The sequence below is a fragment of the Musa acuminata genome, chromosome BXJ1-9 (genome assembly GCF_036884655.1).
Source record: "Musa acuminata AAA Group cultivar baxijiao chromosome BXJ1-9, Cavendish_Baxijiao_AAA, whole genome shotgun sequence".
Classification (NCBI taxonomy): domain Eukaryota; kingdom Viridiplantae; phylum Streptophyta; class Magnoliopsida; order Zingiberales; family Musaceae; genus Musa; species Musa acuminata.
The window spans coordinates 8,687,097-8,808,992 of NC_088335.1; the positions used below are offsets into that span (position 1 = coordinate 8,687,097).

General features: G+C 39.2%; 14 protein-coding genes and 1 pseudogene across 20 annotated transcripts in view; 10 read left to right on the plus strand and 5 right to left on the minus strand.

Moving 5' to 3' along the window:
- Window positions 1-2,506, plus strand: part of LOC135593012 (DNA polymerase I A, chloroplastic-like) — a 23,245-nt gene extending 20,739 nt beyond the window's left edge. The window contains exons 11-12 of the mRNA XM_065082802.1: window positions 1,006-1,095; window positions 2,042-2,506. Of these exons, the coding sequence (XP_064938874.1) occupies window positions 1,006-1,095; window positions 2,042-2,203 (252 nt within the window). The 3' untranslated portion in view covers window positions 2,204-2,506. The remainder of the gene's footprint in view (window positions 1-1,005; window positions 1,096-2,041) is intronic.
- A 4,215-nt stretch (window positions 2,507-6,721) lies between these two features.
- On the plus strand, window positions 6,722-9,781 carry LOC108951191 (transmembrane 9 superfamily member 11-like; annotated as a pseudogene).
- Window positions 9,782-9,963: 182 nt separating this feature from the next.
- Window positions 9,964-15,378, plus strand: LOC135593014 (sugar transport protein 7-like). The gene is made up of 5 exons (XM_065082809.1): window positions 9,964-10,019; window positions 11,244-11,350; window positions 11,452-12,064; window positions 13,722-14,041; window positions 14,112-15,378. Exons 3-5 carry the CDS (start codon window positions 11,914-11,916, stop codon window positions 15,204-15,206), a joined length of 1,566 nt encoding a protein of 521 aa, XP_064938881.1. The 5' UTR covers window positions 9,964-10,019; window positions 11,244-11,350; window positions 11,452-11,913; the 3' UTR covers window positions 15,207-15,378.
- Window positions 14,994-18,504, minus strand: LOC135593015 (extensin-like). The gene is made up of 2 exons (XM_065082810.1): window positions 17,578-18,504; window positions 14,994-15,200 (listed from the first exon to the last, which is right to left on the minus strand). Exon 1 carries the CDS (start codon window positions 18,407-18,409, stop codon window positions 17,864-17,866), a length of 546 nt encoding a protein of 181 aa, XP_064938882.1. The 5' UTR covers window positions 18,410-18,504; the 3' UTR covers window positions 14,994-15,200; window positions 17,578-17,863.
- Window positions 18,505-24,409: 5,905 nt separating this feature from the next.
- On the minus strand, window positions 24,410-25,369 carry LOC103997829 (ATP synthase delta chain, chloroplastic-like). Its single transcript, XM_009419158.3, has one exon. The coding sequence runs from the start codon at window positions 25,329-25,331 to the stop codon at window positions 24,594-24,596; it is 738 nt and encodes a 245-aa protein (XP_009417433.2). The 5' UTR covers window positions 25,332-25,369; the 3' UTR covers window positions 24,410-24,593.
- Window positions 25,370-26,026: 657 nt separating this feature from the next.
- LOC135593016 (DNA polymerase I A, chloroplastic-like) lies at window positions 26,027-44,081 on the plus strand. 3 transcript variants are annotated; one of them, XM_065082812.1, is made up of 13 exons: window positions 26,027-26,349; window positions 26,946-27,471; window positions 28,503-28,691; window positions 32,457-33,118; window positions 34,009-34,163; window positions 34,254-34,480; window positions 34,797-34,892; window positions 36,644-36,736; window positions 36,844-37,038; window positions 37,950-38,042; window positions 41,504-41,716; window positions 42,536-42,625; window positions 43,740-44,081. In XM_065082812.1, exons 1-13 carry the CDS (start codon window positions 26,204-26,206, stop codon window positions 43,902-43,904), a joined length of 2,850 nt encoding a protein of 949 aa, XP_064938884.1. In that variant the 5' UTR covers window positions 26,027-26,203; the 3' UTR covers window positions 43,905-44,081. The 3 variants fall into 3 exon arrangements, with proteins under 3 accessions (XP_064938884.1, XP_064938883.1, XP_064938885.1); XM_065082811.1 differs by having other exon boundaries at window positions 34,009-34,480; XM_065082813.1 differs by lacking the exon at window positions 42,536-42,625 and having other exon boundaries at window positions 34,009-34,480.
- A 6,758-nt stretch (window positions 44,082-50,839) lies between these two features.
- LOC103997835 (protein ENHANCED DISEASE RESISTANCE 2) lies at window positions 50,840-75,343 on the plus strand. Its single transcript, XM_009419162.3, has 22 exons — window positions 50,840-51,252; window positions 53,171-53,245; window positions 53,367-53,420; window positions 54,880-54,945; window positions 57,264-57,319; window positions 57,450-57,529; window positions 59,974-60,099; window positions 62,405-62,439; window positions 64,565-64,665; window positions 64,733-64,828; window positions 66,007-66,071; window positions 66,379-66,450; window positions 68,575-68,742; window positions 69,016-69,215; window positions 69,328-69,388; window positions 69,820-69,995; window positions 71,750-71,851; window positions 72,501-72,548; window positions 73,003-73,146; window positions 73,233-73,328; window positions 74,196-74,297; window positions 74,982-75,343. Exons 1-22 carry the CDS (start codon window positions 51,019-51,021, stop codon window positions 75,078-75,080), a joined length of 2,256 nt encoding a protein of 751 aa, XP_009417437.2. The 5' UTR covers window positions 50,840-51,018; the 3' UTR covers window positions 75,081-75,343.
- A 331-nt stretch (window positions 75,344-75,674) lies between these two features.
- Window positions 75,675-79,307, plus strand: LOC135593019 (uncharacterized). Of its 4 annotated transcripts, none has more exons than XM_065082815.1 (9): window positions 75,675-76,088; window positions 76,325-76,433; window positions 76,561-76,705; window positions 76,948-76,996; window positions 77,078-77,224; window positions 77,312-77,405; window positions 78,088-78,214; window positions 78,318-78,770; window positions 78,844-79,307. In XM_065082815.1, exons 1-9 carry the CDS (start codon window positions 75,810-75,812, stop codon window positions 78,911-78,913), a joined length of 1,473 nt encoding a protein of 490 aa, XP_064938887.1. In that variant the 5' UTR covers window positions 75,675-75,809; the 3' UTR covers window positions 78,914-79,307. The 4 variants fall into 4 exon arrangements, with proteins under 4 accessions (XP_064938887.1, XP_064938888.1, XP_064938889.1 ...); XM_065082816.1 differs by having other exon boundaries at window positions 78,847-79,307; XM_065082817.1 differs by having other exon boundaries at window positions 75,893-76,088; window positions 76,246-76,433.
- A 212-nt stretch (window positions 79,308-79,519) lies between these two features.
- Window positions 79,520-84,913, plus strand: LOC103997837 (proteasome subunit beta type-3). Its single transcript, XM_009419164.3, has 7 exons — window positions 79,520-79,652; window positions 79,731-79,912; window positions 80,009-80,116; window positions 80,924-81,013; window positions 82,712-82,796; window positions 84,266-84,360; window positions 84,746-84,913. Exons 1-7 carry the CDS (start codon window positions 79,647-79,649, stop codon window positions 84,792-84,794), a joined length of 615 nt encoding a protein of 204 aa, XP_009417439.1. The 5' UTR covers window positions 79,520-79,646; the 3' UTR covers window positions 84,795-84,913.
- A 713-nt stretch (window positions 84,914-85,626) lies between these two features.
- Window positions 85,627-89,964, minus strand: LOC135593018 (plasma membrane ATPase-like). The gene is made up of 13 exons (XM_065082814.1): window positions 89,499-89,964; window positions 89,300-89,419; window positions 89,095-89,193; window positions 88,890-89,027; window positions 88,169-88,810; window positions 87,985-88,104; window positions 87,784-87,906; window positions 87,299-87,710; window positions 86,694-87,208; window positions 86,442-86,615; window positions 86,178-86,360; window positions 85,918-86,099; window positions 85,627-85,813 (listed from the first exon to the last, which is right to left on the minus strand). The coding sequence occupies exons 1-13, from the start codon at window positions 89,562-89,564 to the stop codon at window positions 85,717-85,719; spliced, it is 2,871 nt and encodes a 956-aa protein (XP_064938886.1). The 5' UTR covers window positions 89,565-89,964; the 3' UTR covers window positions 85,627-85,716.
- A 2,756-nt stretch (window positions 89,965-92,720) lies between these two features.
- On the minus strand, window positions 92,721-93,438 carry LOC135593022 (large ribosomal subunit protein eL39-like). The gene is made up of 3 exons (XM_065082820.1): window positions 93,282-93,438; window positions 93,066-93,169; window positions 92,721-92,961 (listed from the first exon to the last, which is right to left on the minus strand). The coding sequence occupies exons 1-3, from the start codon at window positions 93,282-93,284 to the stop codon at window positions 92,913-92,915; spliced, it is 156 nt and encodes a 51-aa protein (XP_064938892.1). The 5' UTR covers window positions 93,285-93,438; the 3' UTR covers window positions 92,721-92,912.
- Window positions 93,439-94,562: 1,124 nt separating this feature from the next.
- LOC135593020 (uncharacterized) lies at window positions 94,563-96,391 on the plus strand. The gene has a single exon (XM_065082819.1). It carries the CDS (start codon window positions 95,117-95,119, stop codon window positions 96,257-96,259), a length of 1,143 nt encoding a protein of 380 aa, XP_064938891.1. The 5' UTR covers window positions 94,563-95,116; the 3' UTR covers window positions 96,260-96,391.
- Window positions 96,392-97,287: 896 nt separating this feature from the next.
- Window positions 97,288-103,548, minus strand: LOC103997842 (26S proteasome regulatory subunit 6A homolog). The gene is made up of 10 exons (XM_009419169.3): window positions 103,340-103,548; window positions 103,112-103,228; window positions 102,069-102,176; window positions 101,229-101,420; window positions 100,830-101,021; window positions 100,314-100,432; window positions 99,239-99,326; window positions 98,109-98,228; window positions 97,813-97,953; window positions 97,288-97,586 (listed from the first exon to the last, which is right to left on the minus strand). Exons 1-10 carry the CDS (start codon window positions 103,460-103,462, stop codon window positions 97,509-97,511), a joined length of 1,278 nt encoding a protein of 425 aa, XP_009417444.1. The 5' UTR covers window positions 103,463-103,548; the 3' UTR covers window positions 97,288-97,508.
- Window positions 103,549-107,736: 4,188 nt separating this feature from the next.
- LOC135593023 (uncharacterized) lies at window positions 107,737-111,586 on the plus strand. Its single transcript, XM_065082821.1, has 5 exons — window positions 107,737-108,342; window positions 108,922-108,958; window positions 109,821-110,057; window positions 110,177-110,224; window positions 110,999-111,586. The coding sequence occupies exons 1-5, from the start codon at window positions 108,038-108,040 to the stop codon at window positions 111,257-111,259; spliced, it is 888 nt and encodes a 295-aa protein (XP_064938893.1). The 5' UTR covers window positions 107,737-108,037; the 3' UTR covers window positions 111,260-111,586.
- A 2,457-nt stretch (window positions 111,587-114,043) lies between these two features.
- On the plus strand, window positions 114,044-119,574 carry LOC135593024 (brassinosteroid-related acyltransferase 1-like). Of its 2 annotated transcripts, XM_065082823.1 has the most exons (4): window positions 114,044-114,180; window positions 114,360-114,669; window positions 114,741-115,217; window positions 118,386-119,574. In XM_065082823.1, exons 2-4 carry the CDS (start codon window positions 114,439-114,441, stop codon window positions 118,881-118,883), a joined length of 1,206 nt encoding a protein of 401 aa, XP_064938895.1. In that variant the 5' UTR covers window positions 114,044-114,180; window positions 114,360-114,438; the 3' UTR covers window positions 118,884-119,574. The 2 variants fall into 2 exon arrangements, with proteins under 2 accessions (XP_064938895.1, XP_064938894.1); XM_065082822.1 differs by having other exon boundaries at window positions 114,069-114,669.
- The last annotated feature ends 2,322 nt before the right edge of the window (window positions 119,575-121,896 follow it).

A 121,896-nucleotide genomic window follows, 5' to 3' on the forward strand; every position in this document is an offset into this window, starting at 1 on the left:
CTCTTCGTTGTCGCTGCTCTCCGCTGCTGCTGCTGCTGCTGCTACTGCTTGCCATTGCTATTGCTACTCGCTGCCGCTGTTGTCGTTGCCACCATCGTTGCTCTTGCTGTCGCTTGTATCGTTGCTCGCTACTACCACTGCTGCTTCTCTCAGTTAGCAGCCTCAGTGTTACTCTTACACTACACCTCGCTACTGCTACTACTGCCGCTGCTTGTGGCTACCACTATCGCTGTTGCTGCCACTACCGTTGCTGTCGCTGCTTGCCACTATCGTCGCTTCCGCTCCCGTTGCTATTGTCGCTACTCGTTGCTATTGTTACTTACTCCCTCTACTCACATCGACTCGATAGTATACTGTTAACACTTAACAGTATATTAACAGTATACTGTTAATTGTATACTAGTAATAATATTTTTTTATTTATTAGATTAATAGTATATTATTTTGATTTTAATACTACTAATTTTTATTTATTTGAAATTATTGTTATTGTTTTGAATTTTGAGATTTTTTGTTAATGGGATATTATGATTCTGTAAGATTTTTTTAATTTAATATCATATTTTATTTAAATATATTTATTAATTATATTATATATTTTTATATTTTAGCACCTCGCTTCGCTCGGGCGATTAGTGCCTCGGGCATTTTTTGGACCTTGGCACTTTTTAGCGCCTAGCGCTTTTTAAATCACTGCGTATAATTTAAATGTTGAAATAGAGCTATCTTTCTTTTTTTCCTTCCTGTTCTTTGTTTGCACTTGGTTGTTTTGCAGTTGGAACTCTAAACATCATGCTATACTTCATTGTTTTTTTACTTAACATCAACTTGATGGATGGTAAGGGTTGTATTGCTATTATCTGTTATTTAGACAGAAGAATGTTCCTCCTCATTTTATCGTTTTATGCTTCTCTGAGTCATTTGATGCTTATAGCTGTCTCATGAAACTTCTACACTTATTCCATCAAACCTATTCAAGATTTTCATTATCTTTTAATTTAACAGGGAAGTGCAGCAGATGTTGCCATGTGTGCAATGCTCGAGATAGATAGGAATATTCGTCTGAAGGAGCTTGGATGGAAATTGCTATTGCAGGTTAATTTATCATATTGCTAACTTGAGTTTGCAGGAATTCCACCAGCCACTTAATAGTCCTCGAATGAATATCCTAATAACTAGCCAGCTCATCTTAACCCTAGCAGAATTTGTTGTGATTTCTTTTTCCATGACTGTTTTTAAAAGTGATGTTACATTAATTTATCATAAGGTAGAATTATTTAAAAGAAATGGATGGTTAGCATGCTATTTAGCAAGAGGCATGATTTTGTGATCATAAAAAGATTTCCCATGCTTTTGTTGGTTTTCGTGGGTTCTCCAGAATAACTGCCAAATTTTACTTGTAGAGGTTAATGTTGATTTTGTCTAAGCTTCTTTTGGTCTTAAGCATTTAGTGGTGCATTGTTTCTCTAAATGATTGTTGAACATAGATTTTGATCATATGGAGGCTTGGCTTTTCATTCGTTAGCCGATGATAGACCTTTGCAAAAGATCCTCTTTTACACAAACAAATGGAACTTTGCTTTGAATTCCGAAAAGTTTGTTATGATCATTACTTTATTATGTTCCCTGAGAAGGAAGTAAAGAGTCCTTTTCTGGGGACCTTGGTGTTCGATGCCCTGTTCTTGTCTCTTTTTCAGGATAAATGTGAGATCATCAGTAGCATCTTATGCATTCTTAAAAAAAAAGAAATATCTTGTAATTCAATCTTCAGGGTCAGTACTGATCCTCGATGACCTCATTTAGTTTTGAGTTTTTTTATTCAAAGTTTGTCATGACAAGGTTGCCCATATGGTGATCGTATAATATTGTATGAAATTTAGGTCCTTTTGCCCATGTCTCGGTTCTCGCTACGTGATGCTGCGCCACACATCTTTCCTTTCAATTGTTTTAGTTTTCTGTATTAGCAATCTGGATTCTTGTTGCCCGACCAGATTTCCTCTAAATCAGAGAATTGCTAATGGCATGCTGTGGCTGGATTCAGGTGCATGATGAAGTAATACTGGAAGGACCAACGGAGTCAGCTGAGCTCGCCAAGTCCATTGTTGTCGAGTGCATGTCCAAGCCCTTTTACGGCACGAACTTCCTCAAGGTTGCCCTGGTGGTGGATGCCAAATGCGCACAGAACTGGTATGCAGCCAAGTAACCAACAATTGGGCACCATGTCTTAGATCCTGCATTTTTTTAAGAAAGCCTACCGGGAGGCATAGCCTGCTGGTTTGCTGTGCCGTTGACGGCAACAAGAAGATGGAAAAGAGACATGTATTATCTGTAAGAGCAATTCCATGTTGTATTGAGCAGTGCCATGTAATGCATGAGCTGCTAAAATGGCCTTTTTTTCTCTGCGTATTTGTTAATTGGGTGGTTTATTGTTCTCATTGTAACGACTGCCATTATTTATGTTCAAAAGAGGTGGCTGCTTACAGCGTTCTGCAGCTTCTAAGATATATATTCATGTGTCGCGATGTTTGAGATGATGTGTTATCGAGTGGCACTAGTGGACCGTTTTCATCCTCTCTTTTCAGGTGGTGTGTTGAATATGGGTTATCATCACCGCAGGTGCGAACAAGTATGTGGAATTTAGACAATTTCGGTCGTTCGATTTTTTTCTGGCCCCACTGTAACATCCTGCTGTTGCTGGTATGTTCACTAACAACGCTCGAACTGTAGATTCCGGTCACCGGAGTTGGCATAAGAATGCGACTTTTTGGGCGAGTTTACCGCTCTATTGCTACGCGGTAACTGCACTGATACATTTCCCAACTCGCCATCGTGGTAATACGGGACTACAGACATTTTTCCGTCGCCTCCGGGCTAGTGTGCGGCTAGCTGACCGACGAATCTTGATAGCTTACCCCCATAGGATTACGAGAGCCCAAGAAAGCCCGTATCTTCTCTCTCCTCGCTTTCTGATGTCCACTCGCATTTGATCCAAACCCTAAACTCCTTCTTCTCGTGATTTAAGAGTAGTATTGATCGATGCAGGGAGGATATCGTCAATCAATCATCCGGCATATATGTTCAACCTAAAAAAGAGACAAAAGTTATTCATTAAGGGATTGCTTACGTGGACAATGGACTAAAGCATACGGTTGCAAGCTATCTCATCCTTGTCACTCACACGGAAAAAAATGAGATTGTTAAAGATGATTGAGAGATACCTCCCTGTAGTGAAAAAAAGAGAAGATCATTTTTGACCACTCATGACCATATACACCTATCTCAAGTTATTAATTTAGGTATCGAAGAAACCAAGTCAGACAATCTCTCAAGGCCTTAGTCTTTATGTAGGTGATACCTCGGGAGCTCGACATTTTCATTACAAAGACATCTTGGACAATCCAGCGCATACGAGTCTGAATCACGTCGAATTGACATCTTCCTATAACTATTATAATGCTTACTTCTATATATGTGAGAAGCCGAGAGGGCGTTGGCCGAAATGCATGAGAATATTCGAGAAAAACAAGTATTAATAATTGAAAGTATGAGCATTATCAATTGAGAAGAACAAGTATTAATGATAAGTGATAGGTACCATAGAGCCATTGCTGGAGAGATGTGCTATGCATCCCATGGTATACAAGCAAAGGGATATTCGCTCTACGCTGGTGGATGTATTGGTTGAGCCACCTTGATGGAGTCACCTTCTCGGGGCACATTCCACTCCAGGAAGCATTCCAACTATGGCAAAAACTTACTAGAGGACACAAGAGTAGCTAATTATGTAAGTTTAAAAATTATGATTATGTTACTACTATACGAAATATTTTAATATCAAAAAATTGAAATCAAATAATGATAGATCAAAATTTATGATACAAATCTTTCAATACTACTTAGAAAGCCTTTATCTTATTTGTAAGTGTACTGTCGTCGAATCTAAAAGCTACAGTAATACTAATTTATAAGAATTGTTAGACTTACATTCTCATCTTTTTCTATTTTTTTACAAAACCATTATAAACGATGGATTACAAATAAAAGGGATACGAGAGACAATCTGTAATCTTTTAATGACTGATTCATGTGACTAAAAGAAGAGGAGAGAAGATCTATAATCTCTCAATGTTATCATGTATACATATTGAGTCTCTAGGAGTCTATGATAAATAATTAGGAAAGTCTCTACAGTGATATTGCTATATATAGTAGTAGTTATCACAATCATCATAGTCGCCACAACTGTCACAAGTAGCATCGCTACATGCGATGCTACTACAGTCACCGTAGTTGCTGTAGGTAGTAGCTCTGTTGTAGTCACTGCACACAATGACACTACTACAATCGCTTGTGACCAAGGTAGGCCAGTCATTGTCGATTATTGTAATCTATGACACTTTTACTTCGTGCATAATCATTGCCTACCATTGGACTAGCGACCATCAGAGACCACCATCCTCAATAATACTATTATCAATAACAAATTGTTAATAGTTGTCCATTGATCAAACAAGAGGAACCTCGCATCACTCATGAGCATATGATAAGATGAACTAGATAGAAAGTAGATCAACAACACAAACATATCATTCAAGTATGGTAAATGAAAATCGAACAATACTTTTTTGCAAGCGAATGATACTAATAAATATATCTAAATACAAAATAGTTTTGAAATACTTTTACAATATACAATATTTGACTTCAAAACATATCTTTGAAACCAATTGTAAGCATAAAAAAATATGATTATGGTATTATTATGTGAGATACTTTAATGCTAGAAAACTGGAATCAAATAACGATATATCAAAATTTACGATGCGTACCATTCGATGCTACTCAGAAAATATTTATCTGATCTATGAATATACTATTATCGGATCTAAAAACAACAGTGATAATGATCTATCAAAAAAGCTAGATTTGTCTTCTCCTCTCCTTCTATCATTCTCCTCTCCTTCTATCATTAATAGAATTGCTACAAGCAATGAATTAACGACGTAGGGGAGATGAGAAAAGATTTGTAATCTCTTAATAATTGATTCACGTGACTAAAGAGAGATAAGATACTCTCAATAGTAACATGTATCGCACTGAATAAAGTCTATTTATTTATAAATAAGAACAGATGATATAAGATAAGTAATTAGAAAAATCTCTCGTATATTTATTATATATCTTATCAAATTAAATAAAATCAAATAATACAGATCTACTTCTTATCCGTCATGCAGAACGAGCAACCCCACATCGTCCACATCTCAGCTTGACAGTGGAGCGGAAATGAGTGGAGCAGCAGTGCCTCCCACCATGACGACGACGACGTAGGCCTTCAAGTGGCACAGCATTTACATGATGTGTAGGGATTTCAGGCCACCACATGAAGTGACTGAGGATTGAAGAGGAAGAGATTCCACTGGTGGTGGTGGCTCACAAATATAGGCAACTTCCTCGAAGGTTCGCGGTCTGAAAACAACAGCTACGCTATAACTTCCTTGAAGGTTCGCGGTCTGAAAACAACAGCTACGCTATTAATTCCCTCTCTCTCTCTCTCTCTCTTGGATGAAAACTTCACGAAGGGTTAACGTGGGATAAGATTTATCCTGGACATCGACAGTAGTCTTTGTCGAATTCAAGCATGTTGTCTTAGTGCTGAAGTTGACATGATCTCGTCACAGAAATTGAAACCACAACTTCGATTTACCGCTCTTGCAAATGTGGTTTCCAGATGAACAGTAGCTGATTATATTAGAACATTTAGCACAGTGAATTAATCCACACAGAAGAAGCAACAACTTGCTTCCATCCTTCTTCAACGAAAAGCTATGTCTGAAGGAGCATGATGTAGCAATTGCATATATAAAACCATGATTTCTATGCACATCACCCTCAGGATTAAGAATTCGTATTGCACTCATCGAAGTTCAACTTGTAGCTCGTTGAATCGTATCTAAACACCGGCTTTCTTCTCCTGTTCCTGCTGCAACGCCTGATCTTGCTCAACAAAGCCCTCCATCTCAACCTTGGTGTGATCTTTGACAAGAACCTTCTCGCTCGCCTGACTCCTTCCTGCCAACAGTTCGCTCCCTCATCACCGTCTTCATGCCGCAGAGACTTGTAACCGGTCCTACTCTTTGGCTTCTCTAGCGGGCATCGAAAGCACAACAAGGGAAGGCAAGGAGTCTCTGGTCCGAACTCCTCGTCGTAGCCTCGGTAAGCAGCCATGAGAGAGAAGGATAGATGAAGAAGAAGAGTTGATCGATGAGGGATTGATGAGCCATTGGAGGGTATTTAAAAGGAGGAAGTCGGGAGGAAGAGAGAAGGTGGTGGGAAATGCTTCCTTGCATCCGCGTACAGGCTGCGTGTTAGCCAATGATGCTTTGGCCACTTCATACGATTCTTCTCCCCGCGACAACTCTCACGGAAGCAACGCTTCGTGAACGCTGACAACGTCGTCGGGACTCCCGACAGTTATAGGTTTGGTCAAAATAATTGACATGCTAAAAAGATTTGATCAAATGTTTCTACATAATGGTCAGTGGCTGTAACATAATTAGATCCCAATGTGTCATATACGATTGGATACTGATTAATTAATTTAAATTATATATAACCGATATAAGAAAGTCTTTTATCCAAGACTAAGTCTTTTAATTACTTAATTTAGTATATATATATATATATATATACCCACATTTTTATCCAAGCGAAACAAAAAAATGTCTTTCCAGAAATGCCTTCAATTGAATACAACATTAGGTGCGGAATTGAAGCATATTTTTGAATATTTCGGTAATTTCGAGGCATTGAGTCTCCGAACTCGAACGCCATAACCGTCTATGCTACCCGCGTAGTCTTCGTTCTTCCTCTCACGCCTCAGCTCCGTTTTCTCCTCCCTCCTTCTCTTTCTTCGTCGATCGATTCGGTATAGTGCCGAAGAGAAGCGCGCAGAGGTCAGATCTGTGAGCTCCTGATCCTTCCTCTTCGATTTTTTTTTTCTCACTGATTTTTCTCGAATTTTGGTGATTTTTTCCCTTCAAAATCGATGCGCATTTGTGGGTCTGACGCCCAATTCCGCCCCCCACGCCCCCCCACCACCCCCACCCCGAAAGACCGACATATTCTCTTCTTGGTCTGCTTTCAATCTTGATTTTGTTCGGATCTGTAAGAGAAACCCCGTCTCCGGTGGGGATCGCTCCCGGATCGGGCGCCAAGATGGGATCCTTCCACGGATTTGGCCTCTGGTTTCTGGTCTCTTGCCTTTCCATCCGATCCGGCGGTGGGTTTTACACGAGTATCAGATAGGAGATGTCCTCTCGGATGAAGGTGAATTCCCTCAACCATCGAGACCGAGATGCCCTTTGGTTACTATAGCCTCCCTTTCTGGTGGCCACCGGAGGGCATCAAGGATAGCGCCGAGAACCTCCGCTAGCTCCTCATGGGCGACCCCATCGAGAATTCGCCCTACCGATTCAAGATGTGCACCACCGAGTCCGACATCTTGCTCTGCCGAACCGACCACTTATCGGCCCAGGACTTCAACCTCCTCGAGAAGCAGACCGACGGGGTGTACCGGGTCAATGTGATCATCGAGTCAAGTTGTACACCAACTTGGCCAGTGATGGGCAAGTACGAGGACACCAGCGTGACGAGGGTGGTGGGCACCACTGGAGATGCGGCCGATGTGATCCGGACGACGGACAAGGCCAGATGGGGCAACCCCGGGTGGATGGTGGTCGGATTTGAGGCGGTGCTGTGCAGCGCTGTACAACGCCGAGCCGGTCGAGGATCTGAAGATGTATGATAAGTACCCGGCGAAGATCCAGTGCGATCCTACGATCGTGGCCATGAAGCTGAACGAGATCCAACCTATATAGTCTTCACCTATGAGGGCGCGTTCATCGCGAGCGGTATCAAGTGGCCATCACGTTGGGATGCTTACTTGAATATGGAAGGGGCAAAGGTTCACTGGTTCTCGATTCTCAATTCTCTAATGATGATTGCTTTCTTGACCAGCATTGCTCTTGTGATCTTATTGAGAACCGTCAAAAGAGATCTCTCCCAGTTCGAAGAGCTGGATAGGGAGTCTCAAGCGCAAATGAATGAGGAGCTCTCAGGATTGGAACTTGTTGTCGGGGACGTATTCAGGGCTCCAATCCACCCATTGCTGTTCTGTGTCACGGTAGGTGATGGGATGCAGATGCTTGGTATGGCAGTTGTGACCATCGAATTTGGGGTACTTGGATTCATGACCCCTGCATCCGGTGGAACCCTGGTCACATGAATGCTGTTCTTCTACTTGATTTTCTGAATTGCAGTAGGGTACGTCGCTGTTAGGATGTGGAAAACGATCAAAGTAGAGATCACTTTGGCCGGGTTTCAGTCTCCTGGTGTGTTGCTTGTTTTCTCCCTGGTATTGCCTTCCTGATCTTGACAACATTGAATTCCCTGTTGTGGGGTAGCCACAGCACTGGATCAATCCCATTCTCCTTGTTCATTGTGTTTCTGTTGCTCTGTTCTTCATCTCAGTTCCACTTGCTCTTACTGGCGGTTTCCTTGGTGCCAAGGTACCTCACGTCGAGTATCCTGTTCGAACAAATCAAATACCTTGTGAGATCCCACCATAAAATCACCCACCGTGGTTGCCGGTAATTGGCGCAGGGACTTTAACCTTTGGTGCTCTGTTCATTGAGCTTAAGAAGAAGGTCTAGCACTTGGATGGGCCGAGTCTATTATGTTTTTGGCTTTCTCTTAATCATCGTGTTGGTTCTCCTTGTTGTCATATGTGCTGAGGTTTCTCTGGTCCTTGCTTGCATGCACCTATGTGTGGAAGATTGGAAATGGTAGTGGAAATCCTTCTTCTCTTCTGGATCAGTGGCTATATACATCTTCCTGCAGTCGGTACTTAGGTTTCTCTGGTCCTTCCTTACATGGATCTACGTGGGTAAGAGTGGAAATGGTGGTGGAAATCCTTCTTCTCTTCATGATCAGTCGCTATATACCTCTTCTTATACTCCGTGAATTCTGTTTTTGATTTTACAAGTTTAAACGGCCCTATCTCTGCTAGTGATATGGGTTGCAAAATAATGTCTTTGCGAGCAATTTTATATGATTAGTGTAGAAGCATGTTGTATGATTGTTGTTCCAAACTCTAAGAAGTTTTGTTGTGTGATTATTGTTCAAGAAACTTTGTATATTCAAACTTGTCACCATATTTGATATTCTAGTAAGGATACTCGACAGATGTACGACCATGATGTATGATTAATGGAGGCTAATTTTGATGCAATGTATGGAGTTCAAATTTTGTCTCAGTGTGGCTCATATTTAAGTAATCTTGGTTAGTTTATTTTCTACAACAGCCTAGTTATTATGTATCAATCAATCCATAACCTGCTTTAGTTATATCAGCGGTGTATGTTGCTGAACCTGATCCAGTGCCTGCAACCGCAAGTGCCATGCTTCAAGACATAGGTTGCAATTTCCAGATTACATGTTGCTAATGATGAGAAGTGTAGATTGTTAGACTTCTGCAACTTAATATGAACTCCCATTCCTGGAACCCTCAGAATGTTTAAGAAGATCAATTTTTGTCTAGTAGAAACTGATCATTTTTTTAGTATTGCAAGAAGAAAAGAAACTGATCTCTACCAGCACTACAATTACGATGGCTTTTCCCCATCCAGGAAATAACTGTATATCAATCATATTGCCAAAACATACATCAGTGGTAAGTGCATTTTCTATTCTCTCTAACACAAGATTTTTGGATCATTATTCTTGCAGAAGTAAATTTTTGGGTTGTTCTCTGTTGCCAATAACAGTTGCACAGGTTTGTCCCACTCAATCCATTCATTCAGATCATGCAGTGATTTTGGTTAATGTCACATTAAAAGACTGCAGGCTGAGGTTTTGCTCTTGCAGATAGCGGCGATTGTATGTCTGTGTCTTAATTGTTCGTATGGACTAGGGACAGAAGCTTCATCACTCATTGAAGTCTCCGCGGGTGTCGTCAGGTGCGTACTGTTCAGGTGCAATAGATCAAATATCTTAGATATTTGCTGTTCTTTTTTGCTGTCTTCTTCTTGACTTTATGCGTGTCAGTCCAAAATCTGCTGAAGTATGTACATATATATTATGTATACATATAGTCATATATAATGTGTGTTCATATATTACAAATATACATAAAGTATGTTCATAACTCACTCAAGAATATTTTCTTTGATTGATCCTTCTCTCATTCCTTCTAGATTCTGCTTCAAGAGAAAACTGGACATCACTTTAAACACTTAGATAGCTGGTATCAAGGTTCCTGATAAGATGAGGGCAAGGGTACTGATAGAATAACCTTCAGATAGATTCTTTCTTTCATCTCAGACTCCCTATGGTGTCTGTGGCTTAACAAAAATGAAGCTAGATTTCGCAATCGTCGGACCGGACCTCCAACTTTAGTCTATATGAATGGAACTCTTCATGCCAATCCTAACATTGATTGCATTCTAAAATGTGATGATTTTTTCACTTCTCTTGACCTCTCTGGAGGTGTTGGATACATCTTCAAAACAACTAGCAACACTGTCTTTGTTGTTGGTTGCTCCTTTTGTAAAGCTTGCAACCCTATGATGACAGAAGCCTTTGCCCTTCTAGAGACCATTGAACAAGAGGAGAGGGAAAGCTGGATGAATATATATGGGTCTGACTTGATGCATTGACCAGTATCAATTATGTAAAGGGATCTGCATTAATGCCATGGCATTTGAATGCTATTGTAGCTTATATTAGAGTTGTGTTTGTCATTTCATTCATATTTGTCACCTACATAGGAATCCTAATAATAGCGGTCATGACCAGGCAATGTTTGGAAGAACCACTGGTTTCTCATCTTTTTGTAAAGCTGATGGGATAGGCTCGTCGTCTCAATCCCCTTGCGATAATACGATACTTTTCTTGACCTGAATGAAAGTTTCTTCGTTTTGAAAAAAGAGACGACCTTTCTGCACTAGGAAAGCGATGCCAGTGCGGTAGCGTATGGTCACAATTACTCCGTGATGAGGACGGTGGCAGTGATGACGACGGAGATTTATACTGCGAGAGCAACATTTGATGGTGCTAAAAGCGTCGTTTATTTGAGTCATCAATGTGTCATTCCTTCGTGACGTTTGTGTGGTTGAAAGATAGACGTCGTCTGCATCTTGATGTTCATTAACTTCCTAATGAGCTTTTATTTGTTCCTTCAGGACTTGTTTGATGGCTATCACTTGGAAGCAAGGACAACTCTCCGCAACATAATACGAGACATATCAAGCCCCTACCACTGCCTTCTATAAGCACCGAGAGGGAAGAGGTACATCATTTATTCTCATGATTCCTGCAAACTATTCTGTTCATTCTGTTGTTCTGATCATTATACTCACAGACCTACCTCGTTCTTCTCTCGTCTTGAAGGTGTAAGTGGGGAAGGGAATTGAGCAGATGCAGGCAGCGGTTGCGGTTCTTGATCACGTCCTTTATGCTTTCTATCAGGCCATCTTTTTTTTTAGCTGACGGTATCTCTCCCTCTCTCTCTCCTCCGGGTATAAAACAGAAAGGACGAGTCGCAAAGGGATGATAAAGTGGGCAGAGAGTGAGAGAGAGAGAGCCACCATGAGACGTCATGCCTATCTCATCTGACGAATGCGTAGAGATAATAGGGAGAGTCTGACCCACCCTTCTCTTTATGAATCATATTTTGTTAAACAGTGAAATTGGAGGTGGCTGGGAAGTGTGACAGCCGTGGAGAGAGTGACCGTCAGGGTCAGAGTCTGCTAGGATACTTCTATATACCGACTTGTGTTGTTCCAGTGCGAGCTCCATCTGCTAGATCAGTCTGTTACACAGAGAGCGAGAGAGAGAGAGAGAGAGAGAGAGATGGCAGGAGGCGGTGTGGTTCATGGGCCGGTGGGGGTGGCCAAGGAGAGGGCGCAGCAGTACAAGGGAAGGGTAACGCCGTTCGTCGTCATGGCCTGCTTGGTCGCTGCCGTCGGTGGATCCATCTTTGGCTACGACATCGGCATCTCAGGTAAACCATTCCTGCAAATTCTCTATATAATTAATCACCAGCTCTCTTCCTCCTCCTCTCTAATTTTTCCTGTAAGGAAACAACGATTGCTAAGGGATAACTCCGAAAGAAAGATTCAGATAAGAGAGGAAAAAGGGTGCGAGAGATTAGATCTTGGCCGGGATCGGTGCGGAGGTGGTGGGAGGCTGCGGCTCCGTCCGCGACGCCTCATTGAGTGACGCGTACAAACCTGTCCTGGTCTTCTCGTGTTGGGGGCCATCGCCAGCGGTGAATCGAGCCGGGTCCCCCACCTCGTAGGTAAGATGCATCGACACGGGTCTTCTAAAAGGAAAGATCAAACCCCGTCGGTGACCGAATACTCCAGATGATAAAACAATACACGGTAAAAGAACTATTTGCAGTCCCTTCCCACCTATGTAGTAGAGTTGGTGGCTGCTACCGTAGTAGGTTCAGCCGCTATTTGCAGGTCAGGTATAGGTTGCGTGCTTCTCCCCCATAACGTGCATGCTTAGGCTACACATCCATCGCGTTGATATGAATCGATTGGCCCGTTTCACCAACTCGATTGATGTTGTGAAGCGGACAGAGTTTCCGTTAGGATATGTAGTAGTGGTTGTTGAGTTGATATCGTTAACCGTGGGGTCATCATAGTTTGATTCAATTCCGATAGCATAAAATTATCCAGAGGGCTCATGAGAAGATTAGAGTGGGAAGAGACTCCGATTGGTGAGGCTTTGAGGCGTTGCTCACTCACCAAAAGCGAGTTTGGTATTGTCTCTGACATGTACTTTAAATTCATCGAGATCCCAGCACAAGCGGTCAATATTGAAAAATATTCTCGACTTGATCTTTCCAATGATAAAATTAGTAAGATAGTAATAGTAGATAAAAATCTTATCTATTTAGGCTTGGGGTTAGCTTTTATACTTGAATGATCGATGAAGTACGATCGATCATTTCATCGTATCCCCTTACGTCATCCAACGTCTCATGTCGACGATCAATAAGTATGTTTCTCTAAGGTTTGCGTTAAAAAAAACGATGACTGTGATAGCATCGTTTGCCAAGGCCTAAAGTTTATCTGGGATAAGAAAGGAATGATCCTCGATGTCAGAAAAAAAGAATTGAGCCATATCGCTTTGGATTAATATTTTCTGCAACCCTCCCAAAATCATGATTGATGAGGGTGAGAGATTACTTACGACTGGTAACCCAGACGAGAAGGGAAATCTAAGGGAATCCAAATCAGGGGAATGAGCCTCGTTGTCGGAGAGTGATACTCCCTGCGATTGGCTCGTCTCCCAGGGATCGAGACGAACAAAGGGGGTGCCGACTCTCCTGTCGGAGAGTGAGCCTCGTCTCCTGCGATTGGCTCGTTGTCGGAGAATGAGCCTCGTCTCCCAGGGATCGAGACGAACAAAGACCGGAAGATCATGCTCCCGTCAACGACTGCGAGGACGGGGGTGCTGACTCTCCTGCGTACATCATCGCCTAGGTAGCAGTTTACGACAGGATCAGTCTAATGCTTGCTTCATCATTTTCTCTATCAATGCCAAACCTGAATGATGTGTGGCACGTCGCGCAAGCTTAACGGACACCTCGCTTTGTTGTTGTAGCTCAAGCGTTTGCTCTGTTGTTTAAACACTGCGTACTGCAGGAGGTGTCACAAGCATGGACCCGTTCCTGAAGAAGTTCTTCCCTGTCGTCTACCGCAAGAAGAACTCGCAGTCCCACAACAACTACTGCGAGTACGACAACCAGGGCCTCGCCGCCTTCACCTCCTCTCTCTACCTCGCCGGCCTCGTCGCCTCCCTTGCGGCCTCCCCCGTCACCAGGAAGCACGGCCGCCGCGCCAGCATCGTCTGTGGCGGCATCAGTTTCCTCGTCGGAGCCACCCTCAACTCCGCCGCCGTCAACCTGCCGATGCTGATCCTCGGCCGTATCATGCTCGGCATCGGTATCGGGTTCGGGAATCAGGTACTCTCTGCCTCCACTTCACCACCACCTTCTTCGTGAACTGATGATGAACACAGATATGGTGATGCAGGCAGTTCCTCTCTACCTCTCCGAGATGGCGCCGGCGCACCTCCGCGGCGGCTTGAACATGATGTTCCAGCTCGCGACGACCCTCGGAATTTTCTCCGCCAATATGATCAACTACGGCACCGAGAAGATCAAGCCGTGGGGGTGGCGTCTTTCCCTCGGCCTGGCAGCGGCCCCCGCGATCCTGATGACCATCGGAGGCGCCCTCCTGCCGGAGACCCCCAACAGCCTCGTCGAACAAGGGCGGGCCGAGGAAGGCCGCCGCGTCCTGGAGAAGATCCGCGGCACCAACGACGTGGACGCCGAGCTCCAAGACATGGTCGAAGCCAGCGAGCTCGCCAACTCCATCGAGCACCCCTTCCGGAACATACTGGAGCGCCGGAACCGGCCTCAGCTCGTCATGGCCGTCCTCATGCCCGCGTTCCAGATCCTGACGGGCATCAACTCCATCCTCTTCTACGCGCCGGTGCTGTTCCAGAGCATGGGCTTCGGTGGGAACGCGGCGCTCTACTCCTCCGTCATGACCGGCGCCGTGCTCGCCTCCTCCACGCTTGTTTCCATCGCCACCGTCGACAGGTGGGGGAGAAGAGCGCTGCTGATCGGCGGCGGATTACAGATGATCGTGTGCCAGGTTGCAGTGGCCGTCATACTAGGCGTCAAGTTCGGCGGCGACAAGCAGCTGTCGAAAGACTTCTCCATCGTCGTCGTCGTGGTGTTCTGCCTCTTCGTTGCCGCCTTTGGGTGGTCGTGGGGGCCGCTGGGGTGGACGGTCCCGAGCGAGATATTCCCGCTGGAGACGAGGTCGGCCGGGCAGAGCATCACGGTGTCGGTGAACCTCCTCTTCACCTTCGCCATCGCCCAGTCCTTCCTCAGCCTCCTCTGCTCCTTCAAGTTCGGCATCTTCCTCTTCTTCGCCGGTTGGATCACCATAATGACCGTCTTCGTCTACGTCTTCCTCCCGGAGACCAAAGGGGTGCCTATCGAGGAGATGATACTGCTGTGGAGGAAGCACTGGTTCTGGAAGAGAGTCATGCCACCTATCGAAGTGGCGGATGAAGGCGGACCAGCAGAAGCAGAGTTGCCTGATCCGAGGCTTTAAACAAAATTAGAGCACTGTCGTTAGAGAGTATTGTTGTTCAAGTGCTATGCAAGCATCACTTAGTTGTACGTTATCACTAAGCTAACATGTAAGAAGTACAGTCCATGCAAATTTATCATGAGTAAATTTACCACTGCAAACAGATAGTTGATTTAGTTCATGTTAATTTTTAGAGCGCGCCTCCTCCCTTCCAGTACCACCTGCCCTTCCCCGTGGTCTCCTCCCCCTCCACCTTGTGTTTGTTACGAGAGCAGAGGTCGAAGGTGATGACCAACGAGAGAGACGAGAGGGAGGACTCCCCCGTCTCCCTTCCTTTTGTGCACTGTGATAAGGTATATTTTGGGTCCACACCGCATCACGTGCAATGCAACGTAGCGCTACAGTCAGGTAAGCAAGAGGAGCACCCCTACACGTGGAGCTAAAGACCGTATCAAGGCGTGGCTCGATACATCCCGGAAAGCTTGGGACGACGTCGCATGGCGCTGTTCCGCGCGTCCCGGAGCGACGACCGCACGAAGGTATCGCCTCACCTCCCGAGGATCGGTCGCTACGCCCGCGTACGATCGACCCTCATACAGTAGCATAAAAGCACCTGGGCGGGACCCGACCAAGAGGGGAAGAATAAGAAAAACTCCAACCCACCACTGACTTGATCGTCGGAGGAACCAAAGTCGGAAAACACTCGTCGATGGTCTTTCTTTTGTAGGAATGATATCATCGCAAGCAAGAAGGCGTTGATCAAACCCCCACCGTCGACGCTCAAAGTGGCGTTCGATCGATCTTGACACCCAGCTCAATTGACCAGAGACCCCCGACTCAAACCCCCACCGCCGACGCTCAAAGTGGCGTTCGATCGATCTTGACACCCAACTCAATCGACCAGAGACCCCCGACATTGCCCTGTGGACCAAGTCGTGCTGACTCTATCAGTCACACGACACATCAATCCATCAACACATTATTGTCCACCCATCGACAGGACGGGTGAGGAAGCGATAGACGACGCTACTTGTTATGAGAGCTAGTGGCGAAGATGACGAGGGACAGAAGAGACAAGAGGACTCCCCCGCTTCCCTTCCACTTCGTGCAACATCATCTATCCATTGCTAGGAGAGAAACAGGGGGCGAAGGCGACAAGCGACGAGAGGGAGGACTCCCTCACCTCCCACCCATTGATAAGAGAGGCAAGGAGGCAACAAACGAAGTCGCTCATTATGGGAGCAAGGGGCGAAGGCAACGAGCAACGAAAGAGACGAGGGGAGGACTCCCCCGTCTCCCTTCCCTTCGTGCTTTGGAAAATATTTCACCTGGAAAATTAAATACTTACATACAGCAGTCAATTAGCATATAAATCAAATCATTTGACAACATCTTCAAATAGTGTCCTTTGGGCGGAAAAAAGTTAAATCCAACAGATATAAAAAAGACTAGGAGAAAATGGCAACCTAACAACCAGAAGGTGAACTCAACAACTGCAACTATGTCTTATGCTTCTGTACATAATTTAGAATATTATGCTTCTGTACAAATCTTCACAAGATGAAACCATAAGCATACCTATTATATCTGAATACAGGAGTTCATGTCAAAAGTAAGGGTACAAGACTTGCTCTCAACAAGTACAATTCAAAGGCTAAGTAGGCAACAGAAATGCACTCTAATTAGGAGTCAGATTAACAAAAAGGAAAGCAAACCATTGATTGTAGGCAATGGAACTACAGAAAACAACTAATTGCAACAAAAGTTATCATGAGGCAAAAAGAATGTAATCCACAAAATGTAAAATTTAGTTCTCAAGGATGGTTTAAAAGATAGACAAAAAGATGTTCTGATGATCTAGCGATCTAGAAGAATAAGCCTTGGCTACTCCAAGAGATGAAACCGATGATTACTAGGGAGGGATAAATTGCAAACAATCATAACAAAAATTATATCTCCATCTCAAAACACACATTTCAACTCGAAGATTGACTAAATGCAGGGATAGAATTAACTATCCACAACAATTGTTCACTTGACCCCAGCAGAGATCCTTCAGTGCTGCAGCAATGACTATATATAGACAAATCACACAAACTATAACAGACATCTTCCACTGGGGACTATAACAATCACATATGTAAGAGAATAGAAGCTCAAGATTATATGTTAGAACTCCAGACAGGATGTTAAACTAGTCATATCCAACGTAGTAATCGAAAGCATTAATCCTTCAAAACAATCAACAGTACTTCAATCATTGAACGTGACACTGCTAAATGCTAACCCCTTCATCCAATCTTTTTCTTGCAGAGATTAGAACCATTAAACTGATTTATGCCTTAAGAAAAAACTACTATGCTAAAAACCAGTATGATGCCATTATCATTACCCTTTTCCTCTGATCTCTCATCGTCCTCCAGAAAATATAGAGGAAGATCTTTGAATCCGGAACAGGCATGAGAAGACAATTCCATGATCTTTGAATCATGGCAGCTATGTTTCCCCATTAATCCATCATTTTTCGCATTACCAAACCAACTTTTCGCCTCAGGCGTATCTCAATCTTCACTTCAGCATCGGCGTGAAATCAACGCATTCATCAGATGTAAACTGCTTCGTGGCGGCAGATTGTGGCTATCACGAGCACATCAGCTGACCGTCGCAGTTCCATTTCCTTATTTCCCGGCCACACCAGACTTCTTTAAGCAGAAACTCGGCAAGGGGAGTGAGCTCGGCGAGGGGGAGACGACGAACCCCGGCCCAGCGTACACGGGTTTGAGATCGAAGAACCCTAACTTCCTCGGCAGGTCGTCCGGGCCCGGCCCGAGCCGACTCGTCGGGCAAAAAACCAAGTCGGCCCAGTCCGGTAGGGCATCCGCGGGCGGGGACGCCACCGGCTTCAACTGCTCGCCGCGCTTCAGGATCTTCACCTCCTCCATGACGAGAACCCTCCTTGGGCGCGTCATGCCGTCGGTGGCGCCTTCGTCCTCGGGCGATGGCCATTGCCTTACGGGCCGCGGCGGTTTGGCCTTAGGAGGCGGCGACGGGGTCGATCGCGGAGGGCAGCCTCGGCCAGGCTTCATCGGAGTGGTGGCGGACGAGACAGGGGGCTTCTTCCGATGGGGCTTCGTCGACGGCAGCTGCGGAGAACGAGATCCGAAGGCGTCGAGATGTAGTCGCCCTTGGAGGCAATCCTGGGATCGGAGCACTGCTGCACCCATCGGGGTTGGAATCACCGACGACGACGGGATCGGCGGGAGATGAAAAGCCTACTGAGTATACCTTCGCTGTGGTTGGGTAGCGGGTGGGTAACTACTCTGGTGTGTATATATAAATCGCAGAGCGGCGTTCATGCGTTTTGTCAGCGTGTGGGATCCATTTGGTCGCGAGGCGGTTCAGAACGCGGAGGAAGAAACCAGTCAACAAAGTCGAAACCCATCCATTGCTTACATGCACTGTCATTCGTCATCTTAGTGTGGGTCCCACATTTTTCGTGAACCGCCTCCAGACACGAGAACGCAGGTGAGACGGACAGGAAGATGAATCAGCGGACGACGGAAATACTAATGCCGTCGGCCTTGAACCATGTTACGATCGTACCATCCACGTGGCATCAATCTGACGAGTATGATCGTGTTTGGCGGTTTGTTAGACCACGATGGCGCAGGGGCAGTTTCGTCTGGGTGGAAAAAGTAGCAAGTGCGGCTTCTAATGATCAATAGGTTTGGACGGATGTGATGAGCGGGATTCCGCCGCTCGCGATCCATCCGTTCGTTCATTCGTCGGTAGCGAGCGCCATAAACGTGTTCCGCAAGTAAGCATGCGCAGTGTACCATTTCCAGGAAGGTGGCGATCACCGACCTCTGCCACCGACATGCTGTACGAGTGTCGATTGGATTTACCTTTTAAAATATATTACTATAAAACTTTTACCCTAATTGATTTTCACATGAGAGTTATTTTTTAATTAATTAAATAAAATTATTTTTTTTATCTTTTTTAATATAATCTATAAAAGGCTCTCTGTCCATAAAAAAATATTCAAATATTAGGAGAATTCATCCCAATAATAAATCCTGATTATAAGTTATGGTTATGATAATATCATCTTATTCTATAGAGCATTCAAGTTTTAATTGTTATCTCCGAAATACTATTAATGTCTTTATATAATATTATAATAGCAGCATGATCCAAGTTATAAATCATCGTTATCGATCGTTCTCGTACTCACATGTTAGTCTTTTATATACTGTGATAAAAATAACACAAGTATAAAATATTATTATTAATTATATATAAAATATAATAGTTACTTTAGATAATTTTTCTTTAATAGATCATATCCTTAGTAATGAAAAAGTTATTATTTATGCTCTTAATTACTTAGGAGACAAATATAAAAAATTAGTGGTAATAATTCGGACATGTAACTAACCAATGTCATTTGAGGAATTATATGATAACTTAACTAATCATGAAACATATAGAAAAGAGGAAGACATGATCAACTATCATAGCTTAATTCAATTATAAATCCAAATAAAAAGGTAATTAGAATAATAAGAACTTTAATAAAGAATTGAACAAGATGTCTTATAAATAAATAGGTAACATATAGAGCTATTATCCTTCGTTACACTATTAACTCTATAAACATGATAGTAACTTCAACCCAAATAATTTAAGAAATAACTTCAGTTACAACTATCAAAGAGTTCTAGCATCCTAAGAAAAACAATTAGAAAAAAGTTATCTACTAGCTCTACATAAAAAGTTGGACACACAAAAAGTTTATCGATCTCTACACCAAGCCTTCATGTCACTTACCTTTTGATCACTATTTGAAAAACTATTTCATAAAATATCAAACCTTAAAAAACTTAAAGTATTTATATATTTGTGTTATCCTTGGCTATACCTCTATGTTTTACTTAAATTAATACCAAAATCCAAATCTTGCATATTTATTAGGTACTTTCATAAACATAATGTTTTTCATGTTATAATCTTTAAACTCTAAAGGTTTTTGTATCATGTCATATTATTTTTATTGAATACACATTTTCCTTCCAAGATCTTGCTCATTTACTAATGTGAGTCAATACAATAACTATCTATCATTAGGTTCATATGAGTATATCTTAAACCCCCTCTAAGTGTACCACTTACCACATCAATCAGTAGTTCTCTTTTAGACTTGGTGCTCCCTTATTACTTTACTTCAATAACACCTCATCCGGTATGCAACTTCTCTATCTATTTCTCTATCAACAACTCTATAATACTCGATAAAACAACACTCTCAACACCACAAATAATGTATTTATCCTCTTCTCAACCAAGTGACACCGAAATATATCATACTAATTAGGTACAAATAATTTTCATATATTGAACATAACCCAATAATACCATAGAGCTTCGGTATCACATGTGAATACTTTTCAAAAATGATATCTTCAAATCATGTGAAATACTCGATCTTCATGTTATCACAAGCTTTATGCTTAAGCATTCTAAACCTACAACCATCATCTATGTCAAAAAATATCCAAACTAGCATAATACTATGTGTGAGGAATATGATGCCCAACTCTATAATACCACATAGACCATTGTATTATCTCACCTCGCATAAAATATAATCGAGTGCAAATAGATCTTTTGAATTAAGCAGGGCTTATATGAATCCATTGCTAGATACAAATTACATCTAGCAGCCAAAGGTTTCACCAATGACCATGTTGATTTCACAGATATCTTCAATTTAATTGTTAAACCAATGATAATTCAGCTTATCCTGAGTTTAACTATTACTCAAAGTTGACGTGTATATCAACTTAATGTTAATGATGCTTTCTTATAAAAGGCCTTAACTGAAAATATCTTTATGCAACAATCTCATAATTTCATCTACTCTCAATATCCAAATCATATTTATAAACTATGAAAAGTCCGACGTCTATTTAATTCTTACAATAATAAAAGAGATATATTATATATTTACTAGTCTATATAGATGACATTATCATCATAGGTAATAATTATCATCATAGGTAATAATTTTATGAAGATCAAGTAATTTCTTAAGTAATTAATTGATCGATTCTCCATCAAAGACTTAATAACTTTATGTTATTTTCTATAGTGAAAATAATATTTATATTTTCTAGATTTTTTCTCTCTAAAGAAAAGTACATTCTTCATCTATTACGAAAGACGAATAGGTAGAATATAAAAAAAAGTCATTATCTCACTATTCATCATTGAGTTACTCAAATTATATAATGATAGCTCTTCTATGAATCTCATACTATATTAATAAGTGCTTGGTTCCTTGCACTATTTATCTCTTAGATGTCTAAATATTTTATTTGTAGTTAACAAATTATCATAATTCATACTTCGACCCTCCACTACGTAATCATCTATACTAAAATGTATATTGTGATATCTTAAAAGAACTCTTAATTATATACTTTTTTTTTCATAAACACTTATCACTCTATCTCTATACTTTCACTAGTACTAATTGAGTGGGCAACAACGATAATAATATATCTACATCAACTTATATTATCTTCTTTAAAATAAATTTGATTAGTTAATGTTTTAAAAAACATAATACAATCGTAAGATTCACTATTGAAACTGAATATTAAGTCATCACCACCATAATTTTAGAATTCAATTGGGTTACTAATCTACTATACAAACTTGACATCACCTCCTAATCCACTCATATAATAAACTGTGATAATGCAAGTGTCACTTACTTATGCACCAACTCGATGTATACTTACACATAAAATGCATTACTATCAACTTTTACATTGTTATAGATCAAGTTATTAGATGTCAACAACGTGTTTCTCATATCCATACTTCTAACCAACTAGTAGACTCAATCACAAAGCCTTTCGCTCATATAATATTTCAGTTGCATTGGTCCAAGATTAATATTCTTAACAAAAACTAAATTATGTGATAATATAATTATAGATCATGATAGAGGTAAATATAAAAAGATAAATTTGTATTTCTTATATGTTTTAATCCGTAATCAATCTATAATTTGAGGATCAATCACACATTTGAGTGTATACTTGAGAAAAATCTCTCCTTTAAAATCTATCTAAATATATATTACTTCAATGAATGATATATCTCTTTCATAATAAATTTTTTAATTCTTCAAAAAGAATATTATTGGGTAAAAGTTTAAATTTATTAAGAGGTATACAAGATGAGTCATATTTGAATGGGGATAACTTAAAGGACTTATAATTAATCTCATATATTAAAATTTTCTGCTTGGATGTATGTGAGCATTATTACTTATATTTGCTCTTAAAATAATTATTTTGATTCACTTTATAATAAATTAACTAGTAAATTAAGTTTGGGTGATGATTTAGAGGTCAAGAGTGTCGGTAAAGTGAAGATCAAAACATTTGAAGGAGTAGTGCATATTTTAGAGAATTTAGCTTATATTCCAAAGATATATAAAATTTTAATTTTTTTGAGTTTTTTTTATTCTCAAGATTATGTAGTTCAAAAAGGTGCTTTGGGTTACATAGTCTTAATGAAAGAAAGATTGCATCAAGGTTGTATCTATAATGAAGTGTAGACGATGGTATGTATCTATAGTAATGAGCTTTATTTATAATGCAAAAAAGGAAGGATAATATTTATGATTTTTGGGATGTGGATAGTTGTAAGGGAAAATATTATATTGGTAGTAAGACCATGAGATGATGATCTCTTTTCAAAATGAAATAGTACCATTGATTCGATTCTAGCTACACAAGATGCATGGTGTAGGACCATGAACGGTTTTCGTTTGTGTAGTTACGGTGAATTCTTCAAGTCAATGGTTTAATATTTGCGAGAGATATTAAGTGAAAAAAAATACTTAGATAGAGATTATTAGGATTGATAAGTATTTTTAGGAATCATAATTATATTCAAACTAGTTTAGAGAGGCCTATTAAATTGAACTCCTCGGAGAATTAGGATTTGTTCCAACAAATATACTTTTAAGCCTCGAAGTTTTAGTGAGAGAGATAAACAAAACACTTTGGATGCCGTGAGGATGACATTTAAGATTTTTAGAGACGATTAAGAGAAAAGTTCTTAAGTCCGTAACGGGATTGCTCAAAGATTTTATAATTGATCTCATATATTAAAGAATTTAGATTCTTTTTAAAATATAGATGTAAGTTTTCAAATCATGTTAAATTTTACAAAACAATTTTCTGATATATTTTTTATTATTAATCTTTAATTTTTTTATTTTAAAATTCTTCTATTCCTTCCCAACATGCTATTAATCTTTAATTTTTTTTTTATTTTAAAATTCTTCTATCCCTTCCCAACATGCTATTAATCTCTTCTTATCACCTATATGTGTTAATGCTCGACATGGGTGACTGCCTGTACTAAGTGAAACGCTCCAACTAAGTTCAATTTTATAACCTATTATGATATAAATCACACATGTCAACATTGATGCTAGAATGTTTTGCCTACAAAATTGATGCCAGTTTCGAACAAAGACCCTTCCACACTCAGGTCAACTTATAATGTCTAGTTAGAAAAATAAAAGTGTTGTCAGCTATATGAAAAAGCTAGCCAAAGACAATATAATGCCTAATTATAAGATAATTACTTGGGCAATTCTCAAACCAACCCATTTTTAGAGAATGAAGAGATTGTGGCATCATTGTCTCCATGATGGACCACCAACATGGATGCTAATAAGGTGTTAATGTGAATGTCGACTAGGATTAGATATGGTTTTGGTTATCCATGTGTAATTTTATGTATATCATTGTAAAAGTTTCTCAAATCTTCTTTTGTTGTGTATATTAATATCATCTTTTATTTTAAATTATTTAACTCAAGCTAATATATGAATATTAGAGAGTGATACTCATATCTTTCTTTCGCTTACATCTCATCCTTTATTCGAGCTTCACTTAGTAATCATAGTCCAAAATAAACAATAGTTTTGTTGGTTGTTCCATAATAAGAATAGGAGAACCTAAGCAAGACTAACAAAAGAGTAAATTGAAGAGTCAATAAGGAGCAAGAGTACTTGACCAATTATATTGAGAGATTATATTGAAGAGTCAATAAGCTCTCAAATCTTCTAACTATTTTTAATACAAACAATAATTATTGTGCATCTAACAAAGATTATAAACACTTAGAAGTGGAATGGGGACAAATGATATGATAGTTATATGCATCTAATCGTGCGAGGCACAATACAACGGTGAAGAACACATACTCGTCCTCCACTCTATGAACGCTACATTCATCAGAATCATAGCTGGAATGCAGCCCGATTAAAATGAGAAGAAGAAGAAGAAAGGTGGAAGAAGATGCGCAGTACGATCAGGCGAGGGTGATGGAGGAGAAGTCGAGCTGCGAGGCGATCTCGTCGAGCTGCTTCTTGACGCTCATGTCGATGAACTTGGACCCCGACGATCCGTACCGGATGGTGAACCCGGCGATGAGCGAGGGGTCGAGCACCGCCTTGATCCTCACCTTCTTCGCTCCGGTGAGCCTCTTCACCGTCTGCGCGATCTGGGCGACGTCATCCTCCCCCATGTCCACCACCGACGTCACCACCGCGAGCTCCGTCCCCGTGATGTGGTTGTAGCACGCGTCGAACTCCTTCACGATCTCGGCGATGATGTCGATCCGGCTCATGTCGACGAGGATGTTGAGGAAGTTGACGGTGTGCGGCTGCAGCTCGGAGGAGCTGGAGATCTCCGCCAAGATCTCCCGCTTCTTCTCCGGCGCCACCGTGGGGTTGGCGAAGAAGGACTGCACCGCCGGGTCCGCGAAGAGGCGGTCCACCTTCTCCATGTCGGCCACCGTCGCCTCCAGGGTGCCGTTCGACTTCGCCACTTCCGCGAGGGCGTTTGCGTAGCTCGACGCGGCCGTGTCCATCATGGCGGCACCGGCTGCCCCGCGGTGGGGGCGGCTCCGGGAGAGCTTGAGGGAGGGGAGGCGGAGGCGGCGGGCGGAGGGAAGGCGGAGGAGGGAGGAGGATACGGGGACCGAGGCGGCTGGGGAGGACGCGGCGGATGCGCGGACACCGGCGGTGGACGAGCGGAGGGTGGCCATCACGGCTCTCTTCCTCTGGTAGTGTGAAGAGGGAGGGAGACGGCGGCGTCGGAAGACTCATTTTATGGTCGAGACTACCCAACGGTCAAGATTTATGATCGAGAACGATCGGACGGCCGTAATGTATGTATGATCTTATCTCCTAGTTTGCATCAAGAGGAACGGCGGCCTCAGAGATCCAGTGCAAATGACAGGTGGACACGTGGCTAATCCACCAATGGGCTTATCTGCAAGCGGGCAATTCCCGCCTCGAATAGAACTCTGCCGATCGACGGCGATGATCGCCTGGGTATTTTCCGGGTATTGCGTTATGAGTGCAACAATCATTTCAATCTTCCCAATTCAATATCGTTATTTCCTTCCAAGGCTAATAATAATACACATGGATTTGAGTTCATATTATTTTCTTTTTTGACATGAAAATTAAGAGTATTTATTACATTGACAACTATTTTGATATCACGATGGATCAAAATTTTCGAATACATCACCGTATAAAACTCCTATAATAGCCTTTCAGAAGCGAGTTTAATTGGATTCGGGTGAAGTAAACGGGTCTCTACCCGTTTCCAGTAGGAAGGGGAGGCATGACCGTTAAACGACTAATGGTATCCCAACTGGCCAAAACGGGTAAACCCGATAACTTGATATCCTTTAGTTCCTTTACGAGGAATGAAAACCCGCGACTCAAAAAACCCTGCTTCCGTTGTCTTAGGGTTTAAGGGGTCTCCGCCAAGAAGGCGAGCAGGGCAAGGCCTTCTGAGGCCTTATACTCGTGTGCTTTCCGAGGAAGGAAGCTCCCTACTCTTCTCTTTCTCTCCGCGAAGACAGCGCCTTGCCGCTGCGGGAAGCTTGCGAGAAAAGCGGGGGCCATGGCGATGGGAGTTTCCGCCCGTGGAAGTGTCCTCAGACACGCCTTTCCATCGTTCACTTCTCCCTGGTTCTCGTCGTGCCTCCGCCGCGCGGTCTGCGGCATCCCATCGTTCTCGCGGGTCTCCCAAGGCCCGGACGTTGGAGGGTATTGCCTTCATCTTCTTTTTTCCTTGTGCTTGCACATCTTTTTGCTTTCTCGGTGGTTCACCATCCTTTTAATGGGCCTAGTGTTGAATTCGTGTTTTTTTTTCCAAGGATGTAAATTTTCTTTCTTATGGTTGTTTTGAATTGAATATCCCTCGGTTGTTCGTCATTTTGGCAAGAATTGGAACTTTACCTGCGGCACACATTTGATCGTTTAGCCTGTCGAACACTTTCTTCCTCCTATATTATGAAGAGTATATAAACCAGCAATAGAAGGCCAAAATAGACTGAGGGAAGTTCGTTGGGTTTCTTATGCATGAAGTTAAAAGTTGTGGCTCTGGTCATTTAGTCGCACACGTGATTTTCGTTTTGTTTTTCGTGAATATAACTTCAAGGTTGTTTTTTTCCTATTGGAGGATTGTCTGAGCATGATTCTGCTGGTTTCTATGGTCTTCCATGAAGAAATCGATTCAATACTTGATAAAATGGTTTTCTTCGCATTCTAGATGTTTGTCCGGATCATCAATAACAACTTTGAGAAAATATAGTACATTTCCCAAGATAAAACAGAATTGTTTTCTCTTCTTTCATTTCTAGGGAAGAAGGCTCCAAGCAAAGGTGGCTTGTAGCAACTGGCAGAGTGAGGCACGACAGAACACTTCGTTCCAATTGGTTTCAAATCGAGGGTGGAAAGATCAACTTGTCGCACTCAGATTCTCATCCTAAAATTGGAAGTTCAGTGGAGTCAATTTCTCAAGAGTCGCCCCATCATTCAAGATACGTTTCACCCCCAAGACAAGAAGGCAGAACAGAATCCCACTCCACTAAACCTGATAAATCTTTAAGACATGTTCAAGAGCCTTGTGATCCTGTTTTAGCAGAACGAAATGCTGTCCCTGGTGAGGCTGCAGTTTCCAATGGAATGCCCATCAATGGGCAATACACTGGGACACCTTCTGATATGATTCCACCTGTTGAGGGTTTGCATAAGGTGGTAGACCAGAAACAACTTGCTCGTGTATACGACAAAGTAATTGTGGTTGATAATGTATCAACAGCTAGACGTGTAGCCCAATTACTTACGACAAAGTACAAGAATTTCATCCATGCATGTGATACAGAGGTGAGTTGACAGAACATATTGCTTTACCTGATAGTATGTGGCACAATTTCTTGGAGTGGAAATTGCTTGGAGTCAGTCTCATTGTGAATGTACACTAAGCTTTTGCAATTTATGTAGACAATTTAAAGGACTAAATGTCTTACATGAAAACACCTTATGGTGACTACCACTTTTATAGCCTGAAATGTCTGTCCCAAGGGCAATATCACTAGCTATATGCATCGATCATACGGGTTGGCTAGATCGATCATTTCTCATCATTGAGCTTAGAGGTCAATTACTAGCCAAGCTAAGGGCTGCCACTATCCTAATACATTCTTTTTGTAAAAGAACTAATATCTTTAACCCCTCCTAGCAACAATATTTTGGATTAACACAACTGTCCTAACTGGTGCATCAATAGTTCTTTGTTGGATGTCCAAATTACATTAAAAAAGTGTCTTATTTTTTAAGCCTTGATCGGTCCCCACCTGTGATTGTTCATGAATACATACTTTCTTATTCTAGCTCAAACACCTTTTGAACTTTCTCATACATATGGTATTAGCTTATAATATATGTTGTTTTCTAACCTTCTTCCAAATGGCTGTTCCATATGTCATAAATTTCATATAGTGTCTTGTTCTTTAGCATCCACATCATTTCTCTATGGTAGTTCTTTTTTGATGAACCATTTGTTTGTTTATGCTTGATATCTGTCAGTACAGATTTAAGTAATGTTTAGAAGATTACATTAACCCACAGTTAAAATCATAAAAATAGCCGATTGGTTATGGTAGTTGTGTCAAAGTTGCCTCAACCATTAATATTTAGGCACCATGGATGCAGTTCTTATGTTTCCTCAGCTCCGTTGTTTGCTTCAGTTTTTTCTGCATGCATCATATCTTGTTGTTGTATACTCCAAGCATATTCATACTCATGATCTCTTGAAAAATCCATGCACTTTAAATATTCATATAGATCTGCAGGTCCATGACTCTCACTCACTCTCATATTTTCTGACTTATTTCAGTTTACTTTTTCTCCAATAGGTTGCCAAAATCGATGTAATGTCTGAGACACCAGTTGGACATGGAGAGCTCATATGCTTTAGTATTTACTCTGGTCCACTAGCACATTTTGGAAATGGAAAGTCTTGTATCTGGGTCGATGTTTTGGATGGTGGAAGGGATGTATTGATGGAGTTTGTTCCATTCTTTGAAGATTCATCCATCAAGAAGGTGGTATTTTTTGAATGTCTGACCATTTCTGAAGTCTAGATGCAATTCTTAATTCCATCCTTAATTACTCTAGGATCTATTTATTATACTTTTTTTTGGTCAATGCTACATTGTAATATGTATTTTTATTATAACAAATAGCATGTAGTGCATAAATGTGCTGACATTCTCTAGATGGACGTCTTTGAATTGCTGCATGATGCTTTAGATTCTTTACATGTTTTACATGTTTGTTTGATTCGAAATCCTCTACTTGTTCTTGTAGTTTACTTCAGCCTATCGCATGTTCTATAAGTACAAACTTACATACACAACATATATGTCATGTAGAATCTTGCAACAACTAATATGGGAATTAACTACATCATCAGATTGCTTAAATAATTTGATCTTTTAGTTGCCAAATGGACTGGAAGCCTAGTTGCGAAAGTCGTGGTGTAAACCAATGATCGTCGCATCGGGTACTAGACCTGTTTCATTGATTTGGTCAGACCAATACATATCGGCCAGTTCGGTGTACCATGTATCGTAACACCGGTACCGGTGTTTTGGAGAGGAAAAAAAAAGAGGGAGGGGCGGTGGTGAAATGAAAGAAAGAAGAGGAAGGAAGAAGGGGAGGTAGCAGACGGAGGAGGAGGAAGGAAGAAGGGGAAGTGGAGGAGGAAGAAGAAGTAAGAATACGGAGCGAAGAAGGAGGAAGTAGACGGGGCGATGGAGGAGAAGGAAGAAGGGGAAGCGATGGAGGATGAGGAGAAGGAAGAAGGGGAAGCAATGGAGGATGTGGAAAAAGAAGAAGGAAGAAGAGGAGAAGAGGATGACATGTACTAGAAATAAACGGCGGCGAACAGCTGGATGACGTTTAAGGCAACCTCGACGGCAACAACGTTGTGAGAAACGGGGGTAAATGGGTTGCAAGCCCTGATCAAGGGTGGCATCACATGCAGTTATAGTTATTTTGGGTTTTTGTTTATATATGCTTTGGACTGGACTGCTTGAAATAGAAGCGGTTCGTGTTCTGGTCTTTGGCCGAATTGGTACATACCACCCGTTTCATATTGGGTGGTACAATGGTCCTTGGCGTAAACGATATTAGGTGCCATTAACAATTTAAGCTGGTATATTTTTGAGCTTGAGGGTTGTGAGTGAGAAAATGCTAGTTGGATGTTCGGATCTCTTGTTGAAACCAGGTTTTGCCGTACCGAGCCGTACCGCCCGGTATGGGCGGTACGTACCGGTCCGACAAGTTGTCGGTACGCGGACCGCCCTGTACCGTTCCACACTGTAGCAGCGCTACAGTAACACTGTAGCGCACTGTAGCAGTGCTACAGTGCTCGGTACACCTCGGTGTACCGGTCGGTACACCCGTACCGTACCATACCGAGCACGAGTCAAAATGCCGGTACGGTATGGTACGGCAAACCTTGGTTGAAACATTAGCTACTAGTCATGGGTGGTAAATTTTAATCTGCTTCTTATTATTTTCTCAGTACTTGTCCAAATGTGATTGGTGAAACATTAGCTACTAGTCATGGGTGTTAAATTTTAATCTGCTTCTTATGATTCTCTCAGTACTTGTCCAACTGTGATTGTTGAGATCACAATTTTACGACATGGAATATGCTTCACAATTACATGTTTCACAGTTACGTTACAACATTGGTATGCCCCCTCATGGCATGGACCCTGAATGGGTACTATTGGGGCCAGTAGGCTAAGACTGACAGAGACCAAAATCTAAATCTATATTTAGAGACAAGACTAGAAATATCTACATATCTATTAGTTCATATCATTCGTGGCTTATGGATAAGTTGGTGCAATACAACATCATGCCTTTGTGAGATACAAACTCAGTGAAATACAACATCACACCTCCGAACTCTGGTATCAAATTTTATGTAGAATATAAACTCTGATACCAAATCTGATATAGGATAAGATACATTGAAGATACTTGGAACAAAGTAAATAATTTCCTTTTCTAGGATTTGGTAGTTGTTGAATAAAGAAAAAAAAAATCAATCGAGAGTCTCACATCACACACATATAATATGGAAAAAGGAACTCATTCATTCATTCATCCATTTTCTGATCTTCAATTACAATGTTTTTTCCTTTTATAAAGACACCAAGTACAACTGAAGAAAAGAAAAAAAAAATGAAAATGAGGAAGAATTCATTAACTCCCATTTCTATTTTCCATATTTTTGATAAATAATATTTGTTGATGAAATGTTTGATTGATATACTTCTTTTTTTGTAAAAATTCTTCAATATTGATGAAATTTTCTTGTAGGATAAAATTTTGAATAAACCCCAAGTCTTGCAATCAAACCCAAAATGTATTTCCTTCTTGTTCAGCTTCCTTTTCTTACTTTTGATAATCTTTATAGCCAATATACAATTCTAGAAAATGTTACCTAGAATGACTTATTACATTTGTAAAAGACCCCTAAACTAATAAAATTTCATTTAAAAGAAAAATCAACCAAAATGGTCTCACATCACTCAGCATCAGTGATTCAAGGTAAATGATCTGGAGCTAGATCTCACTTGCATCTGAGTCAGGTTCTTCTTAGATTCATGTCTAAGGTTAGGTGGTACCTCAACCCTTAATGTCAACCCCTGTGATTCATGACTCATCTGTTATATTAGTGAGTGAGGGGTCAGCCTTTTAAGAATGGAATTATTTTCCCTCGTGAGTTTCCATATTTTCTTTTGTTTTCATGCATGGTAAGGAACCAATATACCTCTGAATCAAATTATTGCCACCATATCCTAGCAGTATCCTCTGAAGTTTGACATACCTGTAAGTTGATGCTGGAAAAGAATAAAAAATGGGAAGCAATCAGATGTGGCAGGTTAGATGGAGGTGGGCTAACAATTTACACCCAAGGAAGGGTTATCTGGGATACTGCCCATACCAAGATATGAGTATTGGTCAGAGTAGACCAGAATGTGGATTTTTCAATTTTTGGTGGAAGGTGGTATTGTCAGTCAGACTGATACTGGTGATAACCTGACTGGTTCTAGACCAAAATGGTTTGGTATTTTGGTTCGCACAGATAAAGGACAGCGCAAATCAGGTTCAAAGCCCGAAGCAACATTATGAGAAAATAAGGAGATTGTCAAACTCATGAAACGACTGTATGCTAGTTGAAATTTCTCTCATTCTAAATAGAAACTGATACAGGTTTGGCAATCCGTGTTGACATCCACTTTTTTCAGAGCTTTATTTTACCTATGACAACTACTATTAATTTGTGTCTCCAGCTCTATGTTTGAAGCCAAACAGATCTTATTAGTTTGCTAGCATAAATGGATTCATTTTTTCTGTGCATAAACAACTTGCATCATAATCAAAGTTCTCTGGAGTGGCAGGGTTAATTAAATATCTTTTCCTTTCATGCGACTTATACTGATTGTCTTAAAACAGAGTCTCGGTATACTATAAATTGATAAGATAAGGTTGATAATCACTTTTTGTTCTTATGTTGTGGTGTCTCAAAAGCTCTATAAAAATTAGTAACTTGTTTTCTCTTTTTTCTAAAATCTATAATTTCATAGATTAATCTTATTTATTGTCATTCTTTTGTGATTGCTAATTTAGTCTGTATTAGGTCCAGGACTAACGTGGAAGATTTTCCCCTTTGAATATCAAGTTTAGACCTGGGTTGTATCTCTGATTCTCTCTGAAGTTTGATGATTGTATGTTCTTGTTCAAGGCTACTAGTAATACAAATTTTCTCGTTCTCATCTTTGTAGGTTTGGCATAACTATAGCTTTGATAGTCATGTGCTAGGGAACTATGGGATCAAGCTTTCTGGTTTCCATGCGGATACCATGCATCTTGCACGTCTTTTTGATTCTTCTAGAAGAGCTAATGGAGGATATTCACTTGAAGCACTTACAAATGATCCAAAGATCATGTCGTCCGATGATGAACTGAAAATGGGAAAGATAGCAATGAAATCCATTTTTGGTAAAAGAAAGTTAAAGAAAGATGGATCTGAGGGAAAACTTATCACGCTTGCTCCTGTTGATGTGCTTCAAAGAGAAGAACGAATATCATGGATTTGCTACTCTGCTTTAGGCTCGATAAGTACTTTTAAACTTTTTGATAACTTGAAAGCTAAGCTTGACCTTGAATCATGGACTCTTGATGGTACTTTTAGAGGTACGATGTATGATTTTTATGAAGAGTTTTGGCGCCCTTTTGGTGTTCTGTTAGTGCAAATGGAATCTGAGGGAATGCTTGTTGACCGAAGTTATCTATTGAAGATAGAAAAGCTTGCTATTACTGAAAAGCAAATAGCTTCAGATAAATTCAGGAAATGGGCGTCTAAGTACTGTCCTGATGCTAAGTATATGAATGTGGGAAGTGATGCTCAAATACGCCAGCTCTTTTTTGGTGATACATTGAGGAGGTACTCGCATATCTTGCAGTTATTGTTCATTCCTATGATAATCAGTCTAGAAGTTCTATTCTTAGCAGCATTTAACATGGTTTGTTAATCAAATTTGCCCGCTTTATTTCTTTGTTGTATGTCACCCCTGTGTTGTAGTTTCTTTAAGTATGAGTGTCTTTACATGCTTGTTTAGGTTCTTCGAATGCAGGTTAAACTTTTAGTTGTTTGCTTTCCATTACTTTGTGATAAATGTGCTGGACATGAGATATAGAAGGGTTATACTTTTAGAAGTCAGTAATGATGCTTGAAATTGTTGTTTGGAAAAGTAGAGTTATAAATTGCACTGCTCCATTAAGTAAAATTATGATATAAATAGTGTCTTGAACTCAGAATTTAAATATCAGTTTGTTATTGGTAACCAGTTGAACTAGTACTGTACCAGTATACCAGATGGCATACTTGCTGGTTGTGCCTGTTACTTATTAAAAAAGCAATAAAAAATACCTTGATACTGACCAATATGGTTCAGTTCCGATCCTTGGTTGGATCTGTAAATATGTCATTTTTAAATATCTTTTGTGAGTTTGCTTGTGCTCATGGGCCTGGATGAAGGTTTGCTTTTGTATGTTCTTGTGTGCACATGGTGCATGTTCATGCATGTGCTTATGCATGTGTGTAGGTCCAGTTACTTGTTGTTTGCTCTATGGAAATTAGTTTTTATTTTTGTTGCTACTCTTCAAAGGCAACATGTGTATGCACGAATGCAGATCCAGTTTACTTTAATGTCCTATGTGAGTTTTTTCTGACTCGTCAAAGCCTCTTAAACTGCTCCCGTATATATTTCATTCTTATTATCGATGTGAGTCAACAATTTGTAACAATTTATTTTTATTGCTTTTGATTTGCAGAAATGATACAAACAAATGCTTGTCTAAGGCAAAGTCTTTTAAGGTGCCTAATACTGAGAATGTCATTGAGGATGGAAGGAAGTCTCCTTCCAAATGCCACACTATTGTGCTAAATAAAATTTGTGAAGACTTGCAAACAGATATGTATACAGCTGGTGGGTTGCCTTCTGTCAGTGGTTATGCTCTAAAAGTTTTTGCTGGGAAAGTCTCGAATAACCAAAATTTTCTGATTGATGATGCATCAGACCAATCTGGTAGTGATGAAGAGGTTAACGATGACCATGATTCCACAGAGGAGATGACAGAAATGTCTTATGTACTTACACATGATGAAGACACTTCTGATTATGGAACTGCATACAAGGCATTTGGAGGAGGTAAGGAGGGAAGGGCGGCTTGTCAAGCTATTGCAGCTCTTTGTGATGTCTGCTCAATTGATTCGTTGATATCAAACTTCATTGTTCCCTTGCAGGTAAGTTGATTCTGTGTAACATATATATTATCCTTGTGAAAAAAAAAAAACTGCATACAAATTGAAGAGAAGTTAGGTGTACATTGGAATCAATGAGCCTAATAATTCACTTTTTCATTCCATGCATCTAAGGCATATTTATTTACTTACCAATATTTTAGCATATACTGTCTCTTTACTATGTTCATTATCTGTTTTTATTTTACTGGAGAAACAAAATTGTTCTTCCTATCCAGTGGATGTATTATTTTGAAGAGATTTTGGTGTTGGTTTAGATTTTGATTGCCCCTTGTGTGTTACTTTCTTGTGCTGGTAGGGGAATGGTATTTCATGTGTTAATGGACGAGTTCATTGTTCTCTAACCATCAACGCTGAAACTGGATGCTTATCAGCTAGGAGACCAAATTTGCAGGTTTCTCTACTCTCTCTCTCTCTCTCTCCCTCTCTCCACGAACCCGCACATGCATGCAAGCATGCACATATACACACTCAGTCTCTGCCTTCTCCCGCTGCTATTTCTGTTATATGTTCCCATGAGAAGTGGAATGTGATAATAGTTTTGAGAGTTGTGCTTTGTCTTTGTATTTGAAAATGTCATTGAATTTTGTCTTCTGGTAACTTGAAGTTTATCTTAACTTTATTTACCAGTTGAGATTGAAAATTTTGGAAATTTTTAGGTAACATTAATTGACATTGTAAATTGGTCATGCTTCCTGAATAATTACAATTGTTTAAATCCCTAAAATACATATGCTGCTGTAAATGACATATGATGAAATATCTAGGGTCATACATATCTTGTTGACCCTAAGATATCTAAGATCATATATTTAAAGCTGCATACAATGGCCCTCTCCGTATCCCGCATTGGCAGGAGCTTTAGGCATTGGATAGATCATTTTCTTAATCTAAGATCATATGTAATATGCAATTTATATTAAAGTTTAAATGATTAATCAGTTATTACATTTTCAAAAAAGTGACTGGACTGATATATGCATCAATTGGTATTTACCTGTCTGACCAAGAACCAGTATTTGGATTGGCAATTTTTTCTGGGTAAGTTCAAATTTTTTTCTTCTAATATGTCTAGCCTGTTGAAGATAGCCAATAGAGTTGTCGATGGCAGACCTCCCCACACGTCTTCTCTCTTCTCGTGGATCTAAATCCTCGTTGATCCAAAATAGATTTGCATGGATGTTGTTCAGATTTTCAATGATTTAGACTAGATCTGCGTGACTTTTATTTTGGCTGATCTAGGCTAGATCCGCTAGGTTCGAGCCTTAATCCTTGTGGATCTAGCCCCATGTCCATTAAGGAAAGCACCTCAAATCGGACCTAGCTTGATGAATTAGCATTCCACAGAATGAAATCCAATCCTAAAGTCGTTGCAACAGAATATAAAGTGATCAAAAATTGGAATTAAGGTTCGGATTTACCAAATTTTGGAGAAAACCTGGTTTGGAACTCAAAATTGAGCCTTCAATTTCTTGAGATTGAGCTTCTCTTTGAAAAATCACTTGGGAGAGGATTCGAGTGAAGTTCGAATGAGATTGCGAGGAGTGAAGAGGTATAAAAGGGGAGAGGAAGGAGGGGATGATGGGGATACAGAGACAATCTGGTAATTGGGCAGTCAGGTTGCTGCCTGATATACCATATCCAATTGAAAGCCAAGCGGTAACTGGTAAGCCTCAGTTTGAACCGGTGATACCTCATGGTGTACCACCATCAGTGCGAACCTGGCTGCAAGGTAGGGGGGCTGCCCCATGTACCAGATTTAGGTTGAAGTATGTACCTATCCGGGCGACATTTTAAACATTGTATGATATTATCTAAGAAGTATCCTATTAACATGATAACTTTGATGTATCTAATGCAAATTGGTTTGGCACTTTGTTGTAGACTTATATCTATGTTTTGTATGCTATTGCATTACACTTGTAGGTAGTCGTTTGACTGGGCCATGAGATTGGCATTCATACGTGTCAAATGCTAGTGTACATCAGTATGTCGGGATCTCATGGGACAACATTGTTTTGATGGTTTATTACTTTTGGTACTGCATTAACACTGCTTTGATTTTGTTTTGGTCTTTATGCAATGTTTACAGCAATGTTTTTTTAGTGTTAATAGGGCTGTTTCTTGTGTTGTCTTTCTAACCAGAACCAACCTGCTCTCGAGAAAGACAGATACAAAATCCGGCAGGCTTTTGTTGCTGGACCTGGAAAATCTCTTGTTGTTGCTGATTATGGACAGGTGAGGAAACAAATTACTTGTTTGTAATTATTTTTGTAGTCCTAGTTTAGGAACAAGTATCTAATGTTTGTTATTTTTTTGTTAATGCTGAATTTGGACATTAATAGTTGGAGCTTAGGATTTTAGCACATCTTGCGAACTGTAAAAGCATGTTGGAAGCCTTTAGAGCTGGTGGGGATTTCCATTCCAGAACAGCTATGAACATGTATTCACATGTGCGTGAGGCTGTTGAAAAGAAGAGAGTGCTCCTGGAGTGGCATCGTCAACCAGGAGAAGACAAGCCCCCAGTTCCATTGTTGAAGGTAAGCATGCTTTTAACACTTCTATGCTATTACATTCTGGAACTTTGTGGAATTATTGTATAGATAGCTAATTGTTGAGATGTACAAATTTGTTGTGATAATAAGTGTCTTGGAACTTCTCTAAGAGTTACTCGGCTGGCACTTCATGTCATGGATCTTTGTCCCAAAATCTATCGTATTTTGACTTCATGTTGTATGTTATCTTCTTTTAGTCGGTCAACTACAAGATCACAATAAGAAAGTCACTTATTTAACTTAGTATATTTTGGTTTTGATTGTTCTAATTATTGCTATGTAATTGTAGATGCTAATCAGGTTTTGTGTTTAGTGTTGCATAAGGCACTTCTACTGAGATGTGCTGCTATAGTCATGATGCAGCCATTGTAAATGGCTGGCTGCAACATTGGGATGTTCAAACGTGGGTGGGTTGCCAGCAAGTATGAGCCACTGCAGTTTTCTCTTAGGAGTTGCCAAAATGAATATCCTACTATGTTTCAGACTCATCTCTTAAGCACCAAAATGTGATGGCTTTGCAGGATACTTTCTTTGGGTAGTCAAAATTCTGAATTTTGATTGGTTTTCACCACGAACTTTCATCCATGAGACTTTGGCTTTTATCTAGCAATGCTATGCTAAATATCTTTCCGGTCTGCCTGGTCTCCTTGTCAAACTTTTGAAGTGAATCCTGTTTGCTGCCTCCTGAAGTAGTTGAGTTTAATACCATCAATCAAGTTTCTTAAATAGTCATGCTTGGCCTGTAAACATCTGTTGTTTCTTTAGCCTGGCCTTTCCCCCTAAGAATGTTGTGAATTATTTAATCCTGATGTCCTGATTTGTTTGTTTATTATTCTAAATTTCTTTGAATTTTGGTCTTGTGCTTCACTTATGTATTTCCTTTATTCTGTCTTCAGGATGTTTTTGGTTCTGAAAGAAGGAAGGCTAAGATGCTTAATTTTTCTATTGCTTATGGCAAAACTCCTGTAGGTCTCTCTCATGATTGGAAGGTAATTACCATAATAACCTTTAAATATGGCCATTGTTACATATATAGTACTTATTGATGCTTTTAAACCTTCTTATTCTATGGCACAAGTGTTTAGATGCCAATCTCCATTCTTTACTTGTTACAAGATTCTGGTACTGATTATCTTATGCATTATAAATATTCATGCATCATTATATTTGATATGCCTTGGCAATGTTGAGGCATAATCCATTAGTTATGTTGTTTTACAAAAGAGATGCAAGTACAATATTGCATTGGTAATAATTAGTTAAGAAGACACAGGAGACTACCAGTCCTAGTATCTGAGAAATAGATTAGGCAAGATGAACTCAAGTAAATTTCTTGGTTCAGCATGATAGTAGTGTAACATAAAAAGAAAAACTAATTGCCTGCAACCTAATGGATATGTGTCCGGCATGACAGTAGTATGAAGTGCCAAGATCAACCCCAATGCTTTTCACTTCATTGACTTCAAGATACATACCCTCACTTGTTAATCCATATGCCTCTCTTCTAAAAGCATGGGTCCAGAATTCACATATAGCAAGCAACTCATTGTTTCATCTCCCTTCTTACTATGCTGAATCCTTTTCCTTACATAGGACAGTTGCTTGCTAGCTCATGTGAAGCTGATCCAGCTCGTGGTTTTTGTTATATGACTAGTAGCCGTGCAAAACAATGGGACATAATGGGCTTGACACCCATGACTTAGGCAGTCTATCATGGGATGACCACAGTGAGGACTTGAAAACACATTAGACCATTATTTCCTATAGGTAACATGCTAAAGAATCAAATTTCAACTTCTGGCCATTTAAGTACTTAACCAACAATTCTTACAAAAACCTATGTTCTTGTACATGCCATATTTTTGGATGGCATGAGATTACTCTTGCACATTATAGCTTTGAGTTAAAGTGTTTAACATTATCTACCTTGAAATATGAGAATTTTGTGATCAGAAGGTAAATTTTAGACCTACCTTAAAACAGAGGTTGTAGTCATTACAGCAGACTTGTTATTACTCGATTTGTCACTAATGACTTCTTAAATCAGAATTGGAAGCAATAAGATAAGGTCCTTCATGGTAGTCGGTTCCAAAAGTGGAAATGCAAATTCTGTGACCTGTATGCAGCGACCATTAGTCACTTGCCCTATGTCAAAAATCTTTTGCATTTTGTCACTGAATCCCTCCAACAATGAAAGAGAATTCCGAATTAGACAGATTGAGAACAGTAAGTGGTTATTAGTCAAATTTCAAAATAATTTTGTTTGTTTTAGTCTTCTTTTTGCTGTTGCTGAAATTAACTTGTTTCTTTTCAAGGACTACAAATGTCTCATAGAGCTTTAACTTATATTACGACAATTGATAACACAAAGATTCTTCTTGACATAATGGATGCCCAGCGAAATTACTAATTATTATAATGGTTATAATGATCCTTTACAAGAGTTCTCTCTTGGTTAAGATGCAAAACTATTTTTCATGAGAGATTCTTATAAACTATCATAACAGGAACAAAGGAAAATAGTGGTCTTTTCGTCAATCTATGACAGTATTATAAAAATAAGCCAGTTCTCGGTGTCATTGAGATAGAGACAGTGAACAGGAGTCATTATTTGCTGTCATAATGTGTCTTCATAACATATAGTAAAGGTATATAATGGCTGTTACCTTTTGCACATCAATAAATTTAAAATCATATTATGGATTATTCTAGACCGTGCATTTTGTCCTCTTTTACTTTTATTTTATTATGTTGTCATGTCCAGATTTTATGGAGTTGTACTTCTACAGCAATGCTTGCTGTAACCCCTTTTTCACTATCCTTGGGTGTAGGGGAATATTCGGAATTGTCGTTCAATACATGCTTATACTACAGAATTAGATACATATTTTTATGCACAAAATAACCTTATGGGTTGTGCAAATGATGTCTTGCTTAGACTTGCTTTGGCTAGGGATACTGGTGCCACCTTTATTTTGTTGACATTAAAGTGAAAGAAAATAACTTTGTCAAGTCTGCTGTGGGACCTCCTTGATTTTGAGTTGGAAGAACTTGATCATTGATGCTTTCTTTGTTGGCCCATAAATACTAGTCCCCTGTACTGAAAAAATTTTCCATCCCTTTTTCCCTCATATAATTTCTACTCTCACTTTATCTCTATATGTATTTGAATATGTTCTATTTATCCTGTGTTGCAGATCTATCCATACCTAAGTGTGTTTTATGCACAGTTGAGTTCATGCTACCTATAATAGAATAAAAAGCTAGGACATTGATGGACTAGAAGTTTTATATTGGAAAGGACAAGGACAAAAAAGTTATAAACTGGTCCAGTGCAGCCAGAGCCCTATATATAAAAAGGCTTGATTTTATATAGATTATGTCATGGGCAATGGACATGTTAGATCAAAGCTCAATGATGAGTACTTTCTTCTGTTTTGTCCATTAACCGCATTAAGACTTCAAATTTTAGCTATTTACAGTTTGGCCCAGTTTTGTTTTGTCAGGCCATGATTCATTTCGCAATATATTTGTCCATATTATATTTTGCCTCGTGATGAAAACCTCTCAGCTGTTATCTATTTTGAAGTTTAGAAGATGATTTTCTCGCAAGAAATCACAACTGTCATTAAGTCTAAGGAGTGCCTTGCTGTTGGAGTGCATAAGGCATCTATGGGTGTTTATTTGACAGCCACTAATAGCGCATCCATCTTGGGTTTGTTGTAAGGCTCGTCAAGGGATGGAAGTCTGCTGGGAGTCTGAAGGCCTCTGATAGTCAGGTCCTACCTTCAAATGATCGGGCCTTCCTTGATCATGTTCTTAGTGATCTCAGTTCCTTGTGTCCCTTCGCTTTTGTATCAACCACGTGTCATTTCAGCATCATGGTATCTGTTGCTGACATTGCATCTACTCAGATTGTCAACATGCGTGTATGCTCTCTTACTGCTGATGTGGTGTTTGTCTGGTTCCTAACTGCCACTCGCATGTCATATTTTGTAATGTCTGTGGTTCCAAAATGGAACCTTTATGTACATCCAAATATTCAGGCATGCTATGACTTCGTATGATGGAATAAGTTTCAGGCATATTAAATAATGTAGTTTAAACCATAGGTCTGCAAAGTGAACCAGATGACAACAATAAACCACAGGCAAGTATTTTGTAATTTACTATGGTATCAAGTGCCAATTGTTACCATTATGTTAGTGGGTATATTTTCTAGATATAATTCCCCGTACTTGCATTTCATATGCCTATCCAAATTTCTATTTTTATTTGTTTAAAATGAAATATCCAGGTCGTGTTTAAGAAAGCATAACCTTTTGGAAGAGATTTGTGTTGCATTTTTGGATATGCACATTTACGTTGTGAAGTTTCTCGTTTGGCTTTCTGATGCAACTTAGATCAACTAACTACTATTAGAATATCCTCAAAACTGTTTTGTTCTCAGGTTTCTGTTGAGGAAGCTAAAGATACAATTTCTCTTTGGTACGAAGAAAGAAAAGAAGTTCTACGCTGGCAAAAAGAACGCAAAAAGGAAGCAATTAAAAGCAAATGCGTCAGGACGTTGCTTGGACGACCGCAGCATTTTCCTTTGGTGGAAACTGTAAGCAATGCTCAGATGGGTCACATTTTACAAGCAGCTATTAATACTCCAGTACAGGTATTGCTTCACACAGACCGTGGCTTACTATTCATTATGAAGGACTTGTTATTGGCATCAATTATTGATGTAGGACTAGTTTTGATACCAAATATAATGTAAAATAATACATAGTGCTGTCATCTTTAGTCCTTTTGTTCTATTCATTCCATTTCATTGGATGCCTCAACAAACTTCTTTTGGGTTTTGCATGAAATAAACTTTCGATTTTTTTTTACATTCTACCTACTATTGTGAATGTATTTGATGTTTGAGATAAGCTTTATTTATTTTTTCTAATATTTGAGATTTTGTCACCCTATGAATATTATGTACTTCCAGCCTTTTTGAAGTTAAAATTGATATCTTGATTTGTTTCTGTGATGGAATTTTCACGGCTGGAATGTGTTTTTATTTTGGGAAACTAGAGGTAACAAATCCCATGACATGGGCCATTTCCTGCTTTTTGGCAAACACCATGCGTTGTGCCAGCTGACCGGCAATACTGCTCCAGCAAGGAATTAGTGTGTCTAGGAACACCAAAAAACATGGACCATATGTACAATTTAAATGTTGAAATGGAGCTAATGGATGCCTATGTCCATTTCATTCTTTTTTTTTTCTCTTGTTCTTTGTTTCTGTTGCACTTGGTTGTTTTGCAGTTGGAACTCTAAACATCATGCTATACTTATGAAACTTTATCATTTTTTACAGAAGAATGATTCTCCTCACTTTATCATTTTATGCTTTTCTAAGTCATTTGATGCTTATAGCTGTCTCATGAAACTTCTACACTTCATCAAACCTATTCAAGATTTTCATAATCTTCTAATTTAACAGGGAAGTGCAGCAGATGTTGCCATGTGTGCAATGCTCGAGATAGATAGGAATATTCGTCTGAAGGAGCTTGGATGGAGATTGCTATTGCAGGTTAATTTATCATATTGCTAACTTGAGTTTGCAGGAATTCCACCAGCCACTTAATAGTCCTCGAATGAATATCCTAATAACTAGCCAGTCTCATCTTAACCCTAGCAGAATTTGTCGTGATTTCTTTTTCCATGGCTGTTTTTGAAAAGTGATGTTATATTAATTTATCATAAGGTAGATTTATTTAAAAGAAATGGATGGTTAGCATGCTATTTAGCAAGAGGCATGATTTTGTGATCATAAAAAGATTTCCCAAGCTTTTGTTGGTTTTAGTGGGTTCTCCAGAATAACCGCCAAATTTTACTTGTAGAGGTTAATGTTTGAGTTTGTCTAAGCTTCTTTTGGTTTTAAGCATTTAGTGGTGCATTGTTTCTCTAAATGATTGTTGAATAGTAATTTTTTGTTTATTGAATTTATTTCTTTCTTCCTAGTGTTAATTTCTGCTGTTAATCCTACATTTTTTCTTTCCATCTTTTTGTTATTTTTTCCCTATTTTGCATCCTTGTTACTTTGATATTGTACTTCCATAGGCTCTTAAATAACGGTAATTTAAGTCAAACATAGATTTTGATCATATGGAGGCTTGGCTTTTCATTGGTTAGTGGCTGATAGACCTTTCCAAAAGATCCTCTTTTACACAAATAAATGGAACTTTGCTTAGAATTCCATAAAGTTTGTTATGATCATTACTTTATTCTGTTGCCCGAGAAGGAAGTAAAGAGTCCTTTTCTGGGGACCTTGGTGTTCGATGCCCTGTTCTTGTCTCTTTTGAAGGATAAGTGTGAGATCATCAGTAGCATCTTATGCATTCTTTAGAAAAAAGAAATTTCTTGTAATTCAATCTTCGGTCAGTACTGATCCTCGATGACCTCATTTAGTTGGAGTGTTTTTATTCAAAGTTTTTTATGACAAGGTTGCCCATATGGTGATCGTATAATGTTGTACTAGATTTAGGTCCTTTGTCCAAGTCTCAGTTCTCGCTACGTGATGCTGCGCCATGCATCTATCTTTTAAATTGTTTTAGTTTGCAGTATTAGCATTCCTGGTTATTGTTGACTGACCAGATTTCCTCTAAATCAGAGAATTGCTAATGGTATTCTGTGGCTGGATTCAGGTGCATGATGAAGTAATACTGGAAGGACCAACGGAGTCAGCGGAGCTCGCCAAGGCCATCGTCGTCGAGTGCATGTCCAAGCCCTTTTACGGCACGAACTTCCTCGAGGTTGACCTGGTGGTGGATGCCAAATGCGCACAGAGCTGGCATGCAGCCAAGTGTTGAGCCGGGGGGTGATTGGTAAAGGGTGGAGGGGTTTTTGTTTTTGATGAAAAAAAATTGGTGTAGTAGGTAAAAACCAATTAAGAGTGATAGAAGATTATGGTATAGATAAATATGATAGTATAACTTTACACTCCTTATGTTTTTTTATCCTTAATCAATCTATGATTTGAGGATTAATCGTAAATTTAAGTATATGATTAATTTTTTTTTCTCAAAATAATGAATGATATCATCATTTTCATAACATATTCATCAATTTATCGTGATATCAGAGTTTTCTTGATAAAAGTTAGGCTCTCTTTTTTTTGCTCTTTTTCTCGTTATCTTGTTGATCCGTTGGCGATTGTTATTTCTCTTTTGATCTCTTAGTGTGTTTTTCTCTACAATAAATTTTATTTACTTTTTTAATCTAATCAGTCTCTTTTAGTGATTGACTTACTTTGACCATCTCTTTAGTGGGCGTTCTCTGTCTCTGCTCCTACATTAGTGTTTATTATCTAGTGTCTTCATTCCCATCTCATTAGCACCTTTAATCCATTATTGATCTCTTTGTAATAGTCCATTTGCCTTACACTAACCTTTCAACCACTCCTTTAGTCCCTGTGATCGAGAGAAGGACTTACGTGAGGAAGAAAGATATCCTCTTCTTGTCTTAGATTAGATCCATTTTTATGCACTTCTCAGATTTGGTCTCTAATAAATTAGAACTTGGTCGCTAGTGTAACTTCTTCATCTATTTTTCCATCAACTCACTCAACAATGCTTGATGTCTGTCATCTCCTCGACCAAGTGATACCAAAGTGTATCATTTCGATTAAGTACATGTCATTAATTATTCACTAATTTTCATATATTGAACACAATCCAGTAATACCATTAAGCTTAATATAATATGATAATATATTTTAAAAATAATATCTTTAAATCACATCAAATCATTAATCTTAATGCTATCATAAGCTCTCGACTTGAGCCAAAATAAAAAAAATGATATCTTTAAATAACATCAAATCGTTAATCTAAGTACTATCATAAGCTCTCTACTTGAGCCTACTAAACCTACAATCATCATCCAAGTCAAAAAAATTTAAAACTATCGTAATGTCGTGTGTGAGAAATAATATGCATTACTCTATAATACCGTATGAACTCTATTACTATCTCACGTCATATAAAATGTTTTCTAGTATAAGTTGATTTTTTGAATTAAACAGAACTCAAATAGATCCATTGCGAGATACAAATCACTTCTAATAGCCAAAGGGTTTCTCCAATGATCATGTGTTGATTTCATGCAAACCTTCAAGCAATTGTTAAACCAATAATAATTTGATTTATCTTAAATTTGACTATCACTCAAGGTTGACATGTATGTCAACTTAATGTGAATGATACTTTTTTTATAAGAGGCATTAACTAAATATGTCTTTATGTAGCAACCCTCTAGATTTATCTACCTTTAATATCCAAATCATATTTGTAAACTATGAAAAGTTATTTATAGACTTCTTTAACCTTTAAGAGCCTAGTATATTAAAGTCTGATACTTCTTTATTCTTACGATAATAAAAGGGATATATTATATATCTACTGGCTATATGGATGATATTATCATCGTAGGTAATAATTCTATGAAGATCAAGTAATTTATTAAGCAATTGACAGATCGATTCTACATCAAAGATCTAAAAACCTTATGCTATTTTTTGGGACTGAAAATAATGTTTACATCTTCTAAGTCTTTTTTATCTTAAAAATATATATATTCTAGATCTATTACCAATGATGGACATGTAAAATACAAAAAAAGTCACCACCCCACACCTCACCACAGAGTCACTCCTAACTCGGTATTCTACTCATGCATGAAATGCATTATTATCAATTTTCACTTTGTTAGAGATCAAGTTGTCAGACGTCAACTGTATGTTTCTTATATATATACGTCTAAACAACTACCAAACATCCTCACAAAGCTTTTCGCTCATAGGATATTTTAGTTCCATTAGTCTAAGATTGACATTCTTGATAGAAGAATAATCTTATGAGGACATAATTATAGATTATTATAAAGGTAAATATGAAATGATAACTTTATATTCCTTGTATACTCTAATTTTCAATTTAGGAATCAATCATATTTGAATGCATATTTGAGAAAAAATCTCTCCCTCAAAATTTATATCAATATACATTACTTCAATGAAAAATCTATCCCTTTCATAGTAAATTCTTCAAGAAGAATGTTATTGTGTAAAAGTCCAATAATAAAGTTCTTTTAGGTAAAATGTCTATAAAAGAATTTAGTGGACACAAGCCCAGAATCATACTAGAACCCACTCATATTGGTAGAATCACATGAAATATATGTTCCCATGGTCATAACTCTATTTAAATAAATATCAATTTTTTTACAAATATCAGGTCTATTTAATAATAAAATTATTTTTAAAGCAAAACATATTATGATATTATCAAACCTATTCTCAGTTTTACTATGTTAATGTTAATAAGTATTTTTTGGCATCATAATTATATTCAAATTAGTTGGGAGAGTCCTGATTAAATTGAAATTCATCGGTGAATTATGATTTCTTCCTACAAATACAGGTCTCTAAAATTTGTTTTGAGAGAGAGAAAAGTTCTTTAGATTTATTAAAAGGTATGCAAGATGAGTCATACTTGAAATGGGATAACTCAGAGACCTTATAATTAATCTCATATATTGAATTTTTCTCCTTGGATGTAGGTGAGTATTATTACTTATATTTACTCTCAAAATGATTATTTTGATTCATTGAATAAAAAGTTGACTAGTAAATTGAACATGGGTGATGATTTTAATGATAGAGGTCGTGTGTATCGATAAAGTGAAGATCAAAACTGTCAGGATCAAGTTAGTACTAAGAGAGAGGGGGGGTGAATTAGACATCAATTCGAAAAATCTTCATTTTGATTAAAATCGATTCAGAAGATAACTTGTAATTGAATACTTGTTCATAACCATAGTGAAAGCAAAGTAAGGAAATGCCAATAGTAGAAATGCAAACCAATTTATATTGGTTCGATCGTTGTGACCTACATTCACTTTTGATTCCTCTTCCGTTGAGGCCATCAATTTCTACTACCGATTTTCTTTCAACGGTCGAAGATCAACTATCCTTTTACACCCCTCTTCTCATTTTTACAGGTTTAGAAGACAACCTTTTACAGGCACTCACTCCTCCCTAAATAGAATTCTAAACTTAGAACTATAGGAGGGGATCTCTCAAGTGATTACTATAGCATTTTTTCACTTTTAAGCACTTTGTACTTGTGTATGTTAACCAGGGATGAGAGGAGTATTTATAGGCCTTAAGTGGATTCAAACTTGGAGCCTAAAGGTGTCTCATCCCGGATTTTTGGGGTACTAGCGGTACCACCGCTTGTGTTGGGCAGTACCATTGTCTGCAGCACTGACACTAGGCGGTACCACCGCCCATACTGGCGGTACCACCGCTTGAAACTCTCAGAGACTCTAGGCAATACCACCGCCCAGACTGGCAGTATCACCACTTGACATTGTCTCGGAGATCATGTCACCGACGGCTCCACTAGTTTGGGTCACTGTTTGGGCCTTTCACTTGGCCCAACATAACTCAAACTTGGGCCCAATTGGCCCCTAATTGAGTTGGCCTAATTCCAACCCAATTATGCCTAAAACTTACTTCGATCTAGATAATTATTATGAAGCTAAATCAAATATTGTTTAACATATCATTGGTACATCGATGCCTCGTCCGATTCTTCGGCGCATCGTTCTCTCTTACGGCCTATTGCCCAATTGGCCAATTGACCTCTGTAACTCTAATTTTCTTGACGTAATTTTCACTCTTCTTAGCCCGATGCCCGATCCCATGGCCCAAGGAATTATGTCGATACGTCGATCGATCCTCCGGCTCAACGTCCAATCTTCTGACATGTTCTACTTCGGCCCAACATGATTCTTCCTACTTTAATTGTCTCTCCCTGATCGAAGCTTCCCACGTTACTCAAAACACAGATCAGATCATAAACACTATTAATTGATTTTATCATCAAAATATGAGATTTAACAAAAACATCTAACGGAGTAGTGCACATTTTAGAGAATGTAGTTTATGTTTGAAAGATATGAAAAATCTAATTTCTTTAAGTCTTTTAGATTATTAAGGTTATAACTATAAGGTTGAGGTAGAGTTCGAAAAGATACTCGGGGTTACATAGTCTTAGTCTTAATGAAAGAAAGATTACATAAAGAATTGTGCAGTCTATAATAAAGTACAATAAAGATCTTAAAGTATTGAAAATTGATTATATACGTAGAGGATCGTAGGTACCTACAATTGCGAGCTTCATTTATTATAAAAAATAAAAGATAATATTTATGAATTTTGAGATGCAAATAGTTATAAGGAAAAAAAATTATGTTTGTGATAAGACCATGAGATAAAAATCTCTCTTCGGAATCAAGTAGCGCATTGATAGCTTTATTAAAATTAAGCGTTGAACCATGAATTGTTTCCGTTTGAGTAGCTAGGTGAATTCTTTAAGTCAATAGTTTAATTTTTACAAGAGATACAAAGTAAAAAAAACTTACCAAGGTAGAGATCATTAAGATTGATAAGTATTTTTAGGAGTCCTAAGTAAATTAAACTTCTAAATTAGGATTTGTTTCTATAAATACACATTCAATCTCAAAGTTTTGGTAAGAGGGAGAAACAATATAATTTGGGTGCTCTAAGGATGATCTCTAGAATTATTAGAGAAGGTTAAGAGAATAATTATTAAGTTTATGTAAGAGGTATATAAGAGGAGTAGTAATGGGAATAACTCAAAGGCTTTATAATTAATCTCATATATTCAAAATTTTATTTTTAATTTTATTTAAAAAATATAAATAAAAGTTTTTTAAATCTTGCATCGACATTCTAGTATATTTTTTATTATTAATCTCTAAATAATTTTTTCCTATTTTAAAATTCTTCTTTCCCTCTCTAACATGCTATTAGTCTCTTCTTGTTGTCACCTATATTAATGCTCAACTTTGGTGGCTGCCTATATTAAGTGTAACCTTCCAATTAGGTTCAAATTTAATGGGGAATCACATATGTCAACATTAATGCTACAATGTTTGACTTACAAAATTGATGTCAGTTCCCAACAAAGATCATTCAACACTCAGGTTAGCTTACGATATCTAGTCAGAAAAATAAAAGTATCATCAGTTATATGAAAAAAACATATGTAATTTGCTAGAATATTTGCTAATAGGGTGCTAATGTGAATATTTGCTAGGAGTAGTAGACATGGTTTTGGTTATTCATGTATAATTTTATGTATATCAATGTAAAAGTTTCTCAAATCCTTTTTTGTTGTATATATTAATATCTTAATCTTTTATTTTAAATTATTTAACTCAAGTTAATATATAAATATTAGAGAGAGATGTTCATATCTTTCTTTCACCTATATCTCATCCTTTGTTCGAGCTTCACTTCCTAGTCCAAAACAAATAATAGTGTTGTTCTTGGTTGTCTCATAATAATAAGAATATGAGAATCTAAACAAGAGTGGGTCAATTTCGTTTGAGATACCATTGACTTACCATTGCCAAATGAATAGGTCAACTCTCTTTTTATGATGATGCATCCATCCAAGACCATATGCACCCTAACCAAATACTTTCTTTATGCTTAACTTATTTACCTAATACATAAACATCCAAAGTATATTCATATGTTTGATGCTCCCATCAATCAATATTGAAAGTGTCCAAATTATTTTAACCATACAAAGTATATATTTGTGTCTGATACATTCACTTAGGACAAATGCATCAAAAATGTTGATGCTTTCTAAATAGGCAAGTATATATATATATATATACAAAGTATATTCACATCCAATGTATCCATTCGGAGAATAACACGCCTATACCTTCTAACTATTTTTAATACAAATAATAATTATTAAGTATCTAACAAATATTGTGCTCCAACAAAAACTAAACATTTAGTAAGTGGAATAGGGGACAACTCTGATAGTTATATGCATCTAATCGTGATTCGAACACACAGTCTAATCAATATTCCAGATGGATGCATATACGATGTCTCTGATTATGAACTCTCAAGCTAATCTTCTCTTCTTCCCATCCTCTGCATTTGCCGGCTTGTGCAGATGAGACAATAAAATGACATTGGAAGGTTCAAATCCGCGTCTCCACATGCTCACATTGCTGTTTATATTCCATTGATTCGAGATAAGTTGACCGTGTTGCAGCTTCTTTCCGCCCGTTCCAGGTTGGCGTGCTTGCACAGTGTTCTTCGCGAATACTGTTGACTCTTCCCTCATTGTGTTCCTTTTCTTTATTCGATATATATCTATCTAATTCTTGCGTTACAAACGATGTAAATTACAATTAGCAGTTCCATATACAACTCCTTGGCAGTTTGCATGCGACGTGCGGATATCTAACGACGTGTGTTCGATTACCGCAGTGGCCAATGATGACTAAGATCATCTGTGAGCGAGAGTGGGTCCCATGCCCCCAGATTAACCAATCTGGTCTTGGATAGGAAATGCGGGGCGAAGAACGAACCAATGTGGTCATTTCAAGTGTCCAAACTCGCGATCCCCTGCACTGTCTCCGGAACGCGCCGGGGTAAAGAGTATATACTATTGGTTCTTTTGCGACGGGACCCGGTTGTGTCAATTTGGGGCCCGCGTTTTTGAACCAATGGAAGACGTAGTTCTCTCGTCGGCAGGCTCCGTGGAGGAGACGCTTGATCGGCGTCCCGTAGGATCTGTGGAGGACCTAACCATTCTATTTCTTTTTCGGTGCGGGTCCCACAGCATTCACTTCGTCACACGTCTTGCCAAGTGCAACGGCTTCCAAACGACTAACCCCTCGAATAATATTCTTCTTCCGATAACCCACGACGAGCCAAAAAGTAAAGAAGGAACAAAGAAGAATCCGATCAAGTTTCAAAGGCGTCTCCGTACTCGTCTCCTTTCTCTCGGTCTATCCTTTCTGTAACTTTTCTTTGATCTGCGTGGGGATTAAGGATCGATCGGGCTCGCTTCCGCTGCGATGGAGGATGGGGCGGCGACGAAGGAGGCGACCGTCGCCGGCGCCGGCGAGACGATGTCGGACGCGGAAGGGTACGCATCGGAGAAGAGCGGGCGGGAGGTCGAGTACTTCGGCTGGGTCTACCACCTCGGAGTCAATTCCATCGGTCACGAGTACTGCCACCTCCGCTACCTCGTCCTCAAGGGGACGTACGTCGCCATGTACAAGAGGGAGCCGGGCAACCACCGCGGCATCGTAAGTAGAGATGAGTTCTGGATGAGATTCCTTTCTTAGTCTCTGGAAAATTCTCAAGCGATAAATAGTCGTTGGGGTAATCGAGGGTTAAATAAGTTTGTTCTTTCTTTGAATTTCTTGGTATCGGTTAGTCGCAATCGTTTTGCCGCCAATAATTTGAGGGTGTTTGGAAAGAAAATCTAAGACTTATTTCAATGCTAGATTTGGGTTCTTGATGAGTTGCCTTTGTTGTCGTGGTAATTGACGGTGCGGTAAATGTGTTTTTTTCTTTGAATTTCTTGTCATGAGTTAGACGCAGGTTTTTATGCCGGGCTTCAAATATCCACCAATAATCAGAGGTTATTTGAAAAAGAAATCTGACAGTTACTTTAATGCTATGCTAGATACGGGTTCTTGATGAGATTCTAGTGTTACTTTTCGAAGATTCTTTCACTGATTAGTCGTTTGGGGTAATCGACTGTTATTTTTTCTTTGAAACTTTGAATTTCTTGTTATTGGTTAGAGACAATTTTTGCTGCCATGTGTTCCGATGTCCATCAACAATTAGAGTGTATTTGGAAAAATCTGACAGTTAATTTGATGCTAGATAAACCTATTTAATAATTAGTTTTGCAAATTCTTGGAAGAGATGAAAAGCAGGATACAGGTGATATGGCAATCAACGCCCCCATTGCTTCATGGTTCTGAACTCAATAAAGCCTGTGCTTAATATGTTCTTGACGTGATTTATGTTATCTAGGATGCCAAGGTTACCTTTCATTAGAATACTACCTCAAGTGTATATGTCTCCCTTCTGTGAAGGCTTTTGAAGTAATGGTATTCAAAACTTGTTAGTAACCAGACAACTTGCACCTTTTGCAGCAAGTGGGCAACATTGGAATATATAAAAGAAGCTCCTATTAGATTTTTGGTAGTTGTCAATTTGATTTATTGAACTCTTCTACTGGATTATAACAGTGACGATGTGGGAGTTCCGCCACTTCTTAAAAATTTGTATGGGTCCACCGTAGACAGCATTACACTTTTGAGGAGACCTCTTAGTGATAGTTGGATAATCACTACATTTTTAGTGGGCTATTCTAATGCAGAAATAAATGGTCATAAGCATTTTCTTTCTGTCTTGTCATGGATGAGCTTCCCATACAGTTAAGTTTTTCTGCTTTGATCTTTCCCCCATTTAGTCTTCCTTTTCACTATGGTAAGTCTATCCTTTCTCTCTTTTATGCTGCTTAACATGACTTGTCATTCTTTGCTACTTATCCTATCAATCTGATATTTGGATTATATGCTCATTCTATTTTTAATCATTTTAATCAAGGTTCACAATTTCTTGTAATGATCAATACCATACCGGTTAGGACTCGGACCGATACCATACTAGTTCATATTGGTGTACCAGATGTCAGTATGATGGTATCTGCCGAGTGTCGTAGAAATCCTGAAATTGCTGAAAAGAAAAACTATCTAGTACCGGGTGGTACAGACCTTGTATCTTGCATATCGACTGGTTTGTTCTACTTCATGTATCGATAGGTTGTCGGACCAGTAAATACCACCTATACTGAAGTATATCGGACGACATTACAAACCTTGATTTGAATAATGGAAACATTTCTTTTGAGTTTTATTAAGTGGCCATTTGTAATTTCTTTCTGTTTTTGGTTTCTTCCTATCTTTCCTAGTTGGACTGAAGCTTGAAGATATTGTTTAGTTATCACTAAATGTCTTGCCAAAATTCTTGTAATTTACTCTCCTTTTGTGTTAAATATATGAGATTAAACCAGCTAGATTAGTTTCATAATGGCATTAGATATGAAGTGAAAAATGAATCAAAATTTCTTCTTGAAGAAGTTTAAAGTTATGCTATTAGAAATGAGATTTAAATGCTTGATTATTCTTTTCCTTTCTCCTGCAACAGAAACCAATTAGGAAAGGAGTTGTAAATCATACTCTTGTGGTGGAGGAGCTAGGACGGCATAATTTCAATAACGGGGTAATACTCCAATATGCCATATAATATTTTGTTTTTCATTGTTTTGTAATCTTTGTTGTTTCATGGCCACTCATTTTATGATGTGTTCAAGTTGTCTAAAAAGAAGACTATCTTCTAGCAGGAATTTTACGTTCTGAGGTTTTACAATCGATTGGACCAAACAAAAAAAGGAGAAGTAAGTGGGCATCCTCTTTTCTTTCTAGAAATATTTAAACTTTGTGACAAATATATCTTTGTTGCTAGAAGTCTGAGCTTCCTTTATTCAATTTCAGTTTATCCATTTGAACAATTTAATCCACCTACATTTTTCATGTCGATATGATTGAGGGTCCTTAGATCACAACTCAAAATATGATAAGTATCCTATGGATCCCATGCATCATGGATATATGTCAAATATAATATATGCATTTATAACAAGTAGCTTGTGGGAAAAGAACAACGACAACAAAGTCGTAAGTTCCAACTATTTGGGGTTGGGTACATTAATGTTTTGGCACCATTGAGATATGTAGAAAGTTATATGTTTAGTTAAGTTCAAAGTACTTAAATCCAAGGATTGAAATATCGTATCGTACCGAAGTTTCGATGTTCGCTCGATACGGTACGATACTGTATACCGAGCGGTATACCGCACAGTATATATATATATATATTTATATATAAATATTCTTATAAAAGGTGACGTCGTATCGCCGAGGCGACGCGACGCGACGTCGCCTCGTTTATATATATATATTCCATTCCGTCCAGTAACGGATGGACCATGTATCGATCAGCTGACAGACCGGTACGTACCGTCCGTACCGGACGGTATTATTTGAAATTGTATATCTTGCTTAAATCTTTATTTATAATTTCTATTAAAGTCTTTTTAGGTCTTCTTCTACCTCTCTTTGTGCTACTAACATTAATTATTTCACTTCTTCTGACTACTGCATCTGGAGTTCTCATCAGCGTATGCTCATACACTTAATTTTCTCATCATATTCTCTATCAAAGCGATAAAAATATATATTTTTTCTGTCTTTCCTAGTAACTCCATACATCCATCTCAATATTCTCATTTTAACAATACAAATTATTTGTATATATTTATTTTAATAGTCTAACACTTAGATTCATGAAGTATAGTTGGTCTCATAACTATCTTATATATATATATATATATATATATATATATATATATAATCTCAAAGGTTTCTAATGATCATACAAGACTCCTAATGCCCCTCGTCATTTTAACCATTCTATTTTTACTTTATGAATGATATTTTCACCGTTCTTTCCATCTTGTTGAATAATTGATCCAAAATACCTAGGACTTTTACCTAAATGGAATAATGTTTTTGTTCATTACGGAAAGCTTTTACTCTCCATCTTGTGGCAAAAGAACATTCTAACTAATATGTACTTTTTAACAGGACTGAAATGGAATAGTGTTTTTGTTCTTGGTTATCTTTATCATAATTTACCTTCTTTCTTTTGGTTGCAGATTTCTACTATTTTTTTGTTAATTAACTAGTTTAGAAGAGATGTTTCTCTAATATGTACTACTTATGTCAAGAAAATTTATCTAATTAAAATGCTCCATGGTGAGTGGGGCGTTTAACTCATTGTTCTTTCTTTATTAGATTGCTTGTGGTTCTGCTGGAGAGGCACGCAAGTGGATTGAGGCATTTGAACAGGCTAAGCAACAGGTGTGTAAAGAGAAATTGAAACTACTATTAGTTTACAGACTTCTGAACTGGATTCTCTGTACTGACTTTTACTGTAGTGATATTTCATTGCATTGTAATAAGCTGCTAGATAAGAATCAAAATGGAAGGTGAATTTAATTTTTTTTGTTGATATGTGATCTCTTGTTGTGATCCTCACATTTTCAATCTGGTGGTGATGAATATTTTGGTGCTATGCCATGGACATGTTTAAATTAGTGTCTGAGTAAGCATGTTAAAGTTGACTTAGGTCAATATTTTCTTGCATCGAGCTTGGGGTAACTGACTCAAATCTATTTAATTCTCGATGGATTATGATGAACGGTATCAGTTATATAACAATAGAGAATCTCATAATTTTTTCATCGTTAGTATAATCATTAATTCATTATATAACTTCAGTAGAGCTGTTTAAATGAAAAAGCTGCCATGAAGAATCACAAAATCTGTAAGCACTTGACTGTGAAAGAATAATTGTTGCAGAATGAAGAATAGATTGCAGGGTAAGTAAAATAGTTGCACATGAGGACTCCTGGCAGACTGGCACCAAGTCTATGCACAAGATGCTAGATTAAGAGATTACCCTTGATTTATATAAGTTATAAAAACAAAATTGTCACTGTGCAGCAGTCTCTAACACTGGTAGGAGGTTCTATCTTCACAAATTTCCATCATTACTTCTCTTGTTCAATATAGCTTTCCAGTTCATAAGTTTGATGTGGGGAAGCTGTTGACATTCATGAATTAGGGGCAATGCTTTAAATACTGGTGATTTGGGGGGTTTAATGTGTTGCATCACAATGCTACTGATACAGCCCCTGTGACCAGCTTTAGCTGCAGTAAACAAATAGCTGGTGGTAGTGCCACATGGTTCTGCACAGCCCTAGCATGGCATGCAACTTGCCATGCTGGGAAAAATTTAAAATATCACTAAGAGCACATAGGCATTTGGATCCTGGTATATCTTGAATTCAAGTGGCATACATGAAGCTCTTATATTTAATAGGCCAAGCATCAAGTTACATAAAATTACACAAGAATTCAATATTGCAACATTTTAATAATAATTAAGAGCATAACTTAGAAAAATGAAGCTATACGAACGACTGCCTGATGTAAGACAGTGCATGATTAGGAGATGATGAAAACTGAGGGATGCCATCAAAAGATTCATGATTTAGAAAACGGAAGATGGAGAGATCTTACTTGTGATGTTAATAAGTGTGATGTAAAATGTGCTAGATTTGCTCACAAAATGCTAATTTCTTACTGCTTGGTTTGCCAATGTTAAAGCTTGACTCTGTCTACTCTGTATCACTTCACATTTTTTTGGACTTGTCTATTGCATTTTCATCTAAAAAACTGGTTTTAGAAATTTACTTGATCAGTTGGTCAATTTGTCAGCAGTATGGCAGTCTCCTGTTTCAATAGTTTTTTGTGGCAAGCTCCTCTTCTCCACTGTTGTTCCAGTTGTGACTCTGCTTGTTGTACAGATATATCTCCAGCCAGCAAAAATAAGGACTGACTTAATAGCAGTTCTCGTCAATGGTTGATGCAACTCAAATGAGATGGTACACTTAGAATGAAAAGAGAACTCACAATAAGCAGTTTTAATATTCACTAATTTGATCCTAACGAGAACTCTACCTTGGAAAAAGTTGGGTTGCTCAGGTTATTCTTCGTGCTGCTATAGTTTGATAATTTGACGAGTGACCTCAATGCCTATAATATTGAAACACTGTTGTGCTGATATATATGGATGCTAACTAAAGTGGGTATCTATTATTTGCTCCCTGAAACTTATATGAACTTGTCATTCAATTTTTAGTTGAGGATAATATCATAAGATTGGGGGTTGAATGATTAACCATATCATAAAGAAATATCTCATTCATCAAAAACCTTGTGACTTATCTTGCTTGTGCTGTATTTTTTTATTTTCTACAGCTGATTTTGCAATCTCACTTGATGATCTATATGTTGAAAATAATGTTTGATCTTCAATACTGATTTTGAAATCTCCTATTCATTTCTATAATTTTGTCATATGAGCACCTGAATCCTTTTGTTTAAAAAATTGATTGAATATGTGAATGGTACTCCATAAATGAATTCAAAAACCAATCGATGACATCACAACTTTAATCATCTTCCCAATAATTGTGTTAGTTGTCTTCTTTTTTGCATGCCCAGCAGATCTCATCACCTCTCACTGTATTTTTTGCCCTGCAATCTGAGATATCGTCACATATCATGCCTCTTATATTTCTATTTTCTTTTGGTTTATAATTTTCTAACAGGCTGAGTACAATCTTCTGAGAGGGAGTAGCCGGCACAAACTTAGCATAGACAACGAGTATGTTTAATTTCATGATGTGATAAATGATAATAATAGAAGTGATATTATTCTTTTTGACAGAACTTTCTTTTGCTTATTAACATTTTTGATGATATGCTTCATGTCTCATGTACTTCTATTATAATAGGCTTAATCTTGAAGGGCACCGACCCCGAGTCAGACGATATGCAAAAGACTTGAGAAAAAAGCTTATCAAAATTGGTAAAGGTAAACAATATATGCCTATTTGATGAGCGACAGGAGCTTTATTTTATAGTTATTGGTTTAGTTTATTCATTTTATTTAGTATCATGAAGCTGCTAGTGTCTTCCATATGATTGCATTATACTGATTTCTGTTCCATCTCTTTTGCTTTACAAAGTGAAAGTTTATTCACTAATATTTTGTACCTACATGGTTAATATTCACTAAATTTTAAGACATCAGGTGAATGTTATGGATTATGTGGTACAAATTTAGAGTATCTTTATAAAGCCTGCATTCACAAAACTTTATATTTCTGCATTTCACACTTCCACTTTTCTCTTATTAGTATATGTGTTTGTTTTTCATCCTATAAGAGTTTAAATTTTTTGAAAAATTCCTTGTTTCGATTGTCTGTTAATTTAACATGATAATTTCTTTTTCCATACGATAGAACATATCAAATATCCACATCCTACCATTTTCATGTTTCTTGGGTAAGGCCACTAAGTTTCTATGAAGTTCTTCACTTTTTAGCTCGGCTCTTGAGGAATGGTCTGGACTTTGATATTTTTGGTGGCATTGGTAGTTCAGTATTGAGTCTTGTAAAGAGTGTGCCACATTTTGTTGGTTTTGCATGGATATCATGCTGGCTGGCATGAGTTTTATTCTAGTATTTGTTGGTTAGCACATAGTGATGTATCAATGACACACTCATGTATGAAATGTTAATAATTGCTTTCAGTAGTTAAGATACTTTGGGTCATATTTGGCGTTCAAAGTCAATAGAGCTTGGCGTTAGTGTTTTCTAATAAAAATTTTGTTGAGAGAGTTATTTAATTTGATTTTATATGTTTTAGTGGTGTTTAAAGATCTGTGTTGGTATTTATGATTTATTTAATCTAAACTACCAACTTGGATCAGAAAACATAGGGAGTTCAGATTAGGACAACTCATTTTGATGCATTTCAGCTGATTCAGATTGGCTTTAGAAGGAACTCAAAACTTTGGTATCTATGCTGGAGCCAAATGAAATTATTTAGTTTGATTTGATGATCTTGTATATGTATATATGGAGCTTGTTTTCTGTTGGTTCTTTGGATTGTTTGTGCTTCAAGACCAGCTCTCAATTTCTTGTACCTAAATCTTTTCAGTACCTGTGTATACTTTCCAGTCATGTTAATGGGACTTGGTGTGGGCTCCATGATTGGTTTTCCTTACTTGGGTTTTAAGTTTTTCACTTTTTCAATTCAGCACAAGGTTTACCAGTTGAAATTTGGTTGACATCTAGTTGTAAAATTTTATGAAATCTTCCATGCAGCCATATTAAATTTCAACGGCACTTTAGAGCTTAAGCCTTACTGACATCAGGTTGCTTCACATATTTCTCAAAAGATTGCCTTTTTAGGTCTTGTGAGTTGTACCACAATTGAGCATATTGGGCTTTAGATCTTGTAATACAATTGGGCATACTGGTAGAATGTAGGACTGAAAAGTGAAAAGTATAGAATACCATGGTATGCTGCTAGGAAAATAGGAAAAACACATAAGGTATTGGCATATATGTAAGTTTGTAACTGTTGGCAACAGTAGATACTTGTATTTGAATTGATGATTAATGCTAAGTGAGATAGTTGACTTTTTCTTTTGAGGAGAAGATAGCTGGCAATACAATGGCATCTTCATGTTCACATTTTTATTTAAGGATCATTGAGCTGATTTAATCAAAATGGCAATGCAATGTCATAGTTATGCAGCAAGCTCAGAGTGGTATTTGATTGCATATGAAAATGCCACTCTAACATTGTATTGTTGCTTAACCGTGACGTTTTATTGTTGCAACAGGCTTAGAGTGGTATTGTATTGGATTTTCACTGTCAACGATCATTGACATATTCAATGTCATTTACTCACCTATCTTTTTTCGCTGGGCCTCTGAGGCTATGCGAGAGCCGCAGGATGAAAAAATAATCTGACCATCTTGGTATTCATCTTACTATTTTGGTTAGTTGATTGGTACAAGAGAGGTGGTTAAAGCATTTCTATTATGCTTATTAGTCTTAACATTAGTGATCAAGGAAAAAACTTTCTATGCAAGGTTATTCATTACAAATACACAATGCATTTGAAATATAGATACAACCTCATCTTTCTAAGGGATAAACATGTGTAAGATTTTGCCCTCCCTTGGCCTCCATATTGGGCAAAATGTTGCTGCATTTTAGTATATTCAGTTTTTATGACAATGATAATCTATTCTGGTTAGTGATAGGTTTAACTGTTTAATGTTATTAATAGTTATGACTTGTGAAAACCAACCTACTGGCGTATAAAATTTGGTTCCCTCTACCAGTCTAATCCTTTCTAATGAGCCCGCCTAGGGCTCACATATTTGTCCAGATAACAATTTACATAATTTTATCTTATGCTTAATTTATTCGGTACATTAATGTAATTTGCAATTACAGGCCCAGAAATGCTTATTCGGCGGTCTTCAGGTCTTGGGAGTCATTTGAGGAGAGAGACATATATTGAAGCAGATGTGGAAGATGTGATTGAAACACATAAGTGGCGATGTGTCCGTACTGTTAATGGTAGCTGTCTTACTTTTCTTTATTATTTTACCTGAACATTTTCACAAGCAGAGCACAAACTTTTGCTGGGATCTATATCAGTAATGATCTTGAGGGACCTTGGCTTTAAGCTTTAAAATTGATAATGTGTTGGAATCATCTGTCTGTTAATATGAATTAGATGAATAAGATAAATGGTGAGGATCAGAGAATCACTGAGCAAAGGTCCCAGTTGGTCAAAAGTAATTTAATAATAAGAACCTAAATAAAATGGAAAATGTAAAATGTAGGAAATGAAAAATTCAGGAGAATATATTCTTAAAATATAAATCAAAGTAGAAATGAAAACCCATATAAACTACATTAAATTTAGCATTGTAAATTCATAAAGAAAATTTTTTTTCTTCAACAGTTAATTGTTTTGTTTTATATAAAACTTATGAATTTATTGTAATGTACAAATTTTATGATAAAACAAGTAGCCCCATGGGAGTTCTTTTTGCGGGGCCACAAGCTAATTCATTTGCATAAGAGAGAAACAGGTGATGCTGGTAAACCTTTTTCCTCAAATCTCAAGGATTCTTTTCTTACTCATACTTGTTTTCTCTGCCTGCCACATCTCTTGAAAACAATGACATAGACCCTGGTGGTTCAATAGCAAGGACTCATTGGCGCTAATCATGTGACGCTCAGTCAATTGGCAACCAGTAAGAAGATAGATTTTCTTGGGGGATGATTGAAGGCACATGCCTTGGTTTCCCTCTGAACTACCTGCCTTGTAGGATGTAAAGATGGGGCCTCAGTGTGAACCCACTTATGTAATTGCTTGGTAGAATGAATGAACCATTCTACATATGTGTTCTATGTCATTTGCCTTGTGTTAAGACTTAAGACCACTGATGTCTGGTCCAAATGGGGGAGGGAGGATTGGCAAAAATGTCTATGTTACCTCTTTGGATACCCACAGACATTGGCAAAGCATATCTCCTATTTTTCAGGTAGAGGTAGTGGTGAAAGCAAAGGTGAAACAGAGGCAGATGGATCTCCAACATTGGTAACAACATATATATTTGTGATCAGTTCAACAACATATAAGTTGTTCTGATAAGAGTAGTCTGTTGTGCAAGAGAGAGAGAGAGGGAGGGAGAGAAGGCTCGGAGGTATTGGATGCCATTTTTTTAATCTATATGTGATCTGAATAAGCTAATTTTTAAAAACTTGAGACAGGCTTTTTAGGGTCTTTATGCATAATTACATAAGGATAGAAGAGAAGAGGATGTATAGGTGAGAAAGTAAAGGAGAGAAGATATATGGAAAAAAGAGAAGGCAAGGAGAGAATAAGGCCAATTTCGTTTTCCTTGTTTGGTCAGCATGAGAGAAGGGACTCAAAAATCATTTTCTATCTAATCCTCTCAACTTTTGGAGAAAAGTTGGTTCTCTCCATTTCTGCCCACTTCTCCCCCAGGGTTTGTAACCAAACAAGAGAAAGTAACTTTATATGACCCACTTCTCTCTAGTTTTCTTCTCTTTTCTCCATGCCTTTCTATCCAAACAAGCTGTTAGTGCATTTTGTGGAGTTATGGCTGTGAGAAATGCTAGATTTCAGTGTATAACATGTAATTACCATACTTCAATTTTTATACATGTTTACCTCATGTTTATAGTACTGCTAGTTTCATCTAGATATATCCGTGATTATACATGAACTTTTCAAGGAGTCATAAAAATTTTAAGCTGGGATCTAATTCACATAATAAATGTCTTCACTATTTTTTGTTACTTGCAGACAAATGATTTATAGTAGGACTTTTTCCCTTATACCATTTAATACAAAAAGATAAAAATCATGGAAAATAGAGGAGCTCTTTTCTATATGATATGTAGAAAGGGTTCTTTTAAAAGCTATACTATTAATATATAGTGTATATAATACTCTGCAACATAAAGGTTGTCTGAATTCAATAAAAATATGTAAGATAGATTGATAGAGTATGTGACCAATAAAAAATATATGTCAAATTATGAAAAAAGAAATAAGAAAAAGGAAAAAAGGCATAAAAGAGAAAGATAAGAGTTAATAAAGTAATATGTTTCTATTAAACTAAAAGGCTAAAAAGAAAATATAACAGATAAGTGGGGTTCGTTTCAATCTCTTAACCATACTTAATAAGTCAATTCTGTTATTCTCATTTTGCTTTGACGTCAGATGACAAAGTCTTATTTTGTTCTAGTACATAACAAATTTAAGATTAATTTATAAACTTTCTTTTTCTCATTATGCTAAGACTTCTTGCTTCCTCAAAGGTTCATTGTTTCTTTTCTGCAGGTATTAGAATTTTTGAAGATGTCACTAATTTAAAGGTCATTTTCTTCCTTCTGTGGGTTGTATCTGTTACTTTTGATTTTTTGCTATGAAGATGTCTTTTGTTTGCTTATTATTATCTGGATGGATTATGGTCCATGAAATGTGTTCTCATCTTAGAGAGTTGTTTGACTTTTATGCATACAAGCTTGATAACTGAAAAAAAAAATATTAAATTCAGTCATGCAAGATTACTTAGATTTCTTGACAATATCAGAAAAAAAAAGGTAACTGGCGATAAAGTTATTTTTTTGAAGCTATTTCAGATATCACTAAAAATAAAGAAGACCAACTGTTCTTTGACATACTGGTAAGACACTAGTCTTTTCTTTTTTTGCAAAGGTAGTGTCAGAAAAATACAGTTCCTCTGCTTTTAACTTGGCAATCGGACTAACAACATTTATCTGTTTCAAGATTCCGTTCTTTTTCTTTTCTCTGCCTAGAACATTCTCTATTTTATTTATCTATCTTTGCATGTTGAGCTTTGACCATGCAGTTGGTAGCATGGTTTTAAGCGCATCTGAAACCCTCAATTTTGGCTGGTGGTTGGCACAACTTGATAAACCACCATTCCTTAGGCATTTTGATAAACTGAAAAAAAATAGGAATGATTTTTTCCTGATAAAAATAATGGAAAATTTTACATTTGGTAGTCCCATAGCCTCCTTTTTCTTCTCTAGCCCTTTTCTTACTCAGATTGATGCCAGAAGTTAAGCAAGTGACAAGGTTGTGGGTTTGTTGGATTAAAGATTTATAGAAAGTTCTCAACTAAGACTAGGGCTTTCAAATTTATGGTTTAAGTATTTTATTAGATTGCCAGGTGCCTAATGATTTGATTTAGACCATTTATGGAAGTAAAATTATCTGGCTGTCCTTACCAAGACTCTCCAATACAGTCATAAGCGATACTTGGTGATAGACAATTGATCTTCTCATTTTTCCCTTCCATGTAATTCCATATAGCTGTAAGATGCTTCCTCTTATGCATTCCATGAGGGCTGCAATTTTTTGAGGTTCTAGAGTGCACTTGGGCAAGCGGAACTTGGTGATAGACATAATTGATCTTCTTATTTTCCCTTCCATGTAATTCCATATAGCTGTAAAATGCTTCCTCTTATGCATTCCATGAGGGCTGCAATTTTTTGAGGTTCTAGGGTGCACTTGGGCATTTAGTGGACTTGTTGTTGATCTCTGCCTTCTCGTTTGGCCTATTTTTGTCATTAACTCTTGATTTCTATTTGTCTTGAAGTTTAAATTTTTGACTTGCCCATTTCCCTGCAATCCATGCCATGCTAATTTTGGGGTTCCAAGTATAATTTGGTTGCAGCATGCTGAGCAACTAGAGCTTAGCATTACATTTGGGAGTTTTCAGGAGTTCTAGAATATACTGGCCATGCATTGTAGCACCACCATCCTATCGGCTTGGGAGTTTGTGCTGTACTGAAGTGTCTGCCTACAGTTTTGTATATTCCTATGGTATGCTGGTCTGCATGAACCTGTGCTATCTTATGCCAGTTGTGCTGTATCATGACAGCACATTACCAACACAAGACATGTTAATCCTCAGTATCCTGCAAGATTTGGAGGTGGGGGCTTTATCATGGATTCTAAACAAGTTGTGCCTACTGCTTATGGAAGGATCGAATGTCATGGTTTACAGGATATCCAGATCGAAGTCACCAAAGTCTGATACTAAGCTCTTGATTTGTTCAGGGAATTAATCAGATTTGGTTAAAATCTGCTGGAATTAGCAAGGTTGACAGTATAACACCTGAATTTGAGGGGACTAACTGTATGCATCTGAACATAATTTGATCGAGACACAATTTTTAGGAAAAAGATAAGTTCCTCAGATCTATAGATAATTGTGTATGTTCTTCATTCATCTAAAATGATGCCCCAGCTATCATTTCCAGTTCATTGTCAGTGAATCTTGTCTTTGGAGATTACATAGTTGTTGCAGTCTCAAACTCTATAGCTCATACTAAATTGGGATAAGTTCTTTTCTATCTTCACCATTCAGTTTTTGCTGTGAGCGAAGCATTCTGATATTTAGTCATCCAAAACTAGGAAATAGCTCCACTGACAATACTAATTATTTTTTAAAATATCTTTTCTAATTAGGGTGCAAGAGGTTTGCTTCTTAAGTCTGTTGGTGTCATTGAAGCAAATGTGGACACTATCTTTGAAGTTGTTCTGAGCCTTGATAGGCACAAGAGATATGAGTAAGTTGAGTAAATTCTTGCCTTATGCTTATTTCTATCAAACTCCTTTTAAAAATAATTTCTGCAGGTGGGATATGTTGACAGGTGACCTTGAGTTAGTGGATTCAGTAGATGGGCACTATGATGTTGTTTATGGAACATATGAACCCACACAACTTAACTGGTACTTTTGCTAAAATTCTCTGTCTACTATTACTTTGCATATCTTAGCATTCATAACCAGTTCACTGAATAAATGAACTGGTCTATTAGTACTTATATTGTTCTCATGCAAGATTCAAATTTAGGAATTCAACTGACCAATTGTGAGCTATAATATTTTAATAGCTGATGCCTACTTAAAGGTACTGTTAACTATTAAGCAATATGCAAGTTAACTAATGAACTTAGCAAGGTGGAAGTTTAGGCCCCAATGATCAATTTGATCATCTCTTAATTATCTTATTAATCTCTGTGAAACCAGATAGTTGACATAAGTAATTTCCACATAGGTCGTCAAAAGGCAAGAGTAGAGTAAGGAGAGCAAGACACAGTTCTTTTTTTTTTTCAATCTTCCTAAATGGAACAGGATCTTATCTCTGCATCAGCCATTGTATAAAAGTGTGTGTTTTCATTTTCATCTTTGAGCTCTACTCCATACATGTTTAAGCTACTGATGCCCTCTGTATCAAAATAGTATCTACTAAATATGTATCCGTGAACATCCTTCTTTCTCAACATCCGCAAGCTGAACTTTTTCCAAGTTCCTTATAATATTTGTTGGTTCCATCTACTTTTCAAGGGTTATATCGGTGTTTAGGTAGAATCGTAATGCTGTTGCATATCTGTTTTGACTTCTGCTCTATATTGCTTAATACTTGTATTTTTTTCTAAGATGCCAAAATATTTTGATATTTTTTTGGTAAAATATTTAATTGGTATATGCAAGGTATGTAATATCGTATCATATTGGTGTTTCGAGGTTGGCTCGGTACGGTACGGTACCGGCGTACCGAGCAGTACACCAGACGTGTACCGAACAATTATATATATATTTTTTCCTACTGTAGCACTGTAACACTGCTACAGTATAGAACTACAGCATTGTAGCACTACTATAGTATAGTACTGTAGCACTATACTGGTACCAAGCGGTCCACGTACCGGTATGCTGTCGGACTGGTACGTACCGCTCATATCGGGCGGTACGATTCGGTATTGCATATCATGGGCATATGTTATATTTAGTTACTATATTGTTTTCATGCTACTTTTGATTTTCGTGAATCAAATGTACTCAAATTTCTTTTGTAATACTGTTCTTTCATCATCATCATCATCCTTTGAGCACTGACTTTTCAGGTGGCGTTCAAAGAAAGATTTTGTATTCTCTAGACAGTGGTTTCGTGGGCAAGATGAGTCATATAGTAAGTACCATTTGTATTAGTTTATGTGACAATTTGGCATGGAACTTATCTTATTTGTGGTAAGACTATAGTGTAGAGAACTTGTATATTGTATTTTAACATTGATTGAGAAGGCACTTTGCTGTTGTGCAATGAAAAGGGTTTTCTGGTATGTCTTTACAAATTGAAGTCCTTCTAGTTCCCATAGTTCAATGACATTACCATGGATCAACAGTTGGTAAATTTACCATTCTTTTCATTTGGCAAAAGATGTTTCATACTGCTTTTATGTAATGTTACAAGCAGTGTCATTTTCATATGCATGCAGCAATTTTACAGTTTCCTGCTGTTAACAAGAAACGACCTCAAAGATCTGGTTATCAGCGAACAAAAATCAATCGTAAGACTTTTTTTCTTATGTAATATGCATTCTACTTCTAGTTCTATATTAGCTGTAATAGTTTCTTTACAAACCAGGGCAGCATCTTCTGTTTGTCTTTATTGGATTATTCCTGTTCTTTATATGTGTGGCTGTGTTAAGTTATTCTGTCCATGAAATTATGCAGTTATTTTATGAGCTGGTGTATTTTCATTTTGACATTTTTTTTTTTTATGCCTTAGTAAAAGCAAATCCAGTATGGGAAGAATTTCCAATGGGAATAGCTGGTACTAGACCAAGCTAATTGTTATTTTTAATGCTTATTAAGTAGAAGCAAAATCATTATGGGAAAATTTTCCAATGTGAAACACTGGTACTAGGACATACTAATTTTCTCAATAAGCCAAAACTTCTAGTCACCATTTTATGCTAAATTTCCTTGTGGTATTAGCACATGCCTTGTGAACTTGTGTAAGAGGTTTGGAAATATTGGCTAGACCAATTTTTTGCCATTGCCAGCTGGTATAGGGTCTTGCTTACTGGTATGGCATGGAACTGGACCATGCCAAAATTGTAGTTTCATTTTACAGAAGGGCAATACCTGTTATGCACAATTGGTTCTTTTGTTGTTTATGTTTTTGGTGTAGGTTATGTTGAACAATAATCAACTTAAACATGGTCATGTTTACATGTGCATATGGGTGGGTGTACATGAGTGGATAGGTGTATCAGTATGTATGCTAGTGGGTGTCTATACGAGCTACATGAATGATGGGGTTGCATGAGGCTGCTAGTGCTTTGCCTCTATGTTTATATTTCTGTGATTATGTTTGTGTATGCACTCATGTCATATTAGCATATATTTGATTTTGTGCACTATGTAGCAGCACTGCCTTAGCCAAATAAGCTTAAAGTTTTCAACTGAATAGAGATTCTTTTTTCGAGTTGCATTTGATTTTTTCCTTAATAGTCGCTTTATTTATTTTTGGTTCACCTTGATCATGCTTATACAGGTTTAGATATGTCTTGTGCAGATGATATTGATTGGCACCGTACATCTTGTTGTTCTAGTGAACTTTCTTTAACTTTTTTTTTTAATGAACAAAGATATAGGTTCTAAACCAAATGAGTAGTCTAAGGCAGGGTTCTTCATTTCATCTACACTGGTATAAAACAGGCAGTATGTGCTGGTCCAAGCTAGGACTAGTTTGTGGACCATCCTTGTTTCAGATGGTCTGGTCCAACCCAATAGAAAACAAAAAAAAAAAACATAAAACAGTAAAAGTTCGATTAGGGCTCGCAAACACAAGTCCTCTTCTCATGGGGGGCATGGAACTGACTCTGTCATTGTTGTTGTTCGTCACTGACATCTGACGTCACCACTTCCATTCACCATTGTCTACCTCCCAATATAATTCCTCCTCCATCACTTCCTCTTCTTCCTTCTTCTTCCTCGTCCTTCACTTCCTTTTCTTCTTTCTCCTTCCTCCATCGCTTCTTCTTCTTCTTCCTCCATCGCTTCCTCATCTTCCTTCTTCTTCTTCCTCTTCCTCCACTTTGTCCTCTTGTTTCTTCCTCTTCCATTTTCTTCTTCCTTGCTCCTCCTCTCCACTGCACCTTCCTCTTCTCCAACTTCATCTTTGAATCATCATTGTGTACTGGTGTATCTTGTATTGGTACACCATACGTACCAGTCCGACGGCAATCAGTATGGTGTATTGGTATACATATATACCTGCCAGCAACCGGTATGGGTCCGATCACCATTGTGTACTAGTTGCCTTGTTTGTTCGACCTAATGTGGTCTTTGCTAGATATGTTTCCATAGATGTGGCATATGCCTAGACATATTAATAAATATAATGGCATAGCATGGTCACTTAGTTTCTGATCATAACATCCTTGTGGTTGTCCCTGGTGAGCTACATGCCATGTGGTTTCACTTTATGCTTGTAACTGCTACATGGTATGAGTTACATGTTCATTACCTTAATGTTTCTTGACATCAGTAAGAATCATGAATGATTAGCTTCTTGAATTAAAAAATTCTCTGTAGCTTAATAACTATTGACTCCTGTTTAAGCTTATTTTTGTTGTTTCTTTATGAATATATTTCTCAGAAAATAAAATAAGCTAGTTATGCAGCTTCAACATGGGAAATCAGAAGGCTAAACACATCAGATTCTTCCACTGCAAAATGCCAAGTAACTCTTATGCTTGAAGTCCCTGCCAAATCTTGGGGTATATGGAGGAGAAACCAATACTCAAATTTTGATAGAACCATCCCTTATGCTTTACTTTGCCAAGTAGCAGGTTGGCTTCTCTTGCCTATTATTGTTTGTGAAAGTTGTGATATTTTGTACTTCATAAAATCTTTAGACTTAACATGGAAGAGTAGAGTGTTCTGCTTGACCAACTAATCCTATATTGGGGGTTAAGCTTTATATTCTACTTGGATTATGTTGTCTCAGGACATGGTAATTAATGTAGGATTCATTTTAATTGTGACATTGCATGTATTGACATATGAAGAATACACAACCCCACCATACTTTTCAACCTTTTGCTTGTACTACAACTTTTCAGGATTAAAAGAATATTTTGGTGCAAATCCTGCGTTAACATCATATTCACCATCAACAATTGTGGATTCACCAATATCTGATTCTTCAAATGCCCATACTGAATTCAAGGATTCTGAGGTTGATGAAGAGTTCTTTGATGCAATTGCCAGTAGCGACGCCTTGGAAGATGAAGATAGTGATGACGAGATTGAGCTCCCCAAGGTGGTATAATATAAAAGCAAATTTTGTTTATTTATCACTTCCATTGTGTATAATCTTTCCAAGTAGCCATTCATAATGATTAAAGCTTACATCATTTATACAACTTCATCAGGCCGGAAATATGAAGCTGAAGAATGTGTCATGGGCCATGTTAGCTTTGAAAAGAAGTAAAGGTCATGTCCACAACCTGAAACTGATTGACATATTCCATCTGTCTTTAGATTCTTTGCTTAAGTATAAGTTTATTGAACTTCTTAAGAATATTGTATGAATAAATTGAACTTGATGATTCTGTAAGGTACTTGTTTCCAAAAAGCATAGTTTGTGCCTTTTTCAAATGCTAAAAATAAGTTCTTATTTAATCTGATGAGAATTAAGCTGAAGTTTTCTCATTGTTTTTACAACATTAGTTATGTCTCCTAGTTAGTTGGTTTATGTTTTAGCTGTGTGATTAGCTTGACAATAATATTTTTGGAGCATTTGTTACTTTGAGTTACTGGCCATTACCTGCCAAAGTTTAAGTTAAGGGTTTGTTTGTTATCATCATTATGTGTTGTTGCTTAGTAACATTTTGACCTAAAATACCTTTTCTTTATGCATACAGCTGTATTGGAGAGAAGCGAATTAGATGCCAACTCTCCATCTATTATCATTGATCCAAGTCAATTTCATGGTTCTATGCGACAAGGTAAAGGGGAAACAGACACCAATTGTTGGAGTTCTCCAAGTGGACAAGGATTTATGATAAGAGGGAAGAACTACTTAAAGGATTACTCTAAGGTCTTTCCTTTTAGTACAATCTGCTAACCATAAATTTAACTGTCACACTTATAGTTAAATGTTTTTTTTTTCATCACTTCTGCTTTGAAACCTGAAAGCCTTTAATAGTCCAGTGAAGTGCCACAAGTGCCATAGTTTGGCGTGTTCATTAAATGCACAGCCAGTTCACCATTATGTGCTCTGTCTTGTTTGTCTGGTCATGAGATCCCTGCCCCTTCTTATCTGGATAGTGATGCCCAATCAGAACATAAATACTTGTTCATGGTAATGCAGAGCAGCATACACATCAATGTTTTTTTTGTATTTTTGTTGTCCCTATTTTGTCTCAGGGTGTACTATTTGGTTTTCTTATCTAAGTTTGCAATAGAAGGTTTCTAATTGTACTTATTAGAGTTCTTTTCCACTGTACTCTGGCTTATTTGTGTCCTTGAATCAAGCATAGCTCCTTAAATAGATACTTAACATTCTGCTCCATCTAGACTCATTCTATGTCCTGCAAATCATTGTTTTCTTCCTCAGTTCCATAAGCTTAATTTGTAACCAGAATTTCTTAGTACCTACTGGCATAAAGAGATCCCCAGTTCAGTTATTTGCATGGTGCAAGAGATTCTTGTGTGGTGAGAAATAAGCTAAAGGTCTCTCTTGTATCTCTCCAGATCAGTTTTTACTTTGTCTTCTATCTTGTTCTGTATTATCTTCCCTTTCCTGTGCTGTTACTGCTGCTGAAACCAGTTCTATTTATATATTATTTAGATCTAAATTTACTTTAGATCTTTTGAAGTTTTCTATGATCAATATCCCCTCAAAACATAACCTAATATATTCTTATTTTTTGCTTGACAACTGATGCAACTGTTTAATGTTTGCTAAAGCTTTTCTTGCTGCATGTATTCCTTGCTTCTATTCTGACACTTAAAAGTTTCTGTAGAACATCTAAATTCTCTTATATTGCTTGCTTGATTTGAAATCTTAGATTCCATACGTAAGCATATTGCTGGTTGTTCAAATTTTGGTCATTCTATGTTGCAGTTTAGCTGATATAGCAGTGCAACACTAAATGTGATTATTGCTGCCTTCATAATATATGCTTTTTAGGGGTATGTCAAAGTAATTTACTTTTGTACTTATCTAACTGCAGTGCTTTGCAACAAACAACAAGCAATTATCCTGTCCTGAATGTTATTGCCTCTGAATTCTAGACCTTTGACCTGTGGCATGATAGTTCCATAGTGATATCACTCCATCCTACCTATTCTTTAACCTCAGCCCCTGATAAAACTTTAAGCTTTTTATATATTTCCATCAAATAAGTTTTGACGAAAAACTCATGTCCCTTCTTTAGTGTCATGTCTTTTACTACCCTTGTGCCCATGTTTTATGCATGTAAAGCTTCTTATATTGCCTTCTTTTTTTTTCTTTTCTAAATTTATGTAGCCAAACTTTTTCTTATTACAATTGCAACCTTTACATGATTTTTTAGCTGCCTTTCTGGTGAGAATTAAGAAAGTCCATTTGACTATGACATGGACAAATTTATCTGTTACATCAAATGGTGTTCTCCCAAAGCATGTACTGGCAACTACTTGTTCATGCATATCATATCATATTTGAAGTTTCTTATTTTTTAACTTTCAGCATCTTGGATTTATTTTCTCGTGTAGTTAGATCACCTTTACTAATTTTTTTGTCATAAAGATGTTTCTTGTCATTATTCAGTTTTCATTGTTACTAACATTTCAGTATGATATAAACAGATAGTTGGAGGAGATCCTCTTTTGAAACTTATTGGAGTTGACTGGTTCAGGGCTGATAATAGTATTGATAAGGTTGCATTGCATCCCAAGAGCTTCATTCAGGTACTAAAACTGTCACCACCTGTACCTTTGATGGATTAAATTTCAGTATACTGCATAGAAAAGAATCTGCATGTTCCCTGATTCTTATGACAGAAAAGCAACCAAAATGAGGGATCTTAGGAACATATTTGAAAACTTGCTTCATTCATTTTTTATCTATCTTTTAATTCTTGGATCATAGTGGGTATATGTATCATATTTGAAAACTTACTTCATCCAAGACTCCAAACAGAATGCTGTTTTCTTATCACAAATTCTCTTACATATTATGTTACCTGTAGCCCTCTTATTTTATTTTATTTTTTTATTTATCTATTTCCATAGAAATACAGGGAACTGGAATCCAATTATTGTGAACATCTCGATCCTTTACATTGATAAACAATTTGGATGGGTACCTTATGTTTTTCTTGATGGTATTTGCTATTAAATGTTCTCTCTATTGCATATGACAGATACATGCACATGGCTAAGTGGAACAGTTATGTCTATTATTTTTATTCTATGATGATGGTTCAAGCATCTTATGAAGATACAAATTGCTATCCTAGTTTCCAGATTCCACTACTACAGATACAATTATTTTCAATTATTATTGTTGTGAACTTGAATCATGCAAGTACTGACTGTAGTTTCTTTTATCTTTCAGTCAGAAGCCGGAAAAAGGCTCCCATTCATTCTCATAATAAATTTAGAGGTCTGTGTACTGTTCTCATAATTTTACTCTTTTCTTCAAATTTTCTGTCCTTGCAATTTTTCTACAGCTAATATCTATCTATCAAGCATTAAATATTATAATTTAATTTTTTTGCTTCTACCTACCATAACCCACTAACTCAATGGTGTAATGGTGTACTGACTGACACGGTCAGTATATCGATATTTTTTATTAAAATTTTATGGGCGTATCAAGGTGTATTGTATTGTACTTTTGGATCTTAAACGACCAACTTATACAAGATAATGATAACTTTAGTTCCTACTCAGCATCTTCAGGTATCAGCTTGTATGCATGACAAGAATGTAACCTGGTAGAATACAATGTCAATGAACTAAAGTCATTATGATACATTCTTTCTGCATTTTTTCTTAAATCAATTTCTATTTTCATTTTAGTTTTCTAATATTTCCTTTGTCTCGTCAAATTGCAGATTCCCTCAAAACCAAACTACAGTTTGGTTCTTTATTATGCTGCAGAAAAGCCCATAAACAAAGAGTCCTTGTTGGGCAGATTTTTAGATGGAACTAACATGTTTCGAGACTCAAGATTTAAACTTATACCAAGAATTGTAGAGGTATGTGCTTTTCAGTAGATGATACTAACTCACCCTTATTTTTAATTTTGATGACTTCAATTAACATTAAGGTAGTAAATTCATAGGGGTATTGGATGGTCAAACGTGCAGTAGGATCTAAAGCATGCTTGTTAGGCAAAGCAGTAACTTGCAAGTATCTCCGCCAAGATAACTTTCTAGAGGTAAACAGATTCCAGATTTGTATCCGCTACTTGTACATAGTTGTTGATGCTTCTCAGCAACTGGAATTTTCTACTGATCTATTTGACCTGATACTCTCATGTGCTTTTGTTTGGATTTAGGACTCATGTTCAGTGCTTGTAAGCTATGTAAGATCCATGTTTGTTGCTTACAGACTTTATTGACATGATGAAGTAGTAGCTAATTAGGCTATTCTTTCACATAGAAATATCTGAATGTATGTGACTTGAATGAAGGATTTCATGAAGATTGTAAAACCAGTCTCAGATTTGGAAATGTGGTTTGACAAGCCATTGTGTGCTCCAATGTCTGTGACAACTAGCATGGATGTCATGCCAATTCAGGCAAGAAACTTACAGATAACAAGGTAGATGGTTTGAGGAATATGATGTTGCCCTCTCACTAATAATATGAATGTATCTTGACCTAGGTTGAACATGAGCTGGGTACATCATGAACTTCAATAAATGCTATTACTTTGAACCAGATCATGGAATGTATGTGCACACCAGTGTACCTAGTTTCATATTGAATTTCATGTAATTAGCTTGTCATGATTAATATTTTCTTGTGTGCATTTCTTTCTGCAAAATCTTTGGACGCAAACCTTTTAGAAAAACCATTAATTCAAAGGTTATTTACTTATAGTTAATTAGATAAAAATTTAAATTATTCTTGTTGGTCATGTTGCTAGTGAACATAAACAAAGGATTTTTAGCTTGCAATTTTATGTTGTGCCTGAGGACTTTTGGTTTTTACTTAACAATAAAATGATCAGTTTGTCAATTCACACTAACTGGTTTGCAGTTGAGACTTCCCTAGAATGCTGACAAAGCTCTAATCTGCAGATAGATGTAGATATTGGCTCCTCATCAGTTGCAAGGAGTATAATCAGTTTAGTTCTTGGATACATCACGAGCATTGTTGTTGACCTTGCAATCCTGATTGAGGTATGAACTGGCACAATATCTTTTCCTGTATTGGTATTCTTTCTCGGTTATTTGTGCTACTGGGTTCATGACATTAAGCAGGTTGATCTGAACCTAGTTTGTGACTTCATGACATTAAACTCGAGGCTTTGTTTATTTTGAATTTTTTTCAGAAGCTTGTTACGAAACTTCCTAAAATTTATGGCAACCATGTGAATAAGACATGTTAATGTTTTATTTCTTCTGCATGTCTTGGAACATGTTTTACATGGTTTTATTTGTGCCAAACAATTTGTGTTTGGGTCTAACATTAGATTAATTTTAGTCCTATCTTTTTATTTTGGATATTTGAGTTTTATTTATATAGTTTAGCAATTGAAGGTATTGAAAATATTAATGCTAGGAGAGAACAGGCTGGCTAGGAGAGGACACATTACTATGTGAAGCTTTGCAAAATTTTTGTGCACCAAGAGTTACAATTAGAATTATGTGAGGGAGCTGATTTTACTCTTTTGTTCTTAGGTCTTTGTTGGTTTTGAGAGAATTCAGTGCTTATGTTATGATCAAGAGGATAGATGTCGAGGATAACAGTTACTTAGAGGTCATTTTGAAGAATGAAATTTGATTTTCTTGGCTAGATGACCCTACCATACACATACTCTCTATTGTCTTCTTTCTCACAAATGTGCTATCATTATTGTGCAGGCAAAGGAGGAGGAAGAGCTCCCTGAATACATTCTCGGGACAGTTCGATTGAACCGTGTGAGGGTGGAGTCTGCAGTACCATTTTGGGATGAGTCATAACTTTTGTATCGGATCATCCATTGATGTGTCTGATGAGCAACTTCTGGTTCGTTTCGGCCTGCATCAAGAGTGATGAATTCTTCCTACCTAAACATTTGTATTTTCTCATTGAAATGCCTGACGGCAGTGGAGATTCTTTTTCTGTACTTGTTTCATGTTCAAATATGTATATAGTCAGAACTGCTATTTATGTATTCTCCATTGTAATGGCACATTGTTGATTCTTCTCTCGTCATATAATATATCTATAGCATGTTTTATAAGCATATAATAATGGTCTTCTCTTTGCAATAGTTTCTCCCGTATAGCATTGGACGGTTTATGTTAGCATCTCACTCCAAAAATGGTATTGATAAGTCAATATTTGATTGGTTCGTTATTGATGCGGATGATGTTAGCATCGTTTTAGGTAACGAGCGTACTCACACAGTTTTTATTCTTTTATAGCTTTGAAGATAATGATAGACTTGACGTACAAATGAGTTTTTGATTCTCTTATTCTTTAATGAATGTGGGACTGAGTCCAAAAATCGCATACATGTCATCCTACATAAATATATTATGTAATATGTAGTAAAAAACATTTTTTAGAACTTCTTGTATTTATCTGAGTTCAATAACGACCGTTATATTTCGTTCTTTGTTTATAACGGATCTTTGAAACGTCGACACGCATACAACGATATATATGATGCCATACACGGTAGTCACGCTCTTTTTATCTCTCTCATGCCGTCGGGCGTCCGCCTTCCCCTCCGCGTCCATCCGCCGGTCCCAGATGGCTTCGTCGCAGACCCTAAAGACCCTAAGCATTGGTGGCGAATGGACAAGGCTCGGTGTGTTTCTCCCACCGGTAGAAGGAACTACTCCAAGGCCTTTCCTCCTCTCTGCTCCTCCAATTGCCTTCCCCCTCCCACCGCATTATCCGCTCTGTACAAGCCAAGTTTGAGATATGCGATCCTCGGAGCTGGATTCGCAGGACTGTCGGTGGCCTGGCATCTTCTCAAGGTCGTAATTTTCTCTTTTTCCTTCCTCGCGTGTGATTCCGTTATTTTTCTTTTTGTCAGTGAAGAATTTAGCCTCGCAAGCGAGGTGTATGATGAATTGCCTGAACGAGTGGAGTGAAATTTCCTCTAGATTTAGTTGCCGTCGTCTTATTGGTTAGGGCGAAATGTCACCTACGTGCAAGAAAGGGCATTTTACTGATACATTTGCGCGACACGCTATCGTCCTATGTCATGCAGCAAAGCTCTGACGATTCACGGATTTGTATAGATATTTACGATGATGCTGGGATAGGTGGTGGTGCATCTGGTGCATCTGGAGGGCTCCTTCATCCTTACTCTCCTAAAGGTGCCCATAGTTCTCTCGGATTTATGTTAAATATGTCGAAAACATAAAGTCGTATTCTTTTGAAATTTATGCAAGCTTCAGTTTCTGACCAACCTCTTGAAACAATCCATCTTGTTTCTAATTGCAGCTAAGCTTCTTTGGAGAGGTTCGGAGTGCTGGAGAGAGTGCTTAGATTTGTTAATTATTGCAAACAGAGCGGTGGAAGCCAGAGCTTCGAGTAATGCTCCTCAAGACTCATTTTGTAGCTTCAAAGAAAGAATTGTCTGGAAAAGGTAATCATTTCCACAACACATTCATATTTCATTTCCAATAGACCACCTTAGAGTTCATGTAAATATGCTGCATTTCTGTTCATACAAAACATGTAAATTTTAGACCACAAATTAGTTACATGTGGACACTGTCAGAATGTATGTCAATCGCATCTCCTCGATTCTGACTTACAGTAAGTAACAGCAAATTTCTCAGATGCTTCAGTCTTTGAGGCTGATGGATGTTTTGTTCCATATTATAGGGGAATAATAAGACCTGCATCTCAGAAGAATGTTGACATTTTGAGGGAGGTAAAACCATTTAGTATTGCAGATTGATTGTTGCTTTGTATTACTTGCTTAGTGACCTTTATTTCTTCTTCAAGTGATTAGAATGCTCAGAGTTTCTCTGAGAGTTGCTATCTGGAACTCCTAGATAGGAGTGCTGCTCAATATCTGGTGCCTGATTTGTGTGTGCCACTTGACTTAGCTGTTTATATGCCCCTTGCTATGAACATCCATCCAAAACGATATCTTCAGGTGCAAATGTGTTTCTCTTATGGTTGCCTTAATCTTGGACAAAGTTTCTTTAGATACTCACTTGGCGATTAAATATTCTTTATGCAGGCACTGTTTTTAGCATGCAATGATCTGGCAGAATGCGAAGAAAGAGAGATTTACCTATTCAAAGAATCGATCAACAGTCTCCACCAACTATCAGGTAAACAATTTATTCTGCCAATCATGCCCTCCTTTCCCTTCGACCTCTGTCGAACATAAAAAATATAATGGAAAATTAATTCGTATGTTGGTCAAACTCTCATGAAGATTGATTCTTGGCAAAACATGCTTTCTTCTAGAAGTTTCGATTTGCGAGCAACTTTGATAACATGTTATCATGAAAAAGTCTTGTTAAGTTACTTAACTGTTACTTATTTTTCTCTAGAATATTAACCACCATGAAAAATGCAATTCACAGATATTTATATTGACTATCAGCACATCAACTCTTCAACTTATGCGTTCAAGTTCAATTCTGAATTTGACCCTGAAGTTAAAGCAATTCCACCTAAATTCTATGTGATTGTGGGAATCTAGTAAATTAGTACTTGTTTTTTCTTGAAGATTGGATTGCAGAAATTCTAAGCATCAGATACATACGTGCCAAACTTTGGGCTTTCAGGGAAAATGTTCCAATGTTTTCTGCTCGAATCATTTTCTTCCTGAATATTAGCAGATCATTGCATATACTTCATCTAATTCTAAATATGCATCCTCTCTAGTTATTTTCACCTGAAGTTATTCTAATTGTTATCTGCATGCAATGCAATCCTATATATCTATCCTATGCATTGAAATGCTAGCATACTACCGTTGTTCTAACTTCCAGTGAGAATGTGCAGAGGAATACGATGCAGTGGTTATTTGCCTTGGTGCTAAAGTGGACAAGCTTCCACAACTCTCGGGAAAGCTTCCCCTGAGGACATGCAGAGGCGTTATTGCTAAGCTCCAATTGCCATATGATCTCCCGTATGAATCATTGCTTCCCTCAGCGTTTCTTGTACTGACAGTCAAATTTATCTTCTCACTCAAATCTTCTAATGCAATGTCTTTTGAGAGAATCATCCTGCAGAGGTGAATATGATCACCAAAGACCCTCGATCTTGTCGGACGCATGGCTTGCGTTCCGAGAACCACGGAGCGTCTTGGTGGGATCAACTTGGGATTGGAATTCCAAAGATTATGCATCGAGTGTGTCGGAAGAAGAAGCTTCGAGGGCGATGGAAGAACTGATGCCGAAAGCCTCTGCCGTGTATCCACCCATACGAAACTGGACTTTTGTCGAAGCACAAGCCGGCCTGAGGGCGATGCCACCGCTGACTCCTTATGGCTCTCTCCCACTATTGGGTTGTGTTGATGACATTATTGGTGAGAGCGTGAAGTGCAGGTATTGGTTGGTTGGAGGTCTGGGTTCGAGGGGACTTCTGTACCATGGATTTGTAGGGAAGTTGACGGCCCAAGCTGTGCTTTCCTCCAATGAAAGTGTTCTTCCATCTGAGTTCACCCAATGGAAAAGCATATCAAAGTGAGCCATTCAAGTTCAATCTGTTGGATGTTTAAGTTGTACACACTGCTAATTTAGAGACACTATTTTTCAGCAGTATAATTGTCCTCTTGCATTTGGGTGAAAAATTGGATTTTGAGGACGGGGTTTGTGGAGTTGAGTGATGGGCGGGCGGCCGCCACTGGAAGAAGCCGAAGGTGGTGAGGCGTTCGGCTATGAATCGGGGTTTTTGTAGGTTTTCACCGGCGACCGCGACTGTGGAGGGAGAGGCGATGAGTCCACAGGTGGAATGAGGAAGCTCGAGCGAGAGAGAGAGACCTCTTCATCGTCTTCGGCCGTCGTGGTGGCATGAGGACGCTCGAGCGCGTCGAGGGGTGCGCCACATATTTGGATTCTGATCACCGCAAGTGAGTAAGAAGACCGAATTTGCACAATTTTGACAAAGTTTAAAATTTTTTAGACCACTTAACCATCCTCCTTCTGTGCGGTAAGTTCACTGATAAATTTGTAACTCGGTCTAACCACCGCTGTGACGTTAAGAAAACGACATTTACGAGTTCTGGGTGCCAGCTTACCGTTGCTTTGGTTTGCGGTAACTTAACCGATCAGTTCTCTAACGCCGCATTCTAATCACTTTCGTGAGAATAAGAATACGAAATTTTGTCATGTTTCGGTCATTTACAATATTTTTGGGCCACTCTGCATCCGGTCTAGGGTGCGGTAAGCTGACCGACAAAGGTTCAAACTTAGCCCGAAGGTCATGGGACCCCATTTAAAGCCCAAGAAAACCTGCTTTCGACGACACTTTAAATCCCTAGTAATTCCAAGGAGTGTTCACCAAGCCACCTTTCTCTTCCTTCGCGCTCGTCTTCGTCTCTTCTCTCTCCTCGCTGACTGATGTCGGTACGCATTTGATCGAAAAACTAAACCCCTCGTTCTTCTCGTCTTCTGAAAGAAATCTAATGTGTGTTTTCCCTTCAGATCTTTGAGTACAATGGGAGCGCCCTGGTGGCGATGGTCGGGAAGAATTGCTTTGCGATCGCCAGCGACCGCCGCCTTGGGGTTAACCTCCAGACCGTCGCTACTGATTTCCAGAGGATCTTCAAGATCCACGACAAGCTCTACATCGGCCTCTCTGGCCTCGCCACCGACGCCCAAACCATGTGAGCTGACCTCTATCCTGGACTATTTTGTTTGCCGGACTAGGTTTTGATGTGCGAATTTGATCTCTTGCTGCCTGTTGTTGTTGGGGACATAAGGTACCAGCGGCTGGTCTTTCGCCACAAGCTTTATCAGCTGAGGGAGGAAAGGGATATGAAGCCCCAGACTTTTGCCAGCCTCGTTTCGGCTCTGCTGTATGAGAAAAGGTTTGCTCTGCAATTATAAGTTGTAATTTTGCCGCAGTGCACTGCTATTTGAGGCCTCCTCCTACTTTATTGCCACTGGCGTTGAATTTTCTATTGCAGTGCGCTGCTTCCTCTTTGCATGTATGATTTCATATGGAATTTATAAACCCACCAAACGGAGTACATAATGCTAACAGGTGTTAAAAGAGACAAAAAAAAGTTATTAACGTCTGCAGAAAGTTACAGAAAAGAAATGTTGGGTTTTGGTTATTTTTACTAGTGAGATATGGATATTTTCAGCTAAGGCGGTAATCACCTCTGAAACTTTTGATGAACATTAACCAGTGACAAGGCCTATAAAATGAATAGTTAACTATTATTTGCTACCATGGTGCTACTTAAGCTTCAGTGTTGCTTTGATAAGTGATAAAAGTATGCAAACAAAACCAATTTATTAACATATGCAACTTAGTTATTTGGATGAAAGAAGAAATGACTTAAGTAGGAAATAACATATATAATTTGGTTATATTCATTTGTATCATGTTCATTTGTTAAATGTTTAGTTGAAATATTAAGGTATCAGAGTTTCTTTGGATAGTTTATGATAATAAACATTAATTGATTGTGAACATCTTTAAAATGCTTTAACCATATGAAAGATATGCATGCACTCTAGAACTGAAGAATCATATCTGCTACTTGACCATTTTTTTCCTGTTGTATTTTTTGTTTTTTGATCTGCTTTTAATTTTCGTTAGCTTCTTTTCAATTCCATATTGATGTTCTCACAGAAGAATTGTCTTGTTACTTTGGCTCTGGTTGTAGATTTGGTCCATACTTCTGTCAGCCTGTAATTGCTGGACTAGGTGACGATGATGTTCCATTCATTTGTACCATGGATTGCCTTGGTGCCAAGTATGCATCTTTTTCTCTTGCCTTACCCATGGATCATTCTTAAATATTGCTTTAAACAATTTCAACTTACAACACATACAGCTATTTTTATTGTAATTGACAGCTTTTTTGTTAACCCTATTATTGCCTATGTATATTTACCAACTAATGTGTGTGTATATATAAAGTATATAACTAAATAAAGTTGTCAGTAGAGTGTGTGTATATATGTATATCAACTAAAATATTCCTATACTCTTGGGCATTTTAATTCTCTCTTTTTTGTTTGTGCTTCATGTTGAAAGTTTAATATTGTACTGACATTTTACATGATTGCATCTCTGTAGGAAATCATCCTAAACATTTGTAATTATAAGTTACTCCGAGAAGAAATTTAAATGTATCTACTGCAAGATGTACTGTAATATCATTTCATAGAAAAGATTAGTGATGCTTCATGCATGTTTTAAGGTACAGGATTTTGTAGGAGTTGAGGTAGTGTGTACGTTGTTGAATCAATCAGAAAGTTTCTCTGAAGTAATTTTCATGTAACAAACTTAATAATTTCAAATAGATCTTGGTACAGAATGATTTTCAGGTGAATCCCTAGATTTGAAATAGATTGTCATCTATTTTGTTGGCTTCTATTTTCATCTGTTGTATATGGTCTTTCTAGATTGTCACAAAACAAAACAAAAAACAAGCCGTAATGTCCAAACTATTTGGGCTGGCCCATGGATCTTTTAGTGTCTATCTATTATTTAATATATCACAGATATCTCTTGAAATTTCTTCATATCAACAATTTTCTATGTTTGTCATGTATATTGGCATATAGGTGCTTCTCTGGTTCCTTGTTTTCATAACAAGTCTCATATGTATTCTTGTAATGGTCCTAAATGCATTGCTTCATGCAGTTTTATGAATATACCTCATGATAAGTACACCACTTTTTTGCATAGTTCTAGCTTTATTGTGTTTATGAGAAACTCTCAAACAAGATGGAGGCACAAGTATTCATAGCTGTGCTTGGTGCATGCTTTGCTCTTAGCTTCTTAGAATACAAAATACAACACTGGTGGACCTTGAAAAAATGTTCATAGAACAAGTTAGAACAAATAACTATATTTTGTCCTACATGTGTGCTCATAGGTGTTCTGTCACACATAATGCCTTGATAGTCACTGAGCAATACTTTATTTGGAAAATGAGAGATTACAATGTCTTGTTGAGTTGGTAAATGGAAAGATACCCAAGTGAAATTGGTGCAATCAACATAGGGAATTTCAAATTAGGCATATTGGTGTATTGAGGAGATCGTGGCAACTGATAGTTCAATCACACTTATCTTTTTTGCTCTGTTTTATTCTACCATGTTTACAACTTTTCATTAAACTCATATTACTTGTTTGTGTGGTTGCTACATCTCATTGATGCTCTGTCTATCTCTGCACTTGTAGAAAAAGATTCTTTTTGCAGTTAGCAAGCCAAATATTATAGACAATAAAAAATGACTCTGATGCTTTACTCAATAACCATGACTATTGAAGAGATCCTAGTACATTCTATAAAACATATTAAAAAAGCTATATATATATATATATATATATATATATATATATATATATATATATATATATATATATATATATTATAAAACACAATGAAACACACTCTATATATATTCATGCCGTTTATTGGATGTTTACTTGCATGCAGGGAACTTGCCAAAGATTTTGTTGTCTCTGGTACAGCCTCAGAGTCTCTTTATGGTGCTTGTGAATCCATGTACAAGCCTAACATGGTAACTTACTATCTTGGAGTACTTGATCTGACAGTATGTATGTTCGCCACCTTAACTTGGATTCATTAGCCAATTGCTCTTTTCTGAAACATGCAAAACTATAGGATTTATTACGGCAATGCTAATTCTTATAGTATTGATAGGTGTAAGTGAGCTTATAGAGAAGCTTTATTTGGACATTTTTTTTCTGGTTTTCCTTGCAGTATCCAGAACTTAAAAAGCTAGATGTCTCTTTTGATGGTGAACCATCTTATCTGTTTACATCTTCCATGCATCCAGGAAGTTGCAAGAGATGGGAGTTGAAAGCATGTTTTTTTAGGCCTTATATTTAAATTTTTGAGGTTGTTCCTGAGAAATCACTTCTTCAGATGAAACTCTGGGGTTCAGATAAACAAGCATTACCTCTTTTCTTTCTATGTACTCCATCCAGAACAAGTGATTCACCTTTTAAACAAAAAAAGGGTTGCATTCTCAACACTTTTACCCACTCTCTTGTGTCACACTAATTATGGTGCTGTGCACATCAACCAATGTTGACCACCACAGCCAACCCACCACGTCACCCACTAGTTTATATGTGCCGAAGCAGAGTTGTCTGCCACATAAAATCGAGCTATCCATGATCTTCCCTCATATACTCCATTGACAAAATTAGAACAGCACGTGGTTTGGGAATTCTGTTCCTTATGGCAACATGAGTCAGCAACTTGTGTTCTGGCCCAAACAGGAGCCGGGACCCCAAAAGGAAATCTGCACAGAAGCATTGATGCAGTGAATGTTGACATTAAATGAATAATTAGGTAATTAACTTTTTCATTGTGTCTGCAATATGATTAGATGGGAGAATGGATAGACTGTAAATAGTTAAACTATACACTTTTTCTGGTTGTTTTTGTTGACTGCTTTACTTTTTTTTTCGTAGAATTTTTTTAGTAATGAAATTCTTAGTTTTTAGTTAGATTAATTCCTTGGATGTTCTTTTTAGTCAAAATAGGACACCCTTTTTAGCAGGGGCTACTCCTAACAATTTGGTATTAGAGTAATACCGATCTACAGGAGCAAGCGTGACATTAAAGGCATTGAATGAGGGAATAACATGGGTGATTGGGGGCAACAGAGGAGCACAGATCGCTCCGTAATGATCAATTAGGTTCGAGACTAGGGTACTCCAAAGGTGTGATTGCACGCATATGAGAGTCTGTATTGCTAGAAGTATGTAAAAGCATTATTGATTTAGTTTCTTCATTTTTTAAATGCATGTCACAACATGGTAAAACAATGAAATAAGACAATTCCTTTATGTACTAAAAGGAATTCAGATTAAATCGGGGACATTTAAATAACACTTGGAAGAAGAAACCAGTACAGTTTGCGTGCTTTTTGTTTGTTCATGTTCTTATCTGCACTTATTGGTGACTTCTTTCTTGAAGCCAGCAGCATGTCTAAACATTGTTCTTTCTTCTTACTAGGAACCTGAAGAATTGTTTGAGACAATCTCACAAGCTTTATTATCGTCTGTGGATCGTGATTGTTTGAGTGGTTGGGGAGGGCATGTCCTTCTTGTGTAAGTCTGATGATACTCTATTTGGTTACTCTTTAGATCATTTATGTTTTTGTTTCTTGTAGGATTCTAGTAAATATGTAAAAACAGATTCGTCCATTGTCTCTATGCTACAAACTTTATCTTTGAATTCCGAAGTCATGTATGCACATGGCAACCAAAAGAAATAAGACTAAATGCACTAGAAAAGCTGTTCCCTTCTGTTTTTTTTTTCCTTTTTTTTTCCATGGGTGTTCGGGTTATTGGTTTTCACTTTGTCGCATATTTTATGCCACTTACAAGGTTTTCTTATAGATGGCATCAAGTATGTGCATCATAGAGCTTCCAACATCCCATCAATCTAAAATCATCATATCCATTCACCAAATTCTTTTTTCATTCTTTGCAGGACACCAACCGAAGTGCAGGAAAGAACCTTAAAGGGAAGGATGGATTAAGTCTGATTTAAATTGAACATAAGTTCATATTTTCCTTGAATTCTGCTTTCCTTGGTGGAAGCCAACAGACTGTAATTTTGTCTTTAAGGCCATAATGTGAGACTGTAGTTCTTGGATCAGTTTCTTCTCGTTAAAAAAATTGTGTTTCCGTTATATAAGCTGAGCAACGGTGATGAGATATGGTTGCCTTGTTTGGTTTTCAACTTTAATTTGCTTACATGGAGATAAAAAAGCAAAGGTAATCATTCACAAAGTTGGCATGTCATTTTGTCGAGTTTATTTCGTTTCATTCAAGTTAAAAATAACTGGTATGTTGTTTTGTGAAATTTGATTAATTCAATGAAATTATTTTATTGTCAGCTGCTCAAAGCCTTGTTAGTATCCTGATATTTACTTTATTGAGAATTATCAGACTTTTCTAGGGTTATATTAACTTCATTCAAATTCTGTTTAGAATTTTTATCTCCTAATTTATTAAGGTTTCTCTAAATGTCAATTGATTGTACTGGTGACAGGATCTGCTGGTAAAAGATGCTCATCGTGTGCTGGTAGGAAGTAAAGATATGCATATTTGCTTGCTTTGTGGTTCTTTTAAGCATGCAGTGTAGAATGATAGTCCTGCTGGCCATTTATTTTGTATTTTTTTTCTCTTATTTCTAGGAGGATTTTGGTTGATCTTATGCTTCATATTTAAGCTGCAGAAACGGGACACGCACTCCCAACCCCACAGGAATTGGAGCATAGACGAGGAGCCCATTAACACACGCCAACGTTCAGGCAAGTAAATAAATGTTTCCTAGTAAGATCGATCAATTTAGTCTGGCATATCATAAGACGTCACATAATCTCCACGCATACAAATAGAAAAAACAGCACCTTCATGTCTCTTTATGCATATATATATTTATATATATGCTTTGCTTTATACGGTGTAGTGCTGCTGTATCGTCTCAATGTCCAATCCCTTGAGCTTCACGACCGACTCGACGTGGCCTTTAAGCGTGTGCAGTTCCCTTAGCCTGCATCATATACGTTTGATTGCATTCATCAACCCTCATGTAATTGCTAATGGCATGAAATCCATCTTATTAAAAGTTTAACGCAGGTCAGATTGGTGGATTACCGGGCAACCTCGGCGCGCTTCTTTGCCTGCTCCGCGATCTCCGACAGCTCTCTGTAGCTGCTCTTGTCGTTGAAGAGTCCGGGGGTGTCCGCCGGCTGCAGGCCGTGCAGGGTGCGCTGCGCCAGAGCCCACTGCGCCTCCCTCTCGCCCCGCCCGTAATCCTTCTTCGTGGTGAATGCCGTCTGCAATCATATGGTGGAGTATGGGGTGAGATGCATGTGCTGCAATGGCCTTCATCAGATCCCGGGAAGAAGGAAGACCTTGTTCTCGAGAAGGTTGTCCCAGGCCTTGCCGCTGAGCGTGTAGCGGATGATGAACTTGAGGACGTCGAGAGGGAAGTAGGTGACCAAGCTGAAGAGCCAGATGATCCCTGCCCATCCCCATCCGATGCCCTGAATCCTGGCAAACCCCCATGATGCGTACGCCGCGATCACCGTCGCCACCTATCATCCAAGGGAGGGAGTGTTTCAGCGGATCTGATGAAGAACGAACAACCGCGCAAAGGATGAAGACGACGGGATTACCAGCTGGGCGGCCATAAATGCGGTGACCAGCAGCAGGCCGGGGCGCTCGACGAAGGACCAGCTCCGCGACCTGGTGACGAAGATGAGCGCCTGGCTGATGATGCTCACTTGCAGGTAGAGTGCTGCCGTCAACTCATTGAGGTTGTCTCTGATCGGCTTAACGCCGAACTTTTCCTGTTTGCAGAGGGGAATTGCGATGCGTTAGCGGTCACTTCGTTGCTGCTGCAAAGAGCAGGAGCTGCTGCTACTCACGGGGAAGAAGTCGGTGTCGTGAGCTAGCCAGAAGAAGACGACGGTCATCAGGGCGAGGTAGGTGCCGAGGACGATTCCGGTGGCGAAGATCTCCCGGAGCTTCCATGAGTCGGGCAGGGGGGAAGGCTTCACCCTGTCCTTAGAGATGGTCATGATGGTGCCGTCGTTGAGGATGGCGATGATAAGAACCATGAAGGGGGAGAAGTCGAAGCGCCAGATGAGGGCGATAAGCATGAAGCCGAGCACGATACGGATGGTGATGGAGACGGCGTAGATGGTGTAGTTCTTCATGCGCTGGAAGATGGCGCGGCTTGTCAGCACCGCGCTGACGATGACGCTGAGCCCGGGCTCCGTCAGCACGATGTCCGACGCGCTGCGCGCCGCGTCCGTCGCGTCCGCCACCGCGATGCCGATGTCTGCCTTCTTCAGCGCCGGTGCGTCGTTGACGCCGTCCCCTGTCATGCCGCAGATGTGCTTCCTGTCCTGCAGCCTCTTCACGATCTCATACTTGTGCTCTGAACCACCACATCAATCCGCCACCCGTGAGTAGGCCCATCAACGCAGCATCAGTTCTCCAGCACAGAGATCATGGAACTCATCCTTACCAGGGAAGACTCCGGCAAACCCATCGGCCTTCTCGATGAGCTCGTCGATGGGGAGGCCACTGACGTCGTCGTTCTTCTCGCCAAGAAGGGTCGAGGAAGGATACATGTTCGTTCCCATGCCAAGCCTGCGCCCAGTCTCCTTGCCGATGGCAAGCTGGTCGCCGGTGATCATCTTGACGTTGACGCCGAGGTCGAGGGCACGGCGGATGGTCTCGGCACTGTCGTGCCTTGGAGGGTCGAAGAGGGGCAACAGGCCCATGAATTGCCACGGACCGCCGGCGCTTTCCTTGTTGGCCTCGGGAACCTCCTGCCTCGCCACACCGAGAGCGCGAAGACCGCGCTCGGCGAACTTGTCGATCATGCTGTGGACCTTCTTCTTCGCATCATCTCTCAGGTTGCAGAGGTCAATAATCTGAAGGATACAGAGAGAGGATGAAATCTCAGCATCAAGGGGAACACACAGAAGCGTTTGCACGCACTGATACCTGCTCAGGTGCGCCCTTGCTTGATCGGTGCCACTTGCCATTGGAGTCGATGTAGGTGATGGCAGTGCGCTTGTCGACTGGATTAAATGGCAGAAAATGGACTTCCTGGATCCCTGCACGTGCCTGCAAACACAGAGCTCATGAACATGAGCATGGATCAATGCAACGAAGAAGGCAGAAGAGGTAGCAACAGCTCAGTACCTCCTTAGGGTCAGCCAGCATGTTAACAATGGAAGCATCGATGGCGTCCTGGTTCTCAACCCTAGACGCCCTTGCAGCATACAGCACCACCGAATCCTTATCCAGGCCACTCACAAACACCTGCAAGAACCGATGCATATGAGACCAATCGCCATGAGTCAAGAAGCTGGCACTTGAGCATCACCTCGATCAAGCTCTTGTCGACGGTGAGCTTGTTGAGGGTGAGCGTGCCGGTCTTGTCGCTGCAGAGCACGTCCATGCCAGCCATCTCCTCGATGGCGGTCATCCTCTTGGTGATGGCTCCCTGCTCTGATAACCGGTGGGATCCGATGGCCATGGTGACCGACAGCACGGTGGGCATGGCGATCGGAATGCCACCGATGAGCAGGACCAGGAGGTTGTCGATGCCGTCGCGATACCTCCGGTGCTGGATGGGGTACATGACGATGATCTCGATGATCATACCGATGGCGATGGAACAGATGCAGAAGTTTCCGATGGCCGTCAGCACCTTCTGGAAGTGACCCACGTTGTTGGTGCTGTCGACGAGGTGCGCGGCCTTGCCGAAGAAGGTGTGGACGCCGGTGGCGATGACGATGGCCTCGATCTCGCCTTGCTTGCAGGTGGAACCCGAGAAGACCTCGTCGCCGGGGTGCTTCGTCACGGGGAGGGACTCGCCGGTGAGAGCAGACTGGTCGATTTTGAGAGGATCGCCCTCCAAGAGGCGGGCATCGGCCGGGATGATGTCACCGAGCTTGATGCTGATGATATCGCCGGGGACGAGGATAGCCGCCTCCTGCTCGGACCACTTGTCGTCCCTCAACACCTGTGCCAGACCACCCATTTACATCAGCGAGGAAGGGCATGGTGTGCAAGCAAGCTATCCATGGATGTTAGGAAGAGACCTTAGTCTTGGGAGCGAGGCCAGCCATGAGGGCTGCGGCGGCGTTTCCAGCGTTGTTCTCCTCGATGAAGCTGATGGTGGAGTTGATGATGAGGAGGACAACGATTCCAACGAAGTCCTGCCAATCTGGTGGCTCGCCCTGCGAAATCGCAGCCATACATCGTCAGATGCTCCGACGGAAGAGGAGATAGCAGAATGGAATTTACCCCTCCGTTATCCAACGCGATGGCCATGATGGCGGCGATCTCCATGACCCAAGAGAGCGGGTTCCACATGAAGCCCAAGAACTTGAGGAACTTGCTCTCCTGTTACACACACACACACACACAAGAAACTGAGAAATCGAGCTAATGAAGGACGAGCACTGATTACATGGTGAAGAAGAAGAAGAAGGGCAAACAGAGACTGCACCGTTTTCTCCTCGAGCTTGTTAGGGCCAAAGATTTGGAGCCGCTGCTCCCCTTCGGCAGAGGAGAGCCCCTCGCGGCTACATTTCAGCTGCGCGAACACCTCCTCCACCGGGATTCTCTCCTGCACGACCCAAGGCAAAAAGAATAATGAGCGATGGAAGACACAAGGAATCAGTACAGCAATGAGGAAAGGATCTTACCAGGTCGACCGACTCGTTCTTGATCTGCTCCAGGGAGATGGAGCCATCACCACCGGCGGTCGCCATCTTGTGCTATTTGTTTTTTTAGGTTTCTGTGCAAAGTTGTGCTGGTTGTTGGAGGCCGAGAGCTACTGGAAGAGGTACGGGGAGAGCAGGAGAGGCATGGGCTACTACTTTGTTCGTCCTCTCTCCTTGCTCTTGTTCTCTGCGCTCTCTCTACTGCTTCATAGGCGGTGAAGAAAGCGAGGGGGGGGATGCGTTCACTTATAGGAGGCGGAGGGGAGGGGGTGGGGCGGAGTCCTGTGGCCCGCCGCTGAACCCGGTGACTCCCTTCGCCATCTGTTGCTCGAGGCTCCAACTGATACGTGTCGGGCGCGTTGCGGGGAGCGGAGCGAAGTGGGGGCAGCGCCATTCGTTCATTCATTCATACCTGGAGGACGAGGAGAAAGAAGAGGGAGAGACGGGCGACCGGAACCACCCTCGCGTTGTTTCGGCTCCACGGATCGCCGTGTGACAGGTTCCTCGCCAAGCCATGCAAACACGTGGTGGCCGCTGCATCATTCCTTCAGGGTTGATGTCACTCCTAGCAGTGAGTGGAGCCCATGCGACCAACCACATCACCCCTGAAATTTTGTAGGCGTAGCTTCCATCCACCTAAAAAGCATTTTCCAGAACGAATTACTGTTAATTTCCTTTGGTGTCCGCAACGATCAAACCAAACCTCGAGTTTATTGCTTATGCTTTGGAAGGCCGAGAGGGCGGTCACTTGATCTGATACAATCTGAATCAAATGACAGGTATGCCAGTGATATGATCTTAGATTGTGATGGTTTTTCCCATCACTCTTCTGGACCTGCAGGTGTTGGCTCAGTCGATGAGAAATTTTTGTAAATCCACTTGGTTTTGGGTTCATTGAAAGAAGATATAAGCTCATGGATTACATAATCCATCTCGAAGAAGGTAAATTGAAACCCATCGATGACAAATGGGTCACCATACAATGAGCCACTTCTTGCTTTCTTCCTAAGTTGTTATGGCTGATAGGCCAACCAAAACGTCTCCCCATTAACGATGATGGTAAAAAAAATACTTCGCAATGGAATCAACAAATGAATCAGACTACATCTTCCTATCATCAGGATATGATGATATCAACCTTTCATAGATTACTTGCTCAAACATAGAAGAAGAATGAAGTGGCTCAACGCATCCACAATAACAATTTATGATCAAGTACTCGATCCTCTGTCAACATCTCAGAATTGAGGAGCTAAATGACAAGTCCATTCATCGATGATAAATACATCACCTAGCTTCTTTTTTTTTTTTGTCAATAAAATGATGAAATCCGTTCTCAAATAGTCGTTCTCAAAATAATCATAAGAGATGTTACGCAACAAGTATCAACTCTTGGTTTCATTCTCCGACCAAGTTCTGATGGTCACCCTACCAAGTTCTGTCTGAACCACTATTAGAAGTTCCATATCAATTCTGAATGTACATAATTATTGACAAAGATATAAACAATTTTCAACATACCCCTTCTCGGTTCTCATTCCTATGGGGTGAGATATCAAGCAGCAAGCAGCTATCCTACTCCATGAGATGATTCACTCTCAAACAATTCAAAGAATACGCACAATCAGTAGAAGAAATGATTTGACAATATAGATATACGTAGGAAGATCTCAAAAGGTGTGGGGAACAATTTTAACCGGTTCCTTAGCATAGCATCATCCAATCTAGTGCTTCGAAATGCTAGACAAGCTTCGACTCTGTTATCAAATCCATCCCTATGGTTCTTTTACCTTCGCAAAACATCATTCTTTCAAGTGCTTTGATATGCTAGTCAATTGGACCCTATTATAAAGCTCTTCCAAAAACATTGTCCAATAACTCTTTCAACATTCAAGACATTGCACCATTTACCCATATAACCAGATTCTATAACATGAATGATCAACTCTTTGTTTGATGCATAGTCAATATTACATGAAAAACTATCAACTCTGTTTGATAGGATAGTATATGATGATTTACTCCCATACAGTTCAAAGAATAAACACAATTTCTAGAACAAATGTTTGATAGAACATATATACTTAGCAGCTCTCAGAAGGTGCGGAAAACAATTTTCTCCAGTACTTTTACCTTGACATAGCACCATTCAGTAGACATGATAGACAACACTAGACCTTATTACAAGAACCATCTCTGCCAGTTCTTTTACCTTAGTGAAGCATCATTTCAGCCAAATGCTTCAATATTCTAGAAAGGTAGGACCCAATTCTAAAATCCATCTCCACAAGACATGATACGATAACTACTTTGTACTTTCAAGACATTGCACCACTTTTCTTACCATATAACAAGTTTCTGTAAGCATGTGCCCTAATGGAATCATCAACTCTTTATGTAATTCATGTATGTGATTTTCTGATAATAACAATATTACATGTAAAACAATCTGCCTCGGAAAGATCTCACGTTCAAACCTGTCCAGGTCAACTCTTAGTGTGATCCAATGTTTTTTTTGTATTTTTCTAATAAGATCAGTATTACCTGAAAAACAATCTACCCCAAAAAGATCCCATGTTGAACATGTACTGCTGATGACCATTCACAGTGAACATATTTCCAAGTCATATTCATTAATTAATCTTATCCTCAACCAGAAACACTGCATAACAGTTTTGCTGACAACTAATATTTCATTATCATACATGAGCATAGCTCTCTACTCATTCTTCACTGAAATGAAGTATCAACTCAAATGAGGATGCAAGTAGATAAAAACACTACAAAGCATGTTAAAGAATTAGTAATTACTACAACCTAAAAATTTAGAGGGTTGAGTTGGCTTTAACGATGGTTTTCGATAAAATCCATGTCGCAGAGCTTAAAATCTGTGTGTACTAAAACCACACAGCTCGCAGTCTACTGCATCATATCAAAATAGTCCAAAACAAATCACTGCAGGTATATAATCTTCATAAGAACACCAATTGCAAAGGAAAACGAGTACAATTGGAAACACTACAAAGCATGTTAAAGAATTAGTAATTACTACAACCTAAAAATTTGGAGGGTTGAGTTGGCTTTAACGATGGTTATAGATAAAATCCATGTCACGGAGCTTAAAATCTGTATGTACTAAAACCACACGGCTCGCAGTCTACTGCATCATATCAAAATAGCCCAAAACAAATCACTGCAGACATATAATCTTCATAAGAACACCAATTGCAAAGGAAAACGAGTACAGTTGGAGTAATGAGTAGTGTAGCAACTAGGCAAAGCAATCTAACATTCCAAAATGATCGCCATTGATGGCAATTCGGTCATAGCATAAGCAAGGGAAAATAGATTATTAAGAGAAAAGAGAAGAACAAAAGGAGCCCGTCTAGGGTGACCTCAGAACCCTAGCTTCGTGCGGCGCCAATGCCTGCGCTTCGCGTTGTACCTAACAAGCCACGAAAGCACCGCCATTTAGGAGATGAGATGGGATGGTAGAGTTGAAGGACAAGAAGCGATCAAAACGCCCGAGTTGGATCGAAGCGAGAGCACCTGATGGTGTTGTCGCTGCGCATGCGGATCCAGTGGGGGATCGGCCGGTTCTGCCTCATCTTCTTCGCCAGCTTCTTCTTGATCCGGAACGTCTTGTGCGACGGCTGCAGCAGAAGAAACAACCAATCCGAGGCATCAGTTCAAGTCACGTCCCAAAATCGAAACCCTAACCCTAATCCTAACAATCAGATGAAAGGAAGAGGGTACAAGACTTACCATTTCCGCTGCTCCCGAGACCTCCGCAAGCAACTGCAGAAACCCCAATCCAAAACCCTCTCGGTCCTAACTCGTGTTCTCTGCCGAAGCGGATAAGCATCTATAAATGGGCCAACTGATGCCCATTTTGGCCCACAAGGCTTCATGTTACTCAATGTTCAGTTTGGGCCTCCAAACAAGCCAAACTCGGCCCAGTTTTATTAAGCTTAGATTGCTGGCTCATCAAAGCCTGTAAAGCTAGAAATAGATCTACAATGATCAGCAGAGCAGCATTTGCGGTGGAGGACAATAATCTGAATTGATCTCTCAATCCAATTATGGTGGAGAAGTAAGAACACAGAAGTAAGTGATCCGATTCACTTCTGAATGGAGAGTGGTTATACCAGTGAGTGCCTCTATATAAAAATACATATGTGGAGCAGCAGAGTTTTTGTTGGTTTGATCAGTAGGTGTACCAGCAAAGCAAACGCACCATTTTTACGGTACTATGGGTTGCAATCCTCTCTTCTCCTCCGTGGAGACCGGTGAGGATCATCGACCTTTCATCAGCGTTGGATTCTGCAGCGAGGTTGTGGGAAGGGGGAAGGAGATGGGGGGCCATGCGAGGATCAGACGGCACATGGATTAGGTGGGGTTTCTTTGGACTTTGGAGCCTCCCTCTTCCTGTGCCACCACTCCTACCAAGAGATGAAGAGATGCTTATGAGCAAAGCAACAGCAGAAACCATATGCCTGCTTCCTGCTTCCTGCTTCCTGCTTCCTGCTTCCTGCTTCCTGCTTCCATGGACACGAAGAAGAACAATGTCTCCATCAGTTGCTTGCACACATGAGTTCTCAATACGTATACGTTGCATCCTACTGTGGCCTTCTGCCGGCCGGCCATTAGGAGCACTACCATAGATGGGACTTGTCTCCTGCTCTCCACTGGAGACTTAGTCCCTTCAAAGAGGTAAGAGAACGGTGTTCTCGAGAGCATCAAGTTGATGAGACTGTTAGGAACGATCAACCAGCCAACAATAGTATTGAGAACGCCATCATAATTAACTTGCAAGCAATCTCTCTCCCCTCGAGTTGGTAGGAAAAGTTGCATGCTGATTCATCGCCTGCCAGCTCGATCACAGCGCGAAGTTTGATGAGCCCAGAGTCAAACCTAAATCTCATCAGTCACCGAACAACAAGACAGCGGAATTGTCGTGTCGATCTCAGAATGAGAAGATTATGGCTCGTTGGAACAGATGGGGGAGAGAAGAAGAAGAAGCTGTTGTTCTCCTGACGTCACGGTACATTTAGATCTTTCATTTGGAGAATTCACCTTCGTTGACTCGACCTGTTGACCCACACCCTTCCCTGCAATTACAGACATTTGACTTGGTCTCCGATTCAAATGTCAAGGCTATGCAACACCAACTTGGACGATGAATCATATCCACCTATTTAGAATCTTGTGTTAGATTTTGTTGCTCGATCATTTGGTGTTTCAATTAGTCTAATCTGAGGGCACGACGGCAACTGTCGCCGGCATCTCATCGATCCTCCTAATCTTTAATGCTCTCCATCTGATCTTAAGACTAATCACCCAGTGTTAGTACTAACAAGTAATTAATCACCACATCCGAGAAGCCATCGGAATCCAATGGAGTTGTTGCGGTCACCGACGCGGTGACGTTACGCCCCCGCTCTCGAGTTTTATGTTGCAGCCCCTCTCTCCTGTTGGATGACCAGACTCTCTCTCTCTCTCTCTCCGTCTCCGTCTCTCTCCATCGAAAGCTCTGCTTTTTTATCTGTTGCAGCTCCGGTTTGCTGAGGAAATTATAGGCAACGAGGGCTGGAGAGAGGATGCCAGAATCCATGCCGGCGTGCTTCCGTGGCGGTGGCGCCGGGATGCCGCCATCGAAGGCGGCAGGGCCCAGCCTGACGACCTCGGTCTACGAGACGCACCTCGGCGTCGCAGCCCTCACCTGGTCCCGCACCGTGCTAGGCCTCTCCCTCCGCACAGAGCTCCGCCTGTCCGCTGACGAGGAGGATGAGGAAGAGCCCGTCCGGTTCCGTATCCGGCCGTGGCTGCTCTGGAAGCGGCGCGGGACGAAGCGGTTCCACCTCAAGGACGACCGCGGCCACCGCTGCGTGGACTTCGCGTGGGACCTGACGCGCGCCAGCTTTCCTCCCGGGGGCGGTCCAGAGCCGGCCGCCGGGTTCTTCGTCGCCGTCTCCGTGGATGGAGAGATGCTCCTTGTTGCCGGGGATCTCGCCGAAGAGGCCTTTAAGAAGTCGAAAGCCCGGCTGCCTCAGACGCCCCTGCTCTCGCGCCCGGCGCTGGTCTCGAGGCAGGAGCACGTTGTTTTGGCGGACCAAGGCGGCCGGAGATCGTACTTGACACGGGCCCGGCTCGGCGGCCGGGACCGCGAGATCTCGATCGAGCTTGAGGCGAAGGATAAGGGGAGAGATGTGGCGATGTCGGTAGGGGTCGATGGCGAGCGGATCCTGCAGGTCCGTCGGCTCCGTTGGAAGTTCCGGGGGAGCGATAAGGCGGATGTCGACGGCTGCGGCCGGATCCAGGTCTCGTGGGACCTCCACAACTGGTTCTTCCACTCCAAGGACGACACGGCCGCTCCTCACGGCGTCGCCACGGCCGGGGCGGCGGAGACGGGGGACGCCGTGTTCGTCCTCCGATTCGAGGGAGAGGAAGAGGGAAAACAGGAGGGGCATATCGGGAATGCGATGTACCAAAGTCTGGTGGCGCGGGGGTATAATGGGAAGCACATGAACCGTAATTGGAGCGAGAGCAGTAGTGGCGGCGGCGCCGGAGATAGGCGGATGGGGAGGAAGAAGAGCTTGAGGAAGACGAGTTCTTCGTCCTCGTCGACCTCATCAGCGTCATCGGTGAGCAATTCGACGGTAATGGAGTGGGCGAGCCCGGAGGAGGTGGAGCTGCAGCGGGCGCGTGGGTTCTCGCTGTTGGTGTATGCCTGGAAGAGCTGATCCACTTGGGAAAAATGATTGGCTTGATAATTCCTATTTCTTTTCTCTCTTATTTTTATATGTTTGCAAATTGCTGTTTGGATTTTCTATTAAAATTCTTGGTTGAAATATCAAATTGACTCCTTTGTTTTCTTTTTCTTTTTTTTTTTTTTTTTTGGAGATAGTATGTCTACATAGATTGCAAAAACATATATTCGGGGATTAATTCAGTAGATAAGACTACCAAAAAAAAAGGAAATGATTAGTCAATTATTTTCCTTTATAGGTTGCTTGCATCTATGTGAGGTTTTGATCTCAAAGTTATTGTCCTACTTTTATTTGTTATAATTTTTTAAAAAAACAAGTGACGAAAGTTGAATTGGAGCTCAACATCTTGTGATCATCTGTCAAATCTTTATCAGTTAAATTAGCCATCATCTTGTTATAAAAATAGTTGGACAGAATTATCCGGCCAAAACTGTTGTTGGTGGCAAATGTTAATAAGCCAATATTGGAGGTGTTTTGGAGTGTTGCTTTGGATAGATGGATTATGTTTATGTATGTATGTATGTAACAGCCTGCCTACAACAGCTAATAACACTCGAGATTTCTGGTGCAATGTACTACGTCCAGATTGGCATGCAGTACACGACCGCCAATTGATCGAACAAAGAAACCACTGCTTTGCTCGTGACTTCACCGCTTTATTTCGACTTGGAGAGATGATCGATTGCAATCTGGTGACGATACGGAAAAGTGCCCAAGCTATTTTGACAGAAGACTTATAGAAAGTGCACAAGTTATTTGAATTGCTTTGGAAATCATCGAGACTGATGGCTAGGTGATGATAACTACTTGCACGCTTCAATAAGGATATTGAAGTGCGGCATTTTAAGGCCGTCAGTCTTTTTGTCTCTGTTAAGCTCAGTTATGTCTGTCCTCTGTTGCACTTTATAGGGTTATCGATGTTAAAGACATTATTACAGCATGATAAGTTTAATAGTTAGACGATGAATGATGTTCCAGAGTGTAATTAATACACATGCAAATGCGTAATGGTATAAGATCAACTATATTGAACCCCACATACAACTCAAGTTAAAATGATGAGTCGCTACCTTTGATAAATAGTGCAGAGCATGACCACTAAAAAAAGGTCTCGAATAAGGGTATGATCAGAACTGTTGCTGTTGGTGACTCAGAATAAAATAAGAGACTCGGGAAGATTGGAATGAGGTGGATCACAGGGTATATAGCACCAGGAACTAAACTAAGCATAATAATTTAAGCTGGCTTTCTTCTTCGCTTGAACTTGGATTATCCCTTCGTTGAAATCTTCATGTGTCACCTGAATCAAAATATAAAATCAGTCAGACTATTGTAACAAGAAGAGTCATGAAACAGAAAGCAATGGCCAGTATGCATGATTGTACTACCGGAGGAAATGAGCTTTAAGCAAGTTAAATTAGATCAGGCATGTAAACAAGGTAATTGGATGTTACAATGCAGAGATTCAGCTTTCATAGGGCACAAATTTAAACAAAATAGGAGAATGAAGAGAAACATAAGAGAACCTCAGTTGCATCTCGACGCAGGGCAAGCATGCCAGCTTCTACGCAGACTGCTTTAAGTTGTGCCCCATTGAAATCGTCAGTCGACCGAGCCAGCTCTTCAAAGTTCACATCAGGGTGCACATTCATTTTCCTCGAGTGAATCTAAATTTCAGAGATAAAAGGAAATAGGGCTCAATTCACAACATGAGGACATGCATTTCAAGTTATTTCTAGATTAGATGATAAGCATATGTTAGCTTTCTTCAACATAAAAATTTACTGAAGCATTTTCTCACAGCACAGAACATTTTTGCTACCTGCAATATTCGAGCTCTTGCCTCTTCGGATGGATGCGGGAACTCTATCTTGCGATCTAGACGTCCAGAACGCATAAGAGCAGGATCTAGAATGTCAGCACGATTTGTTGCTGCTATAACCTGTCAATTAACCAAAATCATGCATATATGTCTTTGAGAGAGAGATAGTGATGAAGGCAAGTGAAACCTAGCATCATAAGGCTCATCACAAACTGGTGGTAACCTAACTGCCAAGGCTGCAATCTAACAAGGAAATAAGTATAGTCACGCAGAATCATTTTAAGCTTGATAGCATAAGACTGTGTAATGGAAATTACTAATTGTGTGTAGAAAACTATTAGCAGTAGGACCAATAAACATCTGAAAGTAATGTGCAGCAGGATAATGCATTTCTTGATGTTGCGGTCAGCCTTATCTTAATGTTGTTGTCAACCTTACATCACAATAACACAATACAAAGGAAGACAGCACATTTTGGCAAATATGTCCATCTCTCTGATGCAGCCTATCTGACTGGGCAAGATTAAAGCACCATATTTCTAACATACAAAGGTCTGTTTGGCTTTTAAGTTCCAAACCTTTTTAAGGTATATTAACATGACAGTCTAAGTTAAAGAAATGTCAGCTATCTACTCTACAAGACAAGCTCATCCGGTTGTAACCTCACAAAAAGTGAATTCAAACCTGCACTTCTAGCAGACATGATTAGTTATATTGATAAAGCATCTAGCATAGATTGTTATAAACACTCATGCCTAGAACTGTAGTTGGAAAACTGCTTCACTATTAACTTGCAAAATGCATTTAGTAATGGATGCCTCTACTCAGGAATATGTATATAATTTTCACGTGCCAAGGAAAGAGGAGGACATCAGATGAAGTTCAAGTATTGTTATCCATATATGTTAATGATTGATATCGGGATATACTTGATCTGGTCTAAGGCAACACACATGATGCATTTCAAGAACTTAATTTCAGATCAGAAGAAAGACTACAAAGACAAGTGATGAACAAGCTAATATAGCTGCAGGAAGACTGTTCAAATTATCAAGCTACAAACATATGGGCAGCTTCTACCAAAAAGGAAATAATATTGTTTACATCATAAGCTAAATAAGAACACTGACCTTTATGCGTTCATCACTGCTAAAACCATCAAGTTGGTTAAGTAATTCAAGCATTGTCCGTTGCACCTCCCTGTCTCCACTCACTTCACTGCAAAAATAATGCAAAAAAAATGAGTACAATGTCTCTCTAAAAGATAAACTACTGCTATTCAATGACACAGTTGGGTTTCCCTATAAAGAAGATCCTTACTTTCTTAAGGTTAAGCAACTCCACTCAAACAAACTTCCTCTATTAAATTCCGAGCTAATTCATAAGTTGTAATAGGATTGCTACCTAATGCATATGCATCACTAAAGATTGACCTTCACCACCTAATCGTAATGCTAATGACCAATCTAACATTTAACTCCCTATCAACTAGGAGATATTTTTGGCCTCCTTCACATGGCAATGCTCCCTGATAAAGCTTTATGGCTCCAACTCTGCCAAAGCAGCCCCATCACAAAATAGCATTCTTCATATGGAAAACACTTTAGTAAACCATAGCTACTATAGCTAACAATTAGGACATAAAGCTTCCTGGATCAGGTATATGAATGTTTCTATTTCCAGGGATTTCAAAATAGGCAATCATTCACCACATAATTTAAATATCTCATTTATGTTTGATAAAATATAGGGATTGTGTATATTTGTCTTTACTTAATTCCTTTGCAAGGAAACAATTCATCAAACAAACTATTCTCTCGAAAGTGAAATCAGAACAGGAAAAAAATGTCAGCACCTCAGCATGGTGCACCATGCTGAAGTGAATAAAGGCATGAGCTTGCTTTTTAATCAATCCAGCAAATTAAGATGCATCAAATTACATAGCTCATATGACAATAAAATGACAAATGATGGTCACTCATGCTTACTAAATTATTAACTAACAATTATGAGTGAATTGATTCACATATATTCCGTTACAAAGAAAATTCTAACAGGCTAGGTCTTATACTACATCAACCTTGCGAATGAAAAAGACACAAACGAGTTTCTTGCAACATGGTACGATAAACAAGTCTCTTATCCAACACTAAGAATGGAAATATATATATTATAAGAGTGAAAAGAACAAGAAAAATGTCATACCTGTCAAAACGTTTGGTCCCTATTGCATCTATTTCATCTATAAAAATTATACATGGAGATTTCTCCTTCGCTAGTTGAAAGGCATCACGAACAAGTTTTGCACCATCACCAATAAACATCTGCATTAATTGGTTAAATAATCACTAAGCAGCTATATACTGATATATTTTAAAATAAAAGGCACAGAACAAGAACCCATATTCCTTATGCAGTATGCACATATTTGCATGCATTAAGTATCCCGTGCAGTAGGCTAAATTCGAATGAGAGTAACCTCTCATCCTCAGCCAGATTTTCCTAATATTTACAAGTTGATAATGACCATCTTGTAATATGAATTTAAAGCATACCATATGCTTTATTAAAATGTAACTGGTGATATTATCCTAAAAAAATGAACAATGAAAGAGAGAACAGTTTGTAAAGAAGGGAATAATGGGAAAGAATAATTTGTAGATTAACTCAACAAATGTGAGTAAAAGTTTTGCAAACTGTTCTTATGAAATTACAAAGTACCTGAACTAGTTGAGGACCTGCCAGCTTCAAGAAAGTTGCATTTGTTTGTGCAGCACATGCACGAGCCATCAAAGTCTTACCAGTTCCAGGAGGTCCATACAGAAGCACTCCTTTAGGAGGACGAATCCCTAATTTCTGGAAACGATCTTTGTGGGTCATTGGTAACACAATTGCCTCGACAAGTTCTTGGATCTGAGAATTACAAATATAAGCAAATAAATCAATATAGACAAGATCAACTTTCAGAGGCTTTCTATCGCTTCTCAACCCGAAGTACACAACTAAACAATCTAAGGGCCACATCTAGAAGGTCTGAAGGTGCTCTAGACTTGCAGAAGAACCCATGACAGATTTAGCACTTTGGTGGACTTGTATGACCATAGCACAAAGTTAGGATACCTGCTTCTCAAGGCCTCCTATGTCATTGTAGTCTTCCGTTGGCTTTTCATCAACTTCCATTGCCTTTACTCGTGAATCATATTCTGATGGAAGAGTGTCCAAGATCAAGTAGCTATCTTTGTTGACCCCGACAAGGTCACCAGGTTTCAGTTTATCAGGGTCCACTAATCCAACAACAGGAAGAAAGATAGTCTGGAACAAAAGAACAAACAGGAATAAGCCTCCAATAGCTTAGTTAGTCAAATATATAACTAAAAATGGTGATGTCATAGAAACAATCATCAAACTACAGCTTCTAAGAAAGCAAAATTTAGAAACATAGGGGAAGTTGCAGTATATGAAGCAAGAGAAACACCATGTAGAACATCACCACCAATTATTAGGATCTGTGCATGGTTTAGTTCTGTATAGTTCATAAGAACTTTTATATCAAGCTAGTAAACTCCATTTTGTGGTCCTTTTTCTCAAACCAATACAAACCATTTAACCAGTAAAACCAAACCAAATTAAACCAAAATATTATGCGATGCTTCAGTTTCTAATATGGCTTGCACTCTTTTTTTATAACTTATCCAACAGAACTTCAACAACAAATTATGCATGTTCAAATTTTCAAATGGCTAAAAAGATCCAAAAAGAATAAGAGCGAACAAGAACAAACGAGCAATTATGTAAGTTCAAAACCGATGGCAAATAAGGCAAGCTTTCAAGATGTTTGTTAAACATTAAGCAAAAATCTTGGCAGACAAAACCACCAATTGCACAAGAACAAAAAAGAGAAGTAATATTATATATAAACAAAAGAAGCAAATTTGGGCTGAGTTAGGACTCCTAGCTTACTTGTCGTGTCGAAGTTTTTAAGACAACACATTTGCCCTTCCTTTGAGAATCCAGATCAATATTGGCACCATCTTCCTCGCCCTCTTCTTCTGGATTCATTTCCAAAATCTAGACAACACAATAAGGTAAGCAACATGATAAATGTGTCCTTTAAATTTTAATAATCTAATGGATTTATTTATGTTCACGAAAGGAAAAATAAGAAAAAAGTATATATGCTGGAAGACAGATAGTATGTGTCAAAACAATTAACCCATCAACATGCACCTTTAATGTAAAAAAAGACGAACATTAGAAAAAGAGACAGAATAAATAATTCTTCCTAACTGCTTCTCTTTCATAATTTCAGTTCAATTATCTAGCTTCATATGCCGCTCACATATACATCCATCTCATAAACCAAAAAAGAATATACAGAAAATACATGAGAAAGACTTCAAGAATGAGAGCTGGCTGAGATGTTGATTATCCTAATAAATCACTACAAGATATTTGTCAATTCACCAGTGGCATTTCTAAATTATTTTGAGTTTTTTATCTACAAAGTAGGATAGGACTTCCAAGAGATAGGAAGTCCTATTTCTAAATTGTTGGTGAAGCTGCTTACAATCAGAGATAGGACTTCCAAGAGAAGCCACACCCATTATAAAGCTCCAAATTTTCAGAGAAGTACAGGTACTAAGACGTTTCATTTAACGCAGATTGGGATGTGCGGCAGATCAACATAACACTCCTCTATAAATATGCAGGGAAGATGCATTACACTCTAAGAGCAAAAAAAAGAAAACAGAAGGGAAGAAGACACACAGAAAGACGCTATTGAGATGGCAATGCATAGATCAAAATAAGCTAAGCTACCCTAAGCAACTGCAACGAGATTGAGAAGCAATTGACCATGCATTCAAGAGAGATGTTCTTTTTTTCCTTAAACTAACATGTCTACAGAAGATATAATGCAGGAAGAAGAATTTTTCCCCAAAACAAAAGAGTAAGCAAATGGATTCACGAATTTACAAGATAGAGCAGCAGATCAAGGGACTGACCTCAACGATGTTCCCCACAAGGTAGGGCAGCTGCTTGTTGAGCTTAATCTTCTCCTGATTCTCCTTGATTTTCTCCTTGAAGGACTCCAGTTCGAGATTCGCCCTCTGCAATTCATCCTGCAGTCGGACGCCAACAGATTTCGAGATCAGCAGGATCAATTACAATCACCGTGAAGATCGAACGGAAAATCAAGGAAACCCTAGTTTTCGGGGGTTAGGGTTTGAGACCTTGAGGATGCGGATCTCGTTGTCGAGCAGGCGAGAGGCCCTGATGACGTCGTCGGTGGTCATGGAGGATAGCTGGTCGTCCTCGAAGTTGGGATCCTCCGCCATCGCCGTCGCAGCCGCCATGGATCGTTGAAGCAAAAGACCGAAAGAGCGAGCGAAGCCCTCGTCCGACCCTCCCGCTTTGGCACCAAGGAAGCAAGCAAGCCGGCGTCTTAACTTTTTGGTCTATATATAGAGTCTGGGGAACCGGTTCATTTGATCTGGGCTTCCGGCCCATTTATTGGGCGAGTTAGACCGGCCCATTTATTGGGCGAGTTAGACCGGCCCAATTAGTGGTCTTCTGTGAATGGACCGGAGCTTCTAATCCGTCAAAAATATATCTTTTTTAAATTTCACATAATGGTTTATTATAATTGCAATTGAAATATTAAGCTAATATAACAAATAATTAAATGATAATTATGGTTGAACAATTTAATCCATTCTATTTCAACACATATTATACTTTTAGATTCTTTTTATTTTCTATGTAACTAAATAAAAAACTTATAACAAGACCTTTGATTTGTGAAAGTTATAAGTGATTATACACTATCAATAAATAAAATTTGTATTAATTAAATTAGTTGATAGATTTCAAACTCGCAATCTCAATTAACAAATAAGATATATATATATATATATATATATATATATATATATATATATATATATATATATATATATATATATATATATATATATATATATATATATATATATATATATATATTATTGTTGGTATGAAAATATTAAAATAGATGTGCGGAGGTAACGAAAAATATAAAAAAAATATATTTTTATTCTTGAACAATTAATTATCATTTTCGTAAAAAAAATAAAATAAAATATAAATAAATGTATATTTAAATTTTTTAGCTTTGCATATCTCCATACCATCAAAAAGCTCATATAGTCAATCATAAATAATTGAAACTTTATAATTTCATTATTATTGTTGTTATTAATATAGTATTTTTAAATTTCTAACCTAAAATAAATGAATCAAATATACTATCACCAGAATATTTATTAGGTATAAAAAACTTTGTAAGATGAGATCTCAAACTTTCAATATAAGATAAGTGAATAAGATTTATCACTAGTAGATTAATAAAAAATTATATGATAATGTTTTGAACTCACAATCTAGATTAAATGACTAACATGCATTAGCATCAAACTCAAATATATTTCAGGTGAAGTTCCAATGTCTTTCTCTTCTTTCTTCAATTTGTGCCCTAGAAACTTACACCTGAGCCATGGGAGTTGCCATGAAACAACTCATCTTTGCTCTCTTTCATTCAAGCATCAGTAGCATGCATCTGAGTCACACCCTGCATCACATGCCCCAGTCACTGAGCTTTGAGAAAGCTGGAACAAGATGTGACATGGAAACAAGGAAACCTTGCTAAAGCAACAAAGTCTATCTCAAGCCAACCAGTTGCACACAATCTGAAGTGAGAGGCAGTGCCTGACTCATCTGTGCTGGCTGAGAAGCCAACAAAGGAGAAGGCCAGCATGCATTGCATGCTGGCCTTCTGCTCTCATCTTTTTCTTTCTCCATGGCACAAACTTCCACAAGCATAGCTCCTCACCAATGTTGACCCCATCTCTGTCTCCTTTGACCACATTCCAATGCCATCCCCAAAGGGAAAGGTGAGAAAAAGGGGCATGGCTGCTGTGAGAGAGAGAGAGAGAGAGGAAAGCTGGGTCACAGGAACAGCTGCAGCTTTTCTAAAGCTTCTTCCAAACATTATCTTTGAAGGGCACAGACTTCTAATATGAGCAGCATCCACAGGGTTGGTTCTCATCATCAGTAAGAATGTTCAGTTGAAGCCATCGAGTTCCTCCATGCCAAGGGTTGGAGGGGTCATGTGATGCAAGTGATGTGAAGATGGCTTGGGGAGTGAAGAGAGGTGAAGGCCATGAATGTGTTCTGTCTTCTACCTCCAGATAACCAGAAAGGTAGCTCCTTACTTTCATTATTGTTGGGAAAAGATAAGGATATCAAATCAATAAGATCATATAAATATTTTTCACTAATCAAATCAATAAGATTATAAATATTCTTCTTTAGGTCAACTACATGATATCAAATATCATCAAAACTAACTCATGGCCCAGAAAATAATCACTTAAATCAACCATCAAAACATTTATGATTTCTTCTCCTAATATAGCCTCTTGTAGCCTATGACATCTTTTTTCTCCCTTATTTTACTATTTATATCAGACTCTATTGGTTACATCACTTGCCAAATAATAACAATTATTAGAATCAAAGAAAGATGATGATTGATTCTTTTTTTCCCAGCAGATGAAATATCTTCATCTGAATATTAATATGTGAATGGATATTATTCATTCAGCTTATCATTCTGAAGTTTATCTTAGGTGCAATGAGGCCGCAACTCCACACATTTTTGCCCAGAAAAAACAACATAAAGGTGGCAACTAAATCATCAAATCTGGAAGCTGTGACACAGCAGTGGAAACATGAACACAAGCAGCACTGTCTTGTCTCCCTTTTCCTTTGGCCCTTCCTTTTGTACTTGGACGCAGGTAAAACCTGTTGCAAAGGCTTACATCGACTGCAAAGAAGACCGAGGAAGAGCATGTCTTTTACCATGCAACGCAGCTGAAAGCTCGCAGGTTTGGCTCTTTCAGCTATGCGTTGGAATGCATGCTGCTGCTTTAGACTGTACCAAATGGCACCCATGGATGGTGGTGATGATGATGATGATGATGATGATGACATGGGGCTTTCGGAAAATGTTATGCTTTTGAGAAAAAACACCATCAATTATTCACTGCAATGGAAAAGGAATCACTTAGCTACTACAGGTTTGACTGCTTTCTTGCCAAAGACTTTGCAGCAACATATTCTTAATTACTTGTTCTTATCATAAATTATGTCTCACAAAGGTTTTCAAAACTACATATTAATTTTGTCGCTTAATTAATTATGTGACAAAGATATGTTAAATTTGTGAGTAGCAGTTTGTCCTAATTCTGTAGCTGATTTAGCATTTTAGTAGCTGTTTTCGGTGTTATTTGATACAAGAAAAACCTAATAATGTTTGATTCCAATGAGATTATAGCGAATGTCAATAAGATATAGAGGAGTCTTATGATAAAAAAAATTCATATAAAATAAAGAATCATTCAAGAATACGATCGACTATATTATCTTTTTAAAAGTATGCTCGATAAGTTTCTTTTCGATGCTCAAATAATATTGAAAAATATATATATTTGATTAAAAAAACATGTTGATGCTTAAAAAGTATGTAAATATTTTATTTTTCATAAGTAATTTTTTTATAATATCAAAAGTGTTAAGTTAGCAGTAAAAGTTTTCTAAATTTAAACGATTATAAGATATATATATATATATATATATATATATATATATATATATATATAGAGAGAGAGAGAGAGAGAGAGAGAGAGAGAGGATCTAAGAAAAAGTAATGGCGATGGGATCTAAGGAGATGACGACCACCAAAAAGGGGATCAGCGTATGTAGAATGTCCGACCACAATTCCCTGCAAAGATCCGACACATTTTTGTACCAATCTTTGACCAAATCCTCGCCCTTCAAATTTCCTATTTAATTAATTACCTTTCTCATATTCCTAATTCAATTTTTATATATGAAATTATTATTATTATTTATTCTTGAATTTATGTGCCCTAAATCCTCACTCAAATGCGTATATATATATTTACTGCGTTTCAAATGTCTTTGCAATTTGTAGTCACAACTATGGAATATATGCATAATAATTAGGTGCTAAGAGAGTAAAGAGGAGATGAGTACACGTGGAATATAGTAGAAGAGGATTAGCTGCATATTTAAATTTTATTTCCACTGGTAATCCAATATATATATATAAATATATTATTATTAACATAACCAAATGCCACCTAATAAATATCATTTTTTGTTTAATACAATTTCTATAAAATTTTGAAAATTAATTTAAATTAATTAGAATAATATGAAGTACTTATATATATATATATTTGTAATTGATAAATGTAAAGAAAAAATAAATATTTTAATAAAACATAGATTAATTCATCATAGTAAGGAAGAAAATTTTATTAAGCAAAAATTAGATAATTATGTATGAGAGAGAGAGAGAGAGAGAGAGAGAGAGAAAGAGATCTTTCTACCTGTTTAGGTTGTCAGTTGGTCTAACTCATTATCATCCCTTATCCCATCAAATCCAATTCCTTCTTCTATTAATGACTCTCTGTTTCAACACACACACACTCTCTCTCTCTCTCTCTCTCTCTCTCTCTCTCTCTCTCTCTATGACTACATTTCTTCCCTTCACTCTCATTAATCATGTAATTTGTATAAATATACAATTAATTAACTAACCTTTCTCTCTCATCCTCTGTTTCTCTCTCTTTATCTGAAAAATTATCATACAAAACAGCAGCATCAAAAGAAGAATAAAAGAAAAAGAACAGAAAAAGAGCGTGAGAGAGAGAGAGGGGGTGGGAGAGGAGGAGGTCGGAGAAAGAAATGAAGAGAAGAGGAGTAGGGAGGTGAGGAAGAGAGGATATAGTGGTGGCCTATTGGGACACCATCAATTGGGTGAAAGGTGGGATCTTTGGGGGGTTGGAAGGGAAGAGGGGGAGATGGGGAACGTGACATCGTCGGTGGCGGCACGGTTCGCGTTCTTCCCGCCGGAGCCGGCGACGTACGAGGTGTTCCGGGAGAGGGGAGGGGATGGGCGGCTCTGCCTGACGGGGCTGTCGCCGGAGAAGAACGTGGAGGTGCACCTGGTGGAGACCCGCGCCGGGAACCGAGTGGTGGCCACGTTCTGGCGCCACCCCCGCTCCCGCTTCACCGTCCTCTACTCCCACGGCAATGCCGCTGACCTCGGTCAGATGCTCGACCTCTTCCTTGAGCTCCGCGCACACCTCCGCGTCAATATCATGAGGTTTTTCGATTCCCTTGCCCTGTTCTCTCCGTCTCCTTTTTTCTCCCCTTCTATTAGATTGGCAAGGTTGGATCTTTATTGTAAAAGGGGAGTTCTTTTGGATGAGCTTGGTGTTTGGATTTAGTTCTTGTAGGTGAATGATGTCGATATGGTGAAATCTTGGGCGTTCTGATTACTGCTTAGGAACTTTGATGTTCTGAGAGTGGGAACAAGTATGTTTCACAAAGGAATTCCAAGCTTGTTTTTTGCTCAATATTTGTTATGGGTGCCTCATTTGATCATCTCTTGCATCCATGGTTGTCAGGAGTGTTGGAAAATCGATCAACTCGTAGATGCAGGTTACTGATATATTTTGTTTTTTTGTCTGTTTTCATGTAGCTTCCTCAAATGTTTTATCAAGGTTTATATAACACACAAGGCTGATGAAATGTGGAGTCTGTGGAGGGTCTATACATCCAGCCTCTAAATTTCTCAAGTTTCAAGCTCAAATTGGATAATAATAATACTATAAAATGAAACTGGAAATTGTTTTTGATGAAAACTGCAATTAAAACTGATTGATGATCTTCTCCTTTGCAGTTACGATTACTCAGGCTATGGAGCATCGACGGGGAAGGTAAACAATTGTCAAAAAAACATGTAATGGAATTTTCTTCTTCCTGCTTTCTTTTGGGATCTTGTAAGCTTAGTAGTTTTGTAACATTATGACAAAGGAATTATGTATTTTGGATCAAATTCGCCAAATCAATTGAAGTGAACTAAGAATAGGTAAAGACTACGGTCACATTTGCCATAGTCTATGATTTTAAATGGATGGTTTCCCCTCGAGGAAGTACCCACTTGGCATGGATGAATCTAAAGAGCCTCCGGTCATATAGTAAATTAAGTAGCGAGTTCTATTTTGACAGGTGAAACCGGTGGTTCATTCTCTCACAAACCTGATGTTGGCCCATTAATCTCAGGGGTGAATCGCCCCTGCTAAATAGCATTGTCACTTAACAAAATTTATCCATTCTATATGATACTTAGAAGTAACTGTTGGACTGAGCCACTCTGTGACAGTGGATTGTCAGTGAATCTAGAATTCATAGCTAAACATCATCAGTTCTGTTCATTTTACATAGCCGAAATAGTTAACCAGGGTTTCTGGTCTTCTAGCAATTCACATGGATGTGTGTAGTTGGCAAAAGGAACCCTAATTGCTATGATAGTTTTCTATAGTCAATCTTAGTGAAGGTGATATGTTGATTATTATTTTTTTCTTTCGTATGAACTGTTGTAATCACAATCTAAGTCTATTACATGCTTCTCAAGAACTTCATGATAGAGATGTTAAGGCAACAGCTGTAAATACTTTTATGGGACATTAGATATATTTCCAATGAAGAATGATTTATTATCAGAATCACTCATTCTATTCTAATTTTCGTGTCTGATGGTATCTCGTTTTCCTTGTTTTTTTCGTTTATTCGCAAAAGCCATCTGAATTCAACACATACTATGACATAGAAGCAGTATATGATTGTCTGAAGAAAGAGTATGGAATAAGACAGGAGGATCTCATTTTGTATGGCCAGTCTGTTGGTAGCGGACCAACATTGCACCTCGCTGCACGATTACAGAAACTGAGAGGCGTCGTTCTCCATAGTGCAATTCTCTCGGGCATACGTGTCTTGTATCCTGTGAAAGTGACATTCTGCTTTGATATCTTTAAAGTAAGTTCAGATTTTTCTTTATTCTGTTGGATCATATTCATTTTCTTGCTAGTACTTTACCTGCATTCTTTGACATTTTCTTTTACTATTACTGTGAAAGTTGGGATTTTTGTTTGCAGAACATTGACAAGATACGACAAGTCAACTGCCCAGTCTTTGTTATACATGTAAGCCTTTTCCCTCAGCCAATTCAATATATTAATTTCTTGTATCATATGAGCAATCATGTCTTGAAATATTATGTTACATGTTGGATGATCTTGCCATAAACTCATCGGACTTGCAAGTTAGTGAACATAAAACTTGTCTTACTGTGAGATTACAAATTATGAAAACAATTAAGAATGTCTCAAGTGCTTTGTCATTTTGCTCCCATTTGTGCCTTTATATCCTTGTCATCCATCATCCATGCCTTTTTGCCATCCAAATGAGGTAATAAGCTGCATACAACAGAAAAAAATAGAGAAGATTTGACAACATTTTTAATGTTCAACCTTTCAGCATGATTTGCATGAATAGCATTCCAAAATCAGGGAGAGCGACACCTGCCCTGAAACCAAAATACTACGTAGCGTGCTGCTTGATTCCTTCTCTATTAAGACCTGGTATGTTGCTCAAGTTCGTGCAGGGATTTGAAACTTTTTGTGCCGACGATTAGTTGAAAGTATTCTGTGACTAAAATAAGTAGCACAGTTGTCGGCTAAAGAGAGAATATTTGTATTGTTTGATTCAAACACACTCGATACTTTCTCTGGGAGTATTCAGGTTTCTCACCTTCACATTCTTTGATGTTATCTCTGAAACTGTCGGGGATATCTCTTAAGTACATGTTCACTGATTTCAATTCACTCATTTCGCTGATGCTCTTGATCTGTCAAATTCGTTATCAGATAAAGAATTCTCTTCATCAGACACCTTAATCAGGTTTAATTTATTTGTAGGGAACGGCTGATGACATTGTCGACTGGACTCATGGGAAACGTTTGTGGGAACTATCCAAAATAAAATATGATCCTCTGTGGATCAAGGGTGGTGGTCACTGCAACTTAGAGACATATCCTGAATATATCAAGCACTTGCGAAAATTTATTAATGCCATGGAGAAACTTCCACTTGTGAAACAGAACAACCAAAGCAGGCTTCCGACATCAACCATCACAGAATCAAAACATAACAAGTGCTTGAGATTTGGCAAGAGATAGCTGTTCGAACGACGCCCTGTAGGTTCATCTGCATCTGTGCCTCAATCCTTTGCACAAGTCTGCCTGTCTTCAACAGGCACCGCATGAGCTATGATCGATCGAAGACAAGGACCACAGAGAGTAGGTACATTATTGACTCAGAAAGCCGTAACTTCCGTGTCTAAAAATGATCCTAAAGAATACTAATCCGAGGAGATCCTGTCGCAATCCATGTCTCTGGAATCGACAAGTATGCTTCATCGATCCAATTATTTTTCTGATTTGCCAGATTGATGGCTTGTGTAAACACTTCCACTTCAAAAGCAAATACATGGTTTGTTTCTCGAATCTTGCACTCCATGTTCTCCTGCTTGAAAGAACACTTCTTCATGTAAGTCGGTAGATTTTGTTTTGCTTGACATTTTCTCCTCTGGACAACACTGAAAAGTGAAGCTAAATGATGAAAGATGGGAATCAAGTTTCTGATAGATTGTTGATGAGTGAAAATTGCTCCATTATGTAGAGTTAAGTGGAAGTATGTTTCTAGAAATGCTTGTTGTGTATACTAGTATGCATCTTAAAATGACCAACAGCAATATGTAGGTATGCTACCCAATGAGTTCTTATATATCCAACACTATAATGCTTTTCATTTTATCGGTAGATGATTCGCGCTTACTAGGAATTATATTTTTCATTTATCTTGTTGGTTGCCTCTCTTACCCATACTTGAATCTCAAACACCATCATGCATCAAACTTGAATGCTTAATTAGCAAACTGTTTCTACTGATGAGGGTGAATGAAATCATGAATTAGGTGACTCTGTTCATCCACAATTTGCAGAAGAACCACTGCCAGCTCCCAAGCTGGATTCACCTTTTCTTTAGAGGACACTTGACCATGCTTCCATTGCTTTTCTTGGATCACTCATCAACCCTAAGCCTAAAACGACCTCCATCTTATTCCTGCCCAGCTAGAAATGAGGCAGAGAGGATCCAAGTAGCTTTACTGCCATTCAAAATGGAGACAACACTCATCATTCCTCTCGACACTTTGCTCAGGACTTCCATGAACAAAGCAGCACCAAGGAACCAGTTGTCCTCCCACCTGGTTGGCTGTCGACTCTTATCCCCCCACCAAGACACGGCCCTCTGAAACCACCATGGGAACTCATCCTGAGTTGGAAGCTTGAGGATCCAGTGTGTTCCTGCAAAGAGTACCTGTGTGAAATCATGGAGATAAACTACAGCATATTAGTCAAGTGTAAACATGCAGCTCTATATTTTGGCTGCTAACATACTAATATGACTATCTCACTCCAATTATGACATGAACTCTTATCTTGATTTGATTTAGTTATAAATTTGATTTAATATTTTAACAAATTGAAAAATCTCTTGTACACATCAAGAAATCATAAAAGAGTGACAATATACCTCTATCTGACATGTTTGCTGAGCTCCCCTTGTTGAAGAGAATGTAGAACATCCCCTGGGAGTGCAAACACTTTCTGACTCTGCTTGTCGTCTTTCTTGCAACCAAGTAGCGAAGCATCATTTCTAAGGTGGATTGTGTGCCTAAGCAAGATCCCATATGCCATGCAAAGCATGTACAGTGCTCACCGTAGCTTTGATCTCAAGCATGTACGTCTTCAGAACGAAAGAGTTTGGCTTTGCGTTGTCCTGCGAAAAGCTTACTTTGTCCAGAGGGTTATTCTAGATATTCCAATATCTAATTTAGATTGTCGTATGACGGATCGTAGATTTGCCGACAGCTCGTGCGCGCACCGGGAAGACAATTCCAACGAGTGTATGTGCCATGAACATGGATCGATCGTATCCATACATGAGATATCATTCATGACAGCGGCAATTATTATTAGAAGATTGAGCGGCTGTAGACGACGACACGACGGCACTCGGCTCATGCAAAAGCGACTACTCCACGTGAATGCATGACATACGTAGTGCTGTACATCCCTATCGGAAGGGGATGCCTTCGCCCGCAGCAGCTGCCATGGGAGGCACGCCCAAAAGAAGACCCCATAGTTTATCTCAAAGGGAGGAGGGGAAAGGTTGAGGCTTGGGAGAGTGCAGTAGAGAGGGGCCATGATGTTAGGAAAGAGGGGTACAGGAGGACATTGCCCGGCTTCAGCTGCACGCATGCCCAGCCACAAACCAACACCCCTCCTCCTCCTCCCTCCTTTTCCAATGCCATCCCAACCCTCTTTCACAGCTACTCTCTCTCTCTCTCTCTCTCTCTCTCTCTCTCTCTCTCTCTGTGTCTCCTGTTGAAGGAGCTGGTGCACAGTTGGGTCCGTCCACACTGTCTAGAGTCCCAGAAATCGAGTAGGCTGTTGTGGAAGACCTAATTCTTATGCTCTGCGCATTGTCTTCAAGAGAACAAAAGTGTGCACCCTTTCCTCTTTACTCTCCTCCTTTCAAATTAATCTGAGGTCGGGACGGTGGAAGAGATAGTAAAGTATTGCGAGTAAAGAGGACAGAAGTCAGTGGCCCTGACTCGGGCATCTCTTTCTACGCTCATTTCCTTATTGTTCGAGCTGTACGACACGAGGAGGATAAGAACAGCACACGTTAATGGAAGGAAGGGTTTCGGATCATGGCTCTCTGCATGCATGCCGTAGCATGAACTCACCATTGGTTGCACTGTAGTTAAACAATCAAATTAGGGTTAGTGCATCTGCTTTTGGCACTCCCACTTACAGTAGGTAGACAAAGGAGACTAGCAGAAGCTTGCAGCCGACTCGTTCCATGACCCTACACGAGAAGTATTGGATGCATCACAAAGTCGTTGGTGCGAAAGGAACAAGACGATAGCATTCTTTTAGAGTAGCCTTTGGATGGCCATTTAGCTCAGCTGTTCTCTAACAAGCATCCCGTTTCTCCTCCTCTTCCTCCTCCCTGCTCTTTTCAGCCGAAGGTAGGGTGCATTTGAGCCATGGCAGCCAACAGAGTGGATTACCATGAGGTTTTCACCACCAAGACCATAACAGTCTGTCCACGAGCTCGCCCTCCTCATGCTCATGAGGCCAAAGTCATCCATCTCTCAAATCTGGACAGAAAGTGTCCCGCCCTAATGTACTTGGTGTTCTTTTACAGATCAACTCCACCCCTTCATGGCCGGCAGCTTTCATCTGCTTCTCTTTTCTCCTCCTTAAAAAGGGGACTGGAGGAGGCCATGTCCGATTGGTACCCAGCTGCAGGCCGGCTGTGCCTCGCCCCACCACCACCCACCGGGAAGATCAACCTGGCTTGCACCAATTCCGGTGCACTTCTGGTCGAGGCAGCCACCCGAGCTACGATTTCAGATCTCGGAGACCTAGCTCAGCACAATGACTTCTACGAACGCCTGGTCTGCAAGCCTCCCTCCGGGGCCTGCTTCGCCGACACGCCGCTTGTCGTCGGTCAGGTGAGTTCAGAACCATGCAGCTCACGACACTATGCCATGATAACATCCTATTCCTTCTTCCCTTCATGAAGGTGACCAAGTTTGCGTGTGGAGGCTACTCGATTGGGGTGGGCACAAACCACGCGCTCTTTGATGGGGCGGCAAACTACAGTTTCTTGAGTGCATGGGCTTCCAAGACGGTGGGGAGGGCAGCTGAAGGACAGGTGGAGCTCGTCGAGCCGGTCCATGAGAGAGGAAGGCTCTTGGTCTGCCATGGCCAGAGCCAGGTGAGCTTATCGAAGGCTGCCGATCGAGAAGGCGAGATGGGAGGGTTCATGGCTCTCGATCATCTGCATCAGCTGATCAAACAGGCAGTGTCTGCGAACTGCATCGTTCCCGGTGGGCAGCTGAAGCTCTCGGAGATGGACAGCACAGGGCACGAGCACTTGGTGCTGAGAACGTTCTCTGTGAGTGCTTCCATGGTGAGCAGGCTTAAGAGCAAAGCTGCAAGCGGCTCCGCTGGCATTTCCTGCTCTTCCTTCGAGGTGGTGGCTGCTCATCTATGGAAGGTAATGGAAATTGATATTAACCTCTCTCTCTCTCTCTCTCTGAGACATCAAATTCATCAGGAAACATATATATATCCATGCTAATATTACAATAAAAGAATGAAAATTACAAGATAAAATAGAAACATTGTTCACATAGAACTTATGATCTATATGGATACATGCAAGATTGTTCATATTGTTATGAACTAAGCCAAGAATACAAACAGTTGGTGCTCAAAGACATGCTTGTTCTTATTGTTATGAAATTGAGTTAGCCAAAGATGATGCCTCATGTAAACTTAGGTTGCTTATCTTCTGATTACACAACATAGATATCACATACAAAAGTAAGCTAGCAATCAAATCATGAACTCGAGCAATATAACAAATCAGAGAGCGAGAAGATTATATCCACTTCTTGACAATGATGGATGTGTGTTCATATATAGATTTATTCACCTAAATCATTTACATAATAAATATTCACCTAAATCAAATCCTTTCTTTTTTCCATCAAAGAATGTGGTCTTATGAAAGTTGACTTTGTTGATGTCCTTTTAGTAAAATGAAAGGTGATCATTGGACTTATATACAAGAAAAAGATATCCTAAAATTTTAATTTGGTGATTTCTAAATTATAATTCATGTGGCCTCTCTGATATGAAGGAAAGCATAATGGATGTTAAGTAGGATATTGGAATATAAATTTGTATCCACTTTTCATCAATGGGAATGTTGCCTTTTTTACTATGAACAAAATTAAGTTGACACATAAAACTTATATGTACAGTAGATTACATTCAAGCTGAGCTCAGTGCATGTTTACATGTGAATCTAATATGAACTGTTTTTATAACAATAGAATAATTATGAGGCTATCGTAATTTTTCGATAACACTTAGAACATGAGAATTTCTAAAAATGTGAAAAGAAGGAAAGAATTAGAAAAAGGAAAATTTCTATAAGGCCTTGATAATTCATAAGGAATATACTAAGCACATAATCCTATATATAAAGACCAGTTACTAGGATTCTATAACATAAAGAATAATTTAGTATTTTAGCAAATATTTCTTTGTAAGCAATCATCTATGATCTTGTATTCTGAATCCTCATAAACTTCCTTATAGAGCTTCCTAATTTCTCATACAGTTTGCAATCCTAAGCTTCCCATGTCTATACTTTTGATTGAACTACTAAGATGAACATGCTCTCTTCTTTTAGTTAAGTTGCTTCTTGTGTGGTCTTATATTCTTGTTCTCTGTGAGTGTTATTAGATACTGTTAGGTGTTAACACAACATATGAAGAATACAACAAACAATTTTGATTTCTTTTCACATATATCAATCACTTCATCTACACATAAAGAGCAAGACAAAGTGTCTCTTAATCTTCTTTGATCAGATTCCACATTGATAAAGAAAAATCATGCCAGTTTTACCTAAGGCTGATTTTGGGTTGAGTCATGTGTTTGCTTGTTTGCATGCATGCATACATTAACATATCTACATACATATATATATGTACATGTTGTGTCATCTAAATTTGGTTAATAATCACTCTAAAATTGTGGTAGAAAACATTTTGGAAGCTCAAAGGATCATTTAAATGTAAAGATTTGGTTTTTCATCAAGTGTTCCTGTCAAGTTGCATGGATTTTCTGTGTGCCATGAACTTGCTACTTTAGCAATCTTAGAAATCCAGCTAATAGAAGTCTTTTGATCACTGTGTTACATTTGTTTAGGTAGTCAAATTATCTTTTGAGATTCCTTTTAACTTTTGATTGAAAAGAATATATCACAAACAGGTTAAGGAAAATGGGTTGTTTCTCATGGTTAGGAATATCAATGACCAATGAGGAGCCAATAAAGGATAATATACTCTACAATAATGATATATGTAAAAGAAAAAAGTTTGTCTTGCAACTATGATAAAGGTTTGTGATCAAGGTTAGTTCTAAGAGTAGAATTATTGATCTACTAATGATGTGATGGTAGATCAGAATTTATGATGGCAAGGATTGTGACATTTCATAGGGAAAAAAAAGTTGAATGATACTTTTATCAAATGTAAAATGATTAAGAAAGATTGATCCAAATCAGTACCATCACCTGTCTATAATGATTAGATATCTACCAGTAGTTAGCACTCACCAATTTCTACAATTTGTAAGTATTACCACTAAGAATTAGGAGAAAAATCCTCAGATAGATATACTGTATACATTACTAGGTTAGAAGTACCTAATTCACCATGAAATTTGTGTTGAGTATGTGATGCTCAGTCTTTTCATTCATGGCTAGATTGAAGAATAACTAAATTCATCAAAAGAGAAGAGATCTTATAACTACAGAAAGATCTTGTTCCTAGAGAACTAGGTCATTGTAAATTGCATTTGCCTGTTACAAGATGATATTGGTGTTTTCATGACACACCTAGTTCAGTTTCATTTTGTGAAGAGACTTGAGGAAAATGTGTTCAGTACAATGGTCAACTAATATACACAAAGGAAAAATATTTACCTAATAGTGGATAGGTAAATTTGACATGGAAATCATAAGGTCAGATGGTCTTGAACCTGTGGGTTTTCTAGATAGTTGGGCTTGTTTGAGATTTAAGTGCACATAAATGAAGAGTATTTTTTGAGTCTGAAGCTGTTGATAAATCTTCATCAGTGGTTTATCAAAGAAAGCAGATTAATCTATTGAGAAAAAGAAGCAGAGTTCCTGAATGATGAAAGCAACACTGAACACTGGCCATATCTTAGCTAGCTTGTGTGGTACAATCTGTGTTTTTGGTAGCACAGACAGTAACATAATAGAGGATACAGAAGAAAATGATGGGAAGAATTCTACTAGAAAAGATCAAAGTAATTTATGAACACAGGAAAGTCACAACTTAATTCTCAGCTGAGTGCAAGCTTTGTTTGCTTGTTACATAATATGGTGTACAGGAGAATGATGAGAATAACTGTACAGGAAAAAGATCAGGTGATGAATGAACACAAAGGAAATCGCAGCTTGATTCTCAGCTGAGTTCAATCTTTGTTTGCTTGTTACATAATTGGCACATTATGGAAGATGATGAAAAGAACTCTACTGGAAGGGATCAGGTGATGAATGAACACAAGGAAATCACAGCTTAATTCTCAGCTGCATTCAATCTTTGTTTGCTTGCCACTGCAGGTGAGGACTAAAGCCTTCAACATAGCGAAGCACAGAATGGTGTGTCTCCAATTTGCAGTAGACGCGAGGGCTCGGATGCGTCCGCCACTGCCGAAAGGCTTCACAGGCAATGCCTATGTCCTCTCCTCCGTTGCATGCACCAGTGCCGAGCTTGAGGAGGCTAGCCTGGCTGCTGTGGTCGGAAAGATCAAGGTGGCAAAGCAGGCAGTGACTGACAGCTACGTGATGAAGTATCTGGCGGCCCTCAATGCCGCCCCCCAAGTGGCTCTCCCCCCACTGCCGGAGCTGACGATGGTGTCGGACTGGACAAAGACCCCGTACCACAGCATCGATTTCGGGATTGGGAAAGCAGTCTTTGTGACTCCCTTGGCCACTCCATTTCCTCAGGTTGCGTACTTCATGCAGAGCCCGAGTGAAGCGGGAAGGGTGGACGTGAGGATTGGGTTGCCTCACATGCATCTGCAGGCTTTCACCCGCTACTTCCTGTCTGCAATGTAATGACTAATAAGCTGGTCATCAGACATCCGATTGATGTATGTTGAATAAGTACCTAACTGTCACGAACGGTCGTCGCGCACCCGCAACAACTTCGTTCAACGAACCGTTCGTCGCTCATACCTGCATGTACAGCTGCTTGACAGTGTTTTCTCATGGTTTTGGGTCATTTTGCTTGTAAATATGTAAGTTCGAACAAGCTGCAGCGTTACAAAGCGACCGCTCACCGAACCGAGCAAAACAGCCCCAAAACAGCCCAAAACAGCTCCGTTTTCGCGTGCCGCGGGAGGTGAGCGGAGAGCTGCCTCCGCTCACCAAAATGTCAGCCATCTCAGACCCCAGGAACCCCCCGGGTGGCACAGGGCTGGATGGGGCTTCGGTTATATACCGGGCGTTGAACACTCTTTCGCAAGTTTGCACGTGACCTTTACGGGAACTTGGTTTTGCGCCCGAGAACAGGTGAGCGGCTGTTTGTGGGCTTGCAGTTGTTCGTTCATCCTTGAAAGCCTTGTTTTTCTCCCTCTCCCTCTTTTCTCTTGTGCACACAAGGTGTTCGACGAATTGCTTGTAAAGCTTTCCTTTTCGCGAGACTTCGGGACTTGTCCGTTGCTCGTTCTTTCGATCTAACTCTCTTTCTCTTTTACAGGTCCTTCGGGACCTGCGAGAGGTTACAAAGTGGCTGATCCTTGCAGAGCAAGATCGCAAGGGCGAAGCGTGACTTAGGCAACGCAAGCTAAGTTCGCGTCTTTGCCACACGGGTGACTCGCGACTTAGGCAACGCAAGCTAAGTTCGAGTCTTTGGCCGCAAGGGTGCCTCACGCCTTAGGCAATTCCAGCTAAGGTCGTGACATTGTGGTATCAGAGTGGGCAAGCTCTTCGATCGAACAGCGAACGAACTTCGCAACTTCGCCATGGCAAAGCATCGTGGCGAATCAAGCAAGACGGGGCAAGCCGGACCCTTGCCCCAAGCAGCCGCAGGTGGGCTGCATGTGCACACTCGCTCTCATACTGTTGGAGCCGCTCACGAGGATCGCGGCAGCGAACAGGATGAGCGAGAAGTTGGCAACTCTCCGCGAGCGGAGGAAGCACAATCTGGTGCGCTAACTGGGAAAAAGTCATAAGGAGAGACTCACGACGGCGGAAACCCGCCTGGATGTTCTAGAAGCGAGCATGGAGGAACTCTACCATGGCCAACAAAGACTTGTTGGGGTAGAGAGCTCGCAAGAAGAAGCGGAGTCCAGGATCGACAAGGTCGAGGCCCTAGTCGACCGACTGTCTGATGACACCAAGGACTCCGTGCAGCACTTACAAGATGTTGTGGCGGAACTCACCGCAAAGGTGGCCATGCTTACAAGAACGCTAAATGCGGGAGGAGGCAACACCCGCGCTGCACTGCCACAAAATTTGAGGGCACCTGAGCCCCATGGATATGGAGGGGCCAGAGATGCTAAGAAGCTCGAGAACTTTCTGTTCGACATGGAGCAATACTTCCGAGCTACGAGGCCCGATTCTGAAGATACCAAAGTTTCTATAGCAACAATGTATCTGAATGGAGATGCGAAACTTTGGTGGCGAACTCGTTGGGAGGAAATCCAACAAGGTCGGTGTCGAGTCGACACATGGGAAGACTTGAAGCGAGAGTTGAGAACTCAGTTCCTACCGGAGAACACAGAGTTCGTCGCAAGAAGGAAGTTGAGACAACTCCGCCAAAGTACCACCATCCGAGACTATGTGAAGCAGTTTTCTGCACTAATGCTGGACATACAGGACATGTCCGAGAAGGACAAGTTGTTCAGCTTCCTTGATGGTTTGAAACCATGGGCTCAACATGAGTTGAATCGAAGGAATGTTACCGATGTAGTCGGGGCAATTGCAGCTGCAGAAAGGCTTACCGACTTTGTTTCCTCTGAAGACCCAGCGAAAAGGAAACAATCTTCAGGCAATCGCCCTCCAAAACATTCTCGAGGGAAGGAGCTTGGGGGCGAACAGAAGAAGAAGAGCTCCCACAAAGGGCCGAACCCGAAAGGCAAGGCCTCAAAACCTGGAGGATGCTTCTTGTGCGGAGGACCGCACATGGTAAGGGAGTGCCCACAAAAACAAGCACTCAATGCATTGACGGCTTCCATCCACCCTCCCCGATCGGACAAGGGCAAAGCTATCGCCCTTAGCTCAAGCAGTTCTGAATCCAGCAACGACGATGAGGAGTCGCAAGGACCCCGAATGGGAGCAATGCGTTTGCTGAACGCTATGCGGGGTCAAGTGGGGGAGAACATGAAGACGAAGGCACAAAAAGCAGGAAGTAGCGAGCTGATGTATGTGGACATTAAGCTAAATGGCCAAACGACCCGTGCAATGGTGGATACGGGCGCTACCCACAACTTCATAGCCGATCACGAAGCACAGCGACTTGGGTTGACCTTGGAGAAGAGCCCAAGCCGAATGAAAGCGGTGAACTCAGAGGCCAGGCGAATCTCCGGGTTGGCGAAGGGTGTTCCTATCAAAATCGGGACTTGGAGCGGAAACACCAACATGATGGCCGTGCCACTGGACGACTTCCAAGTGATTCTTGGAATGGAGTTTATGCACGCAGCGAAGTTGGTGCCGATGCCGTTCTTGAACTCCCTATGTATGATGGGAGGTGATGACCCCTGCGTGGTTCCCGTCTCTCAGAGAGGAACCAAGGAGCCCCAACATATTTCGGCATTACAATTGAAGAAAGGGGTGCGAAAAGGCGAACTGACATTCGTGGCTGCTATGAAGCTAGAGCCACTCAACGAAGAGGCCATTCAAGAACCTGCTGTGGTGGCGAACGTCCTGAAGGAGTTCAAAGACGTTATGCCACCCGAGTTGCCGAAGACTCTTCCACCACGCAGAGGTGTGGATCACAGTATCGAGCTGGAGCCAGGAGTGAAGCCTCCAGCGAGACCACCCTATCGCATGCCCCCGCCAGAGTTGGCAGAACTCAGAAAGCAGTTAGGTGAACTGCTAAGCGGTGGTCTCATCCGCAGCTCAAAAG

Coding starts and splice junctions, on each gene's coding strand:
- LOC103997842 (XM_009419169.3), bottom strand. CDS start 103,462: ATGGCGGCTGCGACGGCGATGGCGGAGGATCCCAACTTCGAGGACGAC. Junction 102,177..103,111: donor TTGTGGGGAACATCGTTGAG/GTCAGTCCCTTG, acceptor TGTGTTGTCTAG/ATTTTGGAAATGAATCCAGA. Junction 101,421..102,068: donor TAAAAACTTCGACACGACAA/GTAAGCTAGGAG, acceptor CTTTTGTTCCAG/ACTATCTTTCTTCCTGTTGT.
- LOC103997829 (XM_009419158.3), bottom strand. CDS start 25,331: ATGGCCACCCTCCGCTCGTCCACCGCCGGTGTCCGCGCATCCGCCGCG.
- LOC135593023 (XM_065082821.1), top strand. CDS start 108,038: ATGGGGAACGTGACATCGTCGGTGGCGGCACGGTTCGCGTTCTTCCCG. Junction 108,959..109,820: donor ATGGAGCATCGACGGGGAAG/GTAAACAATTGT, acceptor TATTCGCAAAAG/CCATCTGAATTCAACACATA. Junction 110,225..110,998: donor GCCCAGTCTTTGTTATACAT/GTAAGCCTTTTC, acceptor ATTTATTTGTAG/GGAACGGCTGATGACATTGT.
- LOC135593018 (XM_065082814.1), bottom strand. CDS start 89,564: ATGGCGACCGCCGGTGGTGATGGCTCCATCTCCCTGGAGCAGATCAAG. Junction 89,420..89,498: donor AGAACGAGTCGGTCGACCTG/GTAAGATCCTTT, acceptor TGGGTCGTGCAG/GAGAGAATCCCGGTGGAGGA. Junction 85,814..85,917: donor AAGCGCGCCGAGGTTGCCCG/GTAATCCACCAA, acceptor TATATGATGCAG/GCTAAGGGAACTGCACACGC.
- LOC135593015 (XM_065082810.1), bottom strand. CDS start 18,409: ATGGGTGCAGCAGTGCTCCGATCCCAGGATTGCCTCCAAGGGCGACTA.
- LOC103997835 (XM_009419162.3), top strand. CDS start 51,019: ATGGAGGATGGGGCGGCGACGAAGGAGGCGACCGTCGCCGGCGCCGGC. Junction 69,996..71,749: donor ACTTAAAGGATTACTCTAAG/GTCTTTCCTTTT, acceptor TGATATAAACAG/ATAGTTGGAGGAGATCCTCT. Junction 74,298..74,981: donor ACCTTGCAATCCTGATTGAG/GTATGAACTGGC, acceptor ATTATTGTGCAG/GCAAAGGAGGAGGAAGAGCT.
- LOC103997837 (XM_009419164.3), top strand. Junction 82,797..84,265: donor CCATGTACAAGCCTAACATG/GTAACTTACTAT, acceptor TCTTCTTACTAG/GAACCTGAAGAATTGTTTGA. Junction 84,361..84,745: donor GGAGGGCATGTCCTTCTTGT/GTAAGTCTGATG, acceptor CATTCTTTGCAG/GACACCAACCGAAGTGCAGG.
- LOC135593014 (XM_065082809.1), top strand. CDS start 11,914: ATGGCAGGAGGCGGTGTGGTTCATGGGCCGGTGGGGGTGGCCAAGGAG. Junction 12,065..13,721: donor CTACGACATCGGCATCTCAG/GTAAACCATTCC, acceptor TGCGTACTGCAG/GAGGTGTCACAAGCATGGAC. Junction 14,042..14,111: donor GTATCGGGTTCGGGAATCAG/GTACTCTCTGCC, acceptor ATGGTGATGCAG/GCAGTTCCTCTCTACCTCTC.
- LOC135593020 (XM_065082819.1), top strand. CDS start 95,117: ATGCCAGAATCCATGCCGGCGTGCTTCCGTGGCGGTGGCGCCGGGATG.
- LOC135593019 (XM_065082815.1), top strand. CDS start 75,810: ATGCCGTCGGGCGTCCGCCTTCCCCTCCGCGTCCATCCGCCGGTCCCA. Junction 77,406..78,087: donor CAGTCTCCACCAACTATCAG/GTAAACAATTTA, acceptor GAGAATGTGCAG/AGGAATACGATGCAGTGGTT. Junction 78,771..78,843: donor CAATGGAAAAGCATATCAAA/GTGAGCCATTCA, acceptor ACTATTTTTCAG/CAGTATAATTGTCCTCTTGC.
- LOC135593022 (XM_065082820.1), bottom strand. Junction 92,962..93,065: donor CGCAGCGACAACACCATCAG/GTGCTCTCGCTT, acceptor GTGGCTTGTTAG/GTACAACGCGAAGCGCAGGC.
- LOC135593024 (XM_065082822.1), top strand. CDS start 114,199: ATGGCAGCCAACAGAGTGGATTACCATGAGGTTTTCACCACCAAGACC. Junction 114,670..114,740: donor CGCCGCTTGTCGTCGGTCAG/GTGAGTTCAGAA, acceptor CCCTTCATGAAG/GTGACCAAGTTTGCGTGTGG. Junction 115,218..118,385: donor TGGCTGCTCATCTATGGAAG/GTAATGGAAATT, acceptor TTGCCACTGCAG/GTGAGGACTAAAGCCTTCAA.
- LOC135593016 (XM_065082811.1), top strand. CDS start 26,204: ATGGCGATGGGAGTTTCCGCCCGTGGAAGTGTCCTCAGACACGCCTTT. Junction 26,350..26,945: donor CAAGGCCCGGACGTTGGAGG/GTATTGCCTTCA, acceptor TTTCATTTCTAG/GGAAGAAGGCTCCAAGCAAA. Junction 34,481..34,796: donor ACTTCATTGTTCCCTTGCAG/GTAAGTTGATTC, acceptor TTGTGCTGGTAG/GGGAATGGTATTTCATGTGT.